This window comes from Dendrobates tinctorius, unplaced genomic scaffold (assembly GCF_039654945.1).
Source record: "Dendrobates tinctorius isolate UK_male_01 unplaced genomic scaffold, ASM3965494v1 ptg000069l, whole genome shotgun sequence".
Taxonomy (NCBI): domain Eukaryota; kingdom Metazoa; phylum Chordata; class Amphibia; order Anura; family Dendrobatidae; genus Dendrobates; species Dendrobates tinctorius.
In genome coordinates this window covers 33,707,345-33,851,523 of record NW_027361737.1, presented here as the reverse complement: position 1 = coordinate 33,851,523, position 144,179 = coordinate 33,707,345, and the positions used below count along the sequence as shown (strand labels likewise).

General features: G+C 45.4%; 1 protein-coding gene across 1 annotated transcript; it reads left to right on the top strand.

Moving 5' to 3' along the window:
- Positions 1-54,944: 54,944 nt before the first annotated feature.
- On the top strand, positions 54,945-135,836 carry RBP1 (retinol binding protein 1). The gene is made up of 4 exons (XM_073581315.1): positions 54,945-55,185; positions 86,327-86,505; positions 107,722-107,823; positions 135,609-135,836. Exons 1-4 carry the CDS (start codon positions 55,113-55,115, stop codon positions 135,663-135,665), a joined length of 411 nt encoding a protein of 136 aa, XP_073437416.1. The 5' UTR covers positions 54,945-55,112; the 3' UTR covers positions 135,666-135,836.
- Positions 135,837-144,179: the final 8,343 nt, after the last annotated feature.

Sequence of the window (144,179 nt, the reverse complement as noted above, 5' to 3'; positions counted from 1 at the left end):
CATGCTACATACATACTACATACATACTACATGCTACATACATACCACATATATACTACATACATACTACATGCATGCTACATGCATACTACATGCTACATACATACTACATACATACTACATGCTACATACATACTACATACATACTACATGCATGCTACATGCATGCTACATGCTACATACATACTACATACATACTACATGCATGCTACATACAATACATTCATACAATACATACATAGACATACAGTACATATAACATAGAGTAACATACTTACCAATACTTGTCACATTGTTCCCCGAAGCCATTGTCTTTTACGGAATAAATATTAACCTAACAAACCACAAAAATACTCACCCATGATCCGAAGCAGTCCACGAGTGTGTCCCACGACGATCTTGGGTAGAGAACTGCAGCATCAGCTGATGCTGCCGCTCTCTACGGGCTGCAGGAATCCAATGACGGAAGGTAGGTATCCTTCCGCACTGTATTCCTCCGCCACTTAAAAAAAAAAGTCCCTAGTCTCACTTTATGGCAAAAGCTGCGTGGGAACTTTCTCACACAGCAATGTCAAAAGTGAGACTAGGGACTATTTTTTTTTAAGTGGCGGAGGAATACAGTGCGGAAGGATACCTACCTTCCGTCATTGGATTCCTGCAGCCCGTAGAGAGCGGCAGCATCAGCTGATGCTGCAGTTCTCTACCCAAGATCGTCGTGGGACACACTCGTGGACTGCTTCGGATCATGGGTGAGTATTTTTGTGGTTTGTTAGGTTAATATTTATTCCGTAAAAGACAATGGCTTCGGGGAACTATGTGACAAGTATTGGTAAGTATGTTACTCTATGTTATATGTACTGTATGTCTATGTATGTATTGTATGAATGTATTGTATGTAGCATGCATGTAGTATGTATGTAGTATGTATGTAGTATGTATGTAGCATGCATGTAGTATATATGTAGTATGTATGTAGTATGTATGTATCATGTAGTATGTATGTAGTATGTATGTAGCATGTAGTATGTATGTAGCATATATGTAGTATGTATGTAGCATATATGTAGCATGTAGTATGTATGTAGCATGCATGTAGTATATATGTGGTATGTATGTAGCATGTAGTATGTATGTAGCATGCATGTAGTATGTAGTTTTTTGTTTTTTTTTAACATTTAACACATTAGCCGGATGATGGGACTACTACTGTCCCATCATTGGCTAATGTGTCAATCACTGTCATGGTAGCAGGCATCGCCAGATGGGACTTGTAGTCCCATCGGACGATGCCTGCACAGACCCCCGGACATCAGCGCAGCCCCCCGGCAGGCCGGCACAGCCCCCCGGCAGGCCGGTACAGACCCCCACAGGGTGCACAGCCCCCCGGCAGGCCGGCACAGCCCCCCGGCAGGCCGGTACAGACCCCCACAGGGTGCACAGACCACCGGCAGGCCGGCACAGCCCCCCGGCAGGCCGGTAGAGACCCCGGGCAGTCCGCACAGCCCACCGGCAGGCCGGCACAGCCCCCCGGCAGAGACCCCCGGAAGGCCCGTACAGACCCCCGAGAGGCTGTACAAGGGCAGGAAAGGGTTTTTCCAATTCCGATACCGGAAGTCTCATAGACTTGAATGGGACTTCCGGTATCGGCGATACCGATACTTTTTTTAAGGATCGGCCGATCCATTCTGATCCGATATTTTGAAGTATCGGACGGTATCGCTCAACTCTAGTTACAAGGCATGCGATCGATCTACGCGTTTCGAGTGGCTAGACACTCTTAATCATGATTCTATTGAGTGAATAAAGAATATTTTTCACTGCATCGTGGAGCTGGACAAAGTTTTTTCTCATTGCCTTGGATTGTGCGCTTTGACACAGCGGTCTCGTGCTCCGATGTTGGAATGCCGTATCTGGTGAGCTGGATTTGCATCCTGATTTATTACTATCAAAGCAACCTGGGCTTCCATAACACCTCAGCAGTGCCACAGGCTGATCGCCTCCATGCCACACCACACTGATGCAGTAATTGATGAAAAAGGAGCTCCAACCAAGTATTGAGTGCATTTACTGAACATACATTTCAGTAGGCCAACATTTCGGATTTTATAATTATTTGGTGTTATAAAGTATTCTAATTCACTGAGATAATGACTTTTGGGTTTTCATTGGCTGTAAGCCATAATCATCAACATTAACAGAAATAAACACATGAAATAGATCACTCTGTTTGTAATGATTCTATATAATATATGAGATTCACTTTTTGTATTGAAGAACTGAAATAAATTAACTTTTTGATGATATTCTAATTTAGTGAGAACTTGAAGCACTTGTATATCCTGTAAGAGAAATCTGCTTCTTTGTGTGCCTGGATTCATTTTTCACTCTCAAATCATGGGTACAATCTGTATTTAGTGAGGACAGATTTTCCCATTCATTACTGAGATAGGAGGTGATAGTTGGTACGTTTAAAATTTGATGAAGAGTGGAAAGGGGGGGTGAGGAGTTAGAGGCAAACATAGACATTCTGCTGCAAGTTCTTATGGAACCACAGTTACAATTCTCCATAGAACTTTATGAGCACTAACTGCCAACTCCGATCTCAGGAATGGGAGAATCTACATTCGGCCCGGATCACACATGCGAGAAACTCAGATGAGTCTTGCATCTTAATACCTGACACTGCCGCCGGCACTCGGGAGCGGAACTTGCGGCTGCATAGAAATACATGCAGCCGCTCGCCAGGTATTAAGATGCGAGACCCGTCCGAGTTTCTCGCATATGTTATCCCGGCTTTCACTGAAGACAAAACCTTAACTGTGTATTGAGAATTTTGAGAATGAATGATCAGTCCAGATGGAGAAAAAGCAGATTACAATAGAATGAAAAAATAGAATAAGAAATACAATAGGGATCTTTATTTCCAGCCCCCAAAAAACTGCTGTGGCCAGATGATGGCTATAAATCAACAATACACTATTAATGCCCTTTTCTGTGGCAATTTTTCACGGTTTTGGTACAATTTTTGGGACCATGATATTTTTCCAAAAGCAGCATGTTTTGCCTGGTTTTTATGCATTTTCCCACACACTATTCTATAAAAAACAAAACAAAACATAGAAACATGTTCAGTACACATATGAAATAAGCCGCACAAAAAAGACTGTAAAAACGCACGAAAATCAATGTGTTTTTATAAGCCCGAAAAAAATAATAAAAAAAAAATAACAAGTCTGGAAGATGCCTAATGTAGTATTTAGATAGGAGCATTGATGTTACTCTTGGATAGCTCTGGTTTCCGCTTTGACACTCCCATATGAATCACATTTCTGCTATCTCCTTTTTATGTTATTTATGATGATTGATCTTGGGTGAGTCTAACAATGTCTGCAGCTTTTGGATGTTTTTTGAGGAATATTTTATGATTTTCCAAATCTGCTTTTTTCTGAGTTACTATCGCTCTACACTATATAGACAAAAGTATTGTGAAACACATCTAAAGCCCCCGTTACACACTGCGATATCGCTAACAATATCGCTGTAAAGTCACCGATTTTGTGACGTAGCAGCGATATTGCTAGCGATATCGCTGCATGTGATACTTACCTCCGACCGGCTCCCCCGCTGGTTATCGCTGATCGCGCGAGAAGCTCCTGGATCATTCCTCGTCGGTCACTTCCTTTGGCGCTTCCTGCTGTGACGATGAGCGACGCGTGGACGCGGGCGGGAGGACGCAGGATCGCCGCGTCTGACAGGTAAGTAGCGATCCCCGTCCCCAGCGATGTCGCTGGTGAGATCTGCCTGAGTGGCAGCTCACTAGCGACCACTTAGCGATTCACCAGCGATCCTGACCGCGTCATATCGCTGGTCGGGATCGCTGGTGAGTTGCTAGGTGTAACGGTACCCTTAATCTCTGAATTCTGATTTTTCATTCACTCCCATTGATACAGGTATATAAAAAACAGTCCTCCTTCGCCACGCAGTCTGTCTTTAGGGCTCATTCACACATCACTTATTCGCATACAAGAGCTATCCATGTTTTTCATGGTAATGGGGCTGTTCATATGCCTGTGATTTTTTTGACCAAGCGATCAGTGCAAAATCACAAAGACATACCGATGTTGATCCAGCAATGGAAAGTCTATGGGTCTGTGGAAAAACACGTGTCCTTTTTTGGCACGGACTGTGTGTCTGCGCAAAATACATGGAGACATGTTTTCTTTTTCCTGGCAGCATGGATGATAAGGGTCAATACATGTGTGAGTGTCAGAGAAAAATACGTACAGCACACAGATGGCATCGGTGTACAGTCCATGTGCGGTCCGTGTTCAACATTGCAGAGTATAAGAGAAGCTTTGTAATGTGTTTCTTTATCCATCCATGAAAAATAATGATTACACAAATATAGTAAAAATGGACACACGGATCATACACTGATGACACCAGTACCAGTTTTTCACGCGCATGTTGTATACGGACATGTGGAAAAGGTCTTAGCAGGAGGTGAGGAAACATTTTTTTTCCACATCAGAGAAAACCTGATGAAACTCCAACCAAACTCTTATGAAACTCTGATAAAAATCTGATGAAACTCTGATCAATAAATAATGAAACTCTGATGAGAAAATCACTGACGTGTGGATAAGCCATTACTACCATTTGTGAAAGAAGGGTTTGTTCTAAAGAATTCCCTGATACCAGTATAATGGACGTGACTGGCTGGTGGATCTGTTCTATTATTTCTAAACACTGTTTTTCTGTGATTCCTTTGTATCCCCGTTCATACTGCACCCACACACACTATACACCATTTGAAAGGTAAACTTGCCCCCTTCAGCAAGAAAATAGCCAAACAAACCACACATCCATGATTTGATCACAAAATACAGTTTAAACATTAATTTTCATAAAAGGAAAAATTATCTGCAGGTGGCACCACAGTACCCCAAAGCACACAACCAACACATTTCTAAACATGCACTGCTTTTTCGCTGATTACTTTGCCCCACATACACACATGATACACCATTTGAAAGGTACACTTGCCCCCTTCAGCAAGAAAACAGCCAAACAAACCACACATTCACAGTGTTATCATTAAATACAGTTTAAACATTCATTTTCAAAAACCTGCAGAAAGACACAATGACCTGCAGGTGGCACCTCAACCGGAAGACATTTTTTTGGCCTCTACTTATCAAAACAATTTATTGTATTACCAATCTACATATATAAATACCTGTCTGTGTTCATCAGCTCATGAAATACATTTACATTTGACCAGCTTGCTTTTTCTGAAATTGCCTGCGCCCCCAACGACCAATGTGCCAAAATTTCACACGGGCCAAGCTAGTACTTCCGTATTCCTGCACACCCTCCTATGCTACCCCTGAGTGTGCATGTGCTTTGTGGAGATATTGCTTTCATCTCCTTGGGCCACAAGTGGTATGGTAACATGGGGACCTTAACTCCATGCAACTAATTAGGGAGACCAACAACAATTTTAAAAAGTGAAACAGCTTTATTTGAATTCTTGATATTGTTTCCCAACATCTGTTAAATGACATGCATTTCTTTAGTTATTTCTTCACAATAAGGCAGAGGCTCAATCTTAGTTTCATGGCAAAAGGCATAACAACGATACGACCCCGTCAGGATCGCTGGTGCATCGCTAAATGGTCGCTAGTGAGCTGCCAAACAGGCAGATCTCACCAGCGATGCAGCAGCGATAAGCGATCCGTCGGCGGTTGCTCTTACCTGTCACACCGCAGCGATGTTGACGACTTCCGCCTGCGTCCATGCGTCGCTAGTCGGCGCCAGCGGGACGCAGAGAAAAAAATGGCTCAGGCACTTCGAGCGCGATCAGTGATATCCAGCGGGGGGGCGGTCGCAGGTACGTGTCACACAAAACGAGATCGCTAGCGATATCGCTGTTGCGTCACAAAATCGGTGATGCTTTAGCGATCTCGCTATGTGTGAAAGGCCCTTAAGGCTAGGTTCACATTAGCATTTGAGTCCGCAGCGTATCATCCGCATGCAAAAACGCATGCAAAACGCATGTTTACACAGGGTTTTTTATCCACATCATCTTACGCATGACTGCAAAAAAAGCTGCATGTGCATGCGCTTGTATGCATTTTTGCATGCGTTTGCGTTGTTTCTGCAGGTGTTTGATATTTCCAATGCTTTTCCAGTAGTTTCCTTGACACCAGACTCCCAATGTGAGTGTTTCATGGGAATTCTATAGATAGACACACTGCACAGATGAAAGCCTTGCCTTTTGCTGCTGTATCCAGCTGCAAGATGGATCTTAGTGTGGAGAGCTTCATAATTAATCTTGATTTGCAATTGAAATTGGCTTTTGCCTTTGCTGTGGCTTATGAAGAAGAAAGAAGAAGAGAATGACGGAGAAGACATTGGCAACACCCCGATCTAGAAGTCCAAGAGAGTCGTGGAGCCTACCACAACTTGTACACAGAGCTGCATGAAAACCCTGAGAAGTTTTTCGAGTACACGAGAATGTCGGAACAGAGATTCGATGACTTGCTGCAACGTGTCCGAGGATCCATCACCAAGCAGGACACACAGCTAAGTCGAGCAATTCCTGTGGAGGAACGTCTGTTGGTGACCCTGAGGTATGCAATTTTGAAAAACAAACACATGTCATTAGTATTATTGTTTGAAAAGCCATGTACTTATTTTTTTCCCATTTTCTGTTCGGCAGATTCCTGGCTACCGGAGAGACCTTATCATCTCTACATTTTCAATTCCTGATTGGAGTATCCACCCTTTCTTTCTGCATGAAGAATTCCTCCCCCAACCAACAATTGAACTCTGGCTGGTAAATGCTGCAAAATTCCAGGACATTTGTAATTTTCCAAACTTTGGGGGCTGTGGACGGCAAACACATTCAGATTAGGAAACCTGCTGGAAGTGTATCCGAATATTTAAATTACAAGAAAAAATTTTCTATTGTTCTCATGGCAATTGCATACGCTGACTGTCGATTTGACGCCGTGGTTGTTGGCTCATTCGGACCAGGAAATGACTCGCAGACATTCAAAAACTCTGACATGGGCCAACTTTTTTATGGGAATTAATTTAAGTTTTCCACAGCCACGACCTCTTCCGAACACTGAAGGACCGCCAATGCCATTTGTTGTGGTTGGGGATGAGGCGTTTCAAATGTGTGCCAACCTCATAAAACCGTACTCAAGTCGAGACTTGAATCACGCCAAAAGGATTTACAACTATCGACTGACAAGAGCACGAAGCACTGTGAAGTGTGTCTTTGGACTGCTGGTATCTAAATGGCGCATTTTGGGAACAGCCATCAGTCTAAAAACTGAGACAATTGATGAGGTTGTGAAAGCGTGTGCTGTTCTGCACAATTGCATCCTGGTGAAAAAGCGACAACAATTAGAACTTGATTAGCCTGTTCATACTACATTGCAGGATTACCAAGATCACCCTCTGAGGACTACAGTGGAATCTTCCTTGTATATTAGTCACACAGGTCAATGTGTGTCTCTTTGACTTCCTTTCTACCTCTGCACTCCAGCCTTTAGATGGTAACTGGCCTCTGGAACAATCGCAGCACACTTTCCACTTGTGGCCTGCAACTATCTGATGCTTCTTGCTTCTAGTTCAACTCAGTTTCTCTAACAAGAAATAGCTTCCTGTGCAAATAATTCCTCCCTCCCTGGGATGACACAAAGTGCTAACCCTATCACGGCTAACAAGCAGCTAGTGAATATAAAACCACATAACTACATAAAACAGCAGATCCATACAGTAACATTAGAGAAGTCTTCAAAGAGGGTATTTGAACAACTTATCCACCTTTTCACCAGCGTGGGACAATATCAGGAGCCACCGTTGCAACAAGCCAGTTCATGAAATTTTTCCCTTCTAAATATTCCATGATCAACACTTAGTGATATTTTTGAAAAGTGAGAATGTTTAGGAACCACAGTAACTCAGCTACGAAATGGAGACAACATAATGTTACAAAGCACTGTCGCTGAGTTATTAGGAGCATAGTGTATTAAAATCACCAATGCCCTGCTCCCAAAATAAATACAGAGCTCCCAAACACCTCTGGCTTTACCATCAGCACAGAAACTGGAAGTTTCATCAAATCTGTTTCTGTGGCTGAGCACCTGCATGCAAGCCTTACATCACCAAGCACAATGACAAGTGTCAGATGGAGTGACATAAAGTAGCCAACACTAGACCATGGAGCAGTGGAAATGTGTTCTGTGGAGTGATGAATCACACTTCTCTATCTGATGTCAGTGAGATGTGTAAGGCGAAAGGCAAGTGAGAAGACGCACACAGTTAATGCCTAACAGAGTGGCTGCAAGTTAACACCACCATCTGCTGTTTAAATAGAGAAAGTAAAAGCAGAAAGAATTGCATAAGTGGGAACTCAAGAGTATAGTGCATGTTTCTTTGGGTAAGAGATGTGAGGAGACCCCAGGCAAGGTGGCAGCTGTTGTGCAGTTAGTAATTATAAAAGACCCAGGAGGAGTGAAGGGGAGAACATGGCGGCAGAACCTGTACCAGGATGAGCGTGCGGTACATCAAGCTGGCTTATAGCTGCCAGTACAAGAGACCAGGCCCAAGTAAAGAAACTGAGAGACCAGAGCCAGGAGACCAGAGCTGAGCGAGCAGAACCAAGGTAGAGAGAGATGACTAGGCCGCAGTGGAGGTACGGTCATGTGAGCCGTCGCTTCCAGTGTAGACGTACGGAACAAAGTGGGGATCGGAGCCGAGCTTAAGAGAATGAAGGCAGCCAGTGTGATGACTGTACCACGTAACTCCCCAATCTGGGACTTAAGGCCTAGCAGGCAGTATTGTCAACTCCCGTTAGGGACTGTGTGATGTTTTGTGTTGCCTAGAGAGTGACGATGGTGACTGGCCCAGTAGTAACAGTAAGGCCATTTAGACTGGTGTATTGGGACTAAGACATCACTGACCATAACAGTTATTTAAAGGTAATAATAAAACGATAGTGTGTAAATGGTATTGTGTCAATATACTGATCATCTGAATTACTGTATTTTTCATGTAACATAACTTGCTTCATTTTCACCGTTTGCGCTAACCCATGATACTATGCCGATGTCACCCATTTTATCCCTTCACCCCCTAAGCCTGTTTCACCTTCATGGCAGGCCAAATTTTACAATTATGACTAGTGTCACTTTTTCATGTAATAACTCTGAAACGTTTGAATGGATTCCAGTGAATCTGAGACAATTTTTGAAACATCATTTTTTTTGTTAAGTAATTAGAAGGGTTAAAAGTTGACCAGCAATTACTCATTTTTCCAACAAAATTTACAATCACATTTTTTTAGGGACCATATTCAATTTGAAGGGACTTTGGGGGCCTATATTACAGAAAATACCCAAAAGTGACGCTATTCTAAAAACTGCGCCCCTCAAAGTACTAAAAAAATCACATTTAGGAAGTTAGTTAAAAAATTCAGATGCTTCACAGGAATTAATGCAATGTGGAAGGAAAAAAATGAACATTTTACTTTACGTCACAAAAATTTTATCTTAGCCCCAATTTTTTTATTTTCACAAGGGTAACAGTAGGAGGCGGAGGAAAACTACTGTTTGAGAGCATGGCAGCGCCATTTGACTTTTTGAACTCAAAATTGGCTGGAATCATTAGTGGATGCCAAGTCGCATTTGAAGAGCCCCTGATGTGCTTAAACAGTGGAAGCCCCCCACAAGTGACCCCATTTTGTAAAATAGTCCCCTCAAGGAATGTAGCTAGATGTGTGATGAGAACCTTGAACTCCTAGGTGCTTCACAGAAGTTTATAACGTTGAACTATGAAAATGGAAAAATACATTTTTCCAGCAAAAATTTTCGTTTTACCCCAAATTTTTCATTTTCACAAGGGTAATAGGGGCAAAATGCACCATACAATTTGTTGTGCAATTTCTCCTGAGTACACCAATACCCCACATGTGGTCTAAAACTACTTTTGAGGCACAGTCTAAAGCTCAAAAGGGAAGAAGAGCCATATTGGAGTTCAGATTTTGCTGGAATGGTTTGAGGGTGCCAAGTCACATTGACCGAGCCCCTGAGGTGCCAGAAAGCAGAGACTCCTGTTATGATTGGATCACCGAGGAGGAGAGCAAGCCCAAGCTAAGCCACAGAAAACCAGAGAGGTTGGTAACTAAGCAGATTGCAGACCCCTGATCCTATCCACACAACTAGCAGTAGCTGTGGAGCATGCCTACGATGATCCTAGACGCCTCGGCACAGCCGGAGATCTAAATAAGCCTAAAGCAAGAAAGGGGAAATCTAAACTGCCCCAGAGCAGACCCCAAAGGAATAGATAGCCCCCAAACATATATTGTCGGCGAGACAAGATGAAAACACAAACGCAGGTAGGAAAATAGACTGAGCAAACGATGGGGCCCACACTGACTAGACAGGACAGGAAAGGAAAGACACTGTCTGCAATCACACAAAAAACTCTGCAAAAAGGTCTAACACGTCTGATGCAAAAATACTGAAGTCGCACGACTTCGCCCACTATATCAGCACTCCACTCTGGTATATTCTGAAAGCAGAGCAAAAAGAGGCCAATCTAATAAGGGACAAAAACAAACTGGCATAAGCAGTAACATATGGATGGTGATTCAGCACAGCCCCAGCCGGAGCTGGCTGACCCACACAAAACTGAAATAGACAAAACCATATCAAATGTGAACAAAATAGCAAAAGAAGACTAAGCTGAGCATGCAGGGACTGGAAACTAAGACCTCAGGAGGCAGGAAGAAATCACCAGCAGGGATAGAGGGAGTCGGCTGTCTTAAATCCAGTCTGAAACCCCAGATCTCCAATCGTCGTCCTCATTATCAGGTGGCAATCATCTGTTAATCAGATCAGCTCCATTACCTCCAGTAACCACCAGAGGGAGCCCAGAAAGAGAACTCGCGACCCCTCCGTCAACCTGACCAGCTCCACCACCTTCAGCAGTAACCAGAGGTAGGCCAGAAAGCATATTCACAACAGACTCCCATAAGTGATGTTATTTTACAAACTACACTTCTCAGTGAATTCATCTAGGGTTGCTGTAAGCCTGTTGACACCACTCTTCTTGGTAAAAAGCCTCCAGTTCCTATAAATTCCAGGGCTGTCTAGCATGAACTGTGTGCTTGAGATCTCCCCAGAGTGGCTCAATGATATTGAGGTCAGGAGACTGAGATGGCCACTCCAGAACCTTCACTTTGCTCTTAAAATCTGTGGGTGGTGAAGAAATAATGACATTTTTACCACTAAAATGTTGTTTTAGCCGAATGTTATAAGGACTAATAGGAAAAAATGGACTATTCAGTTTGTTGCGCAATTTCTCCTGAGTGCGCCAGTACTCGACATATAATCAGGAAATATTTTTGAAGCACATTGCAAAACTCAGAAGAGAAAGAACATAATTTAGTGCCAATTTTACTGTTATAGTTTGTCAGTGCCATGACTGGAAGAGCCCCTGAGGTAACAGAACAGTAGAACCCCCCCTCCTCCCATTTTATCAACCACACCTCTCGATGAATTCATCTAGGGGTGCAGTGATAATATTGACACCACCGGTGTATCACAGAATGTTATACTATTTGGCAGTAAAAAAAAAGAATTTTTACCACAAAAATGTTGTTATAGCCCCAGATTTTATGTTTTCACAAGAAGAAATTGGTAAAAATGGCACGAAAATTTGTCACAGAATTTCTGCTGAATGTAGAAATACCCATATGTGGCTTTACAGTACTGCTTAGCAACACAGCGAGACACCGGAGGGAGCCTCTATATTTGCCTCCTGGAGCACAGATTTTCCTAGAATAGATTGCACACTCTATATAAGAGCCCCTAAGTGATAGAAAAGCAGAATACCCCCTCAAGAGACCCCATTTTGGAAATTATAAACCTTTGGGGTATAGTTGTCATGTCGGACGCTATTCACACTACAGCGTCCGGCAGGCAGCGGTAGTTCCATCTCCGTCCACTATAGCCTCAGTGGCGCCGGCTTGATTTTACTCAGGTTATCTGGGGTTAATCTAGCTGGAAATCAGGTGGGATGTTTGGTCACGCCCACGGTCTTTAACCCCTTTCTGACATGAGACATACCATCCCGTTCATGGGACCCGGGCCCCTATGCTCATGGATGGGATAGTACGTCTACCGCGATCAGCGGCGCCCACGTGGTGAGCGCCGCTGGTCGCGGCCGGGTAGCAGCTGATTATCACAGCTGACACCCGGCACAATGTGTCAGGGGCGGTCACGGACCGCCCCCGACATGTTAACCCCTTGCACACCGCGATCAAACACTATCGCGGTGTACCGGGGGTTAAAGGGAAGCATCGGCAGGGAGGGGGCTCCCTCCGTGCTTCCCTGAGCCCCCCACGGCAGCGCAATGTGCAGCGCTGCTGCGGGGGGCTCCTTTCCTGCAGGCCCCCGAATCCAAGATGGTGACAGGGGCCTTCAGGGGCCTGCAGGAAGCTGGCTTCCTCAGTGCCTGCAAAGCGCAGGCAAGAGGAAGTCTTCAATGCCTGTGACAGATTGCTGATCTGTCACAGTGATCTGTGATGTGACAGATCAGCGATCTGTCACAGGACAGTGATGTCCCACCTGGGACTATGTAATAAAGTAAAAAAAAATATAAAGAAAAAGTGTAAAAATAATTTTAAAAAAATCGCCAAATAAATTAGAAAAAAAAAAAAATATTCCCCAAATAAATCCATTTTTTGGAAATAAAACAAAACAAAACAATAAAAGTACACATATTAGGTATCGACGCGTCCGTAACGACCTGCCCTATAAAACTGTCCCATTAGTTAACCCCTTTAGCGAACCCCTTAAAAAATAAAAATAAAAAACGAAGCAAAAAATAATGATTTATTATCATACCGCCAAACAAAAAGTGTAATAACGCGCGATCAAAAAGACGCATATAAATATCCATGGTACTGCTGAAAACGTCGTCTTGTCCCACAAAAAACGAGCCACCACACAGCATCATCAGCAAAAAATTAAAAAAGTTATAGCTCGCAGAATAAAGCGATGCAAAAATAATTATTTTTTATATAAAATAGTTTTCATTGCATAAAACCGACAAAACATAAAAAAACAACCTAAATGAGGTATCGCTGTAACCGTACTGACCCGAAGAATAAAACCGCTTTATCAATTTTACCGCAAGCGGAGCGGTGTAAACGCACTCCCCCAAAAGAAATTCATGAAACGCTGGTTTTTGTTCATTCTGCATCCCAAAAATTGGAATAAAAAGCGATCAAAAAATGCCACGTGCCCGAAAATGGTACCAATAAAAACATCAACTCATCCCGCAAAAAATAAGACCTCACATGACTCGGTGGGTCAAAATACGGAAAAATTATAGCTCTCAATATGTGGTGATGCAAAAACTATTTTTACAATAAAAAGCGTCTTTTAGCGTGCGACAGCTGCCAGACATAAAAACCGCCATAAATAGTAAATCAAACCCCCCGTTATCACCCCCTTAGTTAGGGAAAAATAATAAAATAAAAAAAATGTATTTATTTCCATTTTTCCATTAGGGTTAGGGCTAGGGTTAGGGTTAGGGCTAGGGTTAGGGCTGAGATCAGGGTTAGGGGTGTGTTGGGGTTCGAGTTGGAGTTAGAATTGGGGGTTTCCACTGTTTGGGCACATCAGGGGCTCTCCAAATGCAACATTGCGGCTGATCTCAATTCCAGCCAATTCTGAGTTGAAAAAGTCAAATGGTGCTCCTTCCCTTCCAAGCTCTGCCATGCGCCCAAACAGTGTTTTACCCCCTCATGTAGGGTATCAGCCTACTCAGGACAAATTGCAAAACAATTTTTGGGGTCCAATTTCTCCTGTTACCCTTGGGAAAATAAAAAATTGGGGGCAAAAATATCATTTTTGTGGAAAAAAATGATTTTTTTATTTTCACGTCCAAGCGTTATAAACTTCTGTGAAGCACTTGGGGGTTCAAAGTGCTCACCACACATCTAGATAAGTTCCGTGAGGGGTCTAGTGTCCAAAATTGGGTCACTTGTGGGGAGTTTCAATAGTTTAGGTACATCAGGGGCTCTCCAAACGCACATGACACCCGCAGACCATTCCATCAAAGTCTGCATTCCAAAACGTCACTGCTTCCCTTCCGAGCCCACGACGTGTGTCCACACAGTAGTTTTCTCCCACATATGGGGTGTCAGCGTACTCATGAAAAATTGGACAACAACTTTTGGGGTCCAATTTCTCCTGTTACCCTTGGGAAAATGAAAAAATTGGGGACTAATTGATCATGTTTGTGGAAAAAATACGATTTTTTTATTTTCATGCCCGGGCATTATAAACTTCTGTGAAGCCCTTGGGGGTTCAAAGTGCTCACCTCACATCTAGATAAGTTCCTTAGGGGGTCTAGTTTTCAAAATGGGGTCATTTGTGGGGGGTTTCCACTGTTTAGGTACATTAGGGGCTCTCCAAAGGCAACATGACACCCGCAGAACATTCCCTCAAAGTCTGCATTCCAAAACGTCACTGCTTCCATTCCGAGCCCCGACATGTGTCCATACAGTAGTTTTCTCCCACATGTGGGGCGTCAGCGTACTCAGGACAAATTGGACAACAACTTTTGGGGTTCAATTTCTCCTGTTACCCTTGGGAAAATAAACAAATTGGGGACTAATTGATCATGTTTTTGGAAAAAATACAATTTTTTTATTTTCATGCCCGGGCATTATAAACTTCTGTGAAGCCCTTGGGGGTTCAAAGTGCTCACCTCACATCTAGATAAGTTCCTTAGGGGGTCTAGTTTTCAAAATGGGGTCATTTGTGGGGGGTTTCCACTGTTTAGGTACATTAGGGGCTCTCCAAAGGCAACATGACACCCGCAGAACATTCCCTCAAAGTCTGCATTCCAAAATGTCACTGCTTCCCTTCCGAGCCCCGACGTGTGTCCATACAGTAGTTTTCTCCCACATGTGGGGTGTCAGCGTACTCAGGACAAATTGGACAACAACTTTTGGGGTTCAATTTCTCCTGTTACCCTTGGGAAAATAAAAAAATTGGGGACTAATTGATCATGTTTGTGGAAAAATTATGAATTTTTTATTTTCACGCCCGGGCGTTATAAACTTCTGTGAAGCACTGGGGGGTTCAAACTTCTCACCACACATCCAGATAAGTTCCTTAGGGGGTCTAGTTTCCAAAATGGTGTCATTTGTGGGGGGTTTCCACTGTTTTGGTACATCAGGGGTTTTCCAATCGCGACATGGTGTCCGATCTCAATTCCAGCCAAAAACGTCAAATGGCGCTGCTTCCCTTCCGAGCTCTGCCATGCGCCCAAATAGTGGTTTACCCCCACATGTGGGGTATCAGCGTACTCAGGACAAATTGCACAATAACTTTTAGGGTGCTGTTACCCTTGGAAAAATAAGAATTGAGGGTGAAAAGATCATTTTTGTGGAAAAAATATGATTTTTTAATTGTACCGCTGTACGTTATAAACTTCTGTAAAGCCCTTGTGGGTTCAAAGTTCTCACCACATATCAAGATAAGTTCCTTGGGGGGTCTAGTTTCCAAAATGGGGTCACTTGTAGGGGGTTTCCACTGTTTAGGTACATCAGGGACTCTCCAAACGTGACATGGCGTCCGATCTGAATTCCAGCCAATTTTGCATTGAAAAAGTCAAACGGCGCTCCTTCCATTCTGAGCTCTGCCATGCGCCGAAACAGTCATTCCCCCCCATAAATCAGGTATCAGCGTACTCAGGACAAATTGTTACTGTTACCCTTGGTAAAATAAAAAAAATTGAACCTGAAGTATTTTTTTTGTGAAAAAAAGTTAGATGTTCATTTTTTTTTAAATATTCAAAAAAATTCCTGTGACGCACCTAAAGGGTTAATAAACTTCTTGAATGTGGTTTTGAGCACCTTAAGGGGTGCAGTTTTTAGAATGGTGTCACTTTTGCGTATTTTCTATCATATAGACCCCTCAAAGTGGCTTCAAATGTGATGTGGTCCTAAAAATAAAATGGTGTTGTAAAAATGTGAAATCGCTGGTCAACTTTTAACCCTTATAACTTCCTAACAAAAAAAAATTTTGGTTCCAAAATTATGCTGATGTAAAGTAAACATGTGGGAAATGTTACTTATTAAGTTTTTTGTGTGCCGTATCTCTGTGATTTAAGGGCATAAAAATTCAAAGTTGGAAAATTGCGAAATTTTCAAAATTTTTGCCAAATTTCCGTTTTTTTCACAAATAAACACAAGTTATTTGAATGAAATTTTAGCACTAACATGAAGTACAATATGTCACGAGAAAACAATGTCAGAATCACCAGGATCCATGGAAGCGTTCCAGAGTTATGATCTCATAAAAGTACAGTGGTCAGAATTGTAAAAATTGGCCCGGTCATGAACGTGCAAACCACCCTTGGGGGTGAAGGGGTTAAATAGTCATGCTGGCCTGTGGGCGTCGCCGATTATAGCTTGTGTTTTATGCCAAGTGGTTCCGGTCTGGAGAGGAGGTGTTGGAGAGAGAAATTCATATCTGGTGGCGTATGATCCGTTGTTACCTTTTCGCCTTCCTATATTTGTGCATTGTTTGGCCCTGTTCACATTACAGTATTGACCTGTGTGTTTGCGGCGCGGTGTGGTTTAAGTTCTCCCTGTCGGTCATTACTGTGTGGGCTTTGGTGGTTTGACAACTCACTGGGTGGAGGGTTCAGCTTAGGGCTGAGCAGGAGATAAGGAAAGGCTGGAGGCTCAGGCATTTGCACCATTAGCAAAAACCCTGGGTTGAGGGTCAGACAGGGTTTTCCCTAGTTTGAGGGACTCCGCAGGGGCCCCGGGTATGTCAGCCTCCTTTGACCTAAGCCCCGCATAACATTATAATCGGCCCAACATTTTTCCATGGATTCCATGACTTCCATAAACCGCCAGTTGGCGGCGCTGTCCTTACAGGTCACCGAGTTGAAGGGGGCAGTTCAGCAGCAGGGCCTGGTTGTGGCTAATGTGCAAGCGGCTTCTGCTGGTGCAGGTGCAGAGCCTAAGATTCCGCTGCCTGAACGATTTTCTGGGGAACGCAGCAAATTTGTCATCTTTCGGGAGGCCTGCAAGTTATACTTTTGCATGTGCCCGGTCTCCTCAGGTAATGAGGCTCAGCGGGTGGGTCTGGTGTTATCATTACTGAGTGGGGACCCTCAAGCATGGGCGTTTTCTGTACCAGCCGACTCTGCTACGTTTCATTCGGTTGAGAATGTTTTTTCAGCACTCGGGCTCATTTATGATGACCCCGACAGATTGGCTTTGGCAGAATCTAAAATCTGCGCCCTCCGCCAGGAGGAACGTATGGCGGAAGACTATTGTTCAGAATTTCGCCGTTGGGCAGTAGACACACAGTGGAACGACCCAGCGCTGCGGAGTCAGTTTATTCATGGGGTTTCAGAAAGAGTTAAACAGGCCCTCCTGATGTATGAGACTCCTGCATCGTTAGAGTCTGCCATGAGTTTGGTTATTCGTATTGATCGCCGTTTGCGTCAAGGGGCGCAGGAGACGCTGCCCCTGGGGGAAAGCAGGGGTGCCAGTGTGGTTGCTGCAGGTGAGCCCACGGAACCTATGAAATCGCTGGGGTATCACATGTGCAGCGTCGCGTTCCTGGGTTCAGGAAGCATGGAGCATGTTTTTACTGTGGTAAAAGAGATCATTATGTAAATGCTTGTCCTGTGCTACCAAAGAAAGTCGCACCGGCGGAAAACTGGTAAGCTCAGAGGGTATGGAGGAGGCCCAACTGAGCGTATGCATATCCTGCATGATGGTATCTCAATGTATGCTCCCTGCCAGGGTTATTATTGCGGGCAGAGAGCTACCAATATCAGTGTTTGTGGATAGCGGTTCCACCACCAATCTCATGGATGAGGAGTTTGCACGTAAGGCAGGTTTCAAGATCGAAAAACTCCCTCATCCTATTCGCGTGGTTACCACTAATGCCGCTCCCCTCCCACAGGGGGAGATTACTGAGTTTGTAGCTTAGGTTAAACTCCACATTGGGGTCCTACATTCTGAGTGGGTTACATGTAGGGTACTCAATAATCTCCCAGCACAAATGGTCCTGGGTTTCCCATGGTTGTCCATGCACAACCCGGTGATTGACTGGAGAACCCAGGACATAGTCCAGTGGAGCAGTTTCTGCCAGGAAAATTGCTTGGCCACATGTGTGTCCGCCGTGAAGTCCAGCCTTCCGGAGGCATTGTTGGATTTTGCGGACGTATTCTCTGAGAGGGGTTGCTCAGAACTACTTCCACATCGAGCCTATGACTGTCAGATTAGGTTAAAACCCGGGGCTAAATTGCCAAAGGCGAGGATGTTTAGTATTTCTGGTCCGGAGAGACAAGCTCTTAAAGACTACATCGCGGAGAGTTTAAGTAAAGGGCACATCCGGCCTTCGTCCTCACCTGTAGCAGCAGGGTTTTTCTTCATTAAGAAAAAAGATGGAGGGTTACGCCCGTGTCTGGATTTCCGGGAGTTAAACCAGATTACGGTCCGTGATCCCTACCAGATGCCTCTGATCCCTGATTTGTTCAACCAGGTGGCTGGTGCAAAGTGGTTTTCCAAACTTGACCTCAGGGGGGCATATAACCTCATAAGGGTCCGTCAGGGGGATGAGTGGAAGACGGCATTTAATACCCCTGAGGGTCATTTTGAAAGCCTAGTTATGCCATTTGGATTGACAACCGCGCCTGCTGTTTTCCAATATTTCATAAATGATGTATTCGCTCATGTGCTGGGGAAATTTGTGATTGTGTACCTGGATGATATCCTCATTTATTCGAGCGACCAGGACGCTTATTTAGAGCATGTCAGGCAGGTGTTACAGTTGCTCCGTGAGAATAAGCTCTATGCTAAGCTTGAAAAATGCGTATTTTTTGTTCAGGAGTTGCCTTTTTTGGGATATATTGTGTCCGCCGCAGGGTTTAAAATGGACGCCGCGAAGGTGCAAGCGGTGCTGCGATGGGAACGGCCTGATAATCTAAAAGCGCTCCAGCGGTTCCTTGGGTTTGCCAACTATTATAGGAAGTTTATTAAGAATTTCTCTACAATAGCCAAACCGCTCACAGACATGACGAAAAAAGGTACCAATCTCGCTATCTGGTCTGAGGATGCGGTGCGTGCATTTGAGCTTCTGAAGAACCGTTTTGCTTCAGCCCCCATTCTGGTGCAACCGGACGTATCTAAACCTTTTACGGTGGAGGTCGATGCGTCTGAGGTGGGAGTGGGGGCAGTACTGTCACAGGGATCGTCCTTGAGCAATATGCGTCCATGCGCCTACTTCTCCAAGAAGCTGTCGCCTGCCGAACGGAATTACGACATCGGCAACAGGGAGTTGTTGGCCATCAAATTGGCTTTTGAGGAATGGCGACACTTCTTGGAGGGGGCGGCCCACCAGGTCACAGTCATCACCGACCATAAAAACCTGCTCTATCTGGAGTCGGCCAAGCGTCTGTCTCCCAGGCAGTCTCGCTGGGCATTGTTTTTTACACGATTTAACTTTCTGGTGACTTACCGTCCTGGGGCTAAAAACACCAAGGCGGATGCCTTGTCCAGGTGTTTTCCGGGGGGGAGAACCTCGGGAAGATCCGGTACCCATCCTCCAGGAAGGTGTAGTGGTTTCGGCTCTCACGACTGAGGTAGAGGTGGAGATTGCCGAGGCCCAGGAGGAGGTACCACCAGGACTTCCCGCTAATAAGTCGTTCGTACCCCTTCATCTTCGTCTTAAAGTGTTGGGGGAACACCATGACTCTGTCCTGGCCGGTCATCCAGGGGTTAGGGGCACCTTGGAACTGGTATCGCGCCGCTTCTGGTGGCCAAAAATCCGGCAGGACGTGGTCTCGTACGTGACAGCTTGCATCACGTGCGCCAGGGCCAAGTCGCCCAGAACCCGTCCTGCTGGCACTCTACAGCCTCTGGGGATACCTAGTAGGCCATGGACAGAAATCTCCATCACGGACTTGCCTGCCTCGGCGGGGAACACGGTCATCCTGGTGGTGGTTGATCGATTTTCGAAGATGGCGCATTTTGTGTCGTTGCCTTCCTTGCCCAACGCGAAGACGTTGGCTCAGGTCTTTATGCAGGAGGTGGTCAGACTGCATGGAGTTCCGTCAGTCATAGTGTCTGATAGGGGTACCCAGTTTGTGGCGAAGTTTTCAAAAGCTTTTTGCTCACGATTGGGGATCAAGTTGTCTCATTTGTCGGCGTTTCATCCACAGTCAAATGGTCAAACTGAGCGCATGAACCAAAATCTGGAGCAGTATTTGCGATGTTTTGTGTCTGACAACCAAGAGAAGTGGTCGACGTTCCTTCCCTTGGCCGAGTTCACATTAAATAATCACCGCCAAGAATCATCGGGAGAGTCTCCGTTCTTTTGTGTTTATGGGCACCATCCTCAATTTTGTACCTTGCGTCAGGGGGGCTCTGGGGGCGTCCCAGAGGAGGACCGGTTAGGAGTTCAACTATCATCGGTCTGGAGGAGTGTGAAACAGCGATTGCTGAGCATGAGTGCAAGGTACAAACGTGTGGCTGACACTAGACGCGTGCCAGGTCTGGACCTGTGTGTGGGTGATTGGGTGTGGTTAGCTACTAAAAACATAAAACTCAAAATTCCATCATTGAAATTGGGTCCAAGGTTTATTGGCCCTTTTAAGATTGCTGCCATCATTAACCCGGTTGCTTATCGGTTGGAACTTCCTGCGGTATACAGGATACACAACGTGTTTCACAGGTCTTTATTGAAAAAGGTGGTAGGCTCTGTGGACACGACGCCGATGCCACCTCCAGTCATGGTGGATGGCGATTTAGAGTTTGAAGTCTCCAAGGTGGTGGACTCTTGAGTACTGCGCCGTTCTCTTCAGTATTTGGTACACTGGCGGGGGTATGGTCCGGAGGAGAGGTCGTGGGTACCAGCCTCGGACATACATGCGCATCGGCTGGTCAGTTCCTTTCACCGCCGTCATCCAGACAAGCCGGGTCCTATGAGTCTTGAGGGCCCTGGGGTCCCTCGTAGAAGACGGGGTACTGTCATGTCGGACGCTATTCACACCACAGCGTCCGGCAAGCAGCGGTAGTTCCATCTCCGTCCACTATAGCCTCAGTGCCGCCGACTTGATTTTACTCAGGTTATCTGGGGTTAATCTAGCTGGAAATCAGGAGGGATGTTTGGTCACGCCCACGGTCTTTAAATAGTCGTGCTGGCCTGTGGGCGTCGCCGATTATAGTTTGCGTTTTATGCCAAGTGGTTCCGGTCTGGAGAGGAGGTGTTGGAGAGAGAAATTCATATCTGGTGGCGTATGATCCGTTGTTACCTTTTCACCTTCCTATATTTGTGCTTTGTTTTGCCCTGTTCACATTACAGTATTGACCTGTGTGTTTGCGGCGCGGTGTGGTTTAAGTTCTCCCTGTCGGTCATTACTGTGTGGGCTTTGGTGGTTTGACAACTCACTGGGTGGAGGGTGGAGGGTTCAGCTTAGGGCTGAGCAGGAGATAAGGAAAGGCTGGAGGCTCAGGCATTTGAACCATTAGCAAAAACCCTGGGTTGAGGGTCAGACAGGGTTTTCCCTAGTTTGAGGGACTCCGCAGGGGCCCCGGGTATGTCAGCCTCCTTTGACCTAAGCCCCGCATAACAATACTGGGTGCAGTGATGACTTGACTCATCGGTGTTCTCCAGAAACAAAACGTCAAAAGCATGGACGCTAAATGTGGTTTAGGCACACTTTTTGGCTCAGAAAGGAGGGGGCATTTGAATTTGGGAGTGCAAAATTTGCTGGATTTCTCTTGGGGGGTGAGGAGCCATAGCGCTTTTCTAAAGCCTTTGTACTACCAGTAACGTGGAAGCACCCTATATTTCCGTTAACTGGTGACAGACTGGAATGGGGACTTTTTTCTTTTTTTTTTGTGGATTGAGTTGAAGCTTTTATTGGGAAAATGTTACATAACGTTTGGGATTGCGTTTATCCAGCGCTATACAAAGAGCACATACATAGGGGTTTCAATCTAAATTTCCAAATGACGTGATTTAGATGAAACCCCAGAGGGATCCATTCATTTAAATGAGGTGGCAGAGTTACTCTGGAATCCTTCTGGCCTCTGTTCAGCTGTGGTCAACCAAGCTTTTATGCACGCCTAAGATAACAGACACTGAAGGATCATAGGCCAGACGGTGTTCACAGTTCACAGGAGTTTTGCACTATGCTTTCTAACTGTCAGTGCTGCACTGACACAAGCTATATAGACCATGCACTCCGCATGGTTAAGGGGCTTACCGTATCCTGGTGACCCGGATGCTGTCAAGACGACGTCGAGTCACCATGGCAATGATCGTCCTCTCTCTATGACATTGTGGGGGTGCCGATCGGAGGGGAAAGGGAGCCCCCTCCTTACCTTCTAAATGGTATGATTGATATTGATTGCAGCATTTAGGGGGTTAAACTGCCAGAAGCATTGTGAGCACCACTCCTGGCACTGAGAACCAGGTGTCAGCTGTCAGAATTGCTGAACAACCGGTGTGTAGTAGTGGCGGAGATGATCTTCTACTTTCTGACACCCCAAGTGGTTAAATGTATTTTATAGTAATTTATATTATCTGAAAGTAAAACGCACTGGGGCTGCATTTTAGTCTAGACAGAGATAACTGTAGTGACTGGCCCAGATTAGGCAGGGGTAACAGAGTTGTTGCCAAGTTTAGGTAGTGTCAAGGGCAGTTAGAGAAAGTGTGGTGAAGTGACAGCAGTGGTCATAGGCAGTAGACTGCTAGGGACAACGTGAGCCTGTCACTTGGGGCATAGAACATAGAACATTTCCTTGTGAATCCGTCTGTCAGGCTGGGAACATCGAGATGGACGTCGGGGCCCTTGGGCGCACTGATCCTGCATAGCTGCAGGGAAAGATGAATTCAAACTCTCAGAGGTGGGAGGTGATGGAATCCGGGTGCACTGCTTGTGGTGGAGAAGAATTCCTAGTGCTAATTAGCCAGGGGGATGCTCTACCTATACCGAGAATTAGGGCTAAAGTTATGTCCGGTGTCTGTGGGAAAGAATGTAACCCGTTTGGCCCTATCCTATATGCTTCTTTGCAAAGACCATAAACTGCCAAGTAAAAAGTTTGACTTTTTTTAACAAATTGTGTTCCCTTGGATTGGTTTCTGCAAAGGTTCTGGAAGATGAAAACCTGGAGCCAGTGGGGGCAAATAGTTGTTTGTATAAGTACCACTGTCTCTTCATTGTCTGCGTGTCATGATCCAGGTTGGATCTGACAGTTTAAATGCACAAGTGAACTTTTTTTCCCTTTGGCTGTGTGCCAAAGTGTGGTGATTGCCCCCGGTGGCCATTAGAATTACTGCACTGTGGTGTCGTTTGTTCTAAGTTGCCCCGGTGGTGGTGAGCGGTATTGCACTCTAGTACCTTGGTTTGTGCACGTAATTATAATGCAGGTGTGAATGCTCTATAAAAGAGTGTCAGGAGTATCAATCACTGTTGGTGATAAGTCTTCAGTTACAAGCAAGCCTGGGTGAAAGATGGAGCTGGACAAGAGTCCTGGGCAGCCCAGCCAGAGGGGACGAGTGGCAGCTATGGAGTCTGCAAGGAGTGCTGGCATGGATTGGTGAAGTCCAACGATGGGGTCTGCAAGAAGGGCTGGCATGGCGTGGTGGAGTCGCAGTTTATGGTGTCAGCAGGAAGTGCTTGCATGGCTTGGTGGAGTGGTGACTATGGTGAGAGTTGCACTCAGCATGCTGGACTTTTTTGCTGAAAGCTGGACTCAAGCATGCTGGACTTTTTGGCAGAAAAGTTGGACTCAAGCATGCTGGACTTTTTGGCAGAAGCTGGACTCCTCTTTGGGACTCTGTTTACTGGACAGCTGCAACTGGTGGTGGACTCTGCTCCAAGGCTGCACTATGGTGATGGATCCGGTTATGGTGATGGATCCGGTTGGAGGAGAAGATGCACGCAGGTGGTGGGCTCTGTTGCTGGGAGCGTAAGCAACAGAGTAAAGCTAAGTGGTGTTCCCCTGTTTTGTTACTTTTCCTTATGTGTGTTTAGTACAGTGGTGGGATTAGTTTCCGCACCGACCAATTCCCTAGCGAGGGTTTAGGTGCAGGGCGAGTCAGAGTTTTGAGGTTCCTGTGCGTCGCCCAGTGCGGAACCGACATAGGGAACGATAGGAGTGTAGAGACACTGACTCAGGGGAGTGCAGGAGGTCTCCACTTCCCCATTTCCCTATCGCAGGGCCCTCCATTGTTATTGTTACCCAGGTTTCCCTTATTGTTTAAATTCGCCTTACTGGAGGCGGGGTTTCCAGACCTTTGTATATATACGTGTAATATCTAAATTCGCCAGTTGGAGGCGGTGTATCCAGCTGCACATCTTATTATTTATATTCTCCCCACTGGAGGCGGTGTATCCAGGGTCACGTGTGTCATATGGGTTCGCCTTGCGGTACTCGCTGCGTCCAGACACACGTTGACCGTGACACTGCGCTGTTGCATCTACGTACCTGTTAACAGATGGAGGAGTCTGTGTTTACCAGGAGAACGTTACTTGCCTGACTGCATTATACTACTTGTAAAGTTTGGTGGAGGAGTTATACTACTATGGGGTTGTTCAGGGGTCACCATTGGCCCCTTAGTTCCATAGAAGGGTAAACTTAATGCTTCAGCGTAACAAAGACATTTTAGACAATTTTATGTTTCCAACTTTGTGGAAACAGTTTGGGAAAGTCTCTTTTCTGTTCCCCATGACAGTGCGGTAGTGCATAAAGCAAAGTCCATAAAGGCATGGCTGCGTGAGTGTAGTGTGGAAGAATTTAATTGCTCTAGACAGAACTCTTACCTCATCTCCATCAAACTCCATAGGGATGAACAAGAACAGAGATTGACATATAGACCCTCTGTTCAGTGTAGGAACTCATAAATGCTCTTCTGGATGAATTCCAAAAATTCCCACAGACACCTCCAAAATCTTGTACACTGCATTCACATAAGAGTGGAAGCTGTCATATTTGCAAAGGGACCGACATTATATCAATGACTACGGATTTAGAATGAGATCTCGTAAAAGCTCCTGTAAGTGTAAAGTATATGAGCCAGAATACATCACTTACTCATAACACAAGCGCCTCGGATGCAGTCATAAAGGGGGACTCTACTTTCTACTCACTTGTCCACTCACCTATCACATTAGGCAACAATGAGCTAAGCATACCCTACAGACAAACCCCACATCAAAACCACACATTGCGAAGCCACCACTTGCCCTTTTGAGGGAGCCCGGCTTTGTCTGCGGGGGTCCACTGGCTGGCCAACCGTGTGTAGGTGATGGCAGTTTGCCTTCTCTTTTTTTCCTAGGGGCGCATGGAAAGAGTTAAAGATTTTGTTCCCCTTACCTTAATGGGGATGTGTTCATTGGCTGATGAGGGGTCCCTTCCGGTTCCTCCAGTCTCAAAGGGTATAAATTGGGGAGCTTGAGGTCTCTCGGCCTCTTTGACCCCTGTGGATCAAGAGCGACCATCCCTCCCTTTTGGCTGGTTTATTGAAGGCTATAGTTTGGTTGTTTTGTTTCAATGGTGATGAAAGTCGCAGCAGTGGCGGAAGAGCAAGATTGGGTAACATGTGCCGGGAGTCCGGTGGCATATCCCCACAATTTTCCGATGGTTAACTTGGAGTGCTGCAACCTTACCCCTCCAACAATGGGTGTTAGAAGAAGAGAGTTGTTGTGATTAGTTACTCTCCAATAAAGTTGTTTTCGTTGGATTGTGTGTGATAGTATTTTTCTTTGGCCGGGAAAAAAAGGAGAGGGGAAGGGTTATAAGGTATGGACAGTCTACCAAGTCAGCAGGATGCCTGCACTGGGCAACAAACTGGTAGGCATGGACACCCAGCTTTCCCAAGCTTCTGAATAGTTCACTGCTTGCACTCTGCCCTATTTATTATGATGATGGCCGGACCATACATGACAAGCACTTTTTACCTGTTGTGACCCCCCCCTTTTTTCTTATATATTGCAAACTTGAGAGAAGAACACTCACTGTAACTGTTTAACTATGTGTTATTTTGGGAGGTCTTTATTGTCTGTACATGTCACTGCTTAATTGTAAGGTGCTGCGGAATATGTTGGCACTATAAAAATAAAATTAATATTATTATTATTATTACTACTACATGGTATTACAACCAAGCTATTTTCTCTCCTCAAGGTCATGGGTATGTTAGAGCAATTAGGGACAACATATTACCGTATTTTTCGGACTATAAGATACACATTTTTCCTAAAAAATTTTTGGGGAAAATGGGGGTGGGTATTATATTCGGAATATACCATACTTACAATTAGCGAGGTGGCAGCAGGAGTCTGGCGATTCTTCCTGTGATCTGACACTGCAGGGCGATGATCACACTCCCATCCTAATGCGGCAGGCTCGGGGGTGCTCGGTGTTGTGGGGGCTCCGACGAAATTTTGTGAAAGTTCGGCGCCTGCGCACTTTCATTGCCTCGATGCTGTGGCTGCCGGGAAAATAGCCGCAAAAGGCGGCGCATGCGCAGATTGAGATCTTGGCAACATGGGGAGACAAGATGGGGAGACAAGATCTCACTGCCGAGATCGCAATCTGCGTATGCGCGGCCTCCGGCAGCCATTTCCCTGGAGGCCACAGTATCAAGACAATGGAAGTGCGTGGGCTCCGGGCTTTCAGAAAATGTCACCGGAGCCCCCGCACCACCGAACCTGCCGCACCAGCCTTGGGTTGGGATTTTCCAGGATACCACCGCATCGCAACAATGGCTGTGCGGAGGCTCCGGGCTTTCACAAAATGTCACTGGAACTTCGCACCACCGAGCACCGCCGAACCTGCCACACCAGTCTGGGTCATATTATCGCTGGATCACCAAACACCCCCTATGACTCCGTTCCACCACCACTGCTGATCCCCCCCAGGGTAAGCTGAATTCAGGTCTGTAAGACGGACCCCCGTTTGAAGCATTAATTTTTTTCTCCCCATTTTCCTTCTGACAATTTGGGGTCTGGTGCGTCTTATTGTCCAAAAAATACGGTAAATAGAGTGGGTACGGAAAGTATTCAGACCCCTTTAAATTTTTCACTCTTTGTTTCATTGCAGCCATTTAGTAAATTCAAAAAAGTTCTTTTTTTTCTCATTAATGTACACTCTGCACACCATCCTGACTGAAAAAAACAGAAATGTAGACATTTTTACAAATTTATTAAAAAAGAAAAACTGAAATATCACATGGTCATAAGTATTCAGACCCTTTGCTCAGTATTGAGTAGAAGCACCCTTTTGAGCTAGTACAGCCATGAGTCTTCTTGGGAATGATGCAACAAGTTTTTCACACCTGGATTTGGAGATCCTCTGCCATTCTTCTTTGCAGATCCTCTCCAGTTCCATCAGGTAGGATGGTGAACATTGGTGGTGTAAAACAGCAGTGTCCACGCTGTGCAGTTGTGAGGCAGTGACCCAGCAAGTTCAAAACAGAAAGGTTTTTAATGTCCAACAAAAACTCACTCAATGCACAGCACGCTGTATCTTCCGGATCGCAGCCGGGTAAACAAAACGCCAGTCCAGGGTGGGTGCCGTGAGCGACATACTGCCGGGTATGCAGGGAGGGTTGCCAGTCCCTTTGGCTCTGCTGGCCCTGTGGTAACTCACACAGGGCATGCTCTCCAGATCACGTGCTCAGATCACCAAATCAACCCTCCCAGCTGGGTTTTTTTTTCCTTTTCCAACCTGTGGCCATAGGCCACTGATAAGACCTGGGCTGCAGGAAACGGACCCCACTACCTTCCTGCAGTCCGTTTAAAAAATAAAAGCCCATACGGGGGTTTCCTAAATAAACTCCTTGGTCCAAATAGCTTGACCAGGTTTGAACTTACTTTTATTCTGCCCTGCGAGTCACAGGCACATTGCTGTGATCACAAGGCACTCCAGCGGATCTAATAAATTTCAGAGCACATCCTGGGGGACACATAGCGACCCTCACATATGACACCGGTCACTGCCTCACAGTGGACAGCCATTTTCAGGTCTCTCCAGAGATGCTCAATTGGGTTTAGGTCAGGGCTCTGGCTGGGCCAGTCAAGAATGGTCACAGAGTTGTTCTGAAGCCACTCCTTTGTTATTTTAGCTGTGTGCTTAGGGTCATTGTCTTGTTGAAAGGTGAACCTTTGGCCAAGTCTGAGGTCCAGAGCAATCTGGAAAGGTTTTCATCCAGGATATCTCTGTACTTGGCCAGATTCAGGTTTCCTTCAATTGCAACCAGTTGTCCTGTCCCTGCAGCTGAAAACACCCCCATAGCATGATGCTGCCACCACATTTCACTGTTGGGATTGTATTGGGGAGGTGATGAGCAGTGCCTGGTTTTCTCCACACAAACTGCTTAGAATTATCACCAAAAATGTCTCATCATCAGACCAGAGAATCTTATTTCTCATAGTCTGGGAGTCCTTCATGTGTTTTTTAGCAAACTCTATGCGGGCTTTCATATGTCTGGCACTGAGGAGAGGCTTCCTTCGGGCCACTCTGCCATAAAAGCCCAACTGGTGGAGGGCTGCAGTGATAGTTGACTTTGTGGAACTTTCTCCCATCTCACTACTGCATCTGTGGAGCTCAGCCACAGTGATCTTGCAGTTCTTCTTTACCTCTCTCACCAAGGCTCTTCTCCCACGATTGCTCAGTTTGGCTGGACGGCCAGGTCTAGGAAGACTTCTGGTGGTCCCAAACTTCTTCCATTTAAGGATTATGGAGGCCACTGTGCTCTTAGGAACCTTGAGTACTGCAGAAATTCTTTTGTAAGTTTGGACAGATGTGTGCCTTGCCACAAGTCTGTCTTTGAGCTCCTTGGCCAGTTCCTTTGACCTCATGATTCCCATTTGGTCTGACATGCACTGTGAGCTGTGAGGTCTTATATAGACAGGTGTATGTGGGTCGCCCGCCAGGGCCGTGGGGTACTCAGAGTCGGGCCCGTTGATTTCAATGGGAGATGTCACAGTGGCTGTGACCCGGTCCGTGGCCCTGGGCGTCCATGTAAAAGAAATAGTGTGGCTGATGATTAAAGTTTATAAGTGGATGATTCGTGACGCCACCTGTGGTGTTCGGCAATGAAGATGTTAAGCCGACGCTACCGACATATCCTCTGGGACAGATGGTGTGGTGCAGCAATGATGTGGCCCTCCACAGATAGAGCTGTAGTCCCAGGGCAGTGTAGATGAAGAGCTAGTGAGGAGAGCGCAATGGTGCAGTGTTAAGCACAGAGCTGTAGCAGTGCTGAGTGGGTTGGCACAGGAATAAGCGGAGGACACCAGGGCATGTAGTTCCAAAGCTTTACTCACAGTCTGTTGTGCATACAGGTGCCCGCCTTGGTGCTGTGTCCTCCAGGTCAGGGGCTCAGCCAACCTCCAGGCAAGATGAAGTACTCCGTTCCAACACTACGCCAACATATGCCTTCTCTGAACATCTCCTTTCTAGCGCTTGTAATGAAGTACTTGTGGTTGTGTGTTAAACCCAAGTTCCTCCTTTAAGATGTTCCTTTGAACTCTACTTGTACGGCAGACAGCTGTAGCCTGCTTCGGGGACTCCTTACTACCAAGGCCCGGCTCACTTACATTGCTGTTGTGCCCCCAAGTCTTGTGTGGGAATAAAGTGGTGACAACTTCTATTCCTCCGGTGTCTGCTGCAGGACCATTAGTATCCATACAACCTCGGGGACCGGACCCAGGCCATGCACTTAGAACTTGAGGAAGGGCTCTGCTCTGACCCTTATCCTTAGTTCTCTTCTTCTCCTTACGTTCTGTACAAATCTATCTTCCTTATGGAGAATCAGGCTTTCTATATCTCTTTCCAGTGCCAGCAGCTCCAGGTCACAGGAGACTGCTGCAGCACCTCCCTCCATCCATCCCACTCAGGGGATCTCCTCTCATAGACTGACCTAGTCCTAATAATCTCCCGCTCTCTTGTGCAGACTAAGATCCACCCACCTCACAGCACTCTTCATGTTTCAAGCAGGGAGCCACCAAAGGTGCTTTGCTACACTACTATGTTGTGTGGGATGCAGGTGTTGGAGTGTGGTCAGGTGTCTCCACCTTACCTGAATGTTAGGGCACCACACCTCAGGAAGAGGTGCAGCACCTCTGTGGCGACTGAACCCTCAGGTGCGCCACATATGCCTTTGCAAATCAAATCCTATCAGTTTAATTAAACACAGCTAGACTCTAATGAAGGAGTAGAACCATCTCAAGGAGGATCACAAGGAAATGGACAGCATGTGACTTAAATATGAGTGTCTGAGCAAAGGGTCTGAATACTTATGACCATGTGATATTTCAGTTTTTCTTTTTTAATAAATTTGCAAAAATTTCTACATTTCTGTTTTTTTTCAGTCAAGGTGGGGTGCAGAGTGTACATTAATGAGAAAAAAATGAACTTTTTTGAATTTACCAAATGGCTGCAATGAAACAAACAGTGAAAAATTTAAAGGGGTCTGAATACTTTCCGTACCCACTGTATATTATTTTATATAAAAAAAAAGTACAGTGCATAAAAAATGTTAAAAATGCTGTAATAACAAAAAGACATACAAGCAAAAAGTATAAAATAAAGGGCTAAAATAGATACATTTTGCGAATTGAATCCAAGAGCGCTTCAGGCGGAGGAGAATGCCCCATGAAATATGGACAGATTTGCAATAATCAATGCGTCTCCTGAGGTCTGACATGAATATTCCTAAGGTGCCATGTTATAAAGGGTCTTACTAGACCCCTCTTAGCTCTTCCCTTCGCTGAAGTAAGAGTGGGACAGCTGATTAGATTCCATTCTAATCCAGTTTTAGCTGTTATTTCTGTTGTGGGCCATATTTTCCCCGATAAACCTCCGAGAGAAACAATATGCCTGTCATCTTTCCGAACATCCTTGAAGTATTCTATACATACCACACATGATATGATATATTCAAACCTCTGGATACATCTGGGAGATATTGTGCTCCCGTGCGTTTCCAACTAGCCGCGGTCCGGTCCAATGGGCGTGGCTTAGTCACCTTCTCCCCCCCTCCTTGGCTTGCTGCACGTAATCTTCATCTGTGAATATCACAGATAATGTTGGTTTCCGCGCTTGCGCATTGTAAAGGCCACCGGCGCCTGCGCAGTATGCTTTGCCCAACTGTGAGCGAAGCATATACTCACTACTGCGCATGCGCCAGTAATTTCCAGCGCGGTCTATGCCCCGGAAGTCTTCACATGCAGGACACACTTCTGGGGCATAGACCGCGCTGGAAAATACAGTACATAATGGCGAACGTGCATGGCACAGGAGTTGTGCCTGCTTGACTTACATGATGCCTGCACCGCCCAATCTGTTTAACCTGCTAAATGCCAAAATCAATATCGCTTGCAACATTAAGTAGGCTGGGAGAGAGAGGGGGCTCCCTGCCCCATCTGATTGGTACTCCCATAACGTCATTGCAAAGGCCCAATCATTGCCTATCAACCCAAGGTCATCATCACCCCCCCCGGGTCTGCCAGCTACGGCAAGCCTGTTAGTTTCGGAGAACATGGTCCAAAATGTGTCAGTCAGTGCAGCACTGATAGGTATAATGCATTGCAGAGCTGGTTCATTGCAATTCATTATACTACTGATCAGAGTGATAAAAGTTAAGGTTAATGTAAAAAAAAAATGTAGTAACATATGGTATATTTTTTTGCAAGTCAAAAAATAAAAAAATGAAAAAATATTGGAACGCCCCGCAGGGCCGGGGGAACTCGGCACTGGGCCTTTCAGGCTCTTTTAAGGGGGAAATGTGTCACGGTGGTGATGGTGACCCAGTCCGTGGCCCTGGGTGTCCAATAAAGATGGAAGTTCAAATGAGGGGGAAAATGGTGGGATAATTAATTGGGAAAAAGGGGAATCGTGACGCCACCCATTGTACTCTGCTAGGGTAGCTGACGCTGCTATGCAGATCCTCTGGAACGGTGGTGCAGCAGCAGCAGAGGTGGTGTAGCCCTCCACAGGCAGAGCTGTGTTCCAGGGCAGTTAAGATTGTTCTTATGAGCCGGTGACTGTGAATGCAGTGTATGGCAGGCGAGTTGTAAATGACACCAAGGACACAGGTGGGTGCAATTTCAAGCAGGGCTGTGGAGTCGGTAAGCCAAACCTGCGACTCCAACTCCTCAATTTCCCTTACACTGACTCCAACTCCGACTCCACGACTCCGACTCCCACATATATTGCTTATATTTAAGGGAAAAATGAGTTGTAGTACAATGTAAACACCAGACATTTAATCATTTCTATGATCCAATAATCAAGATATTTAGATAGAACATAATATCTATTTATTGGAATACAACTTTAGAACACAAAAAACTGCAATAAATTGTAAATATGTAATACACTGTATAATATCGAGTGTGCAAAGCAGAAATCAAAGCAAAAGGTGGCTACTTTGAAGAACCTAGAATATAAGACATACAGTATTTTCAGTTGTTTCACACTTTTTGGCTAATTATATAATTCCACATGTGTTAATTCATAGTTTTGATGCCTTCAGAGTGAATCTACAATTTTCATAGTCATGAAAATAAAGAAAACTCTTTGAATGAGAAGGTGTGTCCAAACTTTTGGTCTGTACTGTATATATATATATAGTGGTGTAGTAACCACTGTGTCCGCTAGGGGGCGCTGTGTGGAGGTCCCAGGAGAAGGGATGAATGGCAGAGTGTTGAGTGGCCGTTATGTATCTCAAAGTGGGTGGCTTTGACATGGAGACTTAGGTATGTGTGATCAGCAAGGACATTGCTGAGGTGCTGCGTAAATATGTGAGGGAGAAGTCTCCAGGTAACTAGAGAGTGGGGGGCCTGGTTACCTACAAACCCACCCAGGGGGTGTGTTTGAAGCACGGTTGTAAAGAGTGTGAAAATGCCTGAAGGACCTGTGATGAGGTCAGAGTCAGGTGACCCAGTGGGCGTGGCCATGAACGATATAATGTGGCCAGGGTGAGTCACAAGGGGTGAATGCAGGGACCTGGTTGGTCCAGAGCGGAAGGTCCCGTGAGGAGAGTTGTCTCCTGGCTAACAACCTGTGGAGTGGCTGTGTGTAATGGCTGCCAGCGTCTGAGAGTCCCTGAGAGGAGAGAGTGGATGTCTGCAGCGTGGAGCAACAGCCATGAGGAAACCCTGACGTGGGTGAGATAATGATGAGGCTGAAGAGCCTGTGTATGCTGGACATTGCTAACAGAGGGAAACTCTGTAATGGATGCTATGCTGGAGAAATGAACTGTATGTTATTGGTCACGGTTTATGCTGCATATTAAACCGCATGGACTGCTATGTTTTGATGGAAAACCTGTGCCGGATGTGATTTGTTCACTGCCTAGCGAGAATCCCCTAACTAAATGACAGTGCTACCTCACTATATATATATATATATATATATATATATATATATATACACACACACACTATGACTTATCTCAGCTAAGACAAAGCCTAGATCCTCAGGCTACATTCACACTATGGGCGTAGCCAGGATAAAACCTAGGGGGGGGGCAGAACCTCATACTGTTCCACAGAATTTCATACTGCACACCTCAGCTGCTGCAGAACCTCATACTGTACACCCATACACTTGAAAATAAAGCCTGCACGTTAAGAAGATGTGGTGATGAATGCAGTCTATTTATTCCAACTATCAATTGATGTTGATGTGTTACTGAAGACGAGCAATGCCTGTCCTGGGCGTCCTTTTGGGCAGCTATGAGGTGTACCTGACTGGTGCTAAATAAAAAGGAGTGTTAGTCTGTGTCCTATCCGGCTTTCATTCTTTTTGGTACAGATATGATATGGATAGACAGAGCAGATTTCTAATCTGCTTTTGCTACTGAAAACATTATCTATGAGCTCAAAAACCTTTCAGGTGATGCAGTTTTTTAAAAAGCTGATCTGCTTTTGCTACTGAAAAACGGAGCCTCAAATAACGCTGTGTGTGAATGTAGCATTAGATCAGGAATAGAACAGCCATTTATAGGACATTTCATAACTTTCCCAAACTCCTATGAAAAAATATTCAGCACATTCTGCATTGAACTACTGTACCCAATTTATTATATATTTTAGGAGTCGGTCCATGTTATACCGACTCCAACTCCGACTCCACCAAAATGAACACCGAATCCGACTCCACAGCACTGGTTTCAAGGTCTTTACTCACAGTTCCTGCATGCGGCAGCCCACTTGGTACTGTGTCCTCTGAGGGAGGGGTCCAGCAAACTCCCAGGTACATCAGGAACATCTTTTCAAGACTCCTCGTTGTGTTCACCTTTCTAGGCCATGTTGACTCTCTCTCTTTGCTGATCCTTCTCACTCTCCTGTCCTGCGCCTTCAGAAGCAGTGTCCCCAATCCAGCAGCCTGGACCTTGCCGGGCGACGTGGGTCAGGCCCCGGGGTCCTTTACTTCCACAGCTGCCTTTTGAGGAATGCTCGTGGATTTGGCTGTCTCCCTACAGTCACTACAGCCTCCAACTTACTAGTTGAGCTTTGTTCGGTATACTCCGCTAGACTTAGGGGCCGGCTCCCTCACTCTGGCCTGGTCCTTCCTTTCCAGGATACAGGCCCCACAGTTGGCTTTTGCACTATCCGTGCCCCAAGGACCCCTTCCTTCTTATTAGGAGCTTTCTTCCTTCTTAAAGGTGTCTCTCTGACTCCACTCCCTCCGCTGCTGTCCTGCCACCGACTCACTGGATCTTCCAGAAAGATCCTTTACCTCAGGCTTAACTTCGCCCACTCCTCTGATTGGCTGTTCTAAAATCACTCCACTTTCTAAGCTCCTCCACTTCTACCTACCTTCCCCACTAACTCCCCAACGCCCTTTCCTAGCCAGTCTGGGATGAGGTTATCCTCTCGAAGGGTACACCCAGATGCCCTGACTAAACTAGTGTGTGTTGGGTGCGAGTGTTAGGAGTCCTGGGTGATGATCCCTCCTTACCTGAGGGTGGGACACCACACCTCTGGATGAGGTGCAGTACCTCTGTGGCGACCGAACCCTCAGGGGTGCCACAACATTATACCCAGAAATAAGTAAATAAACAAAAAAAAGTACAGATATTTGCTATGGCGGAGTCCAGGACTACCTCCTCTACAAAACTGTCACACTAGTTAACCCCTTCAGTGTACACCGTAAAGGAAAAAAAAAAGACAAAATTATGCTTTTTCATCATACCGAAGAACAAGTGGAATAGAAAGCGATTAAAAATACGAATGCAAAAAAATGGTATCGCTGACAAAGCCATCTTGTCCCACAAAAAACAAGCTGTCATACGGCTCCATCACCGAAAAGCAAACTGTAGCTCTCAGAATATAGCGATGCAAAAATAATTATTTTTTCTAAAAAACTTTTTATTGTGCAAAAGAGGCAAAACATTAAAAAAATATAAATGTGGTATCGCTGTAATCGTAGTGACCCACAGAATATAAATAATAATAATAATCTTATATAGCGCCAACATATTCCGCAGTGCTTTACAGTTAACAGTTTCAAAACACAAGTCTTAAGTAACAACGTTAACAATACAATAATTAAAGCAAAATAAGACGACCCTGCTCGTGAGAGCTTACAATCTACAATGAGGTGGGGGAGATACAAAGTACAGGTGTGTATTTACAATGGTGTATTTACAATGATAGTCCAGCCATATTGAGGGAGTGAGGGATGGATGAGATAGTGAATGGGCTACACACGCACACTTACACATAGAATGACTTTGATTAGTGAACGTGATAGGCTGCTCTGAACAAATGTGTTTTGAGGGAGCGCCTGAAACTATGCAAATAGTGGATAGTCCTGATTTCTTGGGGTAGAGCATTCCAGAGGATAGGAGCAGCACGGGAGAAGTCTTGGAGTTGGGAGTGGGAGGTACGGATTAGTGCAGAGGTTAGTCGAAAGTCGTTTGCAGAGCGCAGCGGTCGGTTAGGCCGATAGACAGAAATGAGGGAGGAGATGTAGGGGGGTGCTGCACTGTGGAGAGCCTTGTGGGTGAGAACAAGTACTTTGAATTGGATCCTATAATGAATGGGCAGCCAATGTAAGGATTGGTGAAGAGCGGACGAGTCCGAGTACCGATTAGTCAGATAGATGACCCTGGCTGCTGCATTAAGTATGGACTGGAGAAGGTGTACTCGAGTGACGGGGAGGCCAAATAATAGAGCGTTGCAGTAATCCAGGCAGGAGTGGATCAAGGCTACAGTGAGGGTTTTTGTTTCCATGGTGAGAAAAGGGCGGATTCTAGAGATGTTCTTTAGGTGTAAGAGGCAAGAGCGGGCAAGAGATTGTATATGGGATGTGAAGGAGAGATTGGTGTCAAACATAACACCCAGACAGCACGCCTGCTGCCGGGTTGTTATTGTGGTACCTCCCACGGAGAGGGAAATGTCAGATTTAGGGAGGTTAGTAGACGTGGGAGCAGAAGAAGTTCAGTTTTGGAGAGGTTGAGTTTCAGATAGAGAGCGGACATGATGTTGGAGACTGCGGACAGACAGTCACTGGTGTTCTGTAGTACAGCGGGGGTAAGGTAGGGGAAGACGTATATAGTTATGTGTCATCAGCATAAAGATGGTACTGAAAGCCAAATCTGATGGTCTGTCCAATTGGGGCCGTGTAGAGAGAGAAAAGAAGGGGGCCAAGGACTGAGCCCTGAGGTACCCCGACTGCAAGAGGAAGAGGAGATGATGTGGAGCTAGAGAACAAAACACTGAAGGAGCGGTCAGAGAGATTGGAAGAATCATAGAATCATAGAATCGTAGAGTTGGAAGGGACCTCCTGGGCCATCTGGTCCAACCCCCTGCTCAAAGCAGGATTCGAGAACCAGGAGAGAGCAGTGTCCTTAATGTCTAGTGACTGGAGCCTAGAGAGTAGGAGATGGTGGTCAACAGTATCGAAAGCTGCATATAGGTCAAGAAGAATGAGCAGAGAGTGGTCACCGTTACGTTTTGCTGTCAGAAGGTTTTTGGTCAATTTGAGTGCAGTTTCAGTCGAATGTAGGGGGCGGAAGCCAGACTGTGAAGGGTCTAGAAGGGAGTGAGTGGAGAGGTAACGGGTAAGGCGGGAGTAAACTAGGCGCTCCAAAAGTTTAGAGATGAAGGGGAGATTGGAGACTGGTCTGTAGTTGTTTGTGCAGGATGGGCCGAGAGCGGGATTCTTTAGTAATGGAGTAACGATGGCGGATGAGAAAATGCCAGAGGAGAGGGAGAGATTAAAGATTATAGTTAGGTGGGTTGTGACGACTGGAGAGAGAGACTGGTGGAGATGTGAGGGAATGGGGTCGGTAGTACATGTAGTCGGACGAGAAGAAGAGGAGTCTGGAGACTTCTTCTGTGATGGGATCAAATGTGGAAAGTGAGCCAGGGGAGACGCAGGAAGGGATGGGAGTCACAGCACTTGGTGGTTGGGAGCAGATTTCCTGATGGATATTATCTATTTTTTCTGTAAAGTGGGAGGCCAGGTCATAAGCACAAATGTCTGTGATAGGGGCTTGTGCTTTTGGCCTGAGGAGGGAGTGAAAAGTGTCAAACTTTCTTGGGGTTGTTGGCTAGTGAGGAGATCAGGGTGGTGAAGTAGGTCTGTTTGGTGAGGTGAAGGGCAGCGTTATAGGTTCTTAACTTAAATTTGAAGTGGATGAAGTCTTCTGGTGTGTGGGTTTTTCTCCATAGGCATTCAACACTCCTAGAGCATCGCTGGAGATGTTGAGTTTGCGATGTGAGCCAGGGCTGTTTTACTCTGTGCTTGGAGGTTCTGAGGGTGAGGGGAACTACTTGGCCAAGGGTGCTTCTAAGAGTGTCGTTGTAGTGATGAACAGCCAGATTAGGACAGGAAAAAGAGGAGATTGGGGCAGTGATGAGTGTAGGGAATCTGAAAGTGTCTGAGGGTTAATGGCTTGTAGGTTTCTGAATGTGTGGTAGGTAGGAGTGAGCTGGGGTGGGAGAGGATTTGTGAGCATGAAGGAGAGAATGTTGTGGTCAGAGAGTGGAAGCGGTGAGTTATTTAGGTGGGAGATTGAACAGAGCCGGACGAAGACCAGATCAAGGGTGTTACCGTCCTTGTGTGTGTCAGAGGTTGAAAGCTGGGAGAGGCCTAGAGAGGTGGTTAGTGATAGAAGCTGGGATGCAAATGTGGTAGTAGGGCTGTTAATGGGGATGTTGAAGTCTCCTAGGATAAGGGTTGGAAGTTCTGAGGACTTGAAGTGCGGCAGCCAGGCTGAAAAGTGGTCAAGGAAGTGGGTGGGTAAGCCTGGGGACTGGTATATGACCGCTACTCTGAGGGAGAGGGGGTGGAAGAGCCTGTTGGTGTGGATCTCAAAAGAAGGGAATATGAGTGATGGAACTGGGGGGATGACCTGGAAAGTGCATTCTGGGGACAGGAGTATGCCGACTCCACCGCCATGTCTGTTTGTGGGTCTCGGGGAATGAGAGAATTGTAAGCCACCATAGGAAATGGCAGCAGGAGAGACAGTGTCAGAATCCTGAATCCAGGTTTCAGTGAGGGCAAACAGATTAAGAGTGTTGTTCAGAAAGTAGTTGTGTAGGAAAGGAAGCTTGTTACAAACAGACTGTGGATTCCAGAGGGCACAATTAAAAGATGGAGATGAGGGAGTGCAAGTAATATTAATTAGATTATTATAGTTTCGATATGAGGTAGGGTAGGGGTTGAGGTTGGGGGATGGTGGACCAGGATTGGGGGAGATGTCCCCTGAAATCAGTAGAAGTGGGAAGATAAAGAGCAAATAGTTGTTGGAATTGTAAGTAGTTTTTTTCTGCGATGTGTTTGGGCAAGATGGGCTGAGGTTTCTCAGGAAGGTGAGAAGTGCATGGGAGCTGTACATGGGAGAGGGAAGTATAGAGGGGCTGATGTGTATGAGTCGAGATGGAGGGGGGATGGGGTGGTGAATGTGGATGGCAAGGATGCACAGGAGGATAGAAATAAAGCACAAGTATAAAAGAGAGAGCAAAGTGTGGGTTACCTGATTCCTGCCCTGATTAACTGCCATGTATAACTGCCGTTTTCTTGATGCTTAGCTTCTGTGATGCTTTGCTTATGGGATGCTTGCATGCTGCACCCCACACTGCGTGCTTCCCCTTAGGAACTACTACATATATAGGCCACACTACAGGGTCAGGAGAGAGGGATTGTGGGAGCTGGTTGGGTATAATTTGGCAGCTGGGGCCAGCACACCAGGGGGTGGTTAGATAATCAAATGTTGTGAGTTCATTTTCCCCTTCACTACTGAGGCCCGAGGAACTCCCTCTTCTGGTAAAGAAAGGTAGTGAGCCTGATTATCAAACACCTGAGTCTGATGATGATGACTGGCTGAGTGGAGTTACTGACTGGATATAAGGCTGCTGACGCCCTTCTGCCCTGCGGGTGATTTCTCTGTGGGATGCTTGGAGACCAGTCTGAATTCCTGCTCCTCTAAAGCTAAGTTTTCTGCTCGGCCTTTTGCATTTGTGCTTAGACTTTGTTTTGCTTTGTTTTTCTGGATTTCTGCCATTCCCTGCTGGGGTGTGCTGAATTCCTTTAGCTCTGTCTACTGAAAATACCTGAGTGCTGATTTAGTTTTTGAATCCTAGCTGCTTCAGGGTCTTTTTCATATCAGCTTGTTGGCTTATGTCTTTGATAGGGTTTTGACAGATTGCAGACAGCAACCTGTTCTGTTTAGCTAGCTTGGGCCCCATCGTTTGCTCAGCCTATCTTTCTATCTGTGTGAGTGTTTTTTCATCTTGCTTCACCGTCATTATATGTTGGGGGCTGCCTTTTTCTTTGGGGTCTGCTCTGGGGCAGTTTAGATTTCCTTTTCTGTCTTTAGGCTATTTAGCGCTCCGGCTGTGATCAAGGGGTCTAGGGCATCGTAGGAACCCCCCACGGCTACTGCTAGTTGTGTTGATAGGTTCAGGGGTCTGCAATCTGATAGTTGCCAACTTCTCTGGTTTTCTGGACGTAGCTTCTATTTTTGTGTCTGCCACCTACGGTGACTCAATCATTACAATCAAAGGCACTAGACCAGGCTGTGTCGATATGCTATAGCACCTTCCACCTGATAAGATCTAGAGAGGCCCCAGTGACGGATCTAAAGCAGTAAGTATTACATACAGTGCAACAAATGAATTATACCAAAGCTTTAGCAAGCACACTAAAATATGCAGCAAAATAGTAAAGCAGCAGAAGACAGACAGCAAGCAGAAGTATGGAGTTGTACCATTTGGATATATTGCAGCAGAAATGACAGCCAGCAGAGGTGGGGAGTTGTACCATTCAGGCTGCTTGCTAGCAGTGAATGGAGTAAATACATGCAGGGTGGATCAGTTGATTACCTGTGTGAAGAGAGAAGATGAATGTTGATTCCATGCCATGTATAACTGCCGTTTTCTTGATGCTTAGCTTCTGTGATGCTTTGCTTATGGAATGCTTGCGTGCTGCCCCCCACACTGCGATATATAGCTGCCTTATCACTTTTATCATATGGTGAACGGCATAAAAAAACAGTTCCTGAATTGCTGTTTTTTGTTCATTCTAAGATATCAAAAACAAGCAAAGGTTGGACAGCTTATAAAATACAGGATCTGGGAATACTCATTCTATGGAGTTATTGGTGTTTTTCCTTGACTGAATATCTATTATAAGTAGTGCATAAGCTTTATTATATGATTTATCTTTATACATATCTGCCACTATAAGTATATACTACTTTGAATATGCCTGATACAAGCTTTTGATGGTGTTAGATGGGTGCCTAATATATAGTATGTGAGTGACACAATATAAGCTTGCATACTATATATTATATTATGGATCACGGGCCCTTAGATGTTGAATTACCTACGTCCCTACCATGGGGCCCTACGTTTATACTTGAGTGCTTCTCTTAAATCAAGTCCTTTATTGCTAGGGGATGCACTGATTCTTTGTATGATTTTCTGTATGAGGCTGTGTGCACACGCTGCGGATTTTGCTGCGGTTCCGCAGCGGTTTTGTCCGCTGCGGACCCGCAGCAGTTTTTGCTGCGGTGTACAGTACCATGATTCCCTATGGGAATCAAAAACCGCAGTGCAGACGGTGCGGAATTTTCAGCGTGGATTATCTGCGGTTTTCAATCCGCAGAAAGAATTGCCATGTCAATTCTTTCTGCGGATTCTCCTGCGGTTTGCCATCTCCTCTATTGAGGAGATGAAAACCCGCAGGGCAAAACCGCAGAGCAATCCGCAGGTAAAACCGCAGGTCTTTTGACCTGCGGTTTCACCTGCGGATTTAACAAAATCCGCGCGGATGAATCCGCAGCGTGTGCACACAGCCTAACATTACCCTATATTGACCATAATTATGACCCATGTTTACATCTGACTATATAGGTTTCAGGTTTTTGTACTAGTTTTAATGCTTTTTATATGTATAGTATCAATGAAAGCTATTTGTCTTACATAATCTATATTCCAAGGTGTGCACATCGTTATTGCATCTCTTTCTCTCTTTTTTACACTGTTTTTTGTAAATTCTGACTCCCCCAAATCGAACAGAAAGCGATCAAAACATGTTATGTGCCCTAAAATGGTACTAATAAAAACGGAAACTCCCCACATAAAAAACAAGCCCTCACATAACTCTGGCGGCAGAAATATGGAAAAATTATAGCTCACAAATATGGCAATGCAATTTTGCAGAAAAACAGCATCTTTTCATATGTGACAGCAGCCAGACATAAAAACAGAAATTAATCTGGTATCGCTATAACTGCATCGACCCAAAGAATAAAGTCATCTAATCATTTATATCGCACAAGGAATGGCATAAAAAATAAATACAACCAATTCTTCACCTGCTGTTGGTTTGTTCATTCTGCCTCCCAAATATTGCAGTAAGGTTCGGCTCACAATTATTCTGCACTCTGCGCTGAGCGCTTACTCTGGGGTTTCCATGTAAATCTCTGAAATACGTGATTCAGGACCTTCAATGGAAGATTCCCTATAATGAGGCCGATGGAGGCGCTGTGGATGCCAACTGGCCTATGATCCGACGGTGTCTGTCATTTTAGGTGTGTGTAAAAGAGCGGTTGGCCAATCTTAAAAGGACACCGCTGAACAGAGACCAGACAGGGCACAGAGTAACTCTGTTGCCTCATTATAGTGACTGGATCCCTAGGGGGGTTTCATCTGAATCATGTAATTTGAAGATTTAGATGGAAACCCTGATGTAAGTGCTCAGCATAGAGTGCAGGTAAATGTGATCCAAAATGTTATGTAAAATGTTCCCAACAAAAGCTTCAACTCAATCCACAAAAAAAGCAAGCCCCCATTCAGGTCCATTATCTGTTCACAGAAATAAAGGAGGCTTCCATGTTACTGATAACACAAAGGCGTTGGAAAAGTGAAATGGCTCCCCCAAAAGAATTCCAACAAATTCTGCATTCCTAAATGCCCCCTCCCTCCTGAGCCCCAGTTTGTCTAAACCACATTTAGCTTTCACGTGTTTGGCATTTTTGTAGCAATGAGAGCCTTCTTAATTAAGGCTACTTTCAGACTAGTGTTCGGGGGCGCAGCGCAGGGCTGCCGCTAAGCTCCGCCCCCAGCTGCGCCTCTTCCGGTCAGCTCCTCCTATGATTGCATGACGCTGCGTGCAATCAGCGTACCCTATATTTAGCGTTGGGTACACTGGCCGTGCGCTGGTATGATTTTTCTGGCGCTTGTGCCCTTTTGGCGTTGCGCTGAGCGCACAAAAACGCACTCTGTTGCAATTTCCACATTTCCCCATGTGAAAATATAAAATTTGGGACTAAAAAACTTTTTTTTTTTTGTGGTAAGAATGTGAATATTTTTTCTTCACTGCCCAATTATATAAAATTCTGGGACACATCCGTGGTGTCAATATAACAACTGCACCCTTAGATAAATTCATTGAGCAATGTAGTTTGTAAAATGAGGTCACTAATGGGTTCTGCTGTGGTGACATCTCAGGGGCTCTTACAGGGGGTCATGGCAACCGCCAACCGTAACAGTAAAATCTGCACTGAAATATGGCACTCATTCCCTTCCAAGATTTGCACTGTGCCTGAAAAGTATTTCCCAATTACATGTAGGGTATTAGAAAAGTTACACAACAAACTGAGGTCCATTTTTTCCTATTAGCCCTTATAAAAATTAAAAATTTGGGGTTAAAACAACATTTTAGTGGTAAAAATATAATTATTCTTTCTTCACTGCCCAATGATATAAAATTATGTGAGGCACATGTGGTGTCAACATGGTCACTGTGTGGGGAGGAGGACTCCCAGACAGTGAAAGGACAGGTACCCAGGGAATCGCCATCAGGGTTCCTGAGGGAACGATACTGGGAAGACAGTAAAAGGGAAGACTTGACTGAAGTTGTCAGGGAAACTGGGGGCGGGGCAAGCTTAAAAGGAGCAGGGGGCGCGCTGAAGTGGCAGTTGACAGAGAGCAGGACAACAGACAGGAAGCCGTGTGAGACAGAGAGGACCGAGGGAGTAGACGGTGTGTTGTGGAGAGACCGACAGGGGCCTGTGAAAAGAAAGCTGCAGACTCACCGACTAGTGACACGTGAGAGACTTGCACCGGCGGCCACTCCCCGCATACGGTCCCATACAGCCACTCCCGCTGCTTCCCACCCTGTTGTGACAAGGCGGCTACCTCAGGCGACTGCTACGACGACAGACCATTCCTTTACAGCAGTCAGGACACTGCCCCCCTGCCTTCTCCCACAGCTACGGCCCTGTCATCACCGGCCCCAGGGGGCGCCACCTCGCTACAGGCGGTAGTAGAGGCCCCATCCGGTTTACTAAGGGACCCTGAGCAGAGTTTGGTGAACGGTTATATTTAGAGACTGTGTCATTACCGCACCCCATCAGCACCGTTTCTTCAGGGCCTGTTGCGCCCCACCAGCATCGTTTCTTCAGGGCCTGTTGCGCCCCACCGGCACCGTTTCTTCAGGGCCTGTTACGCCCGTTTCTTCAGGGCCTGTTGCGCCCCGCCGGCATTGTTTCGTCAGGGCCTGTTGCGTCCCATCGGCACCATTTCCTCAGGGCCTGTTGTGCCCCACCGGCATTGTTTCTTCAGGGCCTGTTATGCCCCACTGGTATAGTTTCTTCAGGGCCCGACGAGCCCAAACCTTCCCGGAAGATCGAGGCGTCAAGGTAGCCGCATCAACGACCTCTAAGCGGCCGCATCTGCAATCCTGAGCGACACATGGAAGGATAAGTGGACTCTTGAAAATACGTGTTATAGTTTGGCCTTAGTCTGGCTTCCGTCCCCCGGACTAGCCGGGTTACTCGCAGTTACACAAAAAGTACCGTTTCGTTCATTGAGTCCCTGAGAGGACAGATTGCTTGTTCCCCCGTTTTGTCTGTTCAGTATAGCCCTAGTGGCTTCAATTTATAAAAGTTCATTATACAAGTCATACCCTGTCTCGTGTCTCGTGACTGCATCCTGAGAACCTGCTAGAACCCTACACTTGGCGTAGTCAGCAGGATGCAGTCTCCGAGCACAGACAGTGGTGCCCCAGATCAGGGTAGAGCTGTAAACTCTACAAATGATGAGGGTCCCCGTACCAGCATATCATTGGGGGCCATGCTGAACAACCTGCCTAGATTTTCCGGCTCCAATACTATGTTATGGAGCTGGACAGAGCGGATGCGGGGGCTCTTTCGGATGCACCCAATGACCCCTGATCTGGAGGCTGAGGTGGCACTGGACGGGGATGGCGAAGTACAATTATAAGATTATCTACAAAAGAGGGGCCGAGAATGTCCATGCAGACGCCCTCTCCAGGATTCGACATACAACTCCAGGACAGGATCGAGACGAAGAATTAGAAGGAGAGAAAATACCGTTCGCTCTCACTTCTGCCGTGCTCACAACTGACAATAAATAAATATCTTCCTCTGAGACCCCAAGGGGCATATTAGAACAATCCCAGGATAAGTGGAGGTTGGCCTTCTCAGGACATGGGTCCCCGCTGGGCAATTACCCCCTGACTCTCAACGGCAAAATTTGACTCAAGACCTGTTGCTTATGCTGCGACAATGGGAGAGGTTGGTTATCCGAAAGGGATTATTGTATCGTAAAATAACATCACAAACAACCTCAATGACGGTTTGGCAGGTGGTTACGCCAGGAGCCCAACTTCACGTACTGGCTCGGGAGGCTCACGAAAAAGGGGCCCATTTCGGAACAAAAAAAACTTTGCAATGGCTGCAACAGAAAGCTTACCACCCGCGCTTGCCGGCTGTTGTGGACGAAATTTGCCGGACCTGCCGCTTGTGTGAACTAGCCAAACCACCCGCTCAGCGAGCCGCAACACAGACTATTGTGACCTCAGCGCCCCTTGAGCTCCTGACAGTGGATTATCTGACCATTGGGCCGAAATTTCAGGGATATGAACACTGTCTCGTTATGGTAGATCATTTCACCAAGTTCGCTGTGGTCACCCCCACTCGGGATCAGACCGCAGAGTCAGCTGCCTCCGCCATTTGTAGAAACTTCATACACGTATACAGCTGTCTTCAACGAATACATTCTGATCAGGGAGCATGTTTTTTGGGGAAAGTCATGGAAGAACTACATCACCTCTATGGAATTGACAAATCCCGGACCACACCGTATCATCCGCAAGATAATGGGGCTTGTGAATGATTTAATCGGACATTGATTCAGATGTTGCGCACTCTGGAGAGTGACAAGAAGGCCCGTTGGCCCGAATATGTTTCCGAATTAGTTTGGGTCTATAACAATAGGGTACATCGGGTGACTGGCTATACCCCCTATTACCTGTTGTTTGGGCGAGAAGGTAAAGGGATCACGGAGGTGGAGTTAGACCCCGAAGAACCTCAGCTCTGGACTGGAGTGTCGTCTTGGGTCCGAAATCATCGCCATCGGCTGCAAACTCTTCACCGAATTGTACACACCAAGCTCCGAGACTGGGAGCACCCAGGGAAGAATGCAACCCCGCCTCCTCACCTCCAAAGCGGGGATCGGGTGCTTGTACTAGATCAACGCCCCCAGAACAAACTGGAGCCGCGTTGGAAGAAAGTCCTTATCGGGTCTTACTCCGTATCCATCCGGACGGACCGGTGTACGAAATACGACCCGAGGAGGATGAAACACTGCCCACTCGTGTTGTGCATCGTAATATGTTACGCCCATGTACTTCCTCTGACCCGAAGCAATCGGAGCCTATCACGTCGACATCTGAACCGTCTTTCGTATGTTGGGACCCGGACGACAACGAAGATTGTCTCCCAGGACCCGGAGGCCCTCCACTCAGTAATGAATCATCTGACACAACTAGCCCGCCCGCACCAACCAGCCCACCGAGGTCCACCACCCCAGACGACTCTACTTCAGTCAAACTTAGACACTCCGAGCGGTCAACAGCCGGCAAACCCCCTGAACGATATGAGCAAGATCAATTCATATGGCAATGAACATTGAAACCTCTACAGACCGATCTCAATAGACTAAGGCTCTCGCCCGAGGACTGGCGAGCTTACAGGGTGGGGGAGTGTGGGGAGGAGGACTCCCAGACAGTGAAAGAACAGGTACCCAGGGGATCACCATCAGGGTTCCTGAGGGAATGATACTGGGAAGACAGTAAATGGAAATGTGGCGCCCCTTAGGCTTCAGTCGCCACAGAGGTACTGCACCTTCTCTTGAGGTGTGGTACCCCACCTTCCAGGTAGGCTGGGAACCCCCCTTTCGCATTCCAAAACCTGCACCCCACACACAGGATAGTTCAGCAGGGACCCATCCATGCTTTATGCTGGAAAGGTTATAGGGTGCCTTTTGTGGTCCCTGACTTCGTAACACGGGAGGTGCTGGGGAGGCGGGTGGAGTTAGATATAAAAGAGAGGGAAGGTGTAGGATTTCAGGTCAGTCTGACAGAAGGTCAGTGGAGTAGGAAGTCACTCAGACAGGCGTGAGGATCCCTGGAAGAGGGATGGAGGAAGGAGTGCTGCAGCTGCCTCAGTGACCTGAGCCAGCTGGCACGGGAAGGAAAAGAAGGAGAAAGAAACGTAGACTGAAGACTACAGATTCCATAAGAGAGATAGCACAGATCGGAACGAAGGAGAATAGAAGGACGGTGGGAAGCAGGTTGAGAAAGAGAGAGAACCCTTCCAGTCCAGAGCGCAAAGGCCGGGGCCCGGTCCCTGAGGATGGTTGGATCTTTATGTCCAGCAACAGACACCGGAGGAGTAGTGAGCCACTAACGCCTTACTCCCACCATAGACTTGGGACACAACAGCAACTGAATAGAGAGCCGGGATGCAGAGAGGAGTCCCCGAAGCAGGCTACAGCTGTCTGTCATACAAGTAGAGACTAGGAACACCTAGAGAGAGGCATTCCAGGGTAACTAAGTACTGGAGTGCTTCGCACCTAAAGGCGCATTGGAGGAGTCGTTCAGTAAGGTACATGTTGGCGGAGTGTGGAAGGGAGAATCCTATCCTGCCTGTAGGTTGGCTGGGGCCCTGACCTGAAGAGCACAGTGCGGAGGCAGGCAGTTGTGTGAACTGCAAACAGTGAGTAAAGCTTTGGAACCGCATACTCTGTTGTCCTCCCGTTATTCCAGCACCGCTACACCTGGGAACCAGCCTCTATACCATTCTGCTCCTCTCCTCATCCACTGCACCTACACTGCCCTGGGACTACAGCTCCACCTGTGGGAAGCTACACCATCTTTGCTGCACCACACCATCAGTCCCAGTGGATCTGCATGAAGCGCTGGTTCAACATCTTACTTGCCAAATACCACGGGTGGCGTCACAAACTATCCAAATAAACTATTACACCATTAGCATCACCGCCATTGATATTGGGCGCCCAGGGCCACAGACCGGGTCACCGCTGCTGTGACACACATTCCCCTTGACGCCGGCCGAGTACCGAGTACCCCACTGCCCTGGGTGTGAGGGGCGACCCAGAAAGACTTGACTGAAGTTGACAGGGAAACAGGGGGCGGGGCAAGCTTAAAAGGAGCAGTGGGCGTGCTGAAGTGGCAGTTGACAGAGAGCAGGACAACAGACAGGAAGCCGTGTGAGACAGAGAGGACCGAGGGAACAGATGGTGTGTTGTGGAGAGACCGACAGGGGCTTGTGAAAGGAAAGCTGCGGACTCACCGACTAGTGACACGTGAGAGACTTGCACCGGCGGCCGCTCCCCGCATACGGTCCCATACAACCACTCCCGTTGCTTCCCACCCTGTTGTGACAAGGCGGCTACCTCAAGCGACCGCTGTGACGACAGACCATTCCTTTACAGCGGTCAGGACACTGCCCCCCTGCTTTCTCCCACAGCTGCGGCCCTGTCATCACCGGCCCCAGGGGGTGCCACCTCACTACAGGTGGTAGTAAAGGCCCACATCCGGTTTACTAAGGGACCCTGAGCAGAGTTTGGTGAACGGTTATATTTAGAGACTGCGTCATTACCGCGCCCCATCAGCACCGTTTCTTCAGGGCCTGTTGCGCCCCACCGGCATCGCTTCTTCAGAGCCTGTTGCACCCTACCGACACCATTTCTTCAGGGTCTGTTGCGCCCCACCGGCATCGCTTCTTCAGGGCCTGTTGCACCCCACCGGCATTGTTTCTTCAGGGCCTGTTGCGCCCTGTCGGCATTGTTTCCTCAGGGCCTGTTGTGCCCCACCAGCATTGTTTCTTCAGGGCCTGTTACGCCCCACTGGTATAGTTTCTTCAGGGCCCGACGAGCCCAAACCTTCCCAGAAGATCGAGGCGTCAAGGTAGCCGCATCAACGACCTCTAAGCGGCCACATCTGCAATCCTGAGCGACGCATGGAAGGATAAGTGGACTCTTGAAAATACGTGTTATAGTTTGGCCTTAATCTGGCTTCCGTCCCCCGGACTAGCTGGGTTACTCGCAGTTACACAAAAAGTACCGCTTAGTTCATTGAGTCCCTACGAGGACAGATTGATTGTTCCCCCGTTTTGTCTGTTCAGTATAGCCCTAGTGGCTTCAATTTATAAAAGTTCATTATACAAGCCATACCCTGTCTCGTGTCTCGTCACTGCATCCTGAGAGCCTGCTGGAACCCTACAACTGCACCCATAGACGAATTCTTTTGGGGGGGGGTGTAGTTTGTAAAATAGGGTCACTTATGGAGGATGCTGCTGTTCTTGCACCTCAGGGGCTCTGCGAACGTGATATGGCACCCTCAAACCAGTCCAGCAAAATCTGAATACCAATATGGCAATTAGAAATTGCTGTTAAACTTTTAACCTTTCTAACTTCCTACCAAAAAAAAAGCGTTTAAAAAAAGAGACTGACGTAAAGTAGACATCTAGAAAATGTTTTTTATTAACTATTATGTGTGATATAACTATGTAGTTTAAGGGCATAAAAATTCAACGTTTTCGTCAAAATTCAAATATATCGACCTAAATTTACCACTAACATAAAGTCCAATGTGTCACAAAAAACTGTCTTAGAACCACAGGTATCCGTTGAAGCGTTCCAGAGTTATAACTTTATAAAAGTGGTCAGAGTTGTAAAATTTGGCCTGCTCAGGAAGGTGAAAACAGGCTGGGGATGAAGGGGTTAAGGCAGTGTTAACATGTTGTGGCAGTGACAAATGCGCTTCGACTGCAATGTGTGAACATGGCCCAAATTGGCCATATACATTTGATAGCTGATGGCCAAGTCTACATTCGGCCATCAGCTATCTCTCTCAACTCCGAGCTAAACATGAACGTTCATGTGCTTTCAAGGGGAAGAGGATTGAAATCCTAAGTCAAGTGACTCTAGTATCTCTTGATTAACAAAAGTATCCAGCATTAAAATCTCAACACCAAACCTTTATCACCCCCAACATCAATTGTCAGGTGAGACTTTGGAGATGGTTGTCCCATCCTAACGATATTGATGGGTTTGGATGGCTTAAGTGTAATGTGTATGAGGACCTTAAGGCGACAGTACTCCATGGCAAGGAGTGTCATACCTTATGGTTGCAGTAAATAAGGCCACGTTCACATGCGCAGTATTTGTAAGCCAAAATCAGGAATGGGTGAAAAATGCATAAGTGGTGCATGTGTTTCCATAGGGTGTTCCTAAAGTCTGGACACATAGGAATTCTCATTAATTATGTTTAGTGTAATTAACTATAAATAGAAATTTGCAAAGTGCATCAACCTTTGTGTTGCACATGATGGAAATCATATTGAAGAAGTTATATAATATTCCAATAGAATAAAATGTCAAATTTAATTTCTTCAAAATATGTATTTTCTTTCCTATGTGTCCAGACTGTAGGCACACCCTGTATTATACTTTTCCTCTGACTGTTCCACTCCTGGTTTTGGCCTACAGATAATAATATAAAAAAAACTCAACAAATACTGAACATGTGAACATGGCCTTATTAGAACGTATTGTTATTATGTTGTAACTAACACTAACCTTAAGGCCACGTAAAAGTATAATAGAGACACGTCACCACTTCTGTATTTATCGCCCACTCCTGGTTTTGGCTTAGGCCTCTTTCACACATCAGGTTTTCGCCGTCAGGCGTGATCCGGCGCTTTTGACAGAAACCGGATCCGGCAATGTGTCGCGATCCGGCGTCTGGAAAAAACGGCTACTGTAACGTTTTTTGTCTCCGGCGAAAAAGCCGGACACGCCGGGTCCGGCGCGTCCGGCTTTTTCACACAATGAAAGCCTATGAGCGCCGCAATGCGCCTGATCCGGCGAAAGCCGGATCCGGTGGCCGGATCCGTTTTTTTTGGTCTGAGCATGCTCAGTAGCTCTGCCCACAAGACATATATAAAAGCAAGACAGTGGGACCCACAGCCACACCCAACATGCCACCCAAGAAAGCAACCAAGCGCAGCAGGAGAAGGCAGGAGACCACTGCAGCACCATCAGCACCACCACCACCCCAAATGGAGCAGCAAATGGAACATGCTGAGGAGGGGAGGCCAGCAGCAGATGAGAGACGGTAATTATCAAATCCCCCATTCCTCCAAACTAGGGCTATTGAATATCAAGATATTCATTGGCCCTTTGTTTCTCTTTATTCAACAGCCGCCCAATAGATGCAGCAGCAGCAATGGCAGCAGCTGGAACACCACCCACAGGCATGGAGTGTGGCCACCAGGAAGACAGCACATCATCTTCTGGGAGCCCTCCCTCGCATCGTCAGCGTTTGACGGTAAGTTTTTATTTCCAAAATCCATCATCTCTGTAATATATGTCTATTCATTGCCTTTTATTTCAAAACAGGATTCACAAGATGAAGAGGAGCTCCCAGAAGAAGGAAGGGGTGGACAGACACTTGGAGTGGGTTCACAATTGGTAAGTTTTTTGCATCAAACGCAGAAACACAACATCACACTACACACAACACATAGAAAACAATGTTCTGCAGACCACACACAGCAAACAAATGCCTACATCCAAAGACATAATATTTTTTGTTTTCTTCTCTAGTCTTCCCAATCTGGTGCTCGGCCAAGAGGTCCTCGCAGTGCCTCCCAGGGTCGTCGGCGACAGCAACGCGGCGGTCACCAGCGTGTAAGTATAAATATTTTTGCTTTGTTTTTTTGCACTTTTTATTTCATTTCTTTTGTGGAGGCTAATTATGTTATTTTTGTCTTTTTCTTTAACAGCCTTCACAGCGTGCTCCCGACTCTGACGGTGAGGATGGAGGACTCGATGTGGACCACCTCATCGATCTCGTCAGAGAAAGGGAGCCGCTCTGGAATATGGCTGACCGCCGCCACGCTGACCTTATCGTTACCCGACGACTCTGGGAGGAAATCTGTTCGCTCCTTGTGGGCCGCTGGGAGGACCTCGATGTTCGGGCCCAGATTAAAGAGCGTAAGTATATACAGTACCGGTTGCTTGATGTAAACCAGTGTTTCCCGAACTCCAGTCCTCGTGGTCCCCACGGATCATGTGTTCAGGATTTCTATTTACTATGGAAATCCTGAAAACATGACCCCTGGGGACCATGAGGACTGGAGTTTGGGAAACACTGATGTTGTATACTAACCACTCCTTTCTCGTTTCAGGGAACAGAATTGTGAATCGGTGGCGGTCTGTGAGGGATCGTTTCAAGAAGGAGTTCAATAAAGAGATGCGGGCCCCGAGTGGATCTGGAGGACGCAGGAGCAAGTACAAGTACGCACGAGCCCTGTCGTTCCTCCGGGAAACAATAGTCACTAGAAGGTAAATATTACACACCACATGTGAAAAAAAATGTTAGATGTAACTTTTTTTTTTTCAGCCAGGGCCATACCATGTCAGTATTTTAATTGTTTTTTTTCTCTGTATTCCACAGCACAGTGAGCAGCACTCGGGAGCCTGCACGATTGGACCCTTCTGAGGCGATCCCTGAGGAGACCGGCACCGAGGGACACTTCGACCGCCCCGGTACATCTGCACCTTCCCAGCCTTCCCACACATTCGACCCATCTGTCCCATCCACCAGCACAGGAGCATCGTGGCCGCCTACATTACATGAAGCTGCTGGTGAGGAGATCGCTTTCCCTTTACCCCACCCTTCTGCCCCTGCCACCTCTAGTACACCTGCGGGTACTGGGCGGCAGCGGCAGAGGGGTCAGGAAAAGAGTTATGCGCCAGAGTTCTTGCATCTGAATGCATCTTTCCAGAACTGTCTAAAAGTCTTGTCAGAGCAAATCTCCGCAGGCTTTCAGCAGATCAACTCCAGCATTCTGGAGGTGAAGACACTTCTGCAAACCATGCATTTAGAAGCAAGATCTTCGCCAAACCACACCTTTTTCAGGTCTGTTGTGGAGCGCATGGCAACACTATCTCCTACCCAGCAGATGCATGTAATGCATTCGTGCCACAGTGCTCTACAGCAGGTTACCTCCCAACCTCCACCTCCCACCACTGTAGTTCCTCCACCTGCACCCCCTCCAGCCACTTTCCATCCTCCCCCTCCTATTACATCTGCACCCCCTCCAGCCACTTTCCATCCTCCCCCTCCTATTACATCTGCACCCCCTCCAGCCACTTTCCATCCTCCCCCTCCTATTACATCTGCACGCCCTCCAGCCACTTTCCATCCTCCCCCTCCTATTACATCTGCACCCCCTCCAGCCACTTTCCATCCTCCCCCTCCTATTACATCTGCACCCCCTCCAGCCACTTTCCATCCTCCCCCTCCTATTACATACCAGCAACCTCACCAGTACCAGCAACCTTCCCAGTACCAGCAACCTCCCCAGTACCAGACATCTCCCCACTTCCAGCAACCTGCCCCGTACCAAACTCCTTCCCCGTGCCAAACTCCTTCCCCATACAACTTTCCATCAACATCATCTGCTCCTACAGTCCCTGCCCAACCCTCCACTCCACCGCCCACCACCTCTTCTGCCTCCCACATGTCCACCCATTCTGTAGCTTTTTCCACACCATCACCTCTAACTGTTCCTTCCCCACCACAATCCCAGTCCTCTCTCCACACTCCCATTGTCGAAGTGTCCCGCAGCCCCTCCAGCAGTATTTCCACCCCACACTACACCGAGTTATGTTTTTTTTGTAATAAAAATGCCCATTTGGTTGGTTTCAAACCTTTATTAAAAAAGTTTTTTTAACTTTAAAAACAGTTTACACAAAAAAAATATTTTAAATAAAAGTTAAATTATTGTTTACACTGGTTGTCTGTCATTTCTTTCTGCGGCGAAATATGTTTAAAAAAAAGGTTAAATACAGGGTATTTAAAAGGTAAAAAGGTATTCAAAACCAGGTATATAACTGTGGGTAAATTTTAGCTTTTTGCCACAGTTGTGTTCCTGGTTGTGTTTGAAGCAAAGTATTTCACCTGAAAAGTTGTGTTTATTGTTGGTGATTTCCTAACAATGTACACAACTTTTGTTAAAAGGTGAAATACTTTGCATAAAACACAACCAGGTACACACCTGTGGCCTAAAGCTAAAAATAGTAAGACCATGACAAGATAGCCAACTTTGGTTGGCAAAGGTATATACTGTTGGTCCAGAAGGTACACAAGTTTGGTTAGGGCACAAATCTTTCACACTCTGTCATCCTGCCAGTGTACTCTGCCTTGAGGTGACATAAAGTATAGTGCAAAATTGTCCCTCATTACTGAAACCGTCACAGAACTTCTAGTGGTAATATTTCCAATGACAACATCCATCTTCGCCAGTAACTTGCTCTTCTCTCCAACCTGCACTTTCTCCTCTACAACCTGTCAAAGAAGGGCTGTAGGAACATGCTATATATAGTTTTCCAGTAGCCAATCCCGTTCGGAAGGCCACAAGGGTCAATTTTAAAAACCAGATCCGGCGTAATCCGTCGAAAAACGGATAGAAAAACGGATGAACCGGATGAGACGGATCCGGTTTTGTCTGTCAAGAACAAGACGGATCCGGCAGAAAACCGGATCTGGCACATCAGGTTTTACAAAACATTTGCCGGATCCGGCATTCCGGCACGACGCTGGATCGCACCTGACGCCGAAAACCTGATGTGTGAAAGTAGCCTTTCAAATACTGAGGTAAAAAACTCACCAAATACTCAACATCTGAACGTGGCCAAAGAGAGTGAATTAAATAGGAAAAAAAAATGTGACGTAGCCTGAAGTGGCATGAACCTTTCTAGAACCTCTACATTAATTATCTCGTTCCTATACTAAACACGTACAAGCTGGAGAATGCTGATAATAGACCATGGAAGCTGCAATGAATTGCAAGAGGGTCTAAAATAATAAGTAAAACCTTCTGCAATCTCCACATGTTCTTATACGTTCACCCATCAGACAAGGAGTGGGCGAGCGCACCATGTAACAGGCTACCAGTGAGTGCGTCCAGCTGTGGAGAGCCCAGGGTGTGTGCAGAGATGTCCAGCAGTGGGTGGGAGGTAGCTTCTCGCATTGTGATAGAATTAGGAGGGGCTCAGTGAACAGCAGGATTTGAGTAACCGCATCTCTCAGTCACTGGAACCAGAACACACTACACCTCCAGCCTCCACAGCAAGCACCCCACTACTCCCCAGCAATCATGCCCGTTGACTTCAATGGCTACTGGAAAATGCAAAGCAATGAGAATTTTGAGGAATATCTGAAGGCACTTGGTGAGTCAGGTTCAGCGTCAGGTGTCTTGTTTTTGGCAGAATCGTCCCCGCTGTGCAGTTAGAATAGACATAAAAGGTTTTGTTTGACTTTCAATGGATCAATGTACAACCCCGTTAACTAGTGAAAGGGCTGAGTCCTCTGTACATTGCCATTTCTCGTGATTCGTGAAGCGCTCGGGCTTCATTACAGACACAGGAATGTTCTTCCTTAATCTAAAATTCCAACTTTTGGTTCCCCCACAGATCTAGTATTTCACCGCTCTGATTAAGCCCGCTGATCTTCACTCTCTCTTCTACACATTTTGGCCTCTAGAGAAATCTTTGTACAATTCGTAGATTTTTGGATAATTTTTACTTTTTGGCACTTACCCACACGTCATATAACTTGCTGCCTTTATAATACCATAAATGTGTCGCTGGCCATGTGCAATCGTAAGGGACGTGGTAACAAAGAAGTGATGTCGGAGCCTGTAGTATGGGTTTATACCAGAGGCTGCGTAGAGAAGGAGTAAATTCTTTATTTTAGCTCTTTAGGACGGAATTATTTCCTCATCCTAATGACGTGACATAAGTTAGGGCTCATTGTAGAATTCAAACCTATTATTGTTTATGAGGCTGTTCACATCCGGGGTTTGTTTTTTTGTTTACAACCTCTAAAAGAAAACGTAGACCTGTCCGTTTCTGATCTAGTTTGCGGGCGCATCTCAATGCGTCCGTGGAAAAATTGGATCACACACGAGTGGCATCTGAACGCTGTCTGTTTTTGGTTTAAAGGGTCGGAAACTTGGAATTTTTTTTCTCATTTTCTGCATCCTAGAAAAACAAACTGAAAATGGATGAAAATCGGATCTAGAGCGCTGTTGAAAAATGGCTTAGAGAAAAAAAAAAAAAAAAACTTTGTGTAGGGAAAAAAATGGATTTCTGAATGAAGCTTAGACTAATAATAACAATGTTATTTCTATAGTGCCAACACATTCACTTTACATATTAGAGCGGACTAAGTTTACCGTTTGGCCAGTCACGTTTGCAAATTCCAGATGTCATTGGAATCCTGATCATCTGTGTGCGCTCATCCTCGTTGCAGACGGGCGTATGTTACGTGCCACTCTTTGTTTGCAAAATGGCTGAGAAGTGCGTTTTGCGCTCGTGTGAACTTGTCCATTACATCGGTACGTTTGCGTTCTGTGCCCGCGGATCGCACATGTACCAATAACACATATGTCCGTGTAGGTGGGTCTAGAGACCTGGGCTGACCTAGATCCCTCTGGAGCTGTCAGTTCGGCTCTTTAGACCCAAGATTGAGCTTTTACCCATAATCCCGGTGCACAAATGCATGCATAATACATCTGGGACTCAGCTAGTGTTAGCATAGTATTAGTCACAATTTAGCTCCCTATAATGGCCGCGATATCAACTAGCCTCTGCGATTAAACCGAGATCATTTAAAAAAATCCTATAGGTCTAACTTTGTTTTCGGCCTCTTTCACACATCAGTATTTTTGATCAGTATTTCATCAGTATTTGTATGCCAAAACCAGGAGTGTCTCCAAAACAAAGAACAGACATCAGACTTTCAATTATATTTTTTCTTGGTAAGTTCCATTCCTGGCTTTGGCATACAAACACTGACCAAATACTGACGTGTGAATGAGCCTTTAGTGAAAGCGACAGGTCAGGGTTTTGTGCTAAAATGCTTCTTAATTATGGCCAACTGTTTTCAGGTTTGTTTCAATGAAGTAGGTTTACATGCAGTCCTATGTAAAACTACTGACAGCCTAACCGTTGACTGAGTTGTGCTACATGCGTACATATAGAGATTAACCCTCTGATGCGTTTAGTGATCTATACTATATAAAACTAAACCGAATATCCTCCACATGGCTGTACCGCATGCTGCCCCGCGCGTAGTCAATGTTATCAATTATATCAAAGGGACTCAAACAAAGGCACTTAGAGACGTCTCCGTCCAGCTCTGCAATGTGCAGCTAAGAGTTCCAATACTGGGTCATTACCACCAGTCATTGCATGGACTTGTGTCTTCAGCGCTTATTTCATGGGTGCATGGTAATGGTCTTTGTTCACACAGACGCAGCATCAGTCATGCGCACCCAGGCCACAATGCATGCACGCACACGTATCTCTGTATTATAAAGTGCTGCCAAATACATACCAGGCTATATTCTGATGTAAAAATATTACTACAATGCTTAACTAATTGATCCCAGCTTGTAAATGTAACAAACATGCAGATAATAGAACCTAATATTTAAGACAGGGGAGGGGGTAGACACCAAATATGCTTTATTGCACTTAATTATCATGTACACAGTCACATTTTATAGGTTTTACAAATTATCATCCTGTTCCCAATTTATTTCTAATGCCTGTTTTCTGGCTTTGAAGAGGCCGGTCTGCCCTGAATGCTGTGTCAGGACAGGAGGAGCTGAGCTGCAGGGGCGCAACTACAATAGGTGCAGGGGCTGCAAACCTTAGGCTTCGTTCCCATGATGAGCTTTTATCTCCTTTTCGACTCAGGAAAACACGCAGCGTCTTACAGTTCCAGCAAAGTGGATGGGATTTCTAGACCTCTCATGCCCACTGTACTTATTTACGCTGCATGAACTGATCTGCGATCCGAATCATGTCAGTTTCTCTGAGTTTTCTGTGCAGATTTTTCCCTATGAACTTACATTAGATGCGAAAACGCATATAATCCTCACCTACGTATGTCAATAAAGTTCAGTGAATATTAAAATACCAGAAAGTTTCAAAAACAAGTCAGCTTTATTTAAAGCATAACATGCCAGACAAAAATCGCAGCATCAAAAACGCAATAAAAACTCATGTTAAAAAAAAACGCACAAAAATTCAATGAATAAACACAACTAACCTAACCTAAATAATAGGTGCAAAAATAGTGCATGAATTCTGCAATATCAAAACTCATGGTGGAAGTGTTGCCTACGGGGCCCAAAATGTCTGTTTAACCTATAAGAAAAGACCAATACTATTAAAAATTTGCAATAATTAAAGGCCCCATTGAACTTATGCATTGGGGCCCATGAGCTTCAAGTTGCACCATTGCTGAACAGACTAATATACTAAATCACTTTACATAAAGCTCTATGATTTGTATAAGTTGAAATTCATTGAAAAGTCCAATATTTTTGAGCTACAGAGTCCAGTGGGCGGTCCTAATTAGTGATTGGCAGCTATTTCTGTATAAGAGCTCATTCAGACGTATGTAAATCTCATGGACCGCAATATACAGACTGTTCAAGGGTCTCCTAACTATAGCATCACACCTTCAAATATTTTTGAGTCTGTTGATCTCGGGTCAGGAGACCCGTGGCCAGTCTGTGCATTGTGGTCCAAGATCCATAGACCTCTGCAAGGGCCCTCAGACTACCTTCACATATCCATTTCTCCATTTGTGTACCAAATGAAAACTGACCTTTTAGTTATGAGTTGATGGAATTTTTTGTGTCATTGAAAAACCACCAAACACTCCTTCTTTGAGGTTTTTGTAGGAATTTTTCTTTGCCTAAAGCATTTTTGGAAGAGTTTTTGATGATTTATTTTTTCTTAAGTGTTCTTTGCAGCCTTTTGATTGGGCAGGGCCTGGTTTTCGAGAGGTTTTCTTCCCGATCACCTTCAAAGAAGGAATTTGAGCTTTCTTTTTTCCACCAGATGTTCCGGTTTACATAATCGCTGTTGCATCTATTTTTTGACATTCTTTAGACCAAGGATTATTCCCACTGAGACCCACAGTAAGGCCAGGTTCCCATTAGCGTCTGGCATTCGGTGATTCTCTCATGTGAGAGTATTGGATGCGATATGCTAATGACCCTTGGCTCCTGGCCTCTCTCTCATGAGAGAATCTGAGCACAGCAGGAGACGGAGAAATTAATTTCTCCATCTCTTCCATTGCTGGCGTCCGCGGGAATCGCACTGCATTTTGGTGATATCCGAATGCAGTGCAATGTTTTATAGACTTTTATGGGTGCGTGAGATCCAATTCTCGGGTGCAATCACAGCATGCTGTGATTGTTTTCACATGATGAATTGGCATGAGAAAATAAGCACAGATGTGAGCTGCCCTATAGAGAAATATTGGGGCAAGTGCAATATGATTTTTTTTTTTATCGGACTGCACTCGCTCGTCCGAATTTGATTGCAAGTGCGAATGAGCCCTAATTCAGAGTTTGGGGCTATGGAATCCCATTTTGAAGGGGGCAGAGGTGCACATGCTCAGCCTCTGCTCTATTATTGCCAAAAGATCACAGAATCTAGAGAACATACCGTACGTAATATTTTGTGGAACAATTATAATCATTGGTAATGGGGTGTTTGAAATAATACAATACATAAGCAAAGAGGTAAAAGGAAAATATAAAGGTAAAACCTTGAGGTTGTGTTAAACCCTAACTTTAATAGAGGATGAGAGGTCACTAAATTATGTTCCCACTGCCCTGAGACCAAATAAAAAAGGGATGATTTCTATCAGTATCCCAAGTGACATATTCGGCCATAATATTTGAACTATTTTAGGCACGATAGCCCCCAGAATATTCTACTTCCATTAGTATGGAGAAATCTGTTCAATTCCACCTCATCCCCCCGATTGGTGGAGTACATGGAGCGTTGGTTATTGTCCTAGAATGGACAGTTGAGGGTGGTGCCCTCGAGGACATTAGGTTACCACTTCTTATGTGGCAACAGTTCACCTTATTTACCTTAGTACACCATAATGGTCTCGGCTTATCCCTGATGTAAGACCTTTTTAAGCTATGTGCACACTGAATCTTTTATTGCTGAGTATTCAGAGCAGAAACTTAGCGGAAAATCAAAGTTTCTGAGGACTTTTGAGAGGGAGAATTTGAGAGTTTCCACTCAGCTTCTAATTCAAAAACTCCTTGAAAACCTTAGTGAGCACATAGCTTATGGGTTGCGTTCTTGTCGTCAGGCTGTGCAGTATTTTTATGTGTATTTTTCACCCACATTCATATCAATGGGTGAAAAGCGCTGCAAAAAAAAAGATGAAAATTTACAAAAACATAGCAGGTCCAAAAGTAGGTGCAGAAAAAAAAAGCGTGCAAATGAGAGTTCAGAAATCTGAATTATTATGCTAGTCCTATAAAATGCACCAGATATGCTGCATAAAAATTGCTGGAAAATCACTGCAGAAACTCCACGTGTGAACATACCCTTATACTAGCCATAGTGGTAATCATCCCAGTTTCCTAGAGACACAATAGAGAACTTGTATTGTTTCTTGACTTTCTATGTCAGTGCAGATGAACAATGAATTTCTTACGACCAGTCAATAATTTTGTAGGGTCATCTGTAGGTTGTAAAAGTTGAATGTCACCACTGAAGATAACAGATAAGATCATGGGCTATTTCCTCTTGGACATTTTGGTATATTTTCTTTTAGCTAACCCTTCAGTGATCGCATAATTAGTACATTATCTTCTCCTCGCTCACACCAAGCCATATTTGCCAGGAGTCCTAGTTTTCCACAACAGACAGGACTAAATAATTTATTTTGATACCGAGAAAAACATCTCTGGTTCTTAAAGTTCTCGCTGCCCTATAGCTTTATGACTTCATGGATAGACATCTCTGTAAAATTCTTGACGATGTGCACACATTACTGTAGTTTTATAATAATGGTAAATAGTAGGAAAATACAGTTTGGTTTTCACGTACAAATCAATAAAATTCTGGGTCGATGTGCTGTCCATTTAAATAACTGACTGCAGATGCCCCCGATTTCATTAGGAAGCGCACTTCATGAATCAGGATTAGGAAGCGCATTTCATGAATCTGGAGAATCGGAGGAGGGGAGTATGTCTCGCCACAAATCTTACACCAGTCCCTGCTGGTGTAGGAATGTGGCTTGGTGAAGGGCATTGCTCCTCGTGAACTTGACGAGCGGCAGTCACAACAGAACGATGGCGTCAGAGTGTCAAAAGTTGCACAATTTTAGCGCTGCCTCGATTTGCATCAAAAATGTTAAACTTTTAATAAAAATTTAAGACAGAATACTGGTTTTAAAAGCTTTTATTAATCAGGCCGTGTGTGTATACAATCGATGAATATGACCGCCCACTGGACTCTTGGCATACAAATTGCAGGGATTTTAATGGGTAAAGTACAAATTGATCTGACAGCTATCTACAGTGTAAAACACAAGTTGCACTAAATCTTTTCTCACAAATGTCTATAATTTCTTCTTTATTCATTGCAATCCCCACTCATTTGAGGCTTTCCGGTCCAGTGGGCGGTCTTGCCAGTGATAGACAGCCTTTTCTGTATAAGTGTGCCTACAGAGATGGCTGTCAGTCACTGATCTTCTCAACTTTTTTTGCCCTATAACAATCTCCCTGCAGATCAGATACCACGTTCGATGTGACCGGTTTAGTAACATAGCGGCTATGTGCGGTTTTGTCATCAAATGCAACTTTTTCATTTATGTGCTTATTTTGAACACCCCATAATGATTGTTACTTACGCCTTTGAACTGACTGTTGCTTTACAAAATATTTGTGCCTCTACAGTTTATTGCTGATCATGCACAATAGATGTTTGCTCACCATGTGCACTTTTGGCTGCCAACTATCGCGCCCAGCTTTCCCACTACTAAGCCCACCAGGATCAGCTGAGTATGCATGTTCATTTCAATAGGGAGAAGGGTATAATCTCATTATGTCAGGAAACAAAGGATCAGGTATGCGTAAATCCAGCATGTCTGATCCTAGATGAACCCCACATTCGTCACTTATAAAGCTATGCTCGCATTGTGGCATTCGGCCATATTTCCAGCGAGGCAAATAGGATTTTCTAGCATACTGTTCACATGCTGCAGTAATTACATATCGTCTGGTCTTACATAACTGTATATTGATGTCCAATAAAAATTTTTTACTGTAGTACTGTGTTAGCCAGAAAAATCAATCTACATACTTTTATGCCCAAGAAAAGACAAGTGTTCTAGGCATGATACCTCTATTGGCTAAGTATAAAAATTATAATTTCTCCATAGAATATTATCAGTAGCATATGGTGTCGTAACCTGACTGAATGCCGGATCGGGGCAGAATTTTTTTTTTTTTTTTTTGCATAACTCTAATGTAATAATAAATTTTATTTCTATAGCGCCGACATATTCCGTAGCACTTTACAATTCAGAGGGGATTTGTACAGACAAGAGACATTACAGCATAGCAATAATCACATAGATCATAACAAATACCAAGAGGAAAGAGGGCCCTGCTCGCAAGCTTACAGTCTATGAGGAAAGAGGTAGACACGAAAGTTGGATGGTAACAATTGCCCTGATTGTATGGACAAGCCATAATGTTAAGTGTGTAACAGTACAGACACAGAGGGCTAATGGATGCATAAAGCATGTGGGAACATGATGCGGGGAACCTGGTTATGGTAAAACTTTTGTCTGTGCCACACAGGGATAGATTAGGTTAATGTGTTGAGGCGATAGGCCAGTCTGAATAAATGCGTTTTCAGGGCACGCTTAAAATTGTGGGGATTGGGGACTAATCATATTGACCTGGGAAGTGCATTCCAAAGAATTGGCGCAGCACGTGTAAAGTCTTTGAGACGAGAGTGGGAGGTTCTGATTATTGAGGATGCTAACCTCAGGTCATCAGCAGAACGGAGGGCACGGGTAGGGTGGTATACTGAAACAAGGGAGGAGATGTACTGTAGGTGTTACTCTGACAAATATTCCCTACCTAAACATTGCACAGATAAAGCACACCCCGTATCGTAACATTGTGCCCAAAAGCAGTAACCTTTTTCACTTGGATAAAGCCCCCGGCACACAACAAAAATTACATTTTTCAGGAATGGGGTCTGTTTCAGTGCAGATAATGAATACTCTAATAGGCAGTCAAGAATCTTTTAGGCTATGTGCCCACGTAGCGATTCTGAAGCAGAATAAACCTGAGCAGAATCGCACACCCTGCTCCCGGGAAAACGCATGTGTTTTATGACGCGCGTTTGTCAAGCGTTTTTGCATGCATTTTCCTAAGCGTTTTTGCCAGTATAATTGATGGTATGCAGAATCGCAGGCGATTCCGCAAAATTAATGAACATGCTGTGTTTTTAATCGCTAAGCGTTTCCGCAACGGTTAAAAACACACCATTGGCACAACATGTGCGTTTTTCATTAAAAGACAACTGGATGCTTTTCTTAAGCGTTTCTGCAGCAGAATCGCTTGTCTAAAAGCGCTGCAGAAACGCTTAAAAAAACGCTACGTGGGCACACAGCCTTAGGGTCATGTGCATGTCAAGAAAGGTGAAGGTCACCACTGGAGTCCAGGGCATGACCTTGGCCTTCTCTATTGCCTCATGTTCATTAGGTTATTACATTTGGTTATTGTTAACCCTTGAGAAGTCAAATAAGATGTTCCTTTATCCTCCCTCATGCCAGTCAGAATTGTATTTGCCTGGAGTCCTAGCAGGGACAAACTGGGACTGAAAGTCAGCCCTGGCATTTGAAATCACAGAGGCCCGTGTTGTCCTCGCCCCTGAACCCCAGACAGGGACATATTACTAATATTACCCTGCCTGGAGGAAGTCATGATTTATTACAAGACCATTATTTCTAGTAATACCAATAATATTGCTATATAAGATTAAATAATTATAATATCAAATTTATAATATTGCAGTATAATAGATAAATAGAAACAAACCATAACCAAATATTACCAGCATATACAATAATACTAATATATAATAACACCATATTATTAATAAAAAATACAACCATACTGATCGTTAAAGGGGTTGAGGTTAAAGTGAATGTAACTTCAGACTTTTGAATCTTCATAGCGCACATTGCTGGCATTGGAAGCGGGCCATCATGGCTTTGCTAATTTGATTTGAAGTGAGCTGAAGCGCCCCAGAGGCCGTGGGATACTCAGTACCGGGTCAGTGTCTTAAAGGGGAAGTGTCGCCGCGGCAGAGACCCGATCCGTGGCCCCAAATGTTCATGTAAAATAGTGGAATTGAATAGGAATAAAGTTTGTATGAATAAGTTTGTGATGCCACCTGTGGTATCTGGTCAGAAGGGGACCAGCGCTGCAGTGCAGATCCTCTGGGACAGATGGCATGATGCAGCCGAGGTGTAATAGCTCTTCACAGGCAGAGTTGTAGTCCCAGGGCAGTTGAGATGAGTTTGGAGATGGTGATACAGTGGGGCAAAAAAGTATTTAGTCAGTCAGCAATAGTGCAAGTTCCACCACTTAAAAAGATGAGAGGCGTCTGTAATTAACATCATAGGTAGACCTCAACTATGGGAGACAAACTGAGAAAAAAAAATCCAGAAAATCACATTGTCTGTTTTTTTTTCATTTTATTTGCATATTATGGTGGAAAATAAGTATTTGGTCAGAAACAAGCAATCAAGATTTCTGGCTCTCACAGACCTGTAACTTCTTCTTTAAGAGTCTCCTCTTTCCTCCACTCATTACCTGTAGTAATGGCACCTGTTTAAACTTGTTATCAGTATAAAAAGACACCTGTGCACACCCTCAAACAGTCTGACTCCAAACTCCACTATGGTGAAGACCAAAGAGCTGTCAAAGGACACCAGAAACAAAATTGTAGCCCTGCACCAGGCTGGGAAGACTGAATCTGCAGTAGCCAACCAGCTTGGAGTGAAGAAATCAACTGTGGGAGAAATAATTAGAAAATGAAAGACATACAAGACCACTGATAATCTCCCTCGATCTGGTGCTCCACGCAAAATCCCACCCCGTGGGGTCAGAATGATCACAAGAACGGTGAGCAAAAATCCCAGAACCACGCGGGGGGACCTAGTGAATGAACTGCAGAGAGCTGGGACCAATGTAACAAGGCCTACCATAAGTAACACACTACGCCACCATGGACTCAGATCCTGCAGTGCCAGACGTGTCCCACTGCTTAAGCCTGTACATGTCCGGGCCCGTCTGAAGTTTGCTAGAGAGCATTTGGATGATCCAGAGGAGTTTTGGGAGAATGTCCTATGGTCTGATGAAACCAAACTGGAACTGTTTGGTAGAAACACAACTTGTCGTGTTTGGAGGAAAAAGAATACTTAGTTGCATCCATCAAACACCATACCTACTGTAAGGCATGGTGGTGGAAACTTCATGCTTTGGGGCTGTTTCTCTGCAAAGGGGCCAGGACGACTGATCCGGGTACATGAAAGAATGAATGGGGCCATGTATCGTGAGATTTTGAGTGCAAACCTCCTTCCATCAGCAAGGGCATTGAATATGAAACGTGGCTGGGTCTTTCAACATGACAATGATCCAAAGCACACCGCCAGGGCAACGAAGGAGTGGCTTTGTAAGAAGCATTTCAAGGTCCTGGAGTGGCCTAGCCAGTCTCCAGATCTCAACCCTATAGAAAACCTTTGGAGGGAGTTGAAAGTCCGTGTTGCCAAGCGAAAAGCCAAAAACATCACTGCTCTAGAGGAGATCTGCATGGAGGAATGGGCCAACATACCAACAACAGTGTGTGGCAACCTTGTGAAGACTTACAGAAAACGTTTGACCTCTGTCATTGCCAACAAAGGATATATCACAAAGTATTGAGATGAAATTTTGTTTCTGACCAAATACTTATTTTCCACCATAATATGCAAATAAAATGAAAAAAAAACAGACAATGTGATTTTTCTGGATTTTTTTTTCTCAGTTTGTCTCCCATAGTTGAGGTCTACCTATGATGTAAATTACAGACGCCTCTCATCTTTTTAAGTGGTGGAACTTGCACTATTGCTGACTGACTAAATACTTTTTTGCCCCACTGTATAGTGCGGAGTGAAGGATGTAGCAGTGCTGGATTGGTGACGTAGGAAGAAGGCAGATGATGCAGTTAAATGCTTTTCCAAGACTTTACTTACAGTTCTGGTGTGCACAGATATCCGCTTTGGTGCTGTATTCTCCAGGTGAGGGGTCCAGCCAACTTCTAAATAAGATGAAGTACACCCTTCTAGCACTCCCTGTCAGTATGTACCTTCCCTGGCCGTCTCCACAATGCTGCTTTCTCTTGCCAGCACCTCACAGTTAGCGTCCCAGGCCAGCTGCTGCAAATCCTGTCAGATGTGTACAATCCATTTCTTTGATCCTATATTGCTGCCTTTCTGGTGGGAATAACTGTGGTGAGTTGCTGTGGCCCGTAAAGTGACCACAACTGTCAGCTTGCTAGTTGAGTTCGGTGTCCATTCCACTAGGCTAGGGACTGAGACCCTTTTGTGACCTGATTCTTCCTCCACATGACGTCTGTCAGTGTGGAATGAGCCCACGGGGAGTACACTCCACCTGTGCCTCCAGAAGAACCACTTTTCCTTCCAAGGAACTTTCTGTAAAAGCCAATCAGTCCAACAACTCCTATTAACTGGAGCTGCTGTAGACTCATCTTGTCTCCTTCCCTCCCTCTGAGGGAACTCTCCTCACATCCTACAATTCTCCCACTCTTCACCTAAACTCCGCCCACCTCCCAACACCCTTCGTGTACCAAGCAGGGGCCATAAAGGGTGCTCTGCTATTCTACGGGTGTCAACATCACTGGAGGAAGATCTAGCTAGTCCCGTGTTTGAGACTCTTAAATGAGGCTCCACGGACTTTATTTGCATATTCTACGGGTGTGTGAGATGCAGGTGTGGCATGTGGTCAGGTGCCTCCATCTTACCTGGTTGTGGGATACCAAACCTTTGGGTGAGGTGCAGTACCTCTGTGGCGACTGAACCCTCAGGGGCGCCACAGAGCCGTTGCACATTTAGTTAGCACGTGACCGCATTTCTGCAAATCGCATACTTGCGGTAAAGTGATCAGTGGCGAAACTACAGTAGGTGCAAGGGCTGCAATTGCACCTGGACTCTGGAGCCTAGGGGGCCCCAAAAGTCCCTTTGACCTATAAAAAAAGACTAATCCTATTATAGACTTGCAAAAATTGTGGGCCCCATTAGAGATTTTGCTTTTTTTGCCAATGAGAGGTGACATATCAGAACAGGGACCCAACTTTGAAGGATGCCTTGACATGGCAATTGTGCTTACATATGTTGGCCAATCTATGCACAAAGTCCCTTTTTTTTTTTTTTTTTTTTTTTTCCCAATGTATTTTACGTGGCAATTTTGCAGATGAATATTTCATATATACACTAAATAGAGCCTTTTTTTTTCCTTTTTTCCCTTTTTCTGTAGCAGTAATGCAGTTTCAATGTTCTAGAGTAATCATTCTTGGTAATTCATGGTGAAGCTGTGAGCGGGTTGCAGGATGCAGTGACGGACAGGAGACAGAGCAAGTGTTGGCGTATTTTTCTTTAACAGATATGTACTCCACGCAGGGAGATATAGGGTTAAACGGGGATAAGGCAGGTAGTAAGCAATAAAGGGTATGCAATTTGGACAAAATGAGGGGGCAATGACGGCAGCGGTTCTTAAGGTATCACTTATCCGTTTTAACGACTTCCAGATTATAGAGTCCACGAAACAAGCGTTGGCGCCAACAATGGTCAGCGCGGGGTTAATCCAGTGTAGTCCTGAAAACAACGACGAGCTGTGTCCTTCCGGCAGCGGTGAATCTCTGGTGTCTCCTGCGGGATCCTCAGTCCAGCAAGGGCTGTGGAGGGTAACACACAGGCCACAGCAATGTCGGTGCCCAACGTGGCCCGACAAACATGCACCGGAGGGGTCAGAATTCAGTTCACTGTCACATACCCGGTACTTCTTAGGCTGCACACGTGCGGTACGTGCCCGGAGCGTTTGGCACCTTGCTTTGCGGGGGCAAATGGGCACATAGTATTTCTCAGTTCACAGTCTCTGCAGGTGGCAGACATGTTCACAGTCTCAGACATGCCCCCTGCTTCTAAGTGCAAAGGTTGGTCCCGTCCTTTAAGTTTTCCCCCGGACAACAGAGGAGACAGCCCCGACAGTTTCACACCAGGCACAAGAAAGATGCCCCCAGCCTGATCCCTCTGCTTACACAACATTTATGGTTTTTCATGTTACCCTGTTGGTGCTGGCTTCGGCAGATCGAAGACAAAAGGGATGCCCATGGCCTGCTGGGGTAGGTGATGAAGTCAGCGACTTTGTGCTGTCGCAACTGGGAACAGTGTGGGAGTCTTGAGGATGCAGATCCTGACAACAATGTTAGCAGCCAAGGTGGCCCAAGACCAGACAGGCCCTTCTGGCATTTGCCAGAATTTCCAGATGGCCAGTCCGGCTCTGAGTCCTAGTACACCGCAACATACAGGGCTAAAGAATTTGACTCTCTCATACACATTAGAGCTTCATATTATCTGCCCAATGTTTTGTCAGATCACACTCAGAACAATTTTAATCTATGGAGCCGTGCACATGTCTGATTTTTTTTTTTTTTCCCCTCAAATGGAGCCGTTCCAGGGGAAAAAAATCACTGCATATCTGAGTTTGATCCGATATTCGGAGCTGTTAGGAGCCCCGCACTGCACTTGCTCACTGAGCCAGTGCGGGTGTCCTGAGTACAAAGACAGTGCTCAAAGATACCTGTGGAGCAGGGAAGCAGTGGTGACGATGCGTGCTTCAGAGATCAGGACCTGAAGCGCATGACTGCTGGGGGCGTGGCCTAAGCTCCACAGATCTAGGAACTGCAGGGAAACTCCTAGAAAGGTAACTACAGGACAATGTTACCAAGGGGCATAGACAGACAGAAACCAGATGAAGCCAGGGTCAAAGCACAAGATACCAATACAGTAGCAAAGGGTTAGACAGAATGGATAGTCAGGACGTAGCAATAGGTCAGAAAACCAGAACGGGCAATAGACGGTACAATAGGGACAAACTGTAACGGAGTAACGATAGCCAAGCCAGGAGGTCAGAACAGGAGAAGACAATAGTACTAAAGCGAGAAACGGAGTACAGAGTGAGGGAACAGGCCGGGTCATACACGGGAATCAAACAAGCAATGCAGAATACACGCACACCAGGGGTCAGACACACCAGAACAACAGTATAGCTGACAAAGAACCCTGGTAAAGAGTGAGTATAAATACCCCTCCCAGATCCAGAAAGAGGCCACGAACACTTAACCCTGTGAGTGCAGGGCAAGAACCCTGTTCAAACCATGACAGGAGCGCACTCCACCTTGCAAGTCAATAAGAGTGTGGAGATCATCGGGCTGCACTCCAATGACATCTCAGTGCAGTCTGATTTCCGTGCGCTGACACAATGGAGAAGAGGGAGAAATCTTGATCTCCATCTTTTCCTCACAGTGTGCTCCGAGTCTCTTGTCCGAGAATCAGATCACACTACAGTATGCTGACACTCTGATCAGCATGTGATCTGAGTGTCATTTGTATAACGGGCCCAATTCTCTCAGATGAGGCAATCTATGATCGCATGACCCTGGCCTTAGAGTAACGCCGGGAGAGAGAGCTTCCAACCGAATCATGGAGAAGCACATCTCTGGTCTTATAGCACACTGTAGCATATCATGGACAGATATCCCAGTATACAGATAGATGAATGAACCAGCTCACCTGCCTTGGCTTAGTGGTGCGTGGAAGCACAAATTCCGCGTAGTCTCGCGTCCAAAAGTCCAACAAAAACATTCCAACACTCCAATTCAGCTTCCAAATTTTTGAAAAATGTATTGGACATAAAAACAGAAGGTAATGGACAAGCCACATCATTGGTGCGGCTTGTCCTTTATTTTCTGTTTTTATGTCCAATAAATTTTGCTAAAATTTGGAAGCTGAATTGGAATGTTTTTGTTGATCCAAGTGTACAATTTGTGATGAGGTGCACACATTACTGGGGTTTTATAATGGTAAATCCAGGAGTAAAATACTGTTTTGTAATTCACTAAATACCATTAATAACACAACAGTGTTTCTAAGGACTAAAGTAATCATCCTGGTAATACCGGGATTAATCTTGTGTGCTTGGATAAGTTACAGTAACTGCACAGAGCCATGTCATACGTGCTCCATATTTGTAAGTACCAGTGAGATGGTTGTAGGATGCCCTCACACCCAGGGCTGTGAGGTACTCTGTACCGGGCCCAATGGTCCTCAGTGGGAGATGTCACGGTAGCTGGGACCCGGCCCCTTGGCCCTGGGCGCCCATTGTAAATGTTCAGTGTGAATGTGTAAGTCGTGACGCCACTTGTGGTGTTCCGCAATGAAGATGTTAAGGGCTGTAGTCCCAGGGCAGTGTAGGTGAAGTGACACTTAGATGGTGTAGTGTCAGGCGCAGGGGATGCAGCAGTGCTGGGTAGGTTGACGCAGGAATAAGTGGAGGACACCAGGGCATGTAGTTCCAAAGCTTTACTCACGGTCTGTTGTGGCACAAGAGCCCGCATCCGTGCCGTGTCCTCCGGGTCAGGAGCTCAGCCAACTTCCAGGCAAGATGAAGTACTCCTTTCCAGCGTCGGACTGGAACACCTTGGGCCCACCAGAGAAAATCATTCTTGGGGCCCACTATGTAGCTGCATAGAGTTAAATACCAGACCACCAATTGTGCGGTAAAACACGCTAATATCTGGGTATAATATAAGGTTGTACATGTCTTAATTATGTAGCAGGAGTTGGGGTAGCCCCCTCATAGAATATAAAGCAGCCCCCTCATAGAATATAAAGCAGCCCCCTCATAGAATATAAAGCAGCCCCCTCATAGAATATAATGTAGACCCCTCATAGAATATAATGCAGCCATCTCATAGAATATAATACAGCCATCTCATAGAATATAATACTGCCCCTCTCATAGGGTATAATGCACCCCCTCATAGGGTATAATGCACCCCCTCATAGGGTATAATGCACCCCCTCATAGGGTATAATGCACCCCCTCATAGGGTATAATGCACCCCCTCATAGGGTATAATACTGCCCCCCTCATAGGGAATAATGCACCCCCTCATAGGGTTTAATGCACCCCCTCATAGGGTATAATGCACCCCCTCATAGGGTATAATACTGCCCTCCTCATAGGGAATAATACACCCCCTCATAGGGAATAATGCACCCCCTCATAGGGTATAATGCTGCCCCCCTCATAGGGTATAATACTGCCCCCCTCATAGGGAATAATGCACCCCGTCATAGGGAATAATGCTGCCCTCCTCGTAGGGTATAATGCTGCCTCCTCATAGGGTATAATACTGCCCCCCTCATAGGGAATAATGCTGCCTCCTCATAGGGTATAATGCTGCCCCCTCATAGGGTATAATACTGCCCCCCTCATAGGGAATAATGCACCCCCTCATAGGGTATAATGCTGCCTCCTCATAGGGTATAATACTGCCCCCCTCATAGGTAATAATGCTGCCCTCCTCATAAGGTATAATGCTGCCTCATCATAGGGTATAATACTGCCCCCCTCATAGGGAATAATGCTGCCCTCCTCATAGGGTATAATGCTGCCCTCCTCATAGGGTATAATGCTGCCCTCCTCATAGGGTATAATGCTGCCTCCTCATAGGGTATAATGCTGCCTCCTCATAGGGTATAATGCTGCCTCCTCATAGGGTATAATGCTGCCTCCTCATAGGGTATAATGCTGCCTCCTCATAGGGTATAATGCTGCCTCCTCATAGGGTATAATGCTGCCTCCTCATAGGGTATAATACTTCCCCCCTAATAGGGAATAATGCACCCCCTCATAGGGTATAATGCTATATAGATATATAGATATAGAGTTAGATAGATATAGATAGAAAGATAGATGTAGAAATAGATAGATATAGAGATAGATAGTAGATAATGGATAGAAAGTAGATAATGGATAGATATAGATAGAAAGATTCATAGAGATAGATAGAGATAGATATAAAGATAGATATAGAAAGAAATATAGATAGATAGATCGATAGGTAGATAGATATAGAGATAGATAGAAATAGATAATGGATAGATAGATATAGAGATACATAGCTATAGATAGAAAGATATAGAGAGATAGATAATAGATAGAGATAGATAATAGATAGAGATAGATAATAGATAGAGATAGATAATAGAGATATACAGATATAATAATAATAATAATAATATAGACATATATAGATAGATATAGAGATAAATATATATAGATAGATGGCTATAAATAAAAATAGATATAGAGATAGATAGATATAGAGATAATAGATAGAGATAGATAGATATAGAGACAGATAGATATAGAAAGATAGATATAGAGATAGATATAGAGATAATAGCTAGATATAGAGATATGTATAGAGATAGACAGATATAGAGTTAGAAAGATATATAGATAGATATAGAGAGAGATATAGAGATAGATAGAGATAGCTAGATAGATAGATGGATAGATAGATATAGATAATAGAGATAATAGATAGATGCAGCGTCGGACTGGAACACCTTGGGCCCACCAGAGAAAATCATTCTTGGGGCCCACTATGTAGCTGCATAGAGTTAAATACCAGACCACCAATTGTGCGGTAAAACACGCTAATATCTGGGTATAATATAAGGTTGTACATGTCTTAATTATGTAGCAGGAGTTGGGGTAGCCCCCTCATAGAATATAAAGCAGCCCCCTCATAGAATATAATGTAGACCCCTCATAGAATATAATGCAGCCATCTCATAGAATATAATACAGCCATCTCATAGAATATAATACTGCCCCTCTCATAGGGTATAATGCACCCCCTCATAGGGTATAATGCACCCCCTCATAGGGTATAATGCACCCCCTCATAGGGTATAATGCACCCCCTCATAGGGTATAATACTGCCCCCCTCATAGGGTTTAATGCACCCCCTCATAGGGTTTAATGCACCCCCTCATAGGGTATAATGCACCCCCTCATAGGGTATAATACTGCCCCCCTCATAGGGAATAATGCACCCCCTCATAGGGTATAATGCTGCCCCCTCATAGGGTATAATACTGCCCCCCTCATAGGGTATAATACTGCCCCCCTCATAGGGTATAATGCACCCCGTCATAGGGAATAATGCTGCCCTCCTCGTAGGGTATAATGCTGCCTCCTCATAGGGTATAATACTGCCCCCCTCATAGGGAATAATGCTGCCCCCTCATAGGGTATAATGCTGCCCCCTCATAGGGTATAATACTGCCCCCCTCATAGGGAATAATGCTGCCTCCTCATAGGGTATAATACTGCCCCCCTCATAGGTAATAATGCTGCCCTCCTCATAAGGTATAATGCTGCCTCCTCATAGGGTATAATACTGCCCCCCTCATAGGGAATAATGCTGCCCTCCTCATAGGGTATAATGCTGCCCTCCTCATAGGGTATAATGCTGCCTCCTCATAGGGTATAATGCTGCCTCCTCATAGGGTATAATGCTGCCTCCTCATAGGGTATAATGCTGCCTCCTCATAGGGTATAATGCTGCCTCCTCATAGGGTATAATGCTGCCTCCTCATAGGGTATAATGCTGCCTCCTCATAGGGTATAATGCTGCCTCCTCATAGGGTATAATGCTGCCTCCTCATAGGGTATAATGCTGCCTCCTCATAGGGTATAATACTGCCCCCCTAATAGGGAATAATGCACCCCCTCATAGGGTATAATGCTATATAGATATAGAGTTAGATAGATATAGATAGAAAGATAGATGTAGAAATAGATAAATATAGAGATAGATAGTAGATAATGGATAGAAAGTAGATAATGGATAGATATAGATAGAAAGATTCATAGAGATAGATAGAGATAGATAGAGATAGATAGAGATAGATAGAGATAGATAGAGATAGATAGAGATAGATATAGAAAGAAATATAGATAGATAGATAGATCGATAGGTAGATATAGAGATAGATAGAAAATAGATAATGGATAGATAGATATAGAGATACATAGCTATAGATAGAAAGATATAGAGAGATAGATATATAGATAGAGATAGATAATAGATAGAGATAGATAATAGATAGAGATATACAGATATAATAATAATAATAATAATAATAATAATAATAATAATAATAATAATATAGACATATATAGATAGATATAGAGATAAATATATATAGATAGATGGCTATAAATAAAAATAGATATAGAGATATATATAGAGATAGATAGATATAGAGATAATAGATATAGAGACAGATAGATATAGAAAGATAGATATAGAGATATAGAGATAATAGCTAGATATAGAGATATGTATAGAGATAGACAGATATAGAGTTAGAAAGATAGATAGATAGATATAGAGAGAGATATAGAGATAGATAGAGATAGCTAGATAGATAGATGGATAGATAGATATAGATAATAGAGATAATAGATAGATGTAATAGATAGATATAGAGATAGATGGATAGATCAATAGATAAAGAGAGAGATAGAGATGGATAGATAATGAGATATAGAGATAGATATAGAGATATAGTGTTAGATAGAAAGATAGATATAGAGATAGATATGGATATAGAGATAGATATGGATATAGAGATAGATATGGATATAGAGATAGATATGGATATAGAGATAGATATGGATATAGAGATAGATATGGATATAGAGATAGATAGATAGAGATAATATATAGATAGATAGATAGATATAGAGATAATATATAGATAGCTATAGAGAGATATAGATATAGATATAGAGAGAAACAGATATAGATATAGAGATAGATATAGAGATAGATAGATATAGAGATAATAGATAGATATAGAGATAGATAGATATAGATATAAAGATAGATAGAGATAGAGAGAGATAGATATAGAGAGAGATAGATACAGAGATCGATAAATAGATAGAGAGATAGATATAGATATAGATAACAGATAGAGATAGATAGATAAAGATAGATAATAAATATAGAGATAACAGAGTAAGATAGAAAGATATAGAGATAGGTAGATATAGATAATAGAGATAGCTAGATAGATAGACATAATAGATAGATATAGATAGATATAGAGATAGATAGAAAGATAGATATAGAGATAGATGTAGAGATAGAGCGATAGATAGAGATAGATATAGATAATAGATAGAGATAGCTAGAGAAAGATAGATATAGAGATAGAAAGATAGATAGATACACAGAGAGATAGATATAGAGATAGAGATAAATAGATAGATATAGAGAGAGATATAGAGAGAAATAGATATAGATATAGAGATAATAGATATATATAGAGATAGATATAGATATAGAGAGAGATAGATACAGAGAAAAGATATAGAGATAAATAGATAAAGATAGATAGAGCGATAGATATAGAGATAGATAGAGATATATAGATAGCTATAGAGATATAGAGATAGATATAGATATAGAGATAGATAGATATAGATATAAAGATAGATATAGAGATAGATATAGAGCGACAGATAGCGAGAGATATAGATATAGAGATAGATAGATAGATACAGAGAAAAGATATAGAGATAGATAACGGATAGATAAATAGATAGGTATAGAGATAGATAGATATAGATATTAGATAGAGATATATATAGATAAAGATAGATAGATATAGATGGTAGCTAGATAGATAATAAATATAGAGATAATAGATATAGAGATAGATAGAGTAAGATAGATAGATATAGAGATAGATAGACATAATAGATAGATATAGAGATATATATAGAAAGATATAGAGATAGATATAGAGATAGATGTAGAGATAGAAAGATAGATATAAAGATAGAGATAGATATAGATATAGAAATAGATAGATATAGATAATAGATAGAGATAGATAGAGATAGATATAGATAATAGATAGAGATAGAAAGAAAGATAGATAGATATAAGGGAGAGAGAGAGAGATATATATAGAGATAGATAGAGAGAGAGACAGATAGAGAGAGCGAGAGATATAAAAAAAAAACCACAATACTCACCTCTCCTCCTCGCTCCCACGCTGATTCCGGCAGCCGGCTTCAGTGTCAGGAGCTGCCCCCTCTGCCAGACACACAGTGTAGTGACGTCATCGCGCACTGGCTGTGAGCCAGGAGCAGAGAGGACTGAGGGCGGCGCCGGCCCTGATTTACAGCTGTAGTCTGCAGAGCGGCTTACTGGGCTGGGGGCGGGGCCTCTGGGGGGTGGAGACCTGAAATGATATTCACTGCTTCGCAGTGAATATTCATTTCTCTTTAGCAGCGGGGACAGGGGCTCCTGCCTCCTGACACCCGCTGCTGCTCCGCTGGCAGGGGCCCCCATAGCAGCTGCATGGTGTGCGACACACCACTGGCTGGGGGCCCCTGGAGCAGCGGGGGCCCTAGGCAACTGCTGGCCCTGTATGCCAGCAGGTGCCAGGGCCCACCAGATGCCAGGGCCCACCGGAGAATCCACCGGTTCTCCGGTGGGCCAGTCCGATGCTGCTCCTTTCCAACACTCCGCCTTTTCTGAACGTCTCCCTTTTGCGCCTAAAGTGAAGTACTCACAGTACTGAGTTACACTGGAGTTCCTCCTGTCCGATGTTCCTATGAACTCTACTTGTACGGTAGACAGCTGTAGCCTGCTTCGGGGACTCTCTGCTACCAAGTCCCTGCTCACTATCTCACTGCTGTTGTGCCCCCAAGTTTTGTGTGGGAATAAAGTGGTGACAAACTTCTATTCCTCCGGTGTCTGTTGCAGGACCATTAGTATCCAAACAACCTCGGGGACCGGACTCCGGCCTTGCACGGTGATCTTGAGAAGGGTTCTCCTCTAAGCCTAATCCTTGGTCCTCCTCTCCTCACGTTCCGTACTAATCCTTCTTTCTTATGGAGAGAGTCAGGCTTTCCTTCAAAGTCTCTTTCCTGTGCCAGCGGACCCAGGTCACTGAGGTCGGCTGCAGCACTTCCTTCATCTATCCCTCTCAGGGGATCTTCTTACACAGGTCCGACCTTGTCAGACTCCTGTGATTGACTGTCTGTTCTACTCCTATCCTCTTCCCGCTCTTTTGTGCCAACTAAACTCCACCCACCTCCCAGCACGCTTCGTGTTCCAAGCAGGGAGCCACCAAAGGTGCTTTGCTACACTACTATGTTGTGTGGGATGCAGGTGTTGGAGTGTGGTCAGGTGTCCCCACCTTACCTGGATAGTGGGGTACCACACCTCAGGAGGAGGTGCAGTACCTTCGTGGCGACTGAACCCTCAGGGGCACCACAGTTGTATAGAGTACGGCCTGATACTGGTTTTGAGAGTGAAATGAAAAAATAAAATAAAAGCCGCCATGTTTTTCTTACACAGAGCAACCACTGCTAAGACACTCTAGCAAGAGGAGAATAGCTGTGCAATACGACATATGGTAGCACATACGATTGCTATGGTATAGGGCCGGTCATTGTATAATCTCCATACACATAACTCTGTGGTTTTATATTCAAGAGAGTCCAAAACTGGAAAAGGTATTTATAACATGGGTTACCACATTAAACCATATGAACAAATGCCAACCATGAATTGGCTCTGAGTCCCGTTTTGTACGTCGAAAAGTCAGCTAGCGACAGATCCAGCTCCATCTGTCATTGGCTATAATGGAAGCCTATGGGCGCAGGATCCATCGCTGTCCGTCAAAAGACGGAATCCAGAAACAGATTCCGTTTTTTAAAACTGAGCATGTGTAGAGTCGGTGGTGGGGCCGGGCTGAGCTGGGGGGGTGGTCCCTCTTTTATACCGCTCAAAGATGACACAGAGACACGATGGAGGCAGATTCTGGGTGCAACAGGTCCAAGTTTATTCACGCTTGCCGTCCGACTGACTGCCTCACACCTCGCGGCCCTCCGTTTCCAGAGCCGCTTCTCACACCGTACACTAGGGACGTGTCTGCACACACCGTCCCCTCCTTTCGACGCTCCTGACAGGTCCGTCACTGTGGCCGCCTTAGGCCCGTAAACCAACAGCGCTTCTACTGCTCAGTCGTCGTGTTACATACGGTGTCCTTCACCCAGAGCCTCGTCTCTGCTGCTGTCCTTTCCTGTCAGGACCACCCCCCTGACGTTTCCTCTCCTCAGTCCCCTTGGTCGGATTCTCCTCAGAGCACACAGACTGGCGCAGTCATCCTGTCACCTGAGCTCCCCCTGGGGACTGGAACCTTCTGGAACCCTCCCTCAGTATTTATAACTCTCCCGGTTCCTTGAAACTGTCACTCTAACTGTCACCACGCCCCCCATGACCAATGGTTTCTAAAGCCCTAAGCTGCTGTAAAGTCCTTTGTTCACACTCCTCCCTGCCATCTAATGTCCACCCAAGGTACTGCACGTCCACTACACTTTCCTAGCTGTTTCCCCACTGTAATAACTGACACCTACCTACACTGTGCATCCCTTTCCTTCTTCTTCAGACTAGTCCGTCCGTCCGTCAGGTCACCTTCCCTACACTCTCCCTTCCTTTGTCCATTGTCGTCCTCGACAATCGTCATCCCTGCCTTCGTCGTTCTGAAGCTACACCTACATCCTGTTGTCGGACCAGCTGTTGAGCCAAACCCACTATCTGCGGGGGCCGAACCATACTGGGAGCACTATGCTCTGAGCAGCCTACTGCTACTCACCAGCGCGCACGCCACATGACAACGTCTTTCACATTGGGCAAGGTACACCCGTATTCTCTCTACGGCGTGTATCTTTCCCCTACTCTCCCCTTCTGTTACCTTTCACTATTCGGTACTCCATGATCGAGGCCACACACCTACCAGATCATTGCCGGCGCCCGCCTTTCCTTCTTCAGGGAGGTCCGTGGTGTTGGGGACCTGACCTAGGACGGCTGTCTCTCTCACGTCTTCCAACTCATTTTCCTTCTTTCAATTACATGTCATGGTCGGCGTCCCGGTCTCCCAGACCTCAACTCTTAGATCCCTACCGGATCTCACACTTTCCTTTGGTCCCGCAGACCTTCCCTTACCCGGACCTGTTGCATTTTACTTTGGCATATTATACATTAAACAACTTTATAATAGCACAAGTACCCATTTTTATAATTTTTTTTTTTTTCATTTTCTTTTGCTTTAAAACTCAACATTCAACAATAAACATCGCCAGTACTCCTTTTCCCTCCCCCTTCCTTGGACATGGACACTCCCTCTTGTCTTCGTATCCCCGTTCTGTCAAGTTTCCAAATCAGTAAGTAACATCCTGTAAGAGGAACATTCTTAAAAAAAAAAAAAAAAAAAAAACAGCTTAATCATATAAAACATTTTTTTTTTTTTTAAACTAGAACTGTTCTTTCAGACTCTGACAGTCCAGGCCATCTCCTGATGGCCGGTAGCAAGGGGCCCACAGCCGTGGAACTCCTGGGGTGAAGGGAGTGTCCAATACAGTCCTCTTTACGGGGGTTCGCGCTCCTCAGGTACCGCCAGTACCGCCACCGCATAATACCCGCGGGGGCAGTATTCTTTATAATAAGAGACAAAGTCCCCTATTTCCAGGGCACGGCCGTGGCGTATGGAGGCTACGTTCACGTATACCTTCTGACCAGTCTGATCACGTATGAAACCATACCCCCGATCCACATTGGTGTACACCAGCCGCCCCCGGGATCTTTCCACCGCCATGCCAGCCTCCCCTTTTGAATGAAGCAGGCTCCATACCTCCTGCTCTCGAACCTTCTTTTGTTTTACCACCTCCGCAACCCAAGCGGAGGGTACCGCGCCAGTCCCAGAGTCCGGTGGGGGGGACCTTGCCAAGAAAGGGCGCGGGGCAGAGGCGGCCTATGATATCTGTGGCCCAGCAGCCGCTGGGGCCGGGTAGCGGATGGGAGCAGCCGTGATTCCGGAGGGCTGGTCCACAGGGCCTGTTAGACAGACCACAGCCGGTTCCAATACTGGCATTACCGCGGCCGCAGGGTAGGCCGCATCCACAACTTCCAGCAGAGCCGGAGTAACGGCCGTTTCGGGTGATGAGGCTGGCACCGGCCGAGGGAGCGCAACCGCGCCTTCTGTAGATAAGCTCCGCCCTGGTGACTCCGGGCGGGATGGCTCAGGGACGGGAGCGGGGGCCTTGCTCAACCCCGCGTATAGCATAGGGCCCTCCGCAGCCGGGCCTTCCGGTATACTGGAGGCTGCGTGTTGTGGCAAAATGATAGGGGCCGCTTGTGAAGCCGCCGGCAGGGCCAGGGGAACTCTCACCTTCCCCGGCGCCGCGGCCTCCGTCACACCACCGCACGGCTCATCCCGCAGCCTCCGCTCTCCAACTCGCTGCTCAGCGGGCCTAGCTTCCAGACTCAGGGACTCCGCGGGGAGACTCTCCGCCGGTATCAATGGCGGCCGCTCCTTCGGGCTCCGCACAGACTCCTCTTCTTGCCCATGGACCCGAAGATGACGTCTTCTGTCTCAGCTCGTTCTCCTGCCGCCACTGCCATTCTAGGCGGCCAATGCCCCGACACCCGCAGCGTCTCATACCGTCCGGTGGGCAGCAATCGAATGGCGCCAAACAGCCGCTCCCAGGCTTTTCTTCGGTGTCACTCCCTCTGTGGGGTGGGGCATTGGCAGGCCTCTCCACCCACCTGTCAGGGTCCAAAATATGGAAACGTCGGCCTCCGGGCACATACTGCTGTCCACGGGGGTACGTTGGAGGGGGTCCCAGTCAATTCAACACGACTGCAAACACCCGGACCTCTCCCCTGCGCTGTAGTAATGCCGCCATCTTGCGTAGCACCTGATGCCGCCCCGGATCTTCGGTCAGCACCCCTGAGTCACCAGAGCGCTCCCAATTTGTAATCCACAGGTAAGCCAATTGTAATCCACAGGTATTTATAATCCAAGCAGCACAGTCTAAGTCCTTCTCCATCCTTTAAGGCAGGCCTGCCGCAGAAATGATGTATTAGCGGCGGCGATCCTGCCGACTACGCCAAATGTAGCGTCGGTGGTGGGGCCGGGCTGAGCTGGGGGGGTGGTCCCTCTTTTATACCGCGCAAAGATGACACAGACACGATGGAGGCAGATTCTGGGTGCAACAGGTCCAAGTTTATTCACGCTTGCCGTCCGACTGACGGCCTCACACCTCGCGGCCCTCCGTTTCCAGAGCCGCTTCTCACACCGTACACTAGGGATGTGTCTGCACACACCGTCCCCTCCTTTCGACGCTCCTGACAGGTCCGTCACTGTGGCCGCCTTAGGCCCGTAAACCAACAGCGCTTCTACTGCTCAGTCGTCGTGTTACATACGGTGTCCTTCACCCAGAGCCTCGTCTCTGCTGCTGTCCTTTCCTGTCAGGACCACCCCCCTGACGTTTCCTTTCCTCAGTCCCCTTGGTCGGATTCTCCTCAGAGCACACAGACTGGAGCAGTCATCCTGTCACCTGAGCTCCCCCTGGGGACTGGAACCTTCTGGAACCCTCCCTCAGTATTTATAACTCTCCCGGTTCCTTGAAACTGTCACTCTAACTGTCACCACGCCCCCCATGACCAACGGTTTCTAAAGCCCTAAGCTGCTGTAAAGTCCTTTGCTCACACTCCTCCCTGCCATCTAATGTCCACCCAAGGTACTGCACGTCCACTACACTTTCCTAGCTGTTTCCCCACTGTAATAACTGACACCTACCTACACTGTGCATCCCTTTCCTTCTTCTTCAGACTAGTCCGTCCGTCCGTCAGGTCACCTTCCCTACACATGCCCGGAATAATTTCTATTCCTTTAATTTAACCCCTACAGCTGTTTTTTCCATTTTCACACATAAAAAATCTTGATCTCTCGCTTTCTCTAGTTCTCGATCTCTTTCTCTAGTTCTCGATCTCTTTTTTTCTCTAGATCTCGATCTCTCTCGATCTCTCTCCTTTTCCAGAGTTTTGTTCCCTTAAATTTCATACACTGGCTGCTGCAACAGATCCGTCAAAAAAACGGATCCATTTTTTCACACTTTGACAGTTTGGAACTGACATCAAAAGACTGAAGTGTGAAAGAAGCCTTACCTCACCTAAATAAGCCCCACCCTCCTCACAGTGGCACACCAGGTACAAACTCTTGCTTAAAATCTACACCACTCTACACACACAACTGCAGGAGTTAAAAGATCTGCCCATCCCAAAAGTCATGCCCTCCTGTGCCTATTGCTCTGGTGGTTTCTTTATAAACTGAATCCATATAAATAGTTCAGAACAGCGTTCAGAGTGCTGTTAGCCCATAACACAACCCAGCACCGCAAAGGCTTAAATCCAATTACCAATAGTCCTGGCAGTCTTAGTCCACCTGTAAAAAGTTCTATTGGTATTTGTTCTTTGCTCTTTCTTGACCGTATGCTGGTTGACAAAGCTCAAAGACCAAATATTTACGTCTTGTCATCTAGGTGGGCCCCTAGCGGCCTAATACCATCGAAAAAGACCTTCTTGTGGAGACCAGCTCAAGGAGACAGGACTATTTTATCTTAAGCAAAGGGAAGAAAGGGGGGGAACAGGAAGCCAAAGAACCATGCAACGATGCAGGGTCTGCAGACCAAAAAGACGAGGGGCACGCCCCTTGCTGAGAAACAATGTGCCAACCTGAAATTAACTAGGAGGCGAGTGTAGGGAAGTGGACTGACCTATGGACCTGTCTGAAGAGGAACAGTGAATGTAAATATGGGCAGTAAATACACTTGACGTGAATTTGTATAGACATGTGGGGAACCATCTGGAATTAAGAAGAGATGGCGTAGGACTGGGTTTTGGCCACTAGGGGGAGACAAAGAACAGCAGGAGAAGGAGACGGTGCAGTACTGAGGTTTGGCCACAAGAGGGAGACAAGAAAAAGTAGGGAAAGGACTTAAGAGCAGCTAATGTTTAAGAAACTGCAGAGTCATGGTGGGCAGAGTTATGGGGGCTCGTGAGGGGAATTCCCAGGGAAGGGGATAAAAGAGAGAGGGAAAGAGAGCCCAAGAAGAATCCAGTCCGGGAGGACTTGAGTGCAGCTCAGGAGAAGACGGAAGAAGGATGAGCTCCGGAAGGGACTGGAAGGAGAGACAGTAAGGGGTGTGACCCTGACAGGATAGCCGCAGGACAGGGGATGCCCGGGGTACCAGATGGACAGGCGAAGCGCTGTGGTGGTGGGCCTAAGGCAGCCACAGCGATAGAAGCGCGAGGGACGTCACTTTAAAGGAAAGCAGGAGGTGAAAGGTACTCGGGCCTGTGTGTACGGAAGCTGTCGTGTTGCTGTGGTCGTTGGGAGGATGGCCAATAAAGAGGACCTGTTGGACACACATTGGTTTCTGTCTCCAGTCTGTTTGCGGCGAAAAAGGGACCACCCCCAGTCAGCACACGTACCTACACTAGCAACCTCATATAACCATGGGTGATGAAACAAGTGAGGAAGGCATTTAACCCCAATATCCTCTGCAACACTGGCCTCAGCAGTCAGGGACCCCTCTCCTATAAGGCTTGTCCTCAAAAACTGTGCTGGTTATTGCTTGCAATGTTATTTTCTACCTCAAACTGCTGTATAATCCCTTGTAAGACCTTCAAACATTTTTACCATAAATGATGTTAAGCATACTGGTCTATAATTACTCAGGAAACATCTGGAGCCCTTTATGAAAATGAGCACCACATTAACTTTGTGTCAGTCCAGTCTTGATGTGGGTCCCTTATATCATTTTGCAATTAGAATAGTTTTATGTATTCTCTTCCTAGGAAATGTTGATTTGCTGTGATGCTGAAAAATTCTAGAATAAAATACTTTTGGATTGTCAAAGCTATCTTGAAATATAGATGTATTGAGGCTTGTAGAGGGGATTTAAGTGTGGCGCCCCTGAGGCTCAGTTGTCAGAGGTACTGCACCTTCTCCTAAGGTGTAGTGCCCCACCAACTGGGTAAGTTGGGAACTCCTTTCCACACTCCAAGACCTGCATCCCACACACAGGATAGTTCAGTAGGTCCGCCTAGCAGCTTCAGGCTGGGGGTAGCAGAGCACCCTTCGTGGAGCCCTGCTTCGTAGCACGAGATGTGCTGGGAGGTGGGTGGAGTTAGTATAAAAGAGAGGGAAAGTGGAGGATAGTAGGTCAGTCTGACGGGAGGTCAGGCGAGAGAAGTTCAGTTCTGAAGTTCAGTTTTGAGTTCAGTTTAGAAAGAGAGTGCTGCAGCTGCCTCAGTGATCTGAGCCAGCTGGCACGGGAAAGAAGAGAAGGAGAAAGACGTGGACCTGCAACCTAAGCTTCCATAAGAGAGAAAAGGAACAGCGCGGAACGAAGGAGTCGGAGAACAGAGAGGGGTTGTGGGTTGAGAGAGTACCCTGCCTATAGGTTCTCAGCGCAAGGCCGAGGCCCAGTCCCCGAGGTTGTATGGACACTTATGGTTCTGCAGCAGACACCGGTGGAGTAGTTGGCTGTAAATGCACTACTCCCATCCAAGACTTGGGACACAACAGCAACCGATTTGCGAGCCAGGACTCTGAGAGGAGTCCCTGATAGAGGCTACAGCTGTCTGTCATACAAGTAAGGTTCTAGGAACATCTGACAGGAGGAATTCCAGAGAACTACGGTACTGGAGTTCTTCACACTGAAAGGCGCAATAGAGGAGTCGTTCAGGAAAGGCACATGTTGGCGGAGTGTTGGAGAGGAGAACCCTGACTTGCCCGGGAGGTTGATTGAGTCTCTACCCCGGAGGACACGGCACGGAGGCGGGCACCAGTGGGTACCACGAACTGTGAGTAAAGCTTTGAAACTACAAGCCCTGGTGTCCTCCATTCATTCGTCGCTAACACCTTCAGCCCCGCTACATCTGGGTACCAGCATCTATACCATTCTGCGCCTCTCCTCATCCATTGCACCTTCACTGCCATGGGAGTACAGCTCCACCTGTGGGGAGCTACACCATCTTTGCTGCACCACACCTTCAGTCCCAGTGGATCTGCATGCAGCGTTGGCTCAACATCTTATTTGCCAAACACCATGGGTGGCGTCACGAACTATCCAATTAAGCCTTAACACCATTAACATCACCGCCATTGAAATTGGGCGCCCAGGGCCACGGACTGGGTCACCGCTGCTGTGACACATCCCCCTGTCACCGGTCCGGTACCGAGTACCCCGCTGCCCTGGGTGTGAGGGGCGACCCATAAGCTTAGGTGGTTCTTTCTCCTGATTCACATGGGTAATATACAAATTTATGCAAAGTTCCTGTTCAACATGAGCACCATGGATATAAGCAAACAAGGTTGGACAGTAATGTCATGTCAGGGGTCATGGGATGAGAATGTCACTCAAAATATTTCTGATTCCCCTTCTCTATTATATGGTAGAGCAAGGGTAGGCAACTAATTTACTGAGGGGCCACATGAGAAACTGTGACAGTTGTGGAGGGCCAAATCAACCACCCAATCTGAATTCTACTCAATATTCTTATTTTATATTAATTTTTATTACTTAATATTGAGCAGAATTAAGCATGTTGACTCGCTGCTACTGCTAAAACATGTTACAATATGACTTATTTTAACCTATACTCTTGCCAGTAGCAGCTAATTAAACAATATAATTGACTGCTTTTTTTTTTTTTTTATAATAATACTTATAAAATAAAAACCAGTAAGCTAAACTAAACCGGTAATTGAGCCATTGTACTTGAACAGCTCTCAACAGAATATGATGACCCTCCCCCCACATGTATCATGATGGTCCCCCACAGACCCCCTAGGCAGCATGATCGCCCCACAGTTTCCTAAAAGTACTGGCAATTTAAACAAGCATACTCCCTAGCAGTTTCCTTCATTGCTCCCTCCTATGCAGTGTACTGAGCTCTGAACACCAGATGCAGTGCTATCATATTTGTTGCACCCTTAGACGCACAGGCTCAATGATGGAAAAGGAAGCTGACAGCTTTCTGTTCCGTTATTGTAATAATACTTTATCTGCAACCGAAGACATTGGGATGCTGGGCATGGGAGGCTACGTGGTGCAAGACGCCACAGTTTCCTGCCCTTTGAATGCCCAGGTCCACAGGCTGGACAAGAACACTCAGAGACTCAATGTGGCCCTTAGGTTGCGCTTTGCCCGGGCCTGCCAAAATAATACTAAGCATGTAAAATTTAGTATTATTGGGCCTGAGTCTTTTTTTTTTTCTCCCAGTTTAATGTATTTTTTGGATAGGTCAACTGCATAGTTCATCAGAGTTGGATGTGCGCCACTGATGAAAAGAAAGACGATCCTGAGAACAATCACTCTAGGTTTGAAGGATTCTACACAACAAAAACCTCTTCTTTCCTTCTTCCCTTTGCAGATGTCAATGTCGCCATCAGGAAAATCGCCACTCTGCTGAAACCTGACAAAGATATTATTCAGAATGGGGAGCACATGGTCATTAAAACGCTGAGCACTTTTAGAAACTACAACATGGAGTTTGATGTGGGAAAGGAGTTTGAAGAGGATTTGACTGGAGTAGATGATCGCAAATGCATGGTAAGAATTAAGGCCAGATTAGCCCATTTCTAGAACAATGGACGCCTCATAGAGATTAGTTCTGAATTCCCTTAGTGTACTTGTACCACCGCTGCTGGAAGGCGATTTCATGAACTTTGCACCATTGCACAAGAGCTGTCCTTTCATACGTCCTTCTATCCTACACTATGTAAGCAGCCTGTCACGGTATGGTCTCTGCTGAATACAAATGTATATAGGACATGGTGGAATTAGTACTGCCGTATTCTACCAAACCTTGTACCTTGAGAATGCCAAAGACATGGCTTAGCGTAATCCATATCCATGGCAGATAAAAGTGATAACTGAGAAAAATAAAGTAACAGAATTTGCATATAGAGAATATGGACTGCAGAATGGTCTTTAGATGGTTTAACATTTCTTTATATATTTTAGGATTTTAATAATATTTCTTGAGTGTTTCTTAGGTCTAAGACTTCATTGAAAATCCCATTTGATATTTTAATATATTACTAATGGAAACAGGAGAAGCCAATGCTTTCTCCCAATAATGTCTTTTTTTGTTGTTTGTTTTTTTAAGAAAAACCTGAAAAACATGACCCTAAGGGCTTGTTACATTTTTCCTGGAATTTTTGCCACACTCACAAAGTGAATGATATTTATGTATCTTTTTTTTTCTTGCACATTTGAATTTTCAAAGCACTTTTTTCAAATCTGCAGCATGTCAATTCTTTGTTTGTTTTTTGTTTTTTTGCAGCGCTTTTTACCTTAATCAAATGAATGGAGGGGAACATGGATAAAAAATGCTGCAAAAAAAAAATGCACGTATTTTATGCGGTATTTTTCCTGCCAACACTGTTTGAAAAGTCTGCTGCAAATAGTAAACGTATGCGTATTCAAGACGACGGTGAAAATCTGAGCAATACTTACCCTCGGTCCTAGAGCTTAAATTAAATGTTTTTGTAATGGATGTATATGTTCTGTAAACTATGGGACGTAATGGGAGGTCATTTTGAGGTTGTGTAATTATAATAATTGACTACTATAATAACTGAATGCTGCAGAAAAATGTTGCAGGGTCATTATCTGTCCTTTTTAGTCATTACTGTGGGGTCGGCAATCATAAGAGAATATACAAAGCCTGACATTACTGCTGTAGGAGCTGGGAACATCTGGATGTCCTCTACAAAGTGTTACGGGATCTGCCTCCCACTCCGCTGTTATAAACTCCCATTTCCTTTTTAGTTTGTTCACCTCGGGTCACGTTTTCTCTCATGCTATCCTTTGGCAGATGCAATGTTATCTTTTTTTTTTTTTTTACAAATTCCAGTTTAAAAAAAAAAATAATGTAATCTTTACAGAATATATTCTATCTCCCCTGTCAAATCCAATTGGAGTAATGTATTAATATATTACATTGGATGTGACAGTGAAAAGCAATTTTCAATAATTGGGGTTACGTCAATATTGATATACAGTGAAAAAATATATTCTGTATTTTATGAAATATCAGATTTCTTTTCAATAAGATCTTTGCTTATATAACTATGTCTAAAGTTGGATTTGCACATGGGGATGATTTGCTCATATGTTTGCACCCAGATTTTGATGAAAAATGTCAAAATTCAAACCGAGCCCACATAACGTTTTGAGATGGGTGTTGTTTTGCCTTGTGGGACAGAAAGACTTAATGCTTGTTTCCGTCTCGCCGCCTTTCCTTGACCATTAAAGGGTTATTCTGGCTCCGCTCTGTATCTGATGTCAGATATACAGATACCTCTTAGGATATGTGTGTGATTGTCAGGTATTGTGCACTAGCGCTATTCTAATACACTTTAAACTGGGTTAAAGTGGTTGTCCACTACTTGTCCGCTACTAGGACAACCCCCCCCCCCTTCTTTAAAGTTGTAGTCCCGGATTAAAATTAAAAAAAATAATAATAATTTTGTACTCCCCTCCAGCACCGGCACCAACGCTGTTCTAGTGTTATCAGCCCTGGGTGTCCCATCATTCACATGCTAATTATGCAAATTGTCTCTTCAGAGAGGAAGAGGACTAGAACTCTAGTGCCACCTATTGGAAGTAACAATTCTAGTCAATGTAGACCCTTTAACGAGCCTTGCTGCAGCCTCTCTGAAGAGACAATTTGCATAATTAGCATATTTCCCAGAGGAGCATTGCGGCTTTAAGTCTCCTCATCTCGACATGCTTAGGCCTGTTTCACACTTCAGTTTTTTGTGTCAGTTAATATCCGCCAAAATGGCGGAAAGCGGATCCGTTGCTAACTGATGTGAACGGATGCCACCGGACTGTTTTTTTGACAGATCTGTTGAATGAAGAATTTTAAAGGAACCGCAGCCCGAGGGGGGAGAGAGAGAATTTTTTCCGTCCGCCAGAAAGGATTTCAGGGTTAAATTTTCGGCTGACTTCCTTTCTCCGGGCATGCGCAATGTAAAATACGAATCCTGCAGCAAAAAAAATGTTGCATGGTCCGTCCAGGCATGTCGGCAGACGCAAAAAATTTGGCGGATCCGCAAAAAAACGGATCCAATGGATGGCCATCCGTCAAGATTCGCCGGTAATGAAACTCAATGGGGGAAAAAATGGATCTGCCAAAAAAAGGGCGGATCCGTTTTTTTTAAAAACGGCGGATTTTGACTGATGGTCAAAAACGGAAGTGTGAAACAGGCCTTAGCATGTCATTCTCTGCAAGGAGAAATGATACTTCTTGGATATCATTCACATGAGCACTGCAGCCAATCAGCGGCTGTTATTGGGCTGCAGTGCTCAGAAATGCAGAGCTGGCGTTGCTTGAACAACGTTCTTGCGGGAGGCGAGTATAGTGGATCCTACTGCTACTATGTGGAATCAAAGCTCCTTGCACATATTCCATATACAGCCATAGGGCCGCAGTTACTAAAAAAAATGAGAGAGAAAGAGTACAAGTACAAAATGAAATACAACATATATAAATCTTTATTGATAATATTTATTTAAAGGGAGATGATTAGGTACCGCAAGGTGCAATCACAAGTTAAACAGGCATATTGATATAAAAAATATAGAGATATAGAAACAAGGATAAAGATGTAAACACCAATGAAGTCTCAACTAATAAATGTGAAATAATACATACAGTAATCGGAACATGCTAGGGCTCCCCCCCCGATGCTTTGTCAGGGGCGGGGGAGTATGCGTTTAGGTATGTATTTTTTATTATAGCGCCATTTATTCCATGGCTCAGTCTACAAAATGTATGTATATATTATAATGAGAATCCTACTGACTCACATTCAGGAGTATGCACTGACATACTTTCTTTTGCATTACGCTTTTTGTAGTGATAAGAGTAATCGACTAATATAGTGTCAATATGCATCTAATGTGCATGGGGTCCTACACAGCGAAACATCTGGTCTTTATGTTCAGCAAACTTGCTTGTTGATTTTCCCATTATGAGATCGGGGCCAAAAATATAGTCCCAAACATTCTTTGGATTACTTACACTGTATACATTGTAATATACTCTATTTTCTTTGGTTTAGTTCACATTACACAGGTAGATGACAAATTTAGCTCCTCTACGTTACCATGGTATTAATTTGAGTCCCCCCTTTCTTAATATAGAAGTATTTGTGGCACCTTTGTGAATACTCACATTAAAATTACCAGGGATTTACTTCGGGATATATTAGTACTTAAGTTAATGGTCCAAAGGTTACTCCACGTACACCAGAGGGGAAAGGACAAGGTTAATTGCAATGCTGAGATAATACTTAATCGAGCTGTGTAAGATCTTAGCCGAAAGAAGATCTGTCCAGAGACTACAGCGATATCCTGGTTACATATGATTAAAAATGTCTATTCTGTACTGTAAATGGCTATTTGTGGTGTAAAAACACAATGGGTTCTATAAATGTGGATAAATCTGGATGAAATTAAAAGATCACATGCAGAAATTTGAAGATTTGTTTTGAATTACAGTCCAGACCCAGGGAGAGAAAATGGAGCTGGGTGAAATATGTCCGGTCATACTATCTACTATATGAAAGTGATATACAGGTGCTTCTCACAAAATTAGAATATCGTCAAAAAGTTATTTTATTTCAGTTCTTCAATACAAAAAGTGAATCTCATATATTACCGTATATAGTGTTATTACAGAGTGATTTATTTCAAGTGTTTATTTCTGTTAATGTTGATGATTATGGCTTACAGCCAATGAAAACCCAAAAGTCATTATCTTAGTAAATTAGAATAATTAACAAAAAACACCTGCAAAGGCTTCCTAAGTGTTTACGAAGGTCCCCTTTCAGGAGGGAAAACTGCTGACTTGAGAGATGTCCAGAAGGCAGTCATTGACACACTCCACAAGGAGGGTAAGCCACAAAAGGTCATTGCTAAAGAAGCTGGCTGTTCAGAGTGCTGTATCTAAGCATATTAATGGAAAGTTGAGTGGAAGGAAAAAGTGTGAAAAAAATGTTTCAGCTCACCCCTTAGCGTCCTCCAGATAGCAGGAACCACACCATCGCATGGAGCAGCCCTAGCCTGGCGAAAAGAAATAAAGGAATGTTTTTTATAACTACCTTCCTACCTGAGATCGCTGGAAATTACTGTGTGTTGGTAGGAAAAAGTGTGGCAGAAAAAGGTGCACAAGCAACAACCGCAGCCTTGAAAGGATTGATAAGAAAAGGCCATTTGTTCTGCCCATTTATGTGCAGCAAGTATTTTCATAAGTGCTGTACCAGTTATGACTATTAGATGTCATTAGTTGTCCCCTTTTTTCCTGTTCCTGGATTTAGGAACCTCTCTTCAATAGCTTGTTCTGATTAGAACCGCCCCTTCAGGTTCCCCGCGCTAGAGAACTTGTGGCCATTTTTCCCCGGGTCTCTGAGTTACACACACGTGTTCCTGGCTGTCCCTACAAATCACTGCTTCTGTCAAGTGGATTCCAGTGAGAGTTAATACAGTTATGTGTTTGTTCAATCTATCTGTGCTAGCTAGCCATTATGCAGCCACCGTGCAGTGTCTTATGAGAGAGGCAGGGCCGGACTGGGACTAAAATTCAGCCCTGGCATTTGAAGTTACACAGGCCCACTAGTCACATGGTGACTATATAATATCTTTGTACACTTGTAGTTTACAAGAAGTGAGAGGAGATTAACACGACTATATAACATGTAGTCAGAGCTGTGCCCAGTATTTCAGCTCAGTCCTATTTATTGCTTTTAGGTACAGTACTCCTCCCAAATCTCTGTCCCCTTTAGTGCGCACGGTGCCAGAATTCCTGGCAGAACTGCTCTCTATTGGGCAACCAGACCCCCTGGTCATAGCTGCCCCTATTATACCTCCCAACTTTTGAAGAAGAGAAAGATGGACAAAGACCGCGGCGCCACGCCCAGCCACACCCATTTCACAACTAGTCACATCCATGTCCACACCTAATCGCACACATTTAGCACTGCTGATCACACTGACTGGTACTGAGGGCACAGTGGCTGGCATTATGGGCACACTGACTGGCACTAAGGAAGAGAGAAAATAGAGAGAGAGAGAAAAAAGAAAACAGAGAGCGAGAAAGAAAGGGGAAAGAAAGAACAGTGAGAGACAGAGAAAGAACAGAGAGAGAAAGAAAGAGGGGAAAGAAAGAACAGAGAGACAGAGAAAGAACAGAGAGAGAGAGAAGTAAAGGAAAGAAAGAACAGAGAGAAAGAGAGGAAAGAAAAAGAAAGAAAGAGGGGAAGAAAGAACAGAGAGAGAAAAAAGAAAGATTAGAGAGAGAAAGAAAGAACAGAGAGAGAAAGAAAATGAGGGAAAGACAGAACAGAGAATGAAAGAACAGAGAAAGAAAGAAATAAAGAAAGATTCTACAAAGATACTATAGCAGCCCGGCTCCCATTGTAGTGCCCACCTGAGCCTCCCGGTGCAGGACCTATCATGATCCGCTCACATGGCCGGCATCCCCGATTCCAAGGCGATCCTGCTGTCTGCGCTGTCGGGAGGAGGACACGGTGATGGATCTGAAGCATTCCTGGTTCTGTCACAATCTCCTCAAGAAATTATCTCATTTCCGGTCAGCTTCCAGCACATCACTTCAGGTGGAACGTCATGTGTGTGTTTTAAAATGCTCCTCGGGGCTCCGCCGTGTACTCCTGTGTCCGTGGGAAAAGCCCGCTTTGTATGCTTTGTACACACTTGGCTCCGCTCCGTACATCCCGTACACATATGGCTCCACTCCATACACACACGGCTCCACTCCGTCCACCTCGTACACGCGTGGCTTCTCTCCGTACACCTCGTACACGCGCGGCTCCACTCCGTAAACCTCGTGCACGCGCGGCTCCACTCCGTACACCTCGTACACGCGCGGCTCCTCTCCGTACACCTCGTACACGCGCGGCTCCGCTCCGTACACCTCGTACACGCGCGGCTCCGCTCCGTACACCTCGTACACGCGCGGCTCCGCTCCGTACACCTCGTACACGCGCGGCTCCGCTCCGTACACCTCGTACACGCGCGGCTCCGCTCCGTACACCTCGTACACGCGCGGCTCCGCTCCGTACACCTCGTACACGCGCGGCTCCGCTCCGTACACCTCGTACACGCGCGGCTCCGCTCCGTACACCTCGTACACGCGCGGCTCCGCTCCGTACACCTCGTACACGCGCGGCTCCGCTCCATACACCTCGTACACACGCTGCTCCGCTTCGTACACGCGCGGCTCCTCTCCGTACACCTCGTACACACGCACGGCTCCGCTCCGTACACCTCGTACACGCGCGGCTCCGCTCCGTACACCTCGTACACGCGCGGCTCCGCCTCGTACACGCGCGGCTCCGCTCCGTACACCTCGTACATGCGCGGCTCCGCTCCGTACACCTCGTACACGCGCGGCTCCGCTCCGTACACCTCGTACATGCGCGGCTCCGCTCCGTACACCTCATACACTCGGCTCCGCTCTGTACACCTCGTACACACACAGCTCTGCTACATCCACACTGTAAATCCTGACCCCACACATACATACCTCAACCAGCACCATGACAACAGCAAAGCAGAGTCTTGCAGACGGTAGAGGCAAGGCTGAGCGCTCAGGACCTGTGATGAGGTCACAGGAGGGGCGGAGTCAGGGGTGGCATGATCGGGGGTCTGGACAAAGGTTCCTGATCATGTGACCCCCTGACTCCTCCCCTCCTGTGACCTCATCACAGGTCCTGCGAACAGAGCGAGCAGGCAAGCGAGTGCGACACTGTGAGTGGCTGCGGGGGGGAGGGGGTCTCATGCTAAGGCGAGGATGGGGTGCGTGGGGGGGCGTGGCGGCTTATCTCCCTGCAGTGCGGGAGGAACTTGAAACTATCACCGCCATGCCCGCAGAGGGCCGGCGGCAGGAGCAACAGTGGCCGCAGCAGCTGGCAAGCGGCCAGATGATCGGGCGCTGCCGCCCGCAGCCCACATGACAGCGGCCCAGCGGGAAAATGCCCGGTTGGTTATATTGCCAATCCGGGCCTGGAGAGAGGTATATGGTGCAATGTATCTTCCAGCTAGTTGTAATGCTCTTTGCACTGCATGTAGATAGATGCATTTCTGTTTAGGGTAGTGCAATACTGGCAGCCTAAGTTTGCTTTAGATATCCCTCTTAACTGCATTTATGTGTTGTACTGTGCAACCTCTGTAATACTCCTGTTACTGATGTAATGGCACCTTGTATTATTGCTGTTGTTTTGTTATCTGCCAGTACTGATATACTGTCTATTTCTTTGTATTTTTTACCCGTTATCATCCACCATTGTTGTTTACTGTTACCAAGTTCACATCATCATCTCAATAAATATAGACTTAAGCATCCATACAGTCTTTTTACTGAGAAGTGGATAAAGGATTTAGCCGTATGCTGTAATCCACACAGCATCATACGTGGAGGAAGGCAGAACACCATTCATTCAAAATTTGGGGGAGATTCACAAGGAGTGGACTGCTGCTGGAGTCATTGCTTCAAAAGCCACCTCACACAGACATATCCAGGACATGGGCTACAAGAAGCGTCTTACTTGGGCCAAGAAGAAAAAGAACTGCACTGTTGATCAGTGGTCCAAGCTGTTTTCGGATGAAAGTAAGTTGCGCATTTCAGAGTCTGGAGGAAAACTGGAGAGGCCACAATCCAAGCTGCTTGAGGTCAAGTGTGACGTTTCCACAATCACTGATGGTTTGGGGAGCCGTGCCACCTGCTGTGTTTTATCAAGACCAAAGTTGGCGCAACCGTCTACCTGGAAATTTTAGAGCAGGTTATGCTTCCCTCTGCCGACAAGCTTTTTGGAGATGGAAATTTCATTCTCCAGCAGAATCTATGGGGTATTGTCAAGAGGAAGATGAGACACCAGACCCATCAATGCAGATGAGCTGAAGGCTGCTATCAAAGCAACCTGGGCTTCCATAACACCTCAGCAGTGCCACAGACTGATTGCCTCCATGCCACGCTGCGCTAATGCAGTAACTGATGCAAAAGGAGCCCCGACCAAGCATTGAGTGCATTTACTGAACATACATTTCAGTAGGCCAATATTTCGGATTTTAAAATCATTTCTCAAGCTGGTGTTATAAAGTATTCTAATGTACTGAGATAATGACTTTTGGGTTTTTCATTGGCTGTAAGCCATAATCATCAACATTAAAGGGGTTGTCTGGGCATTTCACATAATCTCAGTACATATCTGGGCTGCAGAATTATGACAATAAGTAATTTACTTTCTGTCACTAGTTTGCATGGTTTTCTAGATATTCTGAACAGAACGTCCAAGGGGGCGGGTGTTATGGCATTGAAATGAGAACTAGTCGTAACCTCCTACTCTAATCCAAACATGCCCTCTATAGCAACAACCCCGCCCTCCATAACTACAGGCCCTCCCCGTCCACATGAAGCAGCCCTCCTCACACAGTAAGGAATTCTTCCCCTCCAGCCTCCCCCAGACACACAGTTATCTATATCTATGGAAAGTGAAACCAGTGAGGAGGAGGGGAAATCTGTATTCTAATCTGCACAGGGGATGGCAGTCACTGATGTAATCTGTTGTATGACGAAGCCTCTGCTGTGTGAATGTTAGGATGCCAAATTATTTTTCACAAAGCACAGTAGGGGCATACTTATTGCTAACATACAGAATAAGCCAAACAAAGGTGCTTTCTTTTATTATATTGTCTTTTTATTCATCTCTATCTGCCCCTCAGGGCATCCAGATTCATACAGCTGAGTGGGTGGTCTTATTTTGATCTGCTAAAACTACGTATCCCAGCAGTACTTGATTTTCCCTCCACCCTATCCTGTATCCTCCTGAGCGTTTTTAACTGTCCAAGTTATCATCAAACTAATCTAAGAATTCACACAATGCACCAGCGATCCATATCGTTGTCAGGATCGCTGGTGCATCGCTAAGTGTAACGTACCCTAAATGTAAAAGCTCTGATTGTGTCGTAATGGCTGCACCCAATAATCTAAGTGATACATCGTTGGATTCAGGGTCTCTTTCCCTACATCAGGGTGCTCTTAGGCCATGTGCACACGCTGCGGTTTTTGCTGCAGTTCTGCTGCAGTTTTGACCGCAGCAGAACTGCAGCAGTTCTGCAGACAGTGTACAGTAGCATGTTATCCTATGGGATTAACATTCTGCTGTGCACATGCTGCGGATTTTTACCTGCGGAAAAGCTGCGTTTTTTTTCCGCAGCATGTCAATTGTTTCTGCGGATTCTGCTGCGGTTTGCCACCTATTCTATTGTCCAGGTGGCAAACCGCAGGGCAAAACCGCAGGTCATTTTTACCTGCGGTTCCGCAGATATGAATCCGCAGACAAATCTGCAGTGTGTGCACATAGCCTTAGATGCGGTAGCAAAAACCTGCTTACAGATTCTCTTTAAGAAACAGGAACAAAAACACAGCTCAATCTCAGCATCTAAGTACAGCCCCATCCTGAAGTACAGTCATATGTAAAAGTTTGGGCACCCCTATTAATGTTAACCTTTTTTCTTTATAACAATTTTGGTTTTTGCAACAGGTATTTCAGTTTCATATATCTAATAACAGATGGACTCAGTTATATTTCTGGATTCAAATGAGGTTTATTGTACTAACAGAAAATGTGCAATCTGCATTTAAACAAAATTTGACCGGTGCAAAAGTATGGGCACCCTTATCATTTTCTTGATTTGAACACTCCTAACTACTTTTTACTGACTTCCTGAAGCACTAAATTGGTTTTGTAACCTCATTAAGCTTTGAACTTCATAGCCCGGTGTATCAAATCATGAGAAAAGGTATTTAAAGTGGCCACTTGCAAGTAGTTCTCCTATTAGATTCTCCTATGAAGAGTGGCATCATGGGCTCCTCAAAACAACTCTCAAATGATCTGAAAACAAAGATTATTCAACATAGCTTTTCAGGGGAAGGATACAAAAAGTTGTCTCAGAGATTTAACCTGTCAGTTTCCACTGTGAGGAACATAGTAAGGAAATGGAAGAACACAGGTACAGTTCTTGTTAAGCCCAGAAGTGGCAGGCCAAGAAAAATATCAGAAAGGCAGAGAAGAAGAATGGTGAGAACAGTCAAGGACAATCCACAGACCACCTCCAAAGACCTGCAGCATCATCTTGCTGCAGATGGTGTCACTGTGCATCGGTCAGATCATCTTAAAATTGTTCAATAGTAATCAGCAAGCATTCATGGATTCCATTTTCCTTAAGCAGGGGTATCTGGAAGTTAACAAAAAACAAACAATGTTGCAGCTTACCTGCCTGTTGTGCCTGACGTTGTTCTTCCCTGCCGGGAATTCCGAAGCCTCTGTTGATATCCCGTCTTCAGAGCGGAGGCTTCGTTTTCTTTTCCGGTCCGCTCAGTAGACGGGACGGGACTTCCGAGGTCATTCTAATTGACAGCTGGATCCCCACTGCCTAATTGGGGGGAGGCGACTGTCAATCAGAATGACCTTGGAAGTCCCGCCCCATAGAGTCAGCAGATGCAGCTGAATCCCCCAACAGGAATGGTCTGTGACCGCTCTCTGCTGTGGAGAACAGCGCCATGCACAAACAGGCAGGTAAGTTGTAAATACCTGCCAAATAGTGCTTAGATACATTTTTGTGCTTTGTAAAGTCCTGGATACCCCCTTTAATATATTTTCTCCATAGCCATAATGTCTTGGTGAAATCTCTCACCGTTCTTATCGCCCACTGCTTCAAAGTTTGGTGGAAAAGGTCTAGATGTGCATGTAAGAAATTAATCTTTTAAGGATATGTTACAGCCAAGATCCTTATGCTTTGAGATTTTCCACCAACTCTCCATAGTCATCTGCACTTGAGTTTTCCAAAAAGTTAGTTACCAGTAATGGGAATGCTACCCATGCAGCCTTTTCCTTGCCCTGCAACAAACGGATAAACTCTTCATCTTGAAGAAACTTACGAATCTGAGGTCCAATAAAGACTCCTTTCTTTATTTTTTATTGACTCCACTTTTGTATCAATGAGACACTTGAAGGCTTTTGCATTTTATCCATTGCCTTTACAAAGTTCTTCATTAGACCCAACTTGATATGCAGTGTTGTTGACCCACAATATCTTGTTACCAAGTGCTGGATGTGTGGCGCCCCCAGGAGTATGGTCGCCACAGTGGCTTTGCCTTCCTCCAGGCGAGGGTAACACCAGGCTTGGAGGCAATGATGGGTCTCTCTCGCAGTCAATCCATACATGCAACACAGTTCCACTCCAGGCCAGCAGGGGGAACTCTGAACCAGGATTAAGGGGAGGATTGCTCTCTGAGGGCCAAGAGGAAGGAGTGGTCAGTTAGTCTGCGGAGGGTGAAGTGTGCAGACGTGTAGAGAGTAGCTGGAGGTTGAGCTAGGAAAGGAGAGCTCCCTCGCAGTGAGAGCGCAAGAACTGGAGCCTGGTCTCCATGGTTGTACGGATACTAACGGTCCTACAGCAAATACCAGAGGAGTAGGAGGCTGTAAATGCCCTACTCCCATCTAAGACTTGAGGCACAACAGCAGCTCGAATAGAGAGCCAGGACTCAGGAGAGGAGCCCCCAGGAGAGGCTACAGCTGTCTGCCGTTCAAGTAAGGTTCTTACAGGAGGAACTTTAGAGTAACTTAGTACTTGGAGTACTTCATTCAAACGAGCGCTAGGAAGGAGACTGCACAGCCCGTCTGCTGAGAGAGAATCCCTGAATTGCTTCCAGGCTAGCCTGCTCTGTTACCATCTGTAATCAGGACCCTGGACTGCAGTTTTCCAGTAAAGGTACAGAAATTGCACCCCGCTGTGTCTTGTCTGCTTCCTACCTTTCCAGCACTGCTACATCCCTGTACCAACCACATCTGCCCTGGGACTATAGCTTCACCTGTGGGGAGCTTTTACATCCTTGCTGCACCCTACCATCAGTCCCAGCGGATCTGTCTGCAGCGTTGGCTTAACACCTCCCTTGCCGAACACCACAGGTGGTGACACAAACTATTCCATTTCATTAACTACATTCCCCCATTACTTGGGCGCCCAGGGCCACGGACCGGGTCACTGCTGCTGTGACACATTCCCCTGACACCGGCCCGGTACCGAGTACCCCACAGCCCTGGGAGGGCGACCCAGATGCAGGACATTTTTACTCTCTGACTGAAGTGAATGTCGTAGAGGCCAGTCTTTCTTATTTTTGTCATATTCTCTTGCACGACTATCCCGCTCACACATAAAGCAGCAGTACTTTGTGTATCCACCCTGGAGACCAAGTAAGAGGGCAACCACCTTTAAGTCACTACAGAAGGGCACCTCAACAGATGTTTCATGTTATAGGTTTTTTTCATGTGGAATGCATAACCAACTGAAATTGAAAGTAGAGCATTGCCATTATGCAGCAAGACTGCTTGTAGGCTTGTGTGTCACAACTCATTAAGGGATTCCTGGGAGCTTTGGGTTTACTGGAAGTTAAATGTGTTTTTTTTTTTTTTCCCTTTAGTCCAGCAATAGTTAGGCTATGTACCCACATTGCAGAAATGCTGCGGTAATTTCCGCAACATTTCCGCACTCCCGCCGCGGGTAAAACACATGCGGTTTCCCACAGAAAACAAGCATTTTGCAAGCGGTTTTCTCTTGCGTAATGCTTGCGCTTTCCAAGCAATTAGCATCGCTTGGAATGTGATAGCTAGGATGTTAAAATAATAAAAAAAAGTAAAAAAATATTGTTATTCTCACCTTCCGATGGCCCCTGATCTGCTTTGCGGCGCTCCTGGCATCTTCTGGTCCCAGTAATGCTTTGCTCGAAGGACCTGAGAGCGTGACGTCATCGCCGTCATTCGTGCAAAGCATTACTGGGACTGGAAGATGCTGGGAGAGTGGTGAGAGGCGGGAAGGATTTCGGGGGCCGCCGGAGGGCGAGTATATCACTATTTTTTACAGGATTATGGTACCCAGGGCCTGGAAGACAGTCTCCTCTCCTCCAGGCCCTGGATACCATCCACACATGATCCGCTTACTTTGCGCATGGTGGGCATAGCTACATGCGGAAAGTAAGCGGATCATTGCATTCCTATGGGTGCGGAATCGCCGCGATTCCGCAAAAAGAATGAGCATGCTGCGGATTTTACCGCAATGCAATTCCGCAGAGGTAAAATCCGCAGCATTAGCACAGCAATGCGGAATCCCATAGGACTGTATGGGATACGTTTTCTTAGCATTTTTTGCAGCGGAAAATCACCACGAAAAAAACACAACGTGTGAACGCAGCCTTAATGTCAGTCTCTTGCTAGCAACTTCTTTTAGGCTGGTCAGCTGATGTTTGTTTGTTTGTTTGTTTGTAACCACTTCGACCTCTCTTTTTAAATAGTCCTATTACCATCAACTGATCATCAGTTATAGAGTTACTTCTATGCAGACCAGCTAGGTGTGTGGAGTGCTCCTTTTGGTTGTAGTATTGCCGCTGTTGGAGTCTTGTTTACCAGGTGCCGTTTACTTTGTTGCTGTGGAGCTTAGCAGCTGTATTCTTTCTGTCAGTCCCTTGTTGTCTCTTTCTCTGCGTAATATTACCTGCAGTGACAAGGCTAGTGTCCTACTAACCCTGGCTAGTGTACTGGCCGGTAAGAAGTGACAGCCAGGGACTAGGCATATTGTGGCGGAGAAAAAGAACCCCCATAAGACGTTAGAGGAGCTTAGGGAGAGGCACAGGTTGATGTCAGGAGGTGTCCCATCCCCCTCTCCTTGCCGTTAGGGTCTTCCTCTATCATGCTGTTGTGCGTATATGTTGTTGTCCGCCTGACATACCCTTGTCCATTTGTGACATTGTGTTGGAGCTCTTCACTGATTCGTCCATTCTTCTGGATTATGACTTATCTTCAGCACTTCCTTTTAAACTGTTGATGTTGTTGTATGCCACAAGATCGCTCTCCATGAAGAAGTATTGGACAAGATCTTTTATCACGGTTGTGGAACAAACAACAAAGTAATCCGAACATTGCCCATTGGGTTCCATGCTACAGCAGTAGAATGTCCCAAGAGTTTAGACTTAATCGTGGGCAGATCCAAATCTCTCACAAGATCATTCAGTTCACTGTGTGTTATAAGGTGTGGTTCAGTTGAGGTTGCTAACAGAAAGTGTGGGTCATGAGGGAAAGATGCTTCATTACTCCAAGCGACCTCTTCTTCCTCACTTGACTCGACTGAAAATGCTTCTAGTGCTTTTGGAATAGACAGCTCTTCTGTATGTAGTACTGGACGTATTGCAAATGGAATGTTTTGATACTGTAAAGTCCTCTTCTTCCTTGAAACTCCTTTAATAATGGGGGGCACCATGCAGAAATAGCTATTGGTAGCGTGATCAGTGGGCTCTCTCCAGATCTTTGGGATTGCAAAACACACAGATTGCCTCTTCCCGTGCAACAGCTGGGTAAGGTGTGATCCACATCTATTGCAGCATATGTGTGGATGACTCTTGTCCTGATCTCCTATTCCACAGACAAAATACAGATTGTAGGTTTTCCTTATCATGGTAGTCAAGTTTCGCCTTTGTGAAAAAATCAGCTTTGTTAATGCAAGACCAAGGCATAGCTGAAAAAAAAGTGAAAAAATGTCAATATGCTAAGAAACTAAGAAATCCTAGAACTGTATACCTTACACAGAGAGCATTTATAAAAGTAAGTGAAACAACTGTAATTAGGTGTCACTCTCCACTAAGGAGCTAAGGTACTGTCACACTAAGCCATATCGCTAGCAATATCGCTATAACTTGTGACGTTATAGCGATATTGCTAGCGATATCGCTGTCTGATACTTACCTACGACCCGCTCCCCCGCTGGTTATCGCTGATCGCGCGAGAACATCCAGGACTGTTTCTCGTCGTCAGCTTCCTGTGGAGAGACAAGCGACGAGCGTGGAGCCGGGCGGGAGGACGCAGGATCGCCTAGTGTGACAGGTAAGTAACGACCCCCGTCCCCAGCGATGTCACTGGTGAGATCTGCCTGTATGGCAGCTCACTAGCGACCACTTAGCAATGTACCAGCGATCCTGACCGCGTCATATCGCTGGTCGGGATCGCTGGTGCATCGCTAAATGTGACAGTACCTCTAGACTGCAAGGCAAGACAGATAGGAAGGGAAGCCCTGTGACTAGGGAAAGATTAGTGGGACACCCCTTAATCTTACCTTGAGCTCCCTGATATCCCTAGACTGGTTCTTTCACCCTATGCGGCGATCATATTTCTAATCGCTGTCTTCTCCTAAAGCCCCCGTCACACATGGCGATCTCGCTAGCGAGATCGCTGCTGAGTCACAAGTTTTGTGACGCAACAGCGATCTCACCAGCGAGATCGCTGTGTGTGACACTGACCAGCGACCGGCCCCCCTGCCGGTTATCGCTGATCGTCCTGGAATGGCCAGGACATTTTATTGATCGCTGGTCTCCCGCTGGCCAGCACGCATCGCTGCGTGTGACAGGCGGGAGACCAGCGATCAGCGCGCTGGTAACTAAGGTAAATGTCGGTTTTATAAGCGGCGCTCAGCACTTAGAAACCCGATGTGTACCTTAGTTACCAGCTCCCCGCACCAGAGCGCTGGTAGCTAAGGTACACAGTGGGTAACTAAGCGACTTGCGTCGCTTGTTACCCTCCTGTCGCTGGTGCTGATCGCTGGTGAAGCTGCCGGTTTGACAGCTCACCAGCAATCATGTAGCGACACACCAGCGATCCTGACAAGCTCATATCATTGTCGGGATCGCTGGTGCATTGCTATGTGAGATGGGGCCCTAAGCATGTCTCTGGCTAGTGCGTGGGACAGCAGGAATGCTGGTCCTGCTCCACAATGCAAACTCAAAGGGAAACAGACAAGAGTAAAAGAAAACCGCTATCACTCTCAGCGCACCCAAAAGAAGGAATGGTATATAAAGGGTGAAGCAAACCAAAAAGTGAGATAAGGAGAAGGAAGAGACCAGACAAGCTTCCAAACCTCAATCTCCAGAGATGGCTCCTAAACGGCTTTTCTTTCCATGGCTCACAACTCCCAATCCAACTCTAAGGTATAGAAAACTATCACTGACAACTACTCAAGCTAAGAGGTGAGTTCTTATACCAGAGAGGAGTGGAGAAATTCAGAACAGCAGAGCGAACTCAGGGCTGAAGTTTTTTGCGACCAGCTGGAGAGTATAACCCTTGCAACCAAGAACAAGGGAAATCTACATTAGCTACCTGGAAAGCAAATCGGATCCTACCAGTTCCGGTTCTGCGTGTAGCCAAACGCTGGGATCTTCAGAAAATGAAAGAATATTGATGGCTCAATAGACTAAATGACTGATGTAATAGACTAGCTACTAACAATACAACAAGACAAAAAAAGGCTATAAGCCTGCATGAAAGGTGTCATAAGTAATTAAAACCTCCTCTAGATCTTGAAAATTAGGAGCAATTAGTAAATGTAAACATACCATTAGCTTTCAGCACCACAAAATTAGTTAAGTTAAACTGTTTTCTTCTCTGACCCAATTTTTATATAACCACATTGCAATTTTGGGAATGACGCTTCATTAAGTTTTTGAGTAAAATTTGACAGCATCTTTTCATTTCCTTATATCCATTGCTCAACATATTCAAACATTAATCATGAAAGCTGATTGATTATCCATTGAAAGTAGTTGTCCACTTTTATTACAATAAAAATGTGTTGTGTATGATTGAAAGGGATTGTTTGTGTATATAGATAGGTATGTATGTATATGGGTCGCCCTCCCAGGGCTGTGGGGTACTCGGTACCGGGCCGTGACCCGGTCCGTGGCCCTGGGAGCCCAAATCAATGGTGGTTTGTGATATAGTTTATGTGATAGTTCGTGACGCCACCTGTGGTGTTTGGCAAGCAAGATGTTAAGCCAACGCTGCGTGCAGATCCTCTGGGGCTGATGGTGTGTTGCAGCATAGATGGTGTAGCTCCCCACAGGTGAAGCTGTAACCCCAGGGCAGTGTAATGGCAATAGATGAGGATAGGCGCAGGCTGTGTGAGGAATGTGGGTACGCAGATGTAGTGGTGCAGACGGTGTTAGCGCACAAATGAATGGAAGACACCAGGGCTTGCAGTTCCAAAGCTTTACGCACAGTCCGTGGTACACACTGGTGCCTGCCTCTGTGCCGTGTCCTCCGGGGCAGAGACTCAATCAACCTCCCGGGCAAGTCAGGATTCTCCTCTCCAACACTCTGCCAACATGTACCTTTCCTGAACGACTCCTCTATTGCGCCTTAAGGTGTGAAGAGCTCCAGTACCGTGGTACTCTGAAGTTCCTCCTGTCAGATGTTCCTAACAACTCTACTCATATGGCAGACAGCTGTAGCCTCTCTCGGGGACTGCATTCTCCGGAGTCCTGGCTCTCTATTCAGTTGCTGTGGTGCATTTACAGCCAACTACTCCACCGGTGTCTGCTGCAGAACCATAAGTGTCCATACAACCTTGGGGACCGGACCCCAGCCTTGCGCTGAGAACCTATAGGCAGGGTTCCTCTTCCAACCCACGTCTCCTCTCTGTTCTCCTACTCCTTCGTTCCGCACTGTTCTTTCTCTCTCTTATGGAAGCTTAGGTTGCAGTTCTACGTCCTTCTCCTTCTGTTCCTTTCCCGTGCCAGCTGGCTCAGATCACTGAGGCAGCTGCAGCACTCCTTCTCCTCTGACCCGTCCTCAGACTCTCCTGACTGATTGTCCTTCTCCCGTCAGACTGACCTCAAGACTGATCTGTAATTCTAAACCTTCCCAACCTTTTATATGGATCTCAACTCCACCCACCTCCCAGCACATCCAGTGTTCCATGCAGGGAACCACCAGAGGTTCTCTGCTACTCTCTAAGCACTGAGCCACAACGTGGTTGTGCAGAACTACCCTGTTGTGTGGGATGCGAGTGTTGGAGTGTGGAAAGGAGTTCCCAACTTACCTAGGTGGCGGGGCACCGCACATTAGGAGAAGGTGCAGTACCTCTGTGGCGACTGAGCCTCAGGGGCACTATATATATATTACATTACTAGATGGTGGCCCGATTCTATCGCATCAGGTATTCTAGAGTCTCTGTTAAAATAAAGAGTAGTTATATACTCACCTTCCAACGGCCCCCGATCTCCACTCCACGCGCCCGGCATCTTCTGGTCCCAGTAAGGCGCAGCTTACCGTTACAAACAGCTGCGCCGGTCGCTGCCTTGACCAATCAGCCACGCGGGATTTCGGCTACATGCAGACAGAATAAGATGATTGTATAGTAGATATGAGTATATAAATATGTATATGTATATCTCTAGATCACATACTGTAACCATTGACACACATGTATGAGTACATTAAACCTGTGATAGTTGATCATGTTAATCAATGTTTTACAAATACATTTACAAATTTAGGCTATAGTAATGATCAGTATAATAATTCAATAATTTAAGGGGTTGTCTAGCCTTTATATATTGATAATCTCGCCTTAGGATATTAAATTGATCAAATGTTATTGGCGGATGTCAACAATGAACAGAGCTGGCCACGACCACTCCATTGAATGTGTAGTGGCTGCTGTCAGGCACTGTAAGAGGTTGACATAGGATTACCGCATTGCTCTGCTCCCCTAATGGTTCTTAATGTGTAACTGTGTACATATGTTACTGTAATGTCATAGTTAATATTTGGTGGTACTTCTACATGTAAAATATGTATTACTCCGCATAGTCAATAGTACCTACACTCTTTTCAGTGTTACCATTTTATGTACAATGTTGTATATGTGTTATGTGCTTCTAATATACTACTTTGCAAGATAGATAAAGTAAAGTGCACTCTTCAGACATTAGAGAGAGGCACCTTAGTATTATAGTTCTCATAGCTAAGGCTAAGTGTAGTTTCTTTGGGGGCCACTGTATGCACAGTTAGAACAGGTCATAGCTAGTTTGTAGGGGGTTAAAATAGGAGGGGCTGCTGTGTGGTAAGGTAGGAGTTTTAGGAAGTTAAGTCAGATGGGGCCAGGGTGCCCGAAGTTTTCACATGGGCTACAGGCCCATGATGGCTCGGCAGCCATGCAACGTTAAATAGCTGCAGCCCATGTTATCCATGGCCACTGGGCATCATAGCAGTGGGCCAGTACAAGATAAGAAAGATGTGGCGACTCATAGCCTGGGCGGATGCCTTTAGTGGTGGAGTCAGTTGGAGTGAGGAACTGAAGGAAGTTGGAGCTTCAACGGGAACGGTACAGATGGGCCAGATGCTTTACCAGAGGCAACCAAACCGGGTGGCTGATTTTGAGTCTAGGGCGAATCAGGCAGAAGAAATTGTTATCATGGCGAGGTTAGGCCAGGAAGGAACTGGGGAGCTGTCTAGACTAGACCTTGCTGACCTTGAGGAAGACACACTAGGTGTCAATACGCGTGGGTCATAGCACCCACACAGTCTGTCTCATGCCTAGCATCCTTTTTGTTTATTTGACCTGGTGTTGACTGATCTAGCAGTGGAGGGGTAAAGTATAGAGGTCTATTGTGTAGCTTCCTGAGTATTTGACTCACCATTGTTGGAGCATTTACTCTCTGCAGCCCAGTGTTATATACTTTTTCTTGTTGTCCCACTGGTATGAAACACCTGACACTACAAAGCTTATATGCTATTGGATACTTGTAATGAATTGTTGTGCACCAGTATCTATATTCTAGCCGGTCAAATAGCATGCATATATTAGACATTTATTTTTGGTGGTGTATGTCATGTGCAAATAGATGAGACTGTGTGGGTTTCCTTTGAGTATTTTACTCATACAAATTTGGACCCAAATCCTCTGTCCTCCCTTGTTTGGGATTTTTAAATGTTTTTAGAAAATTGTGTGTGGTGTTTACAATAAAAATTGTCATATTTTGAATTAAATTTACTATTGTGGTGATCCCATTTGTTTGATGCATTTACTTTTTTCTTTGTTTGGTTGCTATCTGAAGAATAGAACATCAGTATTAAATGCCAGACAACCCATTTAACAAAAAACCTTTCACATGTTCCTGTTTGCTCGGGTGCATCTGACTGTGGATGAGGAGATTATTTGTGCTACTCCACCCTGTACTTTGCATGTATGTTGTATTATATATAACTGTATGATCAGTTTATTCTGCAGTCTTTCTGAGCCATAGATGTAAAGATTTTCCCATTAATGGGTGTAAAACAGATGGTGCAGGGGTCGTTTTCCTCCTGACATGTGCGCAAACCTCATCATCAACTACAAAAACATCTGACTGTGCTTGCCAACAAGGGTTTTGCCACCAAGTATTAAGTCTTGTTTGCCAGAGAGATCAAGTACTTATTTCTCACTGCAAAATGCAAATAAATGTATATAATTTATACAATGTGATTTTCTGGATTTTATTTTTGATATTCTAAATGTCAATGTTAAACTTAACCTACTCTTAAAATTATAGACTGTTCATGTCTTTGTCAGTGTGCAAACTTACAACATCAGCAAGGGACCAAATAATTATTTCCTTCACTGTAGATACTAATCTGACATACCTGCTTTCGGTGCTGTGAGTCTGCTGGCATCATGTATGAATTATGCAGCAGCACATATGCTTCCAATCCAAGTATATGAGTCATCATAGACGATTAGTGTGAAGTATTGGATGAAGTCAGTGGAGCCTCCTGGTGATACTGGCAGCGTACACAGAGTGGTCGTGTTATGATTTATGTTGTATACTTCTACAAATATATGTGACTTGTAATTTCTTATAATATCCATTTTCTCTAGACAACAATCAATTGGGAAGGAGACAAGCTGGTGTGTGTACAGAAAGGAGAAAAAGAAGGACGTGGCTGGACACAGTGGGTGGAAGGAGATGAATTACACCTGGTACGACCCCTTCATCTTGTGTATTATTGATGTAATATTACCAATATAATCATATAGTGTAGGCTGCTTACCGAGCCCTCTGATTTCTATCTCATGCATTGATACCCGGGGACGAGCCAGTAACAACTCTGCGCATAAAGCCTTTTATCTGTGCTCTGAGACACCCGGGCTGGATGCATTGTAAGCCACTGGGACTAAAGGCCCTGTCACACTAAGCGAGATCGCTAGCGAGATCGCTGCTGAGTCACTAGAACTGTGATGTTATAGTGATCTTACCAGCGAGATCGCTGTGTGTGACAGTGACCAGCGACCAGCCCCCCTGCCGGGTATCGCTGATCGTGCCCGAAATGTCTGGACATTTCTTTGGTCGCTCATGTCCCGCTGTTGTCGCTTGTATCGTCACGTTTGACACCTAGCCTAACGACCTCGTTAGCAACTCAGAAGCAAGACAAGGCGGGGATTAGCGTTCCCGTTTCCACGCCTACCTCGGCTCCAATTGGTGGTCACTACAGCGTCCTGATTGGCGGGCTTCCTTTTAAAAGAAGCTAACAAAGTAGCGCTTCAGTTCTTTGTTCCTGACGCGGGTGTGTCCAAGTTGAGATCCTGTTTTTGTCCAACGGCTGCGACTCCATTTTGGATCATCTGCTTTTCCATCTTCGTTTCTTCTCTAGCCAGTTAATGGTAGGTATTTTTTTAATGAAATGGAGCGCTAGTACGTCACCTTCTTTTAAATGCACGGCCAATCAGGACGCTGTAGCGTCCACCATTCAGAGCTGAGAGGGCGTGAGAAAGGGAGCGCAATCCACGCCTGTGTAAATACAGCATCACACAGTACATCCCTCATTGAGGTGTGAATCGTCAATGGAACATGCAATGTGACAGGGTCCCAACGACCACCGACATCGTTACAAAGGTCGCTATGACACGCTAGATCGTTGCTCTGTCGTTGGGTAGATTGGACTGTCTGACATCTCAATAGTGACCACATAGCGATGCGGCAACGATCCCTGTCGTGTCGTATCGCTGTCGGGATCGTTATAGCGTCGCTAGGTGTGACGGGACCTTAAATGATCTGTATTGTATGCTTTAGTCTGCGCTTTATAAATAAGGTGTATCCAATTTTGCATCTAAACTTTAATTACTTAAAAGGAATTGTTTGGACTGTAAACATTGATGTCCTACACTTAGGACAGGTCATGAATGACTGAACGATGGGGGTGCGAAACCAGGTACACCTGCCCATTAGCGCTTCCCAGTGTCGGCGATAGCCAGAACTACTCGGTTACGGAGCTGTACAACACAGCTCCACCGAAAGAATAGTGGCCCCAATCGGGTACTGCACATCCACCCCATATTCAATTTAGTAGGGGGTAGATGCTGAGTATATGGCCACTATTACATCAATGGAGCTGTGTTTTATAGCTCCGTTACTGAGTAGTTCCGGCTGGCGCTGACACCGGGAACAGCTAATGGGCAGGGGTGCCAGGTGTTGCACCCCCACGATCAGTCATTGATGACCTGTCCTAAGTGTAGGACATTGATGTTACAGTCCTGAATAACCTCTGTAAGACACAACATGAAGGAACTCTGTAAATAGTTCTAAATACAGATCTTCTTCTCCAGTTTGTCTACAGCTCCTAAACTGACCTATGTGGTTCTATGGTTACAGACTACAAAGAAAGCCCGAGTAGTCTGATCTTGCAGACATATTCCCTTGTACTATACTTTTTACAAACGTGCATTTGATATTATCAAATAGGAGTTCAGAATAGACAATGTGACTACAGGAGCAGACTACACAGGTAGCCCAGCTTTGCATGGGTGCTGTATACACAAAATGCTTTGGTATTTTTTATGTGATGTGCTTTTTAGTCTAGTACATAATGGAAATCTCACTGGGGTGGTACACCTTAGAAATGATCCCAAATCCAAAATAGCTGAGATTTACCCTTTTAAAAAAATGTTTTTTAAATCTGTATTTTCCCTCCTAAAAGCTGATTAAAAAGTCTACCTGTCATATACAATGTTGACCACTTCTGTCTGCTATAGATGGTCTATAGATGGTCTATAGATGGTCTATAGATGGTCTATAGATGGTCTATAGATGGTCTGTCCATGGCTCTGGGGATTCTATATGGATCTGTCCACTGCTCTGTGGGTTCTTTATGGAACTGTCCACTGCACTGTGGGTCCTTTATGGATCTGTCCACTGCTCTGTGGGTCCTTTATGGATCTGTCCAATGCACTGTGGGTCCTTTATGGATCTGTCCACTGCTCTGTGGTTCCTTTATGGATCTGTCCATGGCTCTGGGGATTCTTTATGGATCCCTCCACTGCTCTCGGGATTCTTTATGGGATCCGTCCACTGCTCTGTGGGTCCTTTATGGATCTGTCCACTGCTCTTTAGGTCCTTTATGGATCCATCCACTGTTCTGTGGGTCCTTCATGGATCCGTCCACTGCTCTGTGGGACCTTTATGGATCCGTCCACAGCTCTATGGATCCTTTATGGATCCGTCCACAGCTCTATGGATCAGACTACAGCTCTGGGCATCCCTTATGGATCCGTCCACAGCTCTGGGCATCCCTTATGGATCCGTCCACAGCTCTGTGCTTTTTTTGCACTTCTGCTTGCTGCGCTGCTCTCTCCTGAATAGTCTTTATGGAGCAATTTCCACTGATCTACTACACATCAAAGGGGGTATTGTGTATATATAAAAACCCATAAGTACACTTTAACTTGTACATTTCCTCTCTGATCGCAGCAGATAGATGCAATTGGTCTTCCTTTTGAGTATGACTACTTTTATTACTCTTTCCCCATGACGGCACCACGGAGAGAGGGATCTGCCCTCAGGGACAGGAATCCTACAGATGAAAAAGGCGGTACCTCTCTCCCACATCAGTTGGATTCCTGTCTCCACCGGGAGCCGCGAGGCGGGCAGGCCTCTGCAGCGCAGAGCAGGGGCGGTGGCCACCGGAGCCACGAGTACAGCGCCGGGAGGGCATAGTACGCCGGTAGGGTGTACGTACCATTACAGCTCCCTTAAAAAGGGAGGCGCGGTGCACCGCTGGGTAATCTCGCGGTGCGCACGCGCGAGACTTCCGGCGGGGCGCAGGGATCGCTGGGAAGAAGGCGGCGGCGGAAAATTTAAAAAAAGAAATAAGGGTTAAAAAAGCACGCTGAAGGAGAAGGAAGCGGTCACCATGAGTGGGAAACCGCAGAGGGAGGAGACACGGCGGTGGTCCCCGAAGCAGGGACCACAGCGAAAACGCAGGAACCGCACCAGCACCTACAGCGCCAACGCGACTCTTCCCAGCAGCGCAGCAGCGGTCATACGGGATTGCGGTGCAGCCAAAGCTCCACCATGGCAGCACAGCCAGAAGTGGATTCAGCAGTGGAGATAATCCCTACGCCCGAGACGGTATCGTTCATTCCACAGGAGGGTGAGTGATCTCCGTGAATGCCCGCTCGCTAATTTGCGACTATTAATTTTTCTTTTTCAGGGGTGTAAATGCACTACCAAATCTAAACACATGGTATGTGCTATATGCATGGAGGAGCTACCCCCTATGTGGGAGAAAAAGCTCTGTGCAGCTTGCATAGAGCAGACAATACAGGAGGAATCCCCGAGGTTTGCTTTAGACCTCAAAACATTAATAAAAACCCAGGTGGAAGACGCCCTTAAGGGTGCCAGAAGGGTTTCCAAGAAGAAACGCCGGTCCAGGCATAGATTCCCAGAGTCGAGTGTCAGTGAGTCGGGAAGTGAACTATCCGACTCAAGTGATTCATCATCCTCCCAGTCCTCTTCATCATCCTCTGAAGGGGGATGCAGCTGCTTTCCCATTGAGGAGACGGACGCCCTGGTAAACGCTGTGAGGACAACTATGGGACTGGTAGACGAAAGCTCTAAGAAAACGGCCCAAAATATAATGTTCGGAGGGCTAGAGCAAAAAAAGCGGAGGGCTTTCCCGATTTAATGAGAAAATCCACTCCCTCATCAAGCGGGAGTGTAAAAAGCTGGACAAAAAAGTCCTCCTAACACCAAAGAGAAAATACCCCTTTGACGACCCGGCCTGCTCCTTATGGAGCAAAGCACCTAAATTAGATGTAGCGGTCGCAAAAGCTTCTAAAAAATTTGCCCTGCCCTTCGAAGACATGGGTACCCTGAAGGACCCAATGGATAAAAAAGCTGAAACTTTAAAAAAAAAAACACTTGGGAAGCAGCAGGAGGGGGGCTAAAGCCAGCCATAGCAGCCACGTGTACGGCACGTGCCCTGATGGTCTGGCTGGACCATTTAGATTCTCAGATAAAGGGGAAAGTCCCGAGAGAAACGATACAGAGATCAGTTTCTGTAATGAAGGGAGCAGCAGTGTTTCTGGCGGATGCGTCTGTAGACTCAACCAGACGCAGCCAGGACAGCGGCCTTCTCAAATGCCGCAAGACGCGCCTTATGGCTGAAATGCTGGCCGGGAGATTTGCTGACAAAAGCCAACTTGTGCACAATCCCGTGCGAGGGGGAATTCTTATTTGGCCCAACACTGGACGACATCTTAGACAAGGCCGGGGACAAGACGAAATCCTTTCCCGGGTTCCCCAGCCAGTCATACAAACAACCTTTTCGGAACAGAAGGTTTATGCGGCAGAAGCCCCCAAAAGGGAACAAAGAAGGATGGGAGGATAGAAGGAACAAGAATAAAGGCTTTATGTTTAACAAACCCCCCGACAACATGAAGCCACAATGAAGGTACTCCCCGGGTCGGGGGAAGATTATCCTACTTTCTCCAGGTCTGGGAAAAAATATCCGCAAGTTAATGGATACTAAACATAATAAAGGAAGGTCTGAGGCTAAAATTCATTACCCTCCCAAACGATTCTTTTGTGATATCGCCCCAAAGGACATCAGACGAGCAGCTGGCTCTACAACAAGAAATAACGAATCTAAGAGAGAAAAATGTGTTACAAGAAGTCACCTACCAAGACAGGGGCAAAGGCTTCTACTCCCCTCTCTTCCTTCGCAAGAAGCCAGCCGGATCGTACAGGGCGATCATAAATCTAAAAAGGCTGAACAAATTCCTAGAAATTCAGCACTTCTAAATGGAGACAATAAAATCTTGTATAAAAATGCTTCCCCCAGCTTGCTTCATGGCCGTATTAGACTTAGACGCATATTACCCTGTGCCTATTCACAGAGACCACAGGAAGTACCTCAGGGTGGCGGTGACAATCCAGAGGGAGATAAAACATTATCAGTTCAGAGCCCTCCCCTTCAGGCTAGCCATTGCTCCAAGGGTATTTACAAAGGTAATGTCAGAGGTAATGGCCCACATAAGAGAGCAAAACATTCTGATAGTCCAATACCTGGACGATCTCTTAATAACAGGGGTCACCTTTCACCACTGCAAACAACAATGGGACATGGTCAAGAGGTCTCTACTGAGTCTAGGGTGGATGCTGAACTTGCCCAAGTCCAGACTCGTACCAAGTCAGGTGCAAGAGTACTTGGGGATAACACTGGACTCAATCGAACAGAAATGTTATCTTCCGCAGGCGAAGGTTCAAAAAATGACACAAATGGCGTCACAAATGATAGCTTCCCCGAACACTACCCTGAGAAAAGCAATGTCATTATTGCGGTCAATGACAGCCTGCATGCCAGCAGTTCAGTGGGCACAGAGCCATACTCGAGACTTACAGTGGTAAATATTAGACGCAGACGTTTCCCTACACAGGAATTTGAACATGCAGTTAAACATCTCACCAGAGACAATACATTCCTTAACGTAGTGGGCAGTTCCAGCCAACCTAGCCAAGGGGGTTCCTTGGGTATTGCCTGCGACAAAGGTCCTAACTACGGACGCAAGCCTCAGGGGGTGGGGTGCACATCTAGGCAACCAGGTGGCACAAGGGCCCTGGGACCAGGGAAGAGAGTCCGCTTCTTCAAATATGAAGGAGCTGTTGGCAGTAAAACTAGCTCTCATTCGTTTCCTAGATTCACTTCGTTCCCATCACACAAGGGTCTTCTCAGACAACCAGTTAGTGGTAGCATATCTAAACCACCAGTGGGGCACCAGATCTCAACCACTGATGGAGGTAACAAGGTCCATCTTCCACCTGGCAGAACACAATCTAGAATCCCTGACAGCCCTTCACATAAAAGGTTCAGAAAATCGAACAGCGGACTTTTTAAGCAGGACATGTCTAAAACAGGGGGAGTGGGAACTAAGTCAGTTGGTCTTCAACCAGATCATGAAACTCTGGGGCTGGCCAGAAATAGACTTATTTGCGAACAGTCAGAACCGGAAGTTGGAAATCTTCTGCTCAATCGATCCCCGGGGGGGGCCAGTAGCTCTAGACGCTTTCACAATACCCTGGGATTATCATCTGGCCTACACCTCCCCCCCCCAATATCTCTCATCCCCTTAGTACTGAGGAAAATACGGGGGGACAAGGCGACGGTAGTGGTAATAGCGCCCTTCTGGCCACGGAGAATATGGTTCTCCTGGCTGAGAAGAATGTCCGTAACGGATCCCTGGGTTCTACCAGAAACTCCAGACCTGCTATCCCAGGGACCAGTGTATCACCCTCACATAAAAAAACTACACATGACAGCTTGGCTTTTGAGAGGGAGCTCCTAAGTAACAAGGGCTTCTCATCAAACTTGGTAACCACGCTACTACAAAGCAGAAAGCCAGTAACCACTAAAGCATATGGCAAAGTGTGGAAAAAAATTCATGTCAGTGTCAGACTCCGACCCAACGGGCGAAATCCCTGTAGACAAGATTCTGGAATTCCTACAGAGGGGGTTGAAAAAGGGGTTAGCTACCAGCACCTTAAAAGTACAGGTGGTGGCCTTGGGAGCTTTGTATAACCATGACCTAGCCAAAAATAGATGGGTTATGAGATTCATTAGAGCCTCAAGTAGATCTAGGCCGATCCCCCTAGGCAACACCCCCCCCCCCGGATCTAAGCCTAGTGCTAAACGCACTAACCAAATCTCCCTTCGAACCCCTAGTGGAGGCTCCCTTAAAAATATTGTCCCTTAATATTTGACAACCACGAGGGAGTTTAGGAAGGATAGGGCTCTGTTTGTCTGTTTTCAGGGTCCTCGGAAGGGTCAAAAAGCATCGAAGGCCACACTGGCGAGGTGGATAAGAGAGGCCATCACCCTATCCTACTCCTCTTGCGTGGCGGCCATCCCGGAGGACGTAAGGGCCCACTCAACCAGGGCAGTGGCATCATCATGGGCAGAGAAAGCCGACGCTTCAATAGACCAGATATGTAGAGCGGCCACTTGGTCTTCACCCTCTACATTTTTCAAACATTACCGTCTAGATTTAACCTCCTCTTCAGATCTCACCTTTGGGAAAAGGGTTCTGGAGGCGGTGGTCACTCCCTAGATGTACAATCTTTGTAATTCTCTCCATGGTGCCGTCATGGGGGAAAGAGAAAATCGTAGTTACTTACCGATAACGGTATTTCTCTAATCCCATGACGGCACCCGTACATCCCCTCCCTTTCACACACACAGGTGTGCACATTAGAGTGAGTTAGTTAGCTTTAGTACTTAGCCACACGGTGCCTCTATTAAGCTTAATTTGATTAATTTTGGATTTTTATAACCATTTGAGTTGCAGCTGAAAGTTCTTTGTAATGCTCTGTAAACCAACTGATGTGGGAGAGAGGTACCGCCTTTTTCATCTGTAAGTTTCCTGTCCCTTAGGGCGGAACCCTCTCTTCGTGGTGCCGTCATGGGATCAGAGAAATACCGTTATCGGTAAGTAACTATGATTTTTGCATCTATTCAGGGCCATATTTGCCACTAGGCACTGGAGGGCACGTGCCCAGAGCGCCGGGCTGCAGGGGGCGGCACCAAGAAAGGGAAGACATTTTTTTTTTTTTTAACCTCCCCTCCCCTCAGTTAGACAATCCAGGAAATCTGTTGTCTTTTCGGAGGGTGGGGGGGTGTCGGGGTCAGTAGGGGGGGAGCGCACCTCCATATTCATCTCAATGCAGGGAACTGACTGACCCAGGAAGTAGTGGCGCCACAACTTCCGGGGTCAGAGAGGTCCCTGCATCCGAGGTGCTGCAGTGTCTGTGCAGTGAGGAGGATGAGATCATCTCTCACTGGAAATGTCACAGCAAGAGGAGGAGGAAGATGACATGGGAGGAGTACACAGGAGCAGGTGAGCGCTCATAGAGCTGAAGATGGGAGGATGCTGGTGACAGGGGAGGCTGTAACTGTGTAATGGTGACAGAAGGCTGGTGACAGGAGGCTGCTACTATATACTGGTGAGAGGAAGATGGTAATGGGAGGCTGTGCTGTATAGTGGTGATAGGAGGCTGGTGACTGGAGACTGTGCTGTATACTGGTTAGAGGAGGCTGGTGACAGGGGAGGCTGTTCTATATACTGGTTAGAGGAGGCTGGTGACAGGGGAGGCTGTTCTATACTGGTGAGAGAAGGCTGGTGACGGTAGGCTGTGCTGTATACTGGTTAGAGGAGGCTGGTGACAGGGGAGGCTGGACTGTATACTGGTGAGAGGAGGCTGGTGACAAGGGAAGCTGCTGCTGTATATGGGTGAACAGGGGAGTCTGGTGCTATGCAGGCTGGGGATTTAGGGGAGGCTGATGCTTTAAAATGGAGATTAGGGGGCATATTCCTGTAGAATAGTTTTTATTGGCGCTATAAAGTAAAATCTATTTTATTTAATATGCAAATGAGGGTGTTTCACAGCACTCTCCTATTTGTATACTAAAGCTTGTCTTTATTGTCAGCGCTCCGTTAGTAAAAGTGAGTGCTATCTAAAATCAGCTTGCAAGTCTGCGCTTACTCACTGAGGCTGGATTCACACTTGAGTTTCTTTCAAGTCAGGCAAAATCAGCTTTTTCAGCCAAATCCTGATCCTTTCAGGATCCAGTTCTTTGACCATTCACTTTAGTGGTGTCAGGGAGCAACCTGAAGTAACTGGATTCTGCCTGACACCATTAAAGTGAATGGGCAAAAACTGGATCCTGAAAGGATCAGGATTTGGCTGAAAAACCTGATTTAAAAAAAAACGCAAGTGTGAAACCAGCGACACTGGATGAGTGCAGCAGTGCGCTCCAAGTGTCAGTGTGGGTGCACACAATGTGGCTGCAGGCTCGCTCTGACGCCTGCTACCTGTCTGCTCTTGGCTTCCCTTTGAACACCTTCAGTAAAGCGGAGGGGTGAATGAGCAGACAGCATGTCTCTATATCACTAGGCCTCTCCTCACTGTAGCAATGGTTAGGTCACCTAATTTAATCTCTTGATGACTTTGAAAGGCTGAAGGTGTTAAAAAAAATAAACGCTTAAGGGTGTGTGCACACGCTGTGGATTGCCCTGCGGAATTCTCCGCACGGATTTGTCAAAATCCGCAGGTCAAAAGACCTGCGGTTTATCTGCGGATTATCTGCGGCTTGGTGTGCGGTTTTTCCCTGCGGTTTGACACCTGCCATGTCTGCACTGCGGTTTTTGATTTGCATTGATTTTAATGGTACTGTACACCACAGCTAAAACTGCTGCGGATCCGCAGGGCTGATTCCGCAGCAGAATCTGCAGCGTGTGCACACACCCTAAGGCTAAGTTCACACGTTGCGGAATTCCCGCAGAAGTTACCGCGAGAATTCCGGAATTCCATTCCGCGAGAAAATTGCATTTTAAATTCCCGCGATTTTCCTGCGGAAAAACTAGCGTTTTGCAAACGTAATTAGCTTGCAGAATGCTAGCGTTTTCCAAGCGATCTGTAGCATCGCTTGGAAAACTGATTGACAGGTTGGTCACACTCATCAAACATAGTGTTTGATGAGTGTGACCAACTTTTTACTATTGAGGCCGCCTATGCAGCATCAGTAGTAAAAGTATGTAAAAAATAATAAAAAAAATTGTTATTCTCACCTTCCGACGGCCGCCGAACTTCTTCTCGCCTCTCTCCACGCTCCTGGCATCTTCCGGTCCCAGAAATCCTTAGCGCGAATGACTGCGATGACGTCGCAGCCTCGCGAGGCCGCGCCGTCATCGCGGTCATTTGTGCTAGGGATTACTGTGACCGGAAAATGCCGGGAGCATGAAGAGAGGCGCGAAGAAGATCGGCGGCCGTCGGAAGGTGAATGGAACCCAATTTTTTTTTTGTTTTTAATTCTTTTTTTTTTTACAGGGATATGGTACCCACACTCCGGAGGACAGTTTCCTCTCCTCCGGACCGTGGGTACCATCTGCAAATGTTCTGCTTACTTTTCGCATGGTGGGCACAGCCACATGCGGAAAGTAAGCAGAACAATGCATTCCTATGGGTGCGGGATCGCCGCGATTCCGCAAAATAATGAGCATGCTGCGGATTTTTCCACGATGCGATTCCGCCACGGGAAAATCCGCAGCATTAGCACAGCATTGCGGAATGCCATAGGAATGCATGGGGTGCTGTTTTTTTGCGTTTTTGCGGCAAAATTGAGCGTTAAAAACCGCCGCAAAAATGCGACGTGTGAACGCAGCCTAAGGCTATGTACCCACATATGCAGAAAATTGCTGACTAAAAACCGGACTCCTTCCCAGAAAACGCACATTTTTTTCCACGCGTTTTTTGCGCATTTTTATGCGTTTTTCCGGAACATCCCCAGTGTCTTAAAATATAGTTAGAAATGCGTTTTTTTCCGCAAAATTAATGAGCATGCTGCGTTTTTTACCGCAATGCTTTTTTTGCGGAAAAAAACGCATCAATATGCACAAAGTGCGGAATTCATTAAAATGAATGGGATGCTTCTTGTAAGCATTTTTAAAGCGTTTTTTTCCTGTAAAAACGCTTAAACGCGAAAAAAACGCTTACGTGGGTACACAGCCTAAAAGACTGAACCTGTATGCAGCAAGTGCAGATGTTCATTCTTTTAGTGTTAATTAGCGCTTTTTAAAGCGTTTTACAGATTAGATCTGCCTTAAATACATGTCGTGTGCACAGACTCGGTGTGTGACGTCAGTAAGTGGCGTGACCACGAAAAGTGGCTAGAACAGCATGAAGGCCAAATACGGCCCTGGGTCTATTTATATCACATTATGGAAGTAAATGATCCATTTGAGAATGATTAAGGCTTCTATTTCACATTTTACAAAAGTTAAACCCTCTAGATGAAAGCTTTTGATTGGACATGAGCAATGTTCACCCAATTTGCTTTAAACACAAAGACTCCATTCTCCCCATCTCTCTGCTGCTCCGTACATGCAGCTTCTATTCCAAGATATCTTCTTTCATGTTTTCCTCGTCTTTTGAATTCTTTAACAAAACCAAATAGATCCCTGCAGCAAAAATAAGTGTGTATTTTCCGGAGCATTCAGCAGGAGAAGTGGTAGAATGAGTCATTCTTTTGTCAGCCCAGGTTAAAGTCTTTCAATTTTTCTTTTGGTTGAAAGATTCTTTTAAATAAAAAAAAACATAAAGTAAATTTAAAAATAAATCCTGGTAGTCGTCTGTGCTTCATGTTGACGAAAGCGAAGAGCACCCTTAGGCGATGAGAAGGTCACGCACTAACAAAGTTAAGTTTGCTGTTGCTTCAGAAAATTTCACATAGGAGCCCAATGAAAGGCACTGTATTAAAGAAGCCCCCTAAACATGAGTATACGTTTATGTAACATAGCATGTTTGTATTTTTCCCCTACTATCACCTTCTCCGGGACCCATCGCTGTTCTGCTCCTCTTCTCAGGGATGTCACTGCTCTGCAGACTCTCTGGGTCACTGTGTGCTCTGTGTGAACTGGAGTCTCTTTTACAAAGTAAGTTTATGACGTTCCTTAAAATTACATTGTAAAAGCCACTTCAGGCCATGCAGAGCGCAGTGTGGCCAGAAGAGTCTGAAGAGCGGTGACATCCCTGAGAAGAGGAGCAGAAGAGCGTTGGATCCTGGAGAAGGTGGGGTTAGGCAAGTACATTAATACACTCACATTACATACACGTATGTGTGGCGCCCCTGAGGCTCAGTCACCACAGAGGGTACTGCACCTTCTCCTAGGGTGTAGTACCCCACCATCCAGGTAAGGTGGGAACTCCTTTCCACATTCCAACACTCGCACCCCACACAACAGGGTAGTTCTGCACAACCACATTGCGGCTCAGTGCTTACAGAGTAGCAGAGCACCTCTGGTGGTTCCCTGTATGGAACACTGGATGAGGTGGGTGGAGTTGAGATATATAAAAGAGTGGGAAAGTGTAGGATTAGGGGGTTCAGTCTGACAGAAGGTCAGTGAGGAAGGAAGCCACTCGGGAGAAGTGGGGATCCCTGGAAGAAGGGATGGAGGAAGGAGTGCTGCAGCTGCCTCAGTGATCTGAGCCAGCTGGCACGGGAAAGGAACAGAAGGAGAAAGACGTAAACTGCAACCTAAGCTTCCATAAGAGAGAGAAGGATCAGTACGGAACGAAGGAGTAGGAGAACATAGAGGAGACGTGGGTTGGAAGAGGAACCCTGCCTATAGGTTTTCAGTGCAAGGCCGGGGCCTGGTCCCCGAGGTTGTATGGACACTTATGCTTCTGCAGCAGACACCGGTGGAGTAGTTGGCTGTAAATGCACTACTCCCAACTAAGACTTGGGGCACAACAGCAATTGAATAGAGAGCCAGGACTCCGGAGAAGGGAGTCCCCGAGAGAGGCTACAGCTGTCTGCCATACGAGTAGAATTGTGAGGAACATCTGACAGGAGGAACTCCAGAGCACCATGGTACTGGAGCTCTTCACACCTTAAGGCGCAATAGAGGAGTCGTTCAGGAAAGGTACATGTTGGCAGAGTGTTGGAAAGGAGCTTTCCATCTGGCCTGGAGGTTGGCTGAGTCTCTGACCCGGAGGACACGGCCCGGAGGCAGGCAATCTTGTGTACCACAGACTGTGAGTAAAGCTTTGGACCTGCCAGCCTCGGTGTCCTCCATTCATTCTCGCGCCAACCCATTCAGCACCGCTACATCTGGGTACCATCTTTTACACTGCCTGCGCCTTTCCACAACCATTACAACTACACTGCCCTGGGACATCAGCCCTGCCTGTGGAGGGCTATACCATCACTGCTGCATCCTACCATCTGTCCCAGAGGATCTGTCTGCAGCGTCGGCTTAACACCTCCCTTGCCGAGCACCACAGGTGGCGTCACAAACTATTTCATTCCACTTAAACTACATTACATTCCACCATTACTTGGGCGCCCAGGGCCATGGACTGAGTCACCGCCGCTGTGACACATCCCCCCTGACACCGGCCCGGTACTGAGTACCCCACAGCCCTGGGAGGGCGACCCATATGCACAGATTTAGTGAAAAAAAAATTAATGGCGGACACCTTTTAATATTACGGAAATCTATAATGTAGAAAAAATGCAGCATAATTTAGACAGGATATAAAACTACACTATTGTTCCTACTAGCATACATATACGATGTGGAGGGAGCAGTGATTAGGGTCACGATAGCTAAAAGAAATAATGTAAGCTGACTGACACCAACACATCAGACATGCAGCTTATGAATCCGCTGGACGGAAGTGATGGTCCAGAGCTGGGAATGAATCCATGAGGAAAGCTGCACTAACAAGAGACAGTGGCCGACCTCTACCTGAGAATCAGTCAGTGAGCTTGTGCTGACATCTATCAGGAAAGTTTATAACTTTTTTTTTCTTTAATCTATTTCTGATTTATGGCCACAGACCACATTAAAATTGAATGTGCTAGAAAACAAAGAGCCTGTAAAAGGCAAATGATGCAAAATTTAATTAAACCCAAATGAAAGTATGATTTTCCCTTCACTCATGACAGCACACCTAAGAGAGGGATCCGCCCAGCCAGAGCAGGCAACCTACTGAAATAAAATGGCATTACCTCTACTCTGCTTCAGTTGGGTTTCCTTTTCTGAAGGGAACCCTTGTTCTGAGACCCGGGCGGGTTGAAGAATTTATTATTTTCCATACTTACCCACTCCCATCTCGGCAATGGAAGAACAGGCAGGGTGCCTATATGCCGGCCTTCGTGTGTTCGAGGCGCCATCCACGGGTCCGGTGGGCCTCGACGTACGTGTGCCTTCTGACCACCTCCCTCCTCTGTCTTCTGACCATCACTCCGTATTGAGCCCGGCTTCTGGGGGCACGTGTGGCTGATGTCTCGTGCAAGGCATGCTAGGAATGGGCGTGCCTGCAGTGGCTGTGCGCCGGGGCCAAGATGGCAGCGTCCAGGGTGAAAAAGTCGTCCGGGACACGTGGATACTTGGCACATCCTGCCGGGGCAGGTGGAGGGGGAGGGGCATTGGTTGGACACCGGAGGAGGCGAGAAGCGCAGTTGATCCCTCTTAGGCCGGAGTCACACTACTGTACAATATGAACTAGTACTATGTGAAAAAAAAAAATCGCATAGCACTCGGACAAATGTTAATCTGTGGGGCAGTTCCCATCGTCCATTTTTTCTCACCCGTATTATACGTGTGAGAGAAATCGCAGCATGCTGCGATTTGCACCTTATTACGGCCAAGACTCGCCAATGCAAGTCTATGGGTGCGAGAAAAAAACGGATTACACACGGACCATGCATGTGACTTGCGAGAAATACGCACCAGTGTCCTTTAGAAAAGCCGGCAATTCAGTGCACTATACTGTAAAAATCACACTGACAGGTTAAAATAGAATAGAGAAAATACATGTATACACATAGTGTATGTATATGAACTAAACAGCGTTTGAAAATGTTCAGAAACATTCCCACGCTACTGAGTTCATGTCCAGTCAGGCAGGGAGGCTACGCAGGCAGCTTTTCATTCATTACACAGTGGGTTACAGCCGTGGCGGTAGCATTAGCACTGCTCCCAGTTGTAAACAATTTAACCCCTTGAGATGGATTGCAGAGTGGGACTTGACTGTACGGCGGATAAGTATGGGATATTGTTGCTTTTTTATTCTTGGTTTTTTACAGGAGAACAAGGGCTTTGATTGGATGGGGAGTTTAATAAAGATGGCAAAAACGTGTGTTTAATTATTTCATTAAAAGTCCTTATTCTTAATGTGTGTTTTTTGTAACCGTTTCATACAATTGAATTAATAATGGATAGGTGTCTTACTGACACCTCTCAATTATTAACCAGGCTTAATGTCACCTTACAATAGCAAGGTGACATCAACCCCTTATTACCCCTTATGCCACCCGCAACAGGGCAATGGGAAGAGGGAGGCTGAGTGCCGGAATTGGCGTATCTTACAGATGCGCCTTTTCTGGGGTGGCTGGGGGCAGATGTTTTTAGCTGGGTGGGCAATAAACATAGTCCCTCTCTAGGTTATTAATATCTGCCCTCAGTCACTGGCTTTCCCTCACTGGTGGAGAAAATTGCGTGGGAGCCCATGCCAGTTTTTTCCGTGATTTAATTCTTTAATTTTACACCTACAGCTCCAATATTTTACACACACACACACACACACACACACACACACACACACACACACACACACACTAATAACATTATTACTGAGGGACATTATATAAATCTAACAGATATGCAATGGTTTACTGTATGTAAACCATGTCTCTTATCATGTCAGGTTCTATACACACTGCTCAAAAAAAAAATAAAGGGAACACTTAAACAACAGAATATAACTCCAAGTAAATCAAACTTCTGTGAAATCAAACTGTCCACTTAGGAAGCAAAACTGATTGACAATAAATTTCACCTGCTGTTGTGCAAATGGAAGAGACAACAGATGGAAATTATTGGCAATTATCAAGACACACACAATAAAGAAGTGGTTCTGCACGTGGGCACCACAGACCACATCTCAGTACCAATGCTTTCTGGCTGATGTTTTGGTCACTTTTGAATGTTGGTTGTGCTTTCACACTCATGGTAGCATGAGATGGACTCTACAACCCACACAAGTGGCTCAGGTAGTGCAGCTCATCCAGGATGGCACATCAATGCGAGCTGTGGCAAGGTTTGCTGTGACTGTCAGCGTAGTATCCAGAGGCTGGAGGCGCTACCAGGAGACAGGCCAGTACACCAGGAGACGTGGAGGGGGCCCAGGAGCATGACCGCTACCTCAGCCTTTGTGCAAGGAGGAACAGGAGGAGCACTGCCAGAGCCCTGCAAAATGATCTCCAGCAGGCCACAAATGTGCATGTATCTGTACAAACAGTTAGAAACCGACTCCATGAGGATGGTCTGAGTGCCCAATGTCTACAGATGGGGGTTGTGCTCACAGCCCAACACCGTACAGGACGCTTGGCATCTGCCACAGAACACCAGGATTGGCAAATTCGCCCCTGGCACCCTGTGCTCTTCACAGATGAAAGCAGGTCCACACTGAGCACATGTGACAGACGTAACAGAGTCTGGAGATGCCGTGTAGAGCGATCTGCTGCTTGCAACATCCTTCAGCATGACCGGTTTGGCAGTGGATCAGTAATGGTGTGGGGTGGCATTTTTTTGGAGTGTCGCACAGTGGACAGCAGCAGCCTTTTCAGCAGCAGCCATTACCAGTGTTTGTGCCTGGTCACCAGCTCGGGCGCACAAGGAGCAGCCGCTCAAGTGGCAGGAGTGGCAGCCATCCCGACTAGAGATCACGGAACACCTCACTATCCAGGAGGGACATTGTACGTACCCCTGATCAACCTCCGAATTTGATAGCCTTGATTTGACAACGTTTGGTGAGTGATCTACGAGAATGTCACCTTTGTTGTCAATATGGGCCATTTTCTGCTTAAATCATTAGGGTCCTAGGAAGGCTAGTGCTAAAAGGAAGAATAAGGAGTGTGCCCTCTGTAAAATCCCGCTGGCAGTCCATTGGCAGAAAGATCTCTGCTCAGACTGCATACAAAATACGATATCTGAGGAAACCCCCCCCCCCCCCCGACTTCACCATGAGCCTTCGAGCCATAATCAGGGCGAAGGTGAAACATTCCCTGAAGACGGAGAGAGACCTGACTTCAAAAAATAGACTCTGCTCCTCCCATCTGACTGCCAGTTTCTCTTCGGGCAAAAGCTGGAGAATATCTTAGAGAAGGCAGGTGATAAAAAGAAGTGGTTCCCCCATTTCTCGGTGGAAGCTAGGAAGCCATCTTTTCGGAGGAGGAAGTTTAATAGGGGATGTCCTCCGGGAGAAAGAAAGAAAGCTGGGCTTCAAAGATAGGAAGGGATCTCAATAAATGTTCAGAGGGCCCTCTATATCTTCAAAAAAGCCCACCCAATGACATCAGGTCAGAGGTGGGGGGGAGGCTCTCCCTGTTTCTCCCTGCCTGGGTGAATATGTCCCCCAGTCACTTGAGTGTCATCAAGGACAGTTTGAAGATAGACTTCTTGCATCCACCTCGCCATACATTTATATTAATACCCCACACACACAAGGTGATTAAGCGGGCACCATCATTAAATAATAGGGGAAATAAACCCCACAGGGATAACTAAATTGCATACAAATTTTTTTTTACTATAAGTAGAGAAAGCGATGCAAGAAACTATTTTAGGATCACCACACTCAATACCAATAAATATGAAAAAAAAATATAAACTTTATTGTACACAAAACCATGAGACACTGCACACAGTAAAAACACTTAAAAACATAACTAGGGACTAGCACAAGCGTAGTCCCCACAATATACTGGTATAACCACTGTCTGCTTTAACAAATGAATAAATAACATGTAAATATATACATAATTCTAGTATGCTGCTAGGATAGGTCCCCTGGTATAAGAGAGACTATATATAGATTTTAGACAAATAGAGCAAAAAATAAACAACCAAAAATTGATAGTCCTGGACCTAAACAAATGGTGACTTATACATGCTCAGATAGAATCCTAAAGCACATGGCATACAAAGCAGTCCTGAGTTTGCAGACAATCATCAGGATAATACATCACCGCAGCTCAGTCCAGTAAATGTCAGGTCATAGTCGCCCCGTCACCCATGTGCAGCAGTCAGGCAGGCAAGCAGACAAGTGGCATGGAAGAACCCACGCGTTCCGACACACAAGGTGTCTTGCTCAAGGTGAGTGTATCAGGTTCTGTGTACCCCGATTTATTTATGCTAAAAACATTACCGGGAAATTATTACCAGCTGGTGGCTGTTAGCAGGAAAGCGGTGTGGGGCGGCATAATGGCGCATGGTGAGCTACCCGGAAGCGCTCAGTCCGAGGAGGTCAGAGTATCCAGAGCGCCTGCGCAAACAGCACATCAGACAGGACGCCTATATGAACATGGCGCACGGTGAGCTACCAGAAAGCGCTCACTCAGAGGAGGTCAAAGTATCCAAGGCGCCTGCGCAGACAGCGTGTCAGACAGGACGCCTGCATAAACCCGTGAGGGCTAGAATGCCTGCATAGATACTATGTATAAGGCGCTTGCGCAGTAGAATAAACATGAGTAATTGCGCAATCAGAGTAACTAGTAGAACAGCTTGCGCAAAACTAGAGCACTTATGCACAATACGATATACAAATATATTTGTGCAAACAAAATAACCTATAAAGCAAACTGCAGAGTCGAATAAATTCAAGGAGAAAGCTACACAATGTTGGTATCCATATAGTAAACCAGTATGTATATCTTCAAACATAATACCATAATTAAATACATGATAAAGGTATAGTTCATCCTGGAAAGCCTCCACATAGGAGCCCTAACAAGTGTGCCTAAATCCCTATAGTACAGAGCATATTTTAACAATTTATAGCACAAGAAAAACGCATAGATGTGTACAATGCCACTATTATGAATGTAGTAGAAAATGCATATATTTGCGCAGACAGAATAACCTGCAAAGGAGTCTACAAAGCGGGATAATTCCAAGGAAAAAAGATATTCACAATGTTAATATCCGTATGACGAACCAATATATGCGTCCTCAGACATGATGACATAATTAAGTGCATAATAGAGGTATAGTTCATCCTGGAGAGCCTCCATATAGGAGCCCTAGCAGGTGCTTAAAGTTCCCTATAATACAGAGCATATTGTAACAATTTATAGCACAAAGAAAACGCATAGGTGTGTACAATGCCACTGTTAAAGGTGCAATATAGTACACATAGGTAATTGCGCAAACAGAGTAGCTAGTAAAGCAGCTCACACAAACATAGAGCACTTGAGTGCAATAAGGTATATAGAAATATTTGCGCAAATAAAATGACCCACAAAGGAGTCTACAAAACAGGATAATTCCAAGGAGATACATTTACAATATTAGTGTCAGTATGGCAAACCAATATATATATCTTTGAACATGATGTCATAATTAAGTGCACAATAAAGGTTTAATTCAACCTGGAAAGCCTCCACATAGGAGCTCTAGCAAATGCGCATAATTCCCTATAGTAGAGTACATTATAACAGTCTGTAGCACAAAGAAAACGCACAAGTGCGTACAGTGTCATTATTTTAGGTACCATTGGTGAACCAACATGATTGATGTATGTTACTCTAGCTCAAATCAAGAAAGGACACCCAAATGTACACACAAGGGGGTCCAGTAAGGTATAGTTGCCTCTCAAATAACAATCTTGGTCAAAAACAACAGTAAGGAAGTATTCATGAATGAGAACAATGTCTGTCCACTATTTACTCAGGGTTAAGGGCCTGTCACACTAAGCGATATCGCTAGCAATATCGCTATAACGTCACTGGTATTTGTGACGTTATAGCGATATCGCTGTGTCTGATACTTACCTCCGACCGCTGGTTATCGCTGATCACGCGAGAACGTCCTGGACCGTTTCTCGTCGTTAGCTTCCTGCTGGGCTTCCTGCTGTGACGAGCGACGCGTGGATGCGGGCGGGAGGACGTCAGTATCGCCTCGTCTGACAGGTAAGTAGCGACCCCCGACCCCTGCGATGTCGCTGGTGAGATCTGCCTGTGTGGCAGCTCACTAGCGACCACTTAGCGATGTACCAGCGATCCTGACCGCGTCATATCGCTGGTGCATCGCTAAGTGTGACAGTACCTTTAGACCAAAATAGTACAGGGTGTAAACCATATACCAGCAGCATACCCACACTATATTATACCCCTTAAAGAGAATGTATCTAAACCCAAAGAGTAAGGATGGCTCCATGCGTGATGAACATTATAGTACCCACAAACAAAATGCTTAGTGTTTATAAAAGAAACCAATATAAAGCAAGACACAAGGCCAATAAATTGTTATCATAGTTCTTCAAGCTGTTGAAATTAAAAAGGCCATGGGACTCCATACTCTCCCATCATAAAGGCCTGGAGGGGCTAGATGAAATAAATCTGCAAGAAAAACAGAGGAAAGATAATCAGTGCTGCTGCAAACTGGTCCAACAAGAGAATCCCAAAATTAGGATTTCCTGTAAAAGCCAGTCTAACAGCTCTTCATTAAGGCCGGCAGGATAGAGGCTACCCAATTGGAAAATCCATCTCAGTGGCATTACCCCCCTAATATTAATATGGACTCCCTCCAGGCCCATGACTCGCAAAGAGTCCACGGAACCCCCATGGTGGTCCAAAAAATGTGCCGCCACTGATGAAATGGGTTTACCTTTGGACTTATCCAATAGGGCAGTTGATATATTCGATAGATGCTGTTGGGTTCTACGCCGTAATTCCTGCGTCGTCTGCCCAACATAAATTTTCTTACATCCACAGACCAGTGCGTAAACCAGATTCCGAGAACGGCAATTGAAGTACGCCTTCTACTGTAGCTGTGTGGGCAAATGAAGCAAAGAGGCGACTTGGTTGGAGATAGTTAAAAAACAAATTGTACAACCCCCACAGGGAAAAGTCCCCCTCTTGTCATGACCAGTCCTCAATCTAACCAGGGGGCGCCTAAAGTGGCTATTTGACAGGTGATCCTTGAGGTTCTGAAGATAGACTTCTTGCATCCACCTCGCCATACATTTATATTAATACCCCACAGGAAATCACCAGAACAGCTGGCCCTGTAGACGGAGATCTTGTGACTGTTACAAAAATGAGTTCTGCACAAAGTCCTGGTGGAAGAGATAGAAAGGGGTTTTTATTCCCGCCTATTTTTGATAGAGAAGCCGGATTGTTCTCTAAGAACAATTGTCCACCTGAGAAACGTCAACCAATAAATTGTGAATTATTCCTTCAAGGTGGAGTCAGTGAACACAGCTATAAAGTTATTGTTCCAGGATTGTTTCATGGTGGTCATCAACTTAAAGGATGCCTATTGCCATATCCCAATCTGCTGGGACCATCAGAAATTCCTGAGGGTGGCTCTGTATGTCCAAGGACATATATATAAACTGTGTTCCAAATTATGATGCAAAAAGAGTTTAGGAGTGATAAGGTTAGAATTTTTTGGTTTGTCATTTAAACTCATTGATGGTGATGTGTGTCAGGGCTCTTTATATCACTGAAAGCAATTGCAGATACCTGTGCTAATTAGTTTGGCAGGTGTGTCCAAATAAAGGCAAGACTACTTAAGAAGGCTGTTCCACATTATTAAGCAGCCTACATTTTTTGCCAAATTGGGAAAGAGAAAGGATGTGTCGGCTGCTGAGAAGCAACAAATTGTGGAGTATTTAGGTGAAGGCATGACTACAATCAACATTGCCAAGACACTTCATCGTGATCATCGCACAATCAAGAAGTATGTAGCTGATTCCCAGCACACACGTGTGCGTGCTGATAAGGAAAAATTGAGGACTCTTTCCAACAGGCAATTGCGTCAGGTTAAAAGAGCAGCTGCAAAAATGCCTTGTCATAGCAGCAGACAAGTTTTTGAAGCTGCTGGTGCCTCCAACGTCCCCCAAACAACAAGATGCAGGGTCCTTCAAAGGTTTGCAGCTGTGCGTAAGCCATCCTGTCGACCACCTCTATCCACTGCACACAAGCAGAAACTGCTCCAGTGGGCCAAACGATACATGAAGACTGACTTCCAAACTGTTTTGTTCACCATTGAGTGCTGTGCAACGCTCGATGGTCCAGATGGATGGAGTGGAGGATGGCTGGTTGATGGACACCCCATGAAAACACGGCTAAGGCGCCAACAAGGAGGAGGTGGAGTAATGTTTTGGGCTGGAATCATGGGAAGAGAGATTGTCGGCCCCTTTAGGATCCCTGAAGGGGTAAAGATGAACTCCATAATCTGTAGAGTTTCTAAAACAGCACTTCCTGCCATGGTTCAAGAGGAAGAACCGTGCTTTCCACAGCAAGATCATTTTCATGCATGATAATGCACCGTCTCATGCTGCAAATAACACATCTGCATCTCTGGCTGCTATGGGCATAAAAGAGGACAAACTTATGGTGTGGCCACCATCTTCCCCTGACCTCAACTCCATTGAGAACCTCTGGAGCATCATCAAAAGGAGTGTCTATGATGGTGGGAGGCAGTTCACATCTAAGCAACAGCTCTGGGAGGGTATTCTGTCCACATGCAAAACAACTGAAGCACAAACCATCCAAAAACTGACAAATTCAATGGACGAGAGAGTTCAGAAGCTTATTTCGAACAAGGGGTCCTATGTGCAAATGTGACATCACCTAGAATAAAGTTTTGACTTGAAAACTGTTTGATTTCATTTTGGAATAAGCTGATAATGCTGATAATTTCACAATTGACCATTTTTTTTGTTCAAAATAAAAAGGTTGAAAACTCTGCTGTGCATAATAATTTGGAACATGCATTTTGAGTGTTTCTTATTTTTAAAAATATACTGTTTTCATAAGCAGTTTGTTCAAAAACATTGCAATTATACTAGAATATTAAATGACTGGAAAATAACTGACTGCAATTCATATAGGTAATTTAGAGAAAATATGAGGAAATATTTTTTGCATAATAATTTGGAAAACAGTGTATATGTCCAAGGCATTACAAGTATACAGCCCTTCCATTCGGTCTGTCAGTGTCTCCGAGAGTATTTACCGAAGTAATATCGGAGGAGATGTCCTACTTTCGTTCTCGGGACATGGTTATCATCTCGTACCTGGATGACTTCCTTATAGTTGGGAAGTCTGAAGATCACTGTGCAGAACAGGTGAGGGTGGTCCTAGAGGAGCTAGGCTGGATGGTAAATACCCTCAAATCAAGGCTAAGACCAGAAAGGATACAATCCTTCCTGGGGTTAGTTCTGAACTCCGAGCGCCAGATCTGTCTCCTGCCAGAGGACAAAATAGCCAACATAATGGCCCTAGCACTGTCCACAATACATCAGCCAATGTAAAAAAGTTATATCCTTGCTGGGATCCCTAGCATCTTGTATACCGGCAGTAAGATGGGCCCAATTTCACCTGAGGCAGCTACAGAGGAAAGTCCTGTCAGCATAAAGGTCGTTAAAAGGGCATTTAGAGGGAAAATTACATGTTTCTTTGGCAGTAAGAGACTCTCTGTCCTGGTGGACAGTAAGAGAGCATTTGGTATCGGGTCCAGTTGTAAAGGCCAATGAAGAATATTATCATGACAGATGCAAGCAATACCAAATGGGGGGCACATCTGAGGTCCTACTCAGTGCAGGGGACCTGGTCTCCTCTGGAAAGAGATCAGGGTTCGAACTTGAAAGAGCTGTGGGTTGTGGAAAAAGCCTTGAGACACTTTCTTCCCCTTCCTTCGGGGTCGCCATGCCCGAGTCATGTCGGACAATCGTGCAGTCATGGCTTATATTAACCACAAGGGGGGAACGAGGTCCCATACCTTTATGGAGGCAGCAAACATCCTACTCCAGCTAGCGGAGCAACACCTGCTATCCCTTATGGCACTTCACATAAGGGGAAAAGAAAACACAAAAGCAGACTTCCTGATGCAAGAAATTGATACAGGGAGAATGGTCTCTAAAGCCTCAAAATTTCCAGCAAATAGTGCTGGCATGGAGGAGGCCGCAGATGATCTGTTTGCCAGTTTATACAACAGGAAAGTGAGGAACTTCTGTTCATTAAACCCAAAGGACAATCCATTCGCAGTAGATTCCCTTCAGATACCTTGGAAGTTCAGCATGTCCTATGTATTTCCCCCGATAGCGATGATTCCAGCGGTCGTGAGGAAGATCAAGGAGGATCAAGAGAAGGTGATTCTCATTGCTCCATTTTGGCCAAAGAGACCGTGGTTCTCCCTTCTAAGGTTGATGTCAGTTTCCGATCCATGGATTCTACCAGAGATCCCGGACCTTCTTACTCAGGGACCAGAGTGCCACTCAAGTGAAGGGCTTCCATCTGGCAGCATGAATTTTGAGAGGGCATTACTGAGTCGGCAGGGGTTCCCTGTTGAAAAGTAGGCAGCCGATTACATCAAGGATCTATGGTAGAATATGGAAAAGATTCCTGGAGATTTTAGGGCAGTCCTTGGGGGATGAAGCTCCGGTAGGAGCTATTCTAGAATTTCTGCTGTCAGGATTGCAACTAGGGTTAGCAACTAATACTCTCAAGGTACAGGTGTCGGTCTTGGGTGCCTTGTATAACTGCAACCTCCAAATAGACGGATGTCCTGATTTATAAGATCAAGACTGGTTATAGTTCCAAAAAGTCTTCCATGGGACCTGAACCTAGTTTTAGAGGCGCTAACTAGGGAGCCCTTACGGTAGTTATCTGCAAAATTTCTCAAGCTTAAAACGGTGTTGCTAGTGGCCCTAACAATCAGCCCTGTCTATATATCCCCCCTACACACAGATGTATGATGACAGGATTGTTCTAAGGCTGATCCCAGCATATCTCCGCAAGGTAGTTCTTAAATTCCATAGGAGCCAGAAGATCACATTACCATTACCATCCTTTCTGTACCTTAGACGTGAGGAGGTCCATGTTAGAATAAATGTCCATGATCAGTCAGTGGAAAGGATCAGTTCCTATTCATAGCCTGCCAGGGTAGCAGGAAGGGGGTATGGGGTGTCTAAAAATACCATTGCCAGATGGATTAGGGAGGCCATTAGTTTATCTTAAGGCCCCGTCACACATAGCGAGATCGTCGATTTTGTGACGCAACAGCAATCTCACCAGCGATTTCGCTGTGTGTGGCACACATCATCAGCGACCGGCTCCCCTGCCGGGTATCGCTGATCGTGCAGGAATGTCCTGGGCCATTTTTTAATCATTGATCTCCCGCTGGCCAGCACGCATCACGCGTGGCAGCGGGAGACCAACGATTAGCGAGCTCCCAGCGCTGTAAGCAGACACTGGGAGCTGGTACCCAAGGTAAATATCGGGTAACTAAGTGCGCGCGTCCCTTAGTTACCCGCTGTGTACCTTGTATACCAGCTACCCGATATTTACCTTGGATACGCGAGCACGCTGGTATCCAAGGTACACAGCGGGTAACTAAGCGACATGCGCTTAGTTACCCGATATTTATCCTGTATACCAGTCTCCTCGCTGGTCCTGATCACTGGTGAGTCTGCCTGTTTGACAGCTCACCAACGATCATGTAGCGACGCACCAGCGATCCTGACCAGGTCGTATCGTTGCCGGTATCGCTGGTGCATCGTTTAGTGTGACGGGACCCTTACTCTGCGAGTGGCGCTCCAGTTCCTGAAGGCATCAATGCTCACTTCACCAGAGCCATGGCTACCTCCTGGTTAGAAAAGGGGGAGGTATAGATTGATCAGATCTGTAAGGCTGCTATCTAGTCCTCACCATCTACCTTCTTTAAGCACTACAGACTAAATTTGTCATCTGCTGACTTAGCCTTTGATAGACAGGTGCTGCAAGCGGTCATCCCTCCCTAAGATGTTTCATTTCTCTAAAAATCTCTCAGGTGTGCTGTCATGGGTGAAGGGTAAACACCAAGGTTATTTACCAGTAGCCGTTTTTTCCGGAACCCATGATAGCACCCGTATATTCCCCTCCTTTCACCTTTTGGGTGTGCACTATAGTTTGGGTGTCTTTTGTTTATATAACGTGGTGTTGGTTATTTGTGTAAATTAACCAGAGGTCCTCTCGCGCTCTGTAACCCAACTGAATTGGGGGAGAAGTACTGCCCTTTTATTTCATTAGGCTTCCTGTCCTGGCTGGGCGGATCCTTCTCTCTTAGGTTTGCTGTCATGGGTTCTGGAAAAAACGGCTACCGGTAAGTAACCTAGGTGTTTTTCATTATCAAGTGTTTTTTTATTTTTAGTAATTTTATGGAATGAAAAAAAATCTCATTTATTCTCTTTAATCAAAATACATAGACATACCCTGCCATGTACAATTTTATCAGTATCAAGTACACAAAATTCTTCCTTTTCCATTTTCAGAGCTTATGGCTCAGCAGCTTAAACTCCTTCCTGCCTGTAATGTTAAGATTGTGGGTTTTATAACAAAAGAGAATCAAATAACAAAAAAAGACATTTTTGCAATTGCTTATTATTTTTACTACTTTTATAGGTACACAAATACATATTTTTTACTTGAGTATACAGGGACCATAGAAGTACATTGTTTTACATAATGTATCTCTATGGATATGTATAAATTGCTTCTGGGTTTAATGCCTGCAATAGAGGTGGTTACAAAATTTTCCTATCTATATAAATGTGGGCTATGGCTCCTAGAGAGAGCAACAGCCTGTGAACATGGAGACATGAGTTTATGTCCGAGACGTGATCATAGGAGGGGGAAGAAGTGAATAATAAAATTTAATTTGTGCACTGTGCAGAACAAAAACAAACACAGAAAATTTGCCTGGTCAGGAACTGGTTAAAGATTTGACCATGTGATGAGGCTATTGATTAATGCTGTTTGCTTTTAGTATTAAGTTCATACCTTGTTAGTGTTTCCTCCACTATGGCACACCACCTGCGTCATTCCGCAGTAACCGTGGCTGGCAAGACAAGGCCAGTTCATTGCAGCAGCATGGGAATTAGGACAGATGAAAATTGAAAAGAAACACAGTGAAAATTACTATTTATTTCAGGAGCACAAGCACAGAGGCCATTTTTACCTCAAAGGTGAAGTGGAGGTCACAGTAGCAGGTAATATGGTATTATTTATTACAAGCGGCACTGTGAGTAGCTCTCTGTTCAAGGCACAGTGTGTTGCAGAATCCTATTCATGGGTACAATGTGTGTCAGTTACAGGGGTAGTCTAGAGGGTGATGATCTAAAGACATCTGGGGACCAACCTGTGCAGATATAAGATATAGGTGGAAGAAGTTGTCATGGTAGTCTGGGCCAAACAGAGAAAAAGGAAAGAAAACCATTCCAGTGAGAGAAACCATCACCTGTAAGTCACTAAATGTAATTGATTATTTTGCGTTTGCATCTGGAGACACTTGTAAAGTCTGCAATAAGATACCATTACGATGCTGGCATACCACACCAAAGTAGTGAAGCTATGGCACTCCAGTCATTGGTTTGTGAACACTGGATTAAACATTGATGGAATATCCTATAAATATTTCATTATTATACCAGGTTTCAATTCTCATCAACCCCAAACGCTCCCATGCTATAGCATAAAAATATGAAATTGGAATTGCATTACTGCTCTAGAAAATAATGAAAATAGCTCATAAATACATGTGTGCCCAGCAGCCATGATAAGGCGATCTTCTTTGCTTGGAACCTAACATGTGTTTCCTCTCTTGGGCCGATAGCCTACATTTATATGGGTAAGTAGGATCCTGCTGTGATTTATAACCGCCATAGGCTGATGGGTGGAGTGCTCGGTCACAGAGCCTATGAATACAAATATCAAAAGACTGACAGTCTCTTCCAAACAGAACAGGTGTGAAGTTTGAACAGGTACCTTTTAAGAGTAACCACCTCCATATTCAACTTATTGGTTGTTCATTGTTTTCCTTTGATTAATTTTATCTCGTCATGAATGATCCTTATACCCATGTGTTTGGTTTTTTTCTCCTAGGAAATGCATGTTGGAGATATAGCCTGCAAACAAGTGTTTAAAAAAGTTCATCAGTGACGCCAACTCTGAGAAAGAAACAGTCAGCAACCTAGAAAAACCTTAGAAAACTCCTTCTCATCCCCCAGCATATTGGTCCTTTTAGCCAAGTTATTTTATGCTTGGATGTTCTGTGATTTTTCTTTTACAATGTGATGTTAGGTACTTTAATAAAACCTTAGCCTGACTTTATATTGTGTCAGTAATTAAATTGACTCGTCATCTACATATATAGAAAAGTTGAAAAATAACTTGCTGCCATTAGAACTGTTCAAAAGCTGTATAGCTTTTGTCTACTGCACTCTCACAATGCAATTACGTCTCTACAGCACCTATGACAAGGGAAGTTAATAACAACCGTAGAAACATTTATTCCTAAGGCCCTATTCACATAGTAGTGTTTTTGTCGGTTCAGCTCTAACTCCCCTAAAAACTGAATTCAGATGAATCCTCTGCAATTATATGAACAGTGTTCAAATGACCTCTGTGTTTTTACTTTTCAAAAGTGTCTCTTTATTCAGATGGGCACAGAAACATAGCAGATCACATTTGTGTCTTTCTAGACAGACACTTTAAGAAAAAAATAGATCTTTTGAACTCATTGCCGTCTACTGTGCTTTTCTGTTCAGTTACTGTGACTCGCTGACTCGCTGTGGGTTATATTAATATCCATTTGTTATTCAATGTAAAAACAAAAATGCTTAAAAATTTGTGCCCATAGTAACACCACTGAAACAAATGACTTCAACACATACAATATGTCTACTTCTAAGCATCACTTTACAGTTTAAAAACAGAATCATAGAATGTTAGTTAGAATAAACCTACAGGGTCATCGTGTCCAACCCCCTGGTCAATGAAGGATTCACTAAACCATCTCAGACAGATGTCTGTCCATTATCTGTTTGAAGACTTCCATTGTAGGAGAACTCGCCACCTGTCATGACAGCCTGTTCCACTCATTGATCATCCTCACTGTCCACAAGTTTTTTCTAATATTTAATCTGTATTTTCTCCCTTTCCATTTCATTCCATTCTTCAGATATTTGTAGACAGCTATTATGTCTCCTCTTGGCCTTCTTTTTTGCAAACTAAACAATCCGAGATCCTTTAACTGTTCCTCATAGGACATAGTTTGCATTCCACTTACCTTCTCAGTAACTCTTCTCTGAACTTGCTCCAGTTTTTCAATGTCTTTTTCAACATGTGGTGTCCAGAATGGGACACAGTATTCCAGATGAAGCATGACCGAGGAGGAGTAGAGGGGGATGTAATGTATAATAATTTGACCTGTGTCTTTAAGAAAGGAAATCTTGTGACTGGAAGGTTATAGACAGGAAGTGGGTTGGGAGAGTTTCAGTTTCAGTCTAGCCTGATGAGAGGAATGTTATGCTGTGTGCTGGAGTAAGAAGGAGAAGAATAAAATACAATTAAAGCGTTCTCTCTTGAATTCCTTATACCGTGTGGACATTACAACTGGTGATGAGGATGGGATACAATCACCTGCTACTGTGAGTACTAATCCCTGCTTTACCGCTTCACACGCCAGCGCCACTGAGAGACTCCATCTTGGCTGACTACTTGCACACGTTCCCACAGTTTGATATGACTGATGTCATTAATTTCTCTCATAACTGGAGAAAATGGCTAAACCGGTTTGAGAACTTCCTGGAAGCTATGGACATAAAAGAGGAGAAAAGAAAGAAAGCTGTGCTCCTGCACTGCGCGGGCACAGGAGTCTATGACATACAGTTGTGGCCAAAAGTATTGACACCCCTGTAATTCTGTCAGATAATACTCAGTTTCTTCGTGAAAATGATTGCAACCACAAATTCTTTGGTATTATTATCTTCATTTAATTTGTCTTAAATGAAAAAACACAAAAAGAATTGTCCTAAAGCCAAATTGGATATAATTCCACACCAAACATAAAAAAGAGGGTGGACAAAAGTATTGGCACTGTTCGGAAAAATCAAGTGATGCTTCTCTAATTTGTGTAATTAACAGCACCTGTAACTTACCTGTGGCACCTAACAGGTGTTGGCAATAACTAAATCACACTTGCAGCCAGTTGACATGGATTAAAGTTGACTCAACCTCTGTCCTGTGTCCTTGTGTGTACCACATTGAGCATGGAGAAAAGAAAGAAGACCAAAGAACTGTCTGAGGACTTGAGAAACCAAATTGTGAGGAAGCATGAGCAATCTCAAGGCTACAAGTCCATCTCCAAAGACCTGAATGTTCCTGTGTCTACTGTGCACAGTGTCATCAAGAAGTTTAAAGCCCATGGCACTGTGGCTAACCTCCCTAGATGTGGACGGAAAAGAAAAATTGACAAGAGATTTCAACGCAAGATTGTGCGGATGTTGGATAAAGAGCCTCAACTAACATCCAAACAAGTTCAAGCTACCCTGCAGTCCGAGGGTACAACAGTGTCAACCCGTACTATCCGTTGGCGTCTGAATGAAAAGGGACTGTATGGTAGGAGACCCAGGAAGACCCCACTTCTTACCCCGAGACATAAAAAAGCCAGGCTGGAGTTTGCCAAAACTTACCTGAAAAAGCCTAAAACATTTTGGAAGAATGTTCTCTGGTCAGATGAGACAAAAGTAGAGCTTTTTGGGCAAAGGCATCAACATAGAGTTTACATGAGAAAAAAAGAGGCATTCAAAGAAAAGAACACGGTCCCTACAGTCAAACATGGCGGAGGTTCCCTGATGTTTTGGGGTTGCTTTGCTGCCTCTGGCGCTGGACTGCTTGACCATGTGCATGGCATTATGAAGTCAGAAGACTATCAACAAATTTTGCAGCATAATGTAGGGCCCAGTGTGAGAAAGCTGGGTCTCCCTCACAGGTCATGGGTCTTCCAGCAGGACAGTGACCCAAAACACACTTCAAAAAGCACTAGAAAATGGTTTGAGAGAAAGCACTGGAGACTTCTAAGCTGGCCAGCAATGAGTCCAGACCTGAATCCCATAGAACACCTGTGGAGAGATCTAAAAATGGCAGTTTGAAGAAGGCACCCTTCAAATATCAGGGACCTGGAGCAGTTTGCCAAAGAAGAATGGTCTAAAATTCCAGCAGAGCATTGTAAGAAACTCATTGATGGTTACCGGAAGCGGTTGGTCGCAGTTATTTTGGCTAAAGGTTGTACAACCAAGTATTAGGCTGAGGGTGCCAATACTTTTGTCTGGCCCATTTTTGGAGTTTTGTGTGAAATGATCAATGTTTTGCTTTTTGCTTCATTCTCTTTTGTGTTTTTTCATTTAAGACAAATTAAATGAAGATAATACCAAAGAATTTGTGTTTGCAATCATTTTCAGGAAGAAACTGAGTATTATCTGACAGAATTGCAGGGGTGTCAATACTTTTGGCCACAACTGTATATAGCACATCACCTGCAGCAGAGACAGACACATATAGCAACTGCACCAAAGCTCTCACTGACTACTTCAACCCCAAACAGAACATCAGATATGAAAGATACAAGGTCAGGATAGATAAGCAGCTTCTAGAAGAATCCATAGACACCTATGTCACAAGGCTAAAAGAGCTAGCCCATGGATGTGTTTTTACGGATGTAGATGATGAAATTCTAACTCAAGTAATTGTCACCTGCTCGTCTAATAACATAAGGCGTAAAGCTCTGCAGCAGGATCTCTCTGCATGATTTACTCAAGATGGCCCGTCCTATAGAGATAGCAGATCATCAGGCTCCCGCAATGGAGAATGGGGATAATCCACATGTGCATAATCTCAAACATAAAAGTGCACAAGACAAGCGAGCCTTGAAACAGAAGAAATACTATAGATGTGGACAAGATTTCCCTCACCCAGGGCCGGCGTTAGGGGCAGGCAGACCAGGCAGCTGCCTAGGGCCCCCGCTCCCCCAGGGGCCCCCAGCTAGCGGCACATCACACAGCTGCTATAGGGCCCCTTGAAGCAGGGGGCCCGCTTTCCCCCAGTGCCGACTCCCCCCGCCACCGCATTGAACTATACCGGCGACTGCCAGTACAGTTCAAAGCAATAATGGAGGAGAGAGCGTCAGCCAACGCTCCCTCTCCCATCATTCCCCGCTCTGCCACTGACACAGCGGGTGCGCGATGACATCATCGCACTCTCACTGTGTGCCGGCAGAGCAGGAGACAGGAGCAGCCAGCAGCGCGGGCACAAGGAGAAGGTGAGAATAGTTTTTTGTTTTTTTTTAATATATCAGTGTGAGTACTGGACTGTGGGGCCATTCTGGGGGGAGCGGCTATATGCTATGCTGGGCTATACTCTGTGCTGGGCTATATACTATGGTGGCATTGGTGGGCTTTATACCATGCTGGGCTGTATACTGTGCTGGGTTATATACTATTGTGGCATTGGTGGGCTATATACCATGCTGGGCTATAAACTATGGTGGGCTGTATACTATGCTGGGCTATATACCATGCTGGGCTGTATACTGTGCTGGGTTATATACCATTGTGGCATTGGTGGGCTATATACCATGCTGGGCTATAAACTATGGTGGGCTGTATACTATGCTGGGCTATATACCATGCTGGGCTGTATACTGTGCTGGGCTGTATATCATGCTGGACTGTATACTATGGTGGGCTATATACCATGCTGGGCTGTATACTATGGTGGGCTATATACTATGCTGGGCTATATACAATGCTGGGCTGTATACTGTGCTGGGCTATATACCATGCTGGGCTGTATACTGTGCTGGGCTATATACTATACTGGGCTGTATACTGTGCTGGGCTGTATACTGTGCTGGGCTGTATACTATGCTGGGCTGTATACTATGCTGGGCTATATACTGTGCTGGGCTATATACTGTGCTGGGCTATATACTGTGCTGAGCTCTATACTATGCTGGGCTATATACTATGCTGGGCTGTATACTGTGCTGGGCTGTATACTGTGCTGGGCTGTATACTGTGCTGGGCTGTATACTATGCTGGGCTGTATACTATGCTGGGCTGTATAATGTGCTGGGCTATATACCATGTGGTGCTGGGCTATATACCATGATGGGCTATATACCATGTGGTGCTGGGCTACATACCATGCTGGGCTATATACCATGGTGGGCTGTGCTATATACCATGTGGTACTGTGCTATATACCATGGTGGGCTGTTCTATATACCATGGTGGTGCTGTGCTTTATACTATGCAGCTGAGTTATATACCAAGGGGGTACATTTTACATTATAATCTATGGGGGAGGCTGTGTTATATAATATGGGGGCTTACATTATATTCTATGGGGAGGTGGGCAGTATTTTATTCTATTTGGGGCTACATTATATTCTATGGGGGGCTGTATTATATTTATTATATTCTATGGGCGGTGATTGCATCATACTCTATGAGGGGGCTACATTATACTATATGAGGAGGCTACATTGTATTCTATGGGGGGGCAGCATTATCTGTGGGGGCTAGATTATATTGTATGGGGGCTTTATTATATTCTATGGGGGCTGCATTATACTATATGAGAAGGGCTACATTATACTATATAAGGGGCTGCATTATACTCTATGAGGGCGTTGCCATATATTCTATGGAGGGGCTGCATTATATTCTATGGGGGGTTACATTATATTCTGTGGAATAGCTGCATTATACTCTGAGGGGTAGCTGCATTATGCTCTAAGGGGTGGCTGCATTATACTATAAGAGGGGTGCTGCATTATATTCTATGGGGATTACATTATATTGTATGGCGGGGCTGCATTATACTCTGTGGGGTGGCTGCATTATGCTCTATGTGGGCTGCATTATACTGTATTGAGGACTATGGAGAATACATTATATGAACTATGGTGTGCATTATACTATGGGAAGTGAATTGTACTACATGGATGACTATGGCGGTGCATTATACTATATGGAGCACTATGAGGAGTGTATTATACTATATGGTGGACTGAGCAGTGTATTTTAATATATGGAGGACTATGGGGAGTGTATTATACTATATTGAGGACTATGGGGAGTGTATTATACTATATGGAGGACTGAGGAGTGTATTATACTATATGGAGGACTATGGAGTACATTATATTATATGGAGGACTATAGGGAGTGTATTATAAAATATGGAGGACTATGGGGAGTGAATTATGCAATATGGAGAACTGAGGAGTTTATTATACTATATGGAGGACTATGGGGCACATTATATTATATGGAGGACTATGGGGTGTAAACTGTAGATGTGCTGCTGATAACATGATACTGTATGGTGATTTGTTAGTGATCCATTAGTGATTGTTCTGTCCCCATCATTCTTTCTCAGACGGTGGAAAGAGGCCGGGAAACAAGTGTTGAGCGACTTCAATATTGTCGATCACACTCATTTAGCGGCCTGAACTTAGCGCATATAAATACAACCGAAATGCTTCTGTGTGATGTGCAATATGTTAGCTTTTGGGGCCCCATTTTAATCTTTGCCTAGGGCCCCACTTTGCCTAAAACCGGCCCTGCCCTCACCGCCTGAACAAATGTCCAGCTATAGGACAAATATGCAGTAAATGTGGAAAAGGGAGCCATTTTGCATCTGTCTGCAAATCAGCGCATAACAAGTCTCCTCTGTCTATGACAAAGCCCGCGAATATAAAAATGGTAAATCAGGATACAGAAGAAATGTCTGTGGCTGAGAACTATGTGTTCACTACCTCTGTCACTGGCTCAGTGCAGGCTCTCTGTATCACACTCACCATCTGCGACACGGATATCACCTTTACAATAGATACGGGAGCTTCAGTGGATATCATAGACAGCAATGCATATGAACAATTGAAAACAAAGTCAGTCTTACAGCAAGTGCTTACTAAATTCTTTCCATATGGATCTAAAACACCTCTAATTACACAGGGACAATTTGACGCTGAACTTGGCTACAAAGAAAATAGGCAGAAAACCACTTTTCACACATTACAAGGATCAGGAGGCTGTCTTCTCAGCTATCACCCTGCCCTGAAGCTGGGACTCATCCAGATCATTCATACTATAACCGACCCAGCGGATCTGGATGTACAGGCCATGGTGAACAGCTTTCCCTCCTTATTTAGTGGTTTGGGAAAACTAAAGAACTCTCAAGTGCACTTCATGTAGATGACAGTGTTCGTCTAGTAGCCCAGGCTCACAGGCGTATTCCATTTCACCTGAGAAGGTAGAAATGGAACTCCAATTGCTCATGGATGAGGACATTATTGAAACTGTTACTGGTCCCACGCTGTGGGTCTCTCCACTTGTGGTAGTTCCAAAACCCAAGACTCCAGAGCAGGTGAGACTGTGTGTTGACATGCGCCTGCCCAACACCGCTATTCAGAGAGAAAGACCTATCTCACCTACAATTGAAGACATCATTCATTTATAAAATGGAGCAACCGTTTTTTTCAAAACTTGACCTCAATAAGGGCTATCATCAATTAGAATTGAGTCCTGAATCCAGATACTTAACAACATTTTCCATCCATGTGGGTCTCAGAAGGTATAAAATATTGACTTTTGGGGTCTGCTCAGCAGGGGAAGTTTTTCAAGACACGATAAGGAGTGTCATTCAACACATTCCGAATGCCTTTAATTATAGTGATGATATACTGGTTTTTGGGAAAACTCAAGCTGAACACAATCATGCTCTATATGCTATCTTCGAATGCCTGCTCTCTGCTGGACTTAAGGTACTGTCACACTTAGCGATGTACCAGCGATCCCGACCAGCGATATGACGCTGTCAGGATCGCTGGTACATCGCTAAGTGGTCGCTATTGAGCTTCCACACAAGCAGATCTCACTAGCGACATCGCTGGGGACGGGGGTCGCTACTTACCTGTCACACCAGGCGATCCTGCGTCCTCCCGCCCGGCTCCACGCGTCACTCGTCGTGACAGCAGGAAGCTGACGACGAAAAACAGTCCAGCCTGTTCTCGCGCGATCAGCGATAACCAGCAGGGGAGCGGGTTGTAGGTAAGTATCAGACACAGCGATATCGCTAGCAATATCGCTATAGCGTCACAAGTTATAACGATATTGCTAGCGATATCTCTTAGTGTAACATGCCCTTTACTTTGAACAAAGAGAAATATGAATTTGATAAAAGTTCATTGGAGTTCTATGGTCACATCTTCTCGGTGGAAGGAGTATGACTTGATCCCAAGAAAGTGGAATCCATCAGAGCAGCCTCAATTCCACAGAATGCCAGTGAAGTGCGCTCTTTTCTTGAGATGGCCAGCTACTGTGCTAGATACATTCCAAATTTTTCAACAATCAGCACTCAATTAAGAGAACTTACAAAACAAAGTTGTGTCTTTCAATGGTCCCAGGACTGTCTGGCCTCTTTTGACACAATTAAAAATGAACTCTGCTCAACAACCACCATGGCCTATTTTGATCCATCTCTTCGAACTGAACGGATTGTGGATGCCAGTCCTGTGGGACTGGGTGCTATTTTAGCGCAATACAAGGATGACAATCAAAGTCCCCACATCATTTCCTATGCAAGCAAAAGCCTAACTAACACTGA

Coding starts and splice junctions, on each gene's coding strand:
- RBP1 (XM_073581315.1), top strand. CDS start 55,113: ATGCCCGTTGACTTCAATGGCTACTGGAAAATGCAAAGCAATGAGAAT. Junction 55,186..86,326: donor GGAATATCTGAAGGCACTTG/GTGAGTCAGGTT, acceptor TTCCCTTTGCAG/ATGTCAATGTCGCCATCAGG. Junction 86,506..107,721: donor TAGATGATCGCAAATGCATG/GTAAGAATTAAG, acceptor CATTTTCTCTAG/ACAACAATCAATTGGGAAGG.